Source organism: Eurosta solidaginis, chromosome 1, assembly GCF_040869045.1.
Source record: "Eurosta solidaginis isolate ZX-2024a chromosome 1, ASM4086904v1, whole genome shotgun sequence".
Taxonomy (NCBI): Eukaryota; Metazoa; Arthropoda; class Insecta; order Diptera; family Tephritidae; genus Eurosta; species Eurosta solidaginis.
Window position 1 is genome coordinate 10,607,772 of NC_090319.1, and position 144,179 is coordinate 10,751,950.

The 144,179-nt window shown below is 36.2% G+C and overlaps 2 protein-coding genes across 7 annotated transcripts; one reads left to right on the plus strand and one right to left on the minus strand.

Annotated features, from left to right (window-relative positions):
- Window positions 1–412: 412 nt before the first annotated feature.
- Window positions 413–116,002, minus strand: LOC137248796 (atrial natriuretic peptide receptor 1). Of its 6 annotated transcripts, none has more exons than XR_010952188.1 (10): window positions 115,868–116,002; window positions 68,971–69,969; window positions 27,436–27,550; window positions 21,377–21,521; window positions 20,852–21,278; window positions 20,063–20,788; window positions 17,920–18,084; window positions 13,730–13,907; window positions 4,157–13,664; window positions 413–4,093 (listed from the first exon to the last, which is right to left on the minus strand). XR_010952188.1 is itself a non-coding variant. In XM_067779705.1 (8 exons), the coding sequence occupies exons 1-8, from the start codon at window positions 69,899–69,901 to the stop codon at window positions 11,759–11,761; spliced, it is 4,593 nt and encodes a 1,530-aa protein (XP_067635806.1). In that variant the 5' UTR covers window positions 69,902–70,173; the 3' UTR covers window positions 413–11,758. The 6 variants fall into 6 exon arrangements, 1 of the variants encoding a protein (XP_067635806.1); XR_010952191.1 differs by having other exon boundaries at window positions 68,971–69,891; window positions 115,868–115,919; XR_010952190.1 differs by lacking the exon at window positions 115,868–116,002 and adding an exon at window positions 70,871–71,002 and having other exon boundaries at window positions 68,971–69,965.
- LOC137238576 (uncharacterized) lies at window positions 15,080–16,822 on the plus strand. The gene is made up of 2 exons (XM_067763756.1): window positions 15,080–16,499; window positions 16,563–16,822. The coding sequence occupies exons 1-2, from the start codon at window positions 15,080–15,082 to the stop codon at window positions 16,820–16,822; spliced, it is 1,680 nt and encodes a 559-aa protein (XP_067619857.1).
- Window positions 116,003–144,179: the final 28,177 nt, after the last annotated feature.

Here is a 144,179-nt window from a genome sequence, read left to right on the forward strand (position 1 = left end):
AGACTTAGGCCGAGCTTCTCTTCCAACTTACGTCAGCCTCCATTTTAATTTTTTCTACAAATTTACGGGACGGGACCTTTTTGTTTAATGCGGACTCCGAGCGGCAGCCACAAGGTGTAGATAAAGTTTGACTGATAACCTTTTCATGGCAGAAGCACACTCGGGAGTGTTTGCCAAATCACAGCCGAGCGCCGAATCCGCTTAGAAAAATTGTTTCCTAGTTAAAAACACTTTTCTCTAAATAATGCGTTGCCCGGGACTTCAACACGGTGTGGTAGACGGAGGACGTTACCACCACACAACGGCTCCTGGCCTCTCTCTCTCTCTTACTTACACAAATACACAACCATTTATAGTAAATACCAGTACACAATTTAACATATCTAATTATAAACCATAAGTGTAATGCTAATTTGTTTTAATTTTTTTACAATAATTTATTTGATTAATACAAAAAAATACAACTTTTTTGATTTGCCAAGCATTGATAACACTCACAAGCCTTTCATAACCTTAAATAAACAGCCACTGGGTTTTAATATTTTTAGACTAAAACTAGATTTTATAAAACATTGAAAAGAAGCAGCTTATTACATAAACGAAAACTATTTGTGAGGTTTTATTTTAGAGCGAAATGCATTTATCAACAACTTAAATCTTCTTCTTCTTGTAGCGATAAGGAAAGTCCCTGAAGGTTTCACAGAGTTTCGTCGATGCCAATGTCCTTTGTCGGATAATAACCTAGTATATAGCACTATTAGGGTAATAGTGCGACCACCTCGGGAGCGGTTTGATATTACCACATTGAACCTTCTATATCATGCAACCCTGCTTCAGCGAGGAATTTAAGCTGGAGACATTGGTGCTTTATCGGTAACCGTATCGGTAACCTTATAACAGCTGATTCGACCAACCTTATGAGAATCAATGCAATTGATCATTGGTGCCGCTAAGGTCGTAACCGTATCGTAGCCAACCAATTGGGTTTTGGTTTACCGTCGTAACGATAAACAGCTGATTACGTTAGGGATACGGATACAGCGATACGACATACGGCACCAATGACTCCGGCTTTAGTGTAGCTAGAGCCTCGCCTGCTAATTAAACAGGGTTAGTCACGGGTAGGTGAGGTTGACAATTGGGTTGGAGAAGCTAAAAATTGCCCTGATTTGAAAGGGTGCGTTACGCAACGCCTTGAATCCCTAAAAACTTATATAAATATTTATTTACATACATATAAATATTCACAGTTATGCTTAAAATATGCTGACATTCCTGATTATTTAGTTTTTAAATAGTGTGAATTTAAATATGATTAGCTTTTCATTATAATTAATATATATTCGTAATTTATATAATACAATTTTATTATTTATACTAATTTTAGCTCATTCTTATTGTTGTTGTTTAATAAACTTGCTATTAAAATTAGTCGTTATTCTTTTTGAATATTTAGATATTTTAGTTATTTGTGAGAACTCTGATGCAGTGAGTTTGTGAAGCAAGAAACCAATTTCAGATATTCGTACCAACTCAAAGATTTTCGGATCAATATCAATCGACTTCCCAATCAATTTCTGAAAATTGAAAGGTCTAAAAAAATTGGTGGTGATCCAACTTTTGAATCAACTCAATTTAGAATTTTCTCAATTAATTTTTTTAAATTGCATGGTGTAAAAGGGTGTGCAGCGAACTTTTTAATCAACTCAATTTTTAAATTTTCGCAACGCTGCGTTTACTTACATTTCAGCACTCAGGAAAAATACAAAAGAGTTACTTTCATACATTATTGTGCTTGAAAAAACAGATAATTAGGAATTTTGGATGGAAGATTGAGTTCAATAATGGCTTTAGTATAGATAACTGGGCCAACTACTTCATTAGCTGTCTGTGTGGAATTGGGATTACCTTGATTCGCAGTTTCGTGAAAATCTTCAAATAGATTCTGAATTTCAATTTTTGTGGAGCTGAATAGAATGTACGCTCTATGTTACTAATGATCAGTATAAGTGAAGTATTTCTTTTATTACATGCATACTTTCTGGTCGCCATTATCAACACTAATTGGCGCCTAGACGCCTAGCGCTTTTTGCCGTTGTGTAGCAAGCGAGATAAAGTTTTCCTCCAACTAGCCCTCCCAACTAAGTTCTTATTTACACCATACAATTATTCAATTTAAGTTTACCGTGATAGGCGAAGGGGGTAAGAAGAGAGGGGAAGAGTACTACAACATCCGTACTGTCAAGTCATTTAAATTTTCTCCTATCTTTTCTTCTTTTTGAGCCGAAGCGCTTCTTTAGTTTTTACAACATAACATAACGAGCAGCTTTTGTGCTTCTATTGCATCGTGTCATGAAACGATCTGATATACCGCGCGCAACCGTTTCGCAAGCGGTTTCTGGCGGCAAACGTGCCATGTGACGTTCTCGCACTTCCACGCTGCACAGGGAACTGTGCGCAAACACGTTAGAATATAACGATGTTGCATGCGCAAACAAAGAGTATAGATATAATAAGAGCCGTCAATCGTTATTTTTTAGGCATTTACCCAGCAAAAATGTGCCCGTAAATTGACTAGGAAAATGACTAACAGCTGTGTCGATGGAACACGTAAATCGCTAAGTAGCATTTGTACAGGGCAGCAGTAACATTTGTGACCAGTCCATTCCGTCGTACCTATTTATGTGATTGTCCATACTGCTCACACATATACGGTTTTAGGTTATCGAAAAGTAAACAAACTATAGTGCTGTAGTGTTCTTACATTCACGTTCTGGCAATCATTTTTTGAGTTATATACCTGTAACTTTACGAGTATTTTTACGTTAATATGACCGTCTTTTGACTAGTGTTATGACCGTTTTTTACTTGGATTATACTGCTATATAAATAAAATATTTCTTTAATTCAAATCTATTAACATTCAATCTATTAATATTCAAATATATTAATTTACTTGTTTGAAATTATATGCTGCTTGCAAATTATCTGTACAATTTATGCATACAATTTTTGGAAGATTATCAATTGATGTTGCGTGCAACTATGGTAAACGGAATGGCTGATTCGCAGAAAATTTTTGTGACGTATTTGAGGGTACATAGCATGTAAGAAAAGGCAAGCATATATGTATCGGGCATTTCAATTAGGCCATCTCATTCTGCCATACTAACAATTGTGGAACAATGTGGGATATTTTGTTGTTGGTCGCCATCTTTGGTCACTAGATTTTTGCTGGGTAGTAGTGTTGGGAACTATCGAATGAATTCAACTATCGATAGTTAGTTACTGAATGATTTTAACTATCGAACGAATTTTTTCATTCATTCATTCATTCATTTGATTTGTTCTTTAGCTTGCCAGAAGCCAAAAGAACAATCTCTGGATTGTTTTAGTTACCCCTCGGGGTAGCTAAAGAACAAACCTATATAAGACAAAAAACGTCGTGTTCCAATGAAACGTGATCCAGATACGGCTAGAGATTTAACATGCAAATGCGACAACAATGTGAACCATATGGATCAATTTGTTGTTGCATTTGTATGTTAAATTTCTATCCGTATCTGGATCACGCTACATTGGAACGTAACAAAAACGTTAAATATGACTAAAATGGTGTAAATTTTGCTTCAAGTAAATAATGAAAATATTCAATTTAAATGCCTTTGTTACATGTTATGCAAAGCGCATGAATGATATGCAAATGACCTTGGTTCGCAACCCACTGAGTTTTTTGGTCTCCCCCAAACCTGTGGGGAGATTTTATGCCTCTACAACAACAACAACAACAGGAAAGAGGGTTACTTAAGATGGATTTTTATCTGTATTATTCAAATCTGTTTCAGAGGCATTATTGATTGCCTTAACTTATACATAAGCTACTGTTTTTTTTTTTTTTTCAAAATTCAGGTCACGTTTAATTAATATAAAAATTGCACATTAAATTTCACTTATAAAAGAAACATAAAACAAATATTTCAAGCACTTAAATACTAAAAGTCGCTATAGTTGTTCTAGCCAAAATCGGATAGTGCATGAGGGTCTATATTAAATTTTCGCCGCAGAGATGGCAACTGATTGCGTTATTAAACCCCTAAAAAAATTGATTGTAAAGTAAATAACACAAGTATGTACATCGAGTTGACATGAAAAATACCTTCAATGTTTAAATTGCTGTTCAAAAATATTATCATATCTAGTTTATCTCCTTTAAGTCGGTTTCTCCTGTCGTTAATTATTTGCCCTGCTTTCGAGAAAACTCGTTCTGACGGAACCGATGTTGCGGGTATACATAAATATTTTTTCGAAAGCATATATAGTTCCGAAAATGTTGACTGGCTACGATTCCAATAGTCTAGGGGATTATTTGAGCGATTAACAAAATTTTGCCTTAGATATTGCTCCAACTGAATATTTGCATTGACATTGGCCGCGTTTTGACAAATTGTTTTTGCTTCAGCAACTCTTACATCGAGAAGGTCCCAGAGAGATACTTCGCTTTTATCGACCGATGCTTCTCTTGGGGTGTTGGTAGAAACACTTGTGTTTTGTTGCCGTATTAGGGAAGTTACTTCTTCCACTAGCCATTTTGTTGTATTATTTGCATTAATTTCATTACCGAACGCAATTTTTTTAAACCTAGGATCTAGGAATGTTGATTTGGCGCACATTTTGTCAGACTCCAACTGCCCTAATCGTCTCCAAACTACCTCTAATAATCTGCTCTTCAAACTTTCTCCCTCTACAGTTTTCATTTTGCGATTTCGTACTGCGTATTGAAGACCTCTGATCAGGGGGCACTACCAGTGACATCGTGGGATAATTTTCTCCTGACAATTCGGTTGTCATGGCCTCTACGGGCTTGAAAAGATTAGTGTAGTCCAACAATGTTTCCCATTCTGATGAATTGAGGAAATCAGAAGCATTTGGTAAAGAAGTTATTATGGCAGAGAGTGGTTCTTTTACCCAGCATATGCGCTCCATCATTATAAGGGTGGAATTCCACCGGGTAGGGACATCTTGTTTTAACCTCAGTTCAGTAACGCCCATTTGCTTTTGCATATTTTTTAATTTTTCCGTCGCTTGAGAACTATAGTTAAAGTAAGTGACTATGGCACGACACTTGGTTATGAGCACAGTAACTTGTGGAACAGCTTTGATGGCATCAATTACACATAAATTTAATGTGTGCGCTACACATGGGTGGTGGTGCTTCTGTAGCATTTCAATTATAGCCTTTTTAATATTAGCCCCGTTATCACTTACTACAGTAACTATTTTGTCAAAAACGGACCACTCATCAAATATTAACTTCAATTCTGTAGCTATATTTTGGGAGGTATGATTTCCTAAGATTTCCTTTGTTGATAAAACTGCAGAAATCATTTTGTTATCCCGAACGAAATGACTAGTAACTGACAAAAAAGATTTTTGACTAACAGAAGTCCACATATCAGTTGTAACTGAAATATGTGTTACAATGTTGAGCAAGTAATGCAGTTTCTTTCTTACTTCATTGTATTTAAAAGGTAGCATTGTATTTGATAAAACTTTTCTGTTTGGCAAGGAATATAATGGCTGAAGCTTTTTTGTATATTCTACAAATCCTACATTGTCAACGATGGAAAGTGGCTGCAAGTCGTTTGTAATCATCTTTAAAAGAGATTCATCAATATTATTTTTTTGTTGCTCTGAGAGCTCAGAACGTGTGTATGTATGTATGTATTTATTTGAAAATTTGTTCCTAGCACAACAATTTTGACAAATTATTTAACAGTGCTAGTCATGAATAGCATGAGCTATAAAAATTGAACATTTATAATAATAAATTAGATTAATCAAATTAAATTAAATATAACGGACAATAGTGAAATATTTATGTATGTAAATGTAAATCTTAAAACTAAAGAAAAGTAGTTAATAAATATTAAAAGACAGCAGTAGTGATGACAACCTTTGGCTGGTTATAGATTGAATAGTATTTAACAAATAAAGAAAGAAGACACAGAGAAAGGAAAAGGACTTAGAAATGAACATTTTAACAACAACAATTTGAGATCCAGTTTAAGAGTCGTTAAAAAATGATGTTAGCTCTTTTCTGAAGTGCAGAGCACTACTTAAGAGTCGAAGACTACTAGGTAGCGAGTTCCAAAGACGTATTGCAGTAACAAAGAATTGGCGCTCATAGGTTAGCGAGCGGTATCTGATGTGCTTAAGAAGAAGCACCGATCTTGATGATTGCAGAAAAATAAGCTTACGATGTGCTGGTAACAAAAAATTTTGTTTGAACAGTCCTTCTCAAACATCCACTATTGGAAATGTCTTCGGTAGGTACTGTTAACGAACTGCGCGCTGCACTCCCTGCAGTAGTTGACGAAAGAGAAGTGGAACTACGTTCCTCTTCTGCAATTACTGGCGCTATTTCTCCTGAAGTTAGATTACTATGTTCTGAGCATGGTGGAATCACCAGGTGAAGTAAATAAAAAGAGATAGAAGGTGTACGCTATCTGAAACGGTAGGGATGTATTTTCAACGGTCAGAAGAGGGTAAAATGTTTACCCGCTTTGGAAAAGTAGGAGTAGAAAAACAAATGCCTTGCTACGAAAGCCATTACAGACTGTTTCTTTTTCAGCATATCAGTGCAACCTAATGCCAATACAAAAGGGATACACAAGACCAGTGCGAACTTGTATTACTTTAGGCATCGAACAAAATAAAAAACTTAAACTGCAATGAGTACTAAAATTCAAGAATGCGTCTAAAGTAAACTGACCTCAACTTTAACTTCAGTTGAAGCTTTTATCGAAAAACCGGACATAAGTGGGAGAGGTGTTATCCATTATATAGTTGAACTGTAGGAACTTTGCGCACTTAAATGGGTTTCGGGTTTGATGAAAATTTTACAGTCACACTTGGAAGTGATCGTAATACTTTTAAATGTGTTTCGATCTCTAAAAATCCATTGTTCTTTCCATCTGCTCTGTTGATTTGACATTGAGAGTTGGAAGTAAAACATATGACCTTTTAATATATCATACAAACTTGATCAGAAGATCTCCCATAAGCTCTTGACAGTTAATTCATGATGTATTACTAATGGTCCCAAGTTATTATTTACTAAAATATGTCAGGGGATATAATAGGAGTCGGCCTAGAACCAGAAGGTGCTATTCGAAGCGAGCCGGATTCATATATTCTAATTTACAATCCATAACAGCAACATTCTTCTTATCATAGTGGTCTAATTTTTAGGCCAAAACAAACATAGTGAGTAACAATTTTTCGTAATTGTATTTAGAAATACATTGTTTTAGCGAAGTGTTTACATAAATAAGGTGTAATACGATAGTTTTGTTGTTCTTGCACATTTTTCGAAAGTCTTCAGTAGCGCTGCACAGGCGAAAATCCTTGTTGGATATGACGCGAATTCAAATAGTTTGTTTTAACAAAGACCTGTTTCAAATTTTTTTGGAACAAATTAAACATACTTATATGATGGAAACATCAATAATATAAACGCAATAGTTAAGCACGACCTTACTTATGGAAGCCCTCACCAAAGATACCCAAATATGAATCTCTGTAATTAAATCCGGTAAAGGTCCATCGATATTCACCTACTGGTTTAGATGAAAAAAGGACTAAAACTACCATATTTCACTCCTGAAAAATGCAAAAAAACCACATTTTTCGGGGACAACATTGGTGAAAAATTTTAAGATAGCCGAATGATAGAACAAAGAAGAATTTAGAGCTAGACAATTGACGGCTTACTTCACCTGGTTATTCCACCATGGTTCTGAGGAAGACGGTCATTTAAATTTGATGTGTTGCCAGAAAATTTAAAATTTTTTTTGCATATATGGCATTTAACTTCATTGCCATTTTTGGTAAAAACTCCCAAACGGAAGATCTCTTCAATCCAGGCCGCATTATAAATATCTACACAAATGAAATCGTTAAAATCACTTCCTCAGTTAAAAATATTTAATAATTACCACGCTTAAAACGTTTGTCGATTAGGTTTACGTATGCTAAATTTATTTTAATATCTTTTTAACACTGATATATGCACAGCAAAAATTAAAATAGAACGAACGATTCGAAGAAATAGTAATGAGCGTATCATTCATACCAAAAACTAGTAGTTCGATAAAATAGTAATGAACGAATCATTCATACCTAAAACTAGTAATTCGAAAAAATAGTCATGAACGAATCATTCATAACTAAAACTAGTAACTCGAAAAAATAGTAGTGAACGAATCATTCATACCTAAAACTAGTAATTCGAAAAAATAGTAATGAACGAATTTCAAATGACTATCGAATGAATGAAAATTAGTGAACTATCGAATAACTCGATAGTTTTCATTCGATAGTTCCCAACACTAGCATTTAGTCGATGTAAACTGTGAGGTAGTCGCTACTTTTTTTGGGCGAGATGTTTATAAATATCTTATATACATTTTCATGGGGTTTTTGTGTTTATTTTTTCCGACTGCATTTAATTAGTTATTTAATTCTCTTTCCAAAAATCACGTTTGCATAAAGTGCCAACACTGCATGGACAAATGGGAGGCAATTCAAAAATGTCCCTCATAGAAAACATTCGGCATTCATTTTTTGATTTCCAGCGAGTTGCTCGCCACAAAATAACGAGTGACGGCTCTTATTATATCTATGCTCTATGGCGCAAACTTTAGTGCAAAGCAGCGGGGCGTAAAAAAATTCTAGTAGGACACTTTCTCCACATCACAAACTTTAACATAATTTAAGCACACAAAATACACGATTGAAGCTTTAGAGAGTAAAAATTCTGAACAGATTAGCTGAATAAAAAGTGTACAAACAAATCTTTAATAATAAACATTCTGCAGTGGTGAGTGGTGAAAGTGTCCTTCTACAATTTTGTCATGCTTGCCTCACACTATTTTTCACGCATGCAATATCTTTGTATTCTAACGTATTTGTTGTGCAACAGGATATGGTACAAATAATATTTGTGTTGGAAACTATCGAATTAATTAAACTATCGATAGTTACTGAATGATTTTAACTAGGGCTGGGACTATCCGCATATTCGAATATCATGATATCCGGTTAATATTCGTTTGTGAAACTAATCGGATATCCGGATTTATGAAGATCCGGCTAATAATCGTACTTTTGGATATCCAGTGACAAATAACAAATTTATGTACCATATATGTTTATTTAAGATTAATAACAATAAATTCGTGGGGTATTTAAATCAATTAACAGTGATTACAATACATATTTCTCATATTGAGAAATATGTGATATGATGTTAAACTATTTTCTTAATAATAATTTAATAATCTACAACCATATTTTGTGAATAATTTTTCGTTGTTTGCTTCGTTCACTTCTGATATGCAGATATTCAACTTTTATATTCCAGTATCCGGACTTTCGTATATCCGGATTTTCCGTTTACGTAATCGGATATCCGAACAGCGGATATTCGGGTTTTCCATTTACGAAGCCGGATATCCGTATAGCCGGATTTTTTGCTTAGCTATCCGGTTATTCGAATATCCGGTTTATCGGGATAGTTGAACAAGCCGGATGCAGTTCACAGCCCTAATTTTAACTATCGCATACATTTTTTCATTCATTCATATGATCTGTAGCCCGTTTCTGTATCCTTGCGATACGAATTATATCGCAAAATGCAACCCTGATTCATTGTTATCGCAAGTTAGTGTTTTTGTAAGAGTGGTGAGTATGTATTTTCGATATTTCTTGCGATATTCATATCACTAGCTCTGAAGGTCGTGATAGTATACATACGTTGAAAAGAAAATGAGTGAAATTCGTTTGTTTGTAACTAATTTGGATTTTTTGTATTCTAATTAATTTTTTATTTTATAGAAAAAACGCAGAAGTGGAAAATTTTCAAAAAATCAGAAGGTGAAATTGGTGGAAATTATGAAGGCCAATACAAAAGTGGCAATGGGGACTTTTAGCGGTCCCAATAGTGCCTCCTTGAGCCGCAGTGTATGGGAAGCCGTTGCTCTTGAGCTAAATGCGGTGGGGGAAGCACGATCCCAAAATAACAATTTGTATGACTTAATTTTTGTTATTATACCTTTTTCGCTATTGATGACAGATCCTATGTTCCATTTCGATTGTTCCATCGATATGATAAAAACTCACCACTATTATATCGCAAGGTAAATTGAGTGTGTTACAGAAACATTTTGAATATCGAAAGCGATACGAGCCTTGCGATAGTAATTCGTTCGTTATTATAACGAAAGGTTACAGAAACGGGCTACTGGTCTTTAGCTAGCCCGAGGTCAGTACCGATGTTTTTGTAGTACATTTACTATACAAAGGAACAACTTCTGGATTGTTTTGGTTACCCCCGGGATAGCTAAAGAACAAACCTATATAAGACAAAATGTGTGTTGGTATTAGGCGAATGGAATGGAATGAAAACATAAAACTTTGAAATTGTTGTAAGAAATTGTGGTAAGAAATTGTGTTCAATGTTCTGGTTTCAATTTTAGTTTGCCATCTTCTTTTGACAATCCCTACTCTAGTGAAATGAAAAAAAATCAAATCAGCTGATGAGATGAGTCAACCATATAGTTGAGCCATGCGTAACTGACGTTTAAATCTACTTAATAAATACACTTTACAGGGTGGCATTTGCAGTTTGAAACAATTTACTACGCAATTTTTTTTTAAATTGGCAATTTATTATTATATGATAAATTGCGTAATAAATTGCCCAAGTGGTATAAATTGCCAATTTGGTGTGTGTTTGAACTTAGTATAAAATGGGGCAAATTTGGCTTCAAGTAAATAATGAAAATATAAAATTTAAATGCCTTTGTTACATATTATGCAAAGCGAATGCATGATATCAAACGGTTTTGGTTCGCAACCCACTGAGTTTTGTTGGTCTTACCAATTCATATGGCCAATATGTCAGTACTCCCCCAAAACTTTTGAGGTGATTTTAGAAGACTAGTGAAAATGAATTTGTATCTGTATTGTTCAATAACATAATTTTGCATGAACAGTCCTACACAAACATCCACTATTGGAAATGACATCGAGAGACACTGTTAAGGAACCGCTCGCTCTACTTACTTCAGTAGTTGACGAAAGAGAAGTAGAACTATGTTCCTCATCAGAAATTACAGGCGCTATTTCTCCTGAAGTTACGGCGCAGATGGTCATTTAAATTTGATGTGTTTCCAGAAAATTATAAATTTTTTTACCATTTTTGATGTAAAACTCCCAAACAGAAGATCTCTTCAATACAGTCCACATTATAAAAAATCTCTACACAAATAAAATAAATGCACTTCTTCAGATAAAAATTTGAAATAATTATTACGCTTAAAATGTTTGTCGATTAGGTTGAAGTATGCTAAGCGTTAAAATTTATTTTAATACCTTTTTAATTGAGATCACTGATTGTGTATATATGTATATGTGTAAAAATTTCAATAGAACGAACGATTCGAAGAAATAGGATTGAACGAATCATTAATTCGAAAAATTAGTAATGAATAAATTTCAAATGACTATCGAATGAATGAAAATGAGTGAACTATCGGATACCTCGATAGTTTTCATTCGATAGTTTCCAACACTAACAAATATGCTGATCTTGAGTTGAGTTTGTCAGGTTTTTCGAGGTTAGGTAAATGAGAATTTGAACCGTTTCCATAAAGATTGACTAATATACTATACTTAAATAAGTAGTTATACTAAATTATGAATTAATTTCACCTAGCAATGGTTGCGCCACACTGTTCAAAGTAGATTTTGTCGCACTCGACGCCTTTACGGTACCACCACCGTTGCTAATACCCGCCGCTGTTATGCCATGCCCATTCCTACTACCACTACTAATTTGATTGCCCCCTACTTGTGTACCTGTTTTCCCTATGAGATGCAAATTTTTCGCATTATTCGCTTTCACCATGTTACTATAACTATTGTTGTTGCTATTGCATTTACTATTTAGGCCATTACTACAACCATCATCACCATCAACCACACCACAACCATTGTCTTTCAACCTCTCACATTGCAACAAATGCGCCTTACTACTATCTAATTGATTGTCTCTAGGTAAGGACAAAACCTCGACGCTATCACAAAGTTTGTGTGCATTCGGTGTAGAGGCTCCTACAGGACTTTGTTGTTGCATAGTTGAAGTTGTTTCATTTTTGCAGTGCATATCACACTCTTCCTGTTTTCTATCCGCGTTTTCCACAAGAAATTTAATACGAACAGCATTTGCGCTGCTGAATTTATCCGGATGTGAGCTGGTCACTAAAGTCGATATTGGCGCAGTGGGTTTCGAGCGTATACGTGATGTTGCGGGCGTTATAGTTTGAGGCACACCGCTTAGATTGGAATTCGAGTTGGAATGCAACAAATGTGTTAAACTGTTGCGTTGATGATTTGCTAAACTAAAATTGTGACTTTTAAGCGCACCAGAGAGAGGCAAACGTAAATTGGCAAATTCGCTATTATTTTCCATATGCGGTTCACGCAACGAGCGACTGCTGTAGATGTCACCGCAAAGCGGCGCGCGCCAATGCCCTATGGCTAAATTTTGACTTGTATCTTGCGGCGACTTGGCGTTATCCAAATAATATTTGAAATCTTCAGGTTTGATTTCTTCACCATTTAACTTTGGTGAGGATGCGGATATTTTACGTTGTATGCGCAATGTCGGCGTTTCCGCTTTTGCTTGTATTGCTAATGTTATTTGTTGTGTTGGGTCCTGTTGTGTTGAGATCTCTCTATTGTCTTGTCTTTGCAGAGCAAAGCTATACAGCTGTGCTGGATATTTTAGTGAAGAACGTCGCGGCTGCAACATTTGGTTCGCATGTGATGCTTGCGTTTCTGCTCTCTGTACTTCACCTTCCAACCAATAGGTGAGCATTTCACCTTTACCCTTCATTGGCACATAGCCGCGCTGCGTTGTAATAAATGTGCCAAACTCATCCAGCGCCAGCTTGGTGCATTCACTTATGTGTATGCGTAACGCTTCGCCATTTGATTCCATGCGCGACGCTGTGTTCACTGTGTCACCAAAAAGACAATAACGTGGCATCTTCAAGCCCACTACTCCAGCTACACAAGCACCCGTATGTAGGCCGATACGTAATTTCAGCTGATCTTGTGGACGATGATGTATACGAAATTTCTGCACCGCAGATAACAGCGCCAATGCAAGACGCGCTATTTCGCGCGCATGCTGGTTACCGTTACGTATAGGTAGACCAGAGACAACCATGTAGGCATCACCAATTGTCTCCACTTTGTAGACATCGAAATTTTCGACTATCGAGTCAAAGCAGGTATAGAGGTCGTTTAGAAATTGTACCACTTGCATGGGTGTACTCTCCGCTGAGATGGCTGTAAAGCCCACAATATCACTGAAATATATTGTGACTTGATCAAAGGTTTCGGCTACTACCGGCTGACCGCTTATCAGTTGGGCTGCAACACTTTGTGGTAAAAGTTGATACAGCAGCTTTTCACATTTCTTTTTCTCCTCAATATAGTCTTGTGTGCGTTCTTCGACAAGCTCTTCCAAGTTGTTGGCATAAAGTTCCATGCGTTTGAGTAGATTGTCGACAATGTTTCCAGTCTCGTTGTCTCTAAAAATTTAAGAAAACGTTGTCAAAAATGCATAGCTTATAAGTCCAATTGCATGGGTACTCACTTATTTATTCGTCGTATGATTGATTTCAGTGTACTGAAGTCAGGACGTTCAACGGGGTCCTCAGACCAACATTTAGTCATGATGTTGTTTATATCAAGGTAACCATCATGATCATCAACGTATGGGCGAAATGGTGCAGAAGTTAGTTGAGGGTAGCCTTTGACTAGTTGTATGATTTCTAGAAAGTAAAATAAAACTAATGTTCAGTACTACAAAGAAGTATGCAGATATACTATAAATTGCAACGGAGATATTGAATTCGGAACATTTCTATAGAGTTTTGTGATTACGACGAACATTGAAAGTAATGGCTTTTGGGACTATAATTTGGGGGTATGTACATGAAAAGGCCGAATTCTATCAAAGGAAAGCATATACTTCTGGCTGGTGGTTGTCATTCTGAGTGCAAGGGCTCACACCACCCCAAGCAGGAAACGCGGTAGACGAAGTGAGGGAGGAAGATAATAGGACGTTACAAAATATACCACAGTGTTGGTTGTGTGTTGGCACTGTAAATAGGCGTCTTTCCGAGATTCGCCTTAAGGCGAGGGGTTTAAGCACCAATAGACGATGCGGCCCACTTGAATAAGCACTCTTTTCTTATGATAAACTAGAAAAAGAGATACAAGGATTGACATCCTGAATGGCGACTTTAACGCTAGTATGGGCGAAGAAAGGGTCTTTGGTCCTACGTTCAGAATATTCTTCTCCAAGATGTAAAATCTCCCGTTCGAAAAATGTTCATCCAAAAGATACATAAAGCTTCTTCGATGTATCCTGATCGAAAAATACGAAACCAAATCGATCATATCTTATTCGAGGGCACAACAGCACCAGTGCCCTAAATATTCGCACTCAACAAGGTCCAAATATTAAGGTAATGGTCCGAACCTTGGAGAAGCAGTTGAAGTTGGCAATTTTCATGTGGTTGTGGTAACTTTGTTGTAAGCAGAAAAAAATTTTGTTTACAGAGGGATTTTGTACGGCCGAAGGCCTCCAACGCAGAAAGGTGTTTTGCGCAAAAATCAAATGATCACACCCAGGGAACCACTCTAAATTTTTTCGGCCTTCGGATTATTGTTGTCGAGGTCAATAGGTATAGTTTGACACCTCTACCGACATTTTGGGACGCGTATTATCAGTCTACCGCTGTTATAGAATTTTACCATAATAAATATTATGATCCCTGGAATAAATCCAAAGAGTAAATTCTGTCAAAAGAATGAAACAAATGCGTAAACATATTTCAAAATTGAAACCTTCACAAAATCTAAATAATTGCATCGGAAATGTGTTTTATATGACAGTTTAGTCGACCAGCAGCAGAACTGTTCCACATAAATTAGTGAAATGTTAAAATGGACAAACGATAAGAAACTTCCAAAACTCAGCTACTTCCACGCGCCAAGAAATGCTTGGCATGCTTCCGTTGCGCTAGGCAGAGAGAACGCTCCTTGGTTTAAAAATTTCACGTTTGACGAAACAACGAAAACGACGAAGAAAGGACAGAAGTCTAAAGAGTTGAACCATGTGCGAACAGAACACGAACAAAACGATTACAAACTTCAAACTCTATATCGAAGAGATTATGGAGGAAAAAAAACCGCAACAAATCGAAGTGGAGATGAAAAGATTATGACGAAAGTTCAAAAACGAATACCCCCACAGCATATGAAAGCGCAACTACAATATTCACAAGATGCCAGCAATACTTCTAATAGATTATCAAATCCACCACAAACCAACACCACTGCTTCCAAATTGAATGTAACAAATCAACGTCGATTCTTGAAACATAACAGTGGTAGGTGTTGTACTAAAGCACCCTTATTGTACGAACATTATCCACTTAGGCCGGCACTGCTTTATGGTAGTCCATCAAGTTTCATTTGCGATCCTTTAAAACGTCTGAAACAAATGCCTTATTTATCAGAGAGTCCAGAGTTGAAATTTATTTCTTCAGCATTGTCTATATGTCAAGATGCGCTCGTGGATCCAGAACATATGTCTACAAAAGATAATGCTACTTTTAGAAACCAGACTGCACGAAATCGCGACGAGAATTTAGAAAATATACAAAAATCAAAGCATTTAGAGCACGTGAAGAAACTAAGTGAAGGTGCAACTCGTTTAAAAAGTGGACGTGAGGGAGAATATAGAAAAACCAACGCTAATATTGCCAAGTCGGCATTACAAACAAGAAACGCGTATGCAGCGAAAGGGGAATCCATTGAAAAAGTTTGTCCGATGTGCCGTCGTAATGCATTTTCGGTCGCACGTGATTTAAAATACGACACAGAGACAAGGTCTGCCTTTGAAGATGTGTTCAAAGGTTTGAATAATACAATGCAATCGAAGAATGATTACAAAGACGATTTGCCTGCGAATGATAGCTTTGTAGATCACGGTGAAACAAAGTGTAAGCAATTAGCGGAGTCAGAAGAGATTGATTGTAAACTTCGATTGCATCAAGTTCTTGACGCCGATGAAAGTAAGTACCCAGAAAATAGGGAAATCAAACTACCATCGCCGCAACTGACAGGTTGCGGTACTTCTCTTGCATCTGATTACAACACATCCGTGCCCATATTCGAAGTACTTACGAATAATGATTATAAGAGTTACGCTAATCAACCGTCATTAAAACAAAAGGACTCGTTGATATTATACAAAGTTTTGAAGCGAAAACGAAACAATGAAACATGTGATGCGAAAATCTCAGACTGCCGAGAAGGTAAACCTACTGGATTTGTGCGATTCTTCGATGAAGGTATGAACTAATATATAAAATATAAACTTAAGACAAGTTTTGTTGATTTGTATTTAATTGTAGTTCGTCTCGATTGCAAACCTTCAGATGAGCATATTATTTTTGGCAATGCTAGAGGTTTACGTGGAAAATCACAAAGCTGGAAAAGCTCACGTATAGAATGGTTGGCTGAACTTGAACGTCGTCAAGAGGTGCGTAGGCGGCGGCAAAAACGTTCAGCTTCTCAGAAGTGCCAGCAGAATGCATCGGAAAGTTATTTGGAGAAAAAATGCTCGTTTATGTGTCAGCGAATACGACAGTGGTTGACTAAATGGACTCAATAGCGCATATTTCATTAGCTGAAGGAAGTATGATATCGGGTACAAATTCTTCTAAAAATAAAATGTTTTAGGATAACAAACAAAATATATACATATATTTGTTTAAAACAACTAACGAGGTGTAAAGTTTTAATGCTAACTGAAAAAGAAGTCTTATGCTTGAAGCGTTTGTAAGTCTATCAAAGAAGAGCATCATCATCTCACAGATCAGTGGAGGTCTCACCCTACCTGTGCTACCAACTACGGACGGCGATAGGAGTACGTTCTGATAATACACACCAAATATCACATAAAAAGCTTATCTCGAATACTTCAAGGACCATTCCATCTAATCTCGACACGATTCATGATTCCGAGCCGACTGCCTACTCATTACAAAGTATCACTTCTTGGTGTCTTGTGAAAACCTGTAGGAGATAATATATTTACCAGGACTGAAGATGCACTGATAATGCAGTTTCTCAATTTTGGGCTACAACCTTTCGTTATTAACCAGGCTGAGTCCGTAGATGGATTGGGCAGAGAACACTTTGATTGCAACAAAGAGTCGTCGCTCGTCCGTGTTCTTTAGCTACTCTTCTCCTCCGGGAAATTGCCATTCTTAGTTCGTCGTAGACGGATGGAGCAAGGTATATTCCATCGCCAGGGTATTGGGTTCGTCATATCCCTTGCCATTTTGCATAATCAGAACTGTAGCAATTTACTCCGGCCTAGACACCTTCCCGACATGCGCCAGATTTTCTAATATAATTTTCGCTATTATTCCTACCCGTAACTATAATATTACGTCGCTAGGTCTCAAGTTATGTTGCTTCTTTGTAGGCGTATGTATCTTTTCTCACTTCGCACCCTATCCTCGCGCCAAGACATAGCACGTATGGAACATATCTCCAAATTTTTTATACATCGTCTATTTTTACGCTGAGTTAATCTCTGTTCTTGGTAATACCGATGGAAGTGTACCTCACATATAAAAATTGAGCGATTTCGCTTCATTTATAACTAATCTAGGACGACGCAACGTTTGAGGGACCGCTCGCGCTTTAGGAGATTAGCAGATTTTTTCTCCTTAAATGACTGGACTGAAATAAATTACTTACCTTTGGGCGATTTTTCCGATTCAGTCGTGCCCAAGTAAAAAGGTCCTTGCCTTGTACTTATTTCATGTACCATTATGCCAAACGAATAGACATCACCTTTTTGAGTTCCCCCCGGTGGGCGATTATTTTCCAATTTCAAAAGCTCGGGTGCTGTCCATAACATTTCTAGAAGAGAAAAGTTAAAAAATTAGTTTATTGAGCGAGTAATAGTACGATCTTTAGTGTTTACTATATGCAGATATGAGTGGTGCGCTAACCCCACCTCGAGGGTCGATGAGGTAAATTGATCAAATAGTTACTGGCCATATAAGAAATATCAACAAAGTTGATCTCGCGTTATCAAAAGATAAAGTTCAAGTGCCAGCCATCAGTAGGAAGAATATCGGAACAAGACTTCAGCGCTGCTGCAAGGGTTCTTCTATTCAGTGCGGTAGTAAGAATAGTTCACCGCTTTAATGAGAAAGGTTTTGCGGTCTGCTCTCGAAGAATCTAAAAAATTCTTTAGATAACACAAAAAAGTTGATTCAGAGGCAAAAGAAGAATGCTGGTAGGAATTGTACTGATCTACAAGACAAATGGAAACAAGAATGAGATAATGCAACCAATAAGGTTCAATGTGGACTCAACAGTTTTTACCATGCTTTTCAGATTGGGTAAAGAAAGAGACGGACGAAAAAAAAGGTGAGGGATGAAGGTGAAGATGTTGGCAAGGAGAGTCATGGAGAAAAAGAAAGGTAAGAGGCAACAAAAGTGTGCAAGGGAAGGGAACAGAACAAAAGATAGAGGCATAAAGACATAAAGAATGGTGAAAGATACGGAAAAGTGTGACACGGGGAGAGTGAGCTACATCAGCTATGAAATGTACGAGCGACAAAAGATTCATGGAGTGCAAGATGAGGGAATACGAGAAAGAAAGAACTATGTATGTAAAAAAAGAGAGGAAAGAAGAGTAATCTTAAATTGAAGAGAAATAACCTCCCTATCACTATAGATAAAGAGAAAGGACGGTGGACCAGTGCGACATAGAAAGCAATAGCGAAAATATTGTTCAAAAAATGCTGGTTTCTATTAGACAAAGTAATTGCCTGTAACTGGTGTTTTTCAGGCGGCAGTAGTGACCGTGTGCAAAGCAGTGGAAACACTGGAGAAAAATAGCTTAATAATATAAAGAAGGCGGGAGTTGCACATGATCGACCAAGAAGGGAAGGCTGGAGGTCTTAAAACCTTTGATAAACATAAAAAGAGTGGTCTTTTGATTAGACACTCCAGCAATTAGGATTGACAAAGCCATCAGATCTAGAAGTAGCAAGTAGCATAAGTCCCAGAAAGCTTCTAGTATTTGCCAAGAGGACGGAGTTATTTTGAAATATAGGTACAGGATTTTCATGGGATTTTTAAATTTTGTCGTTGATAAAACAGCGAACATCTGGTTACACTATGGAATCATTGAATCTATGTTAGGTGCTCACGCATCGGTCAGTTCAATCTAAATTTTACATCAGTGCACTATTCGGAATAGAACAGAAGAGAAGGAAGTTGTCATCTTTCATCCTCTTCAAAAAATCAAAAACTATTCTAGATTTTAGGAATGAAACTATTTATAAGTTGGCCAAAATCAATATCGGGATCATTTCAAGAATGTCTTTTCGGGACTACTGCAGGATTATGTAGAAATCATTTTCCGAGTAATTTCGGGACTATTTCAGGAATATCTCGGTATCTTTCGCTCTTCTTTACGGAACATTTCGATTTAGTTTTTGGCATAATTTATGAACTATCGTTGGCCGCCATAGTGTGGTGCAAGCATGCTTCACCTACCACACCGAGGGTCTTTGGCTCAAGTCTAAAGAAACATGAAAATTTAGAAACATGTTTTTGTAGTTAAAAACAATGCTTTTCTAAGTAGGGTCGCCCCTCGTTAGGGGCTTGGCAAGCGCTCCGAGTGTATTCCTATCATGAAAAGCTGTTCGGTTAAAAATCTTCTACCTGCAGCCGCCGTTCGGAAACAACATTTAACATGTTCGTCGCTTCTCGCCAATTTGTAAGAAATATTATTTGTTACTTCGGCGCTGCTGGAATGGTAGATGTCATAATTGCATGCATTGACTCTTCTTCTTGTGCTTACTTCATTAGTTTTACTTACTACTCCAAAATGCGTGACTATTAACATCTTCCACATCGTTCTCCAGCGAGTCTGGACGCGTATGCTTCAGTGTGTGCAATCCAAAGTCTGTGATTTTCAATACAAACCGCGAGTCCACCACACAATTTGAAGACTTCAGATTGCCATGCGAACGTACGAATGAATTATGTAGAAAATGCATGCCACGTACAATATCGTGCATCAACGATAATTTAATCATCCAGTCGAGCTGGAATTGTTCATTCTCTAAAATGTCTTGCAATGAACCTTTCGGACAGTATTCGGTGAGCAAAAATCGTTTTGGTGGATCTAAACATGCGCCATAAAATTTCACCAAGTGATCATGTTGTAAATCTTTCATGCTTTTCAATTCCAACATTAACGAACGAGTCAAATTTATTTGACGATTCTCGATCGCCTTAATAGCCACCTCACAACCTCGATAAACACCAACGGGTATAAATATTTGATGATCACCGCATAACGAACGCAAATCTTCTGACATGAGTGTTAGCTGAGACCCTTGGCGTACAAGGGAGTGAAATGAACCGCGTACACCACGACCGCCAAAATCTGGACATACCAAATCATTAAGTGAAATTTTCCATGTCATCGAATTTATTTCAGTTTCAGTTTTGTAGTGACGATAGCCGATAAAGAAACCGACGGTCATTATTACAACTACAATGCCAAGTATGATTGAAAGTATGGCGTAACCAGGTAGAGCTGCAAATAAAACAAAATAGTAGGACTATATCTAAGACACATTTAGGACTTCATGTAACTCACAACTATCTGGACACAGCGAACCATCATAACCACAAATCGGCATACTTAATGGTGGCTGCTTACGACCACCAGCCCAATGTATTTCTTTGCCTGGTATAAATTCCAAACGATTATGCATAAAATCAGCAACAATTTCAAAACGACCCGTCAACGGATTCATATCTAGCAGTGAATAAGCTGATATGCGATCCCCATTTGAATCAATTGTTACATTACCGGTAATACCTTTGAAACTACGTCCCCACATACGACGCACCATATCGGTGCCATTGATTGGACGCATTAGCACTGTCGGATCTTCACGTATACTATCGTTAAGCGCTTTTGCATAGAGTAGCACACCATCAAAGAAGGATGTTACAAAGGCAGAGACGTCTTCATTTTCTTGGAATGTATAGTTGTATTTCTCAGCAGCAATGGCTTTGATCTAAATGAAAAAAAAAAAAAATTAAATAAAATGGTGGCCTAATATAAGTAACCAAAATCAAAGGTCTTTTATATTTGCATGAGTTAAGAAAAACTTACCTTATTGGAAACCTTTGTGTAATTTTCATCATTCGGTTGCTTCGGTGTTAAAGTTAAAATAGCTGAATATGCCTTGCGTGCTCGTTCATTATTTTCGTAAGTGTCGTTTTTATCGTACCAAGGTTTCCAGCTCGGATGTGAGGCGCTTTATAAAAGGAACAAAATTCCAATAATAAGATAACGGTTAAAACAAGCGAGGCCGCTGTCAACGCAAGGCCAAAATAAGATGGACTAATTGGAGTTCGGAAGAGCTCTGATACTGAAATGACTAATAGGTGACTGTTTATTAGGAAACTGGTAGAACGGATATGGGGGAGGAAGGTTCTTAACGTGTGCTTCTTCACAGATTACCGATATATTCAACTTTTTGTGAATAAAGTAGCCCCGCTAAAATATAATCGTAAATCCTAACTGGGACTGTATTAAACGAAGTTGCAAATTCGAAACTACAATAGATGCTCTGGTGGAAAACTTTACCTCTACAAGTGATAGCACCCTTTTAAAGCTCAGTCTGATAAAAGCTTATGAGGAGAAGGTGGAAGACTCTTGGTGGCCAAAATCTCTTGATAGGCTTAAAGCTTCCTGACGTAAGTACCAGCAAGTGTCCTACCGATATTAAGTCGGCGGTTCAAGCGGTTGAATAGACGATCCACTATCAGCGTCACGTCTCCAATATTTCCATGTGGAGATAAAGTTAAAGTGTCTGTTCTACAGGCGAAATCGGGAAACTGCATAAGATCTGCCATTGCAAACAAAGCATAGAAACTCTCGCGTGCGTGACAGGCCCGGCTGTGTGGAAAAGTAGGAAGCATACAAGAGGACGAATAAAGCTCTCTCAGCGCTGGCATTAAAGAAATTAAGCTCCCATGCTGTAAAACACTTTGCAAAGAAATTGAGACATTTGGAGTCAAAGCGTAGACTAGTAATAAAAAAAAAACCGTTCGTCCAGGCGAAGGAGAAGGATAGTACAAGAAACGTTATGGACGTTTGGTTTTTTGTTTCGGTTTAATAGGATGATCCATTAGTCAAAAAGAGAAAAGAACGAAGAAGAGCTCAAAATCCCTTCCATTGCATGAAACCTAGAATGAAGGTCATTTCTAACTGAAAATAGCTGCCAAATAGACGCTTAAGCTAAAGTCGATAATTCGAAAAGTAAATAGATGGGGGAATGAGCACGGTCAAAAAAAAAGATAGGCATAGTTACGAAAAAGTGAGTCGTTTCGGGACCAACAAATAGAAACACGCAGCCCATAGAAATATTAAGGAGCAAGGCTCCCGCAGAAAAAATGGGAGACAATCACGCAGGACCACAATTTCGTACCACAGGTTTAAAGGCTATACAACAAGAAGAAGCTGTTCTGGTTATTGCGGGAACCTTACAGAAGCGAGTAGGGACTTTATTGTCACACAGGTGCGAGAGGAATCGAACCCATGCTGGCGATAACAATACTGCAAGAAAGTGGACCAAAGAACTATCTCTCGAAGCAGACCCTTGTAGCGATTAAATTAAGAGGTCAAATTATAGCTGTCCCAATTGTTAAATGATAACAGTATATTTTTACAGACTAGGAAAAGTTGAAAACCAGAACTACCTTTACTATGAAGATAGTAAAAACCATGTACCTAGCACCTTCTACAAAAGCAATCACTTCGCTAAACACCGACGGAGGGCAGAAGGTACACTTGGCGAACTAGAGCCGCACAGTAGCAGCAACAAAATGATCGGCGTAATTGACCGATAGGATACGGTCAGCAGATACGTGGAGCAAATGTTTAAGAGTTAATGCGGTCCCATATGCGAAAAATTTGCCGGACCGTGGGAAGCTAGGTTTAAGGGTGTAGCTCGTCCTTAAGTTTTCTACTTCCACGAAACCAATTAGCCGTTTACCCAATCAAATCTAAAAAAAAGTTTTCATCAGACTTAAGCCATAGATCAGTCAATTTAACAATTATTACTGTCATACCAGAAAACCAATGAGAACTGTTTAAATGACAGATTAATGTGAAAATTTAATAACAATAAAGTCTGTTAATATGACAGATATTTTTGGGACACCATGGTCTCTTTAAAATCGGCTGATAAATTTTTATAAAATTGTAAGATTTTGGTGCCTGAAATTACCAATAAAATCAGTTCTTTTAACAGAAAACTTATTAGAATAATTGGTAATTTTTACAGGACAATTTATCTTCTGTAGAAATTACTAAACAAATTTATTCTCTTTACAAATAAAATAATTAAAATTTTTTTTTTAAATACTAAAAGCTAGAAAATAATTAGGTAGGTCCTAGGTACTAGCTATAGTGTTAACTACTTTGTACTCTTTACTTTAATTTTTAAAATAATTTTAATTGAGTTTTCGTGTTAACTTAAAATTTTGAATAACTTCAAAAAAAGAAAATTCTAATTAGTTGGAAAATATCTAAACTCAAAAATAAACAAAAATAAATTTTATATTACAAACAAAAATAAAAGTTTTATCTAAACTATATTGGCGATCCTACCAACGATCCTGCGCAACTATTTTATTTCATTAATGACTGTAATGATTACGAAAATTTCCATTCGCTAATTTTTAATTAAAATGCATTTATTATCTAAATCTATATCTGTCCGTACTTGTATATATAATACCTCGTGCTTGTGAGAAATGATTTTTGAACAAAAAATTTCGCAATTTTAAAGTAACTACTCCGTCATATTTACAACGATTTAAATAGTTGTGCGAAACAGACTAAACGAACAGCCATCAGTTTGTTTACTTAAAATCCAATTTGGAAATACATTCGCCATCAACAAAAAATTATGAATTTAGTGATTATAATACGAAGCTATAATTAACTTTAAAAATATTTCGTTTTGAAAGTGCTTAAAACATTTACTATTGTGAAAATAAGTGAAAGTCCATAGACATTCGTAGATGGACTGTGTGGAAACACCCGAAAACGGAAATCAAATTTTAGCAGATTTGATGAACAAAATAGTTTAACCAATTGTTAAAACTTTTAAAGAAACAATAAAAAAATTAAAAAGTTAAATCATAGTACCATAATTGTAAATCGCACATCGATTTAAAAAAAAAATGAAACTTAAATATACTTCAATTAATAAACAATATTTTGTGCAAATTGCATATAACAGTCGCTGTAAATTCTATATACGAAACAAAAACAAAAAATAAGTGCGGACAATCAAATAAAACATAAAGTACTTATAGCAGAAATTTACTAGTAGACATGCAACATAAATAAAAATAAAATTTTTCTACGAATCGTTAATTAATAAAGAACTCTAAAAAACAATATACTACGCTTAAAACAATAGTTAAGTTTTCCCCTTCACTACAACAAGAGCTATTACAACAATTTTACGAAAAATACACACAAGAACGGATTTAAAGTATAAGACATCACGATGAAAATGATGAGATTCATAAAGAAAACAACAAAGCCATTGCATAAACAGCAACAACAATGAATTTAATTGTTATCACGCCCAAAAAACGCCATTTATTCCCTCAAAATCTCTACAATCATCAATCAAATATTTATTAATTTGAATATTTTTTTACTAATTTAATTTTATGTAAGTATAATTTTTATTTTAATATCATATTACAAATTTTCCAATTATAATTTAAATTAAAATTTTAAACCTTTTAAACTTTTAAATTTATTTTAAGATTATTATTATATTTTAACAATTATTGACAGATTTTCACGTTGGCCTGAAGCTTATCCACTTAAAGATATTTCAACAAATACTATAGTAAAAACTTTTATTCAAAATTATATACCACGATTTGGTATACCATTGAATATTACAGTAGATCAAGGTTCACAATTCACCTCAAAATTTTTTACGGAATTAACTAAACTTTTAAGTTCTCATAAAATTCATACATCTCCTTACCATCCCCAAGCAAATGGCATGATAGAGAGATTTCATCGAACTTTAAAAGCAGCAATTATAGCATCAAACGACTCGGTTCATTGGTCTGACATTTTACCATTCATTCTACTTGGTTTACGAACTTCTATTAAAGAAGATTTAAAATGTTCACCTGCTGAACTTGTTTATGGCCAAACACTTAGAATACCTGGTGAATTAATTATTTCAAATAGTAATAAAGAACATGATTTTTCTAATGACGCTCTTCATAAAATAAGAGAATATTTTTCACTTGTTCGTTCTAAAGTTTTTCATCATAACAAAGAAAATGTTTTCGTTCCTAAACAATTGGAAAATTGTGAGTATGTTTTTGTTAAAGTTCTTCGTAAATCTAATTTAGAATCACCTTATGAAGGACCTTTTAAAGTTATATCTAAGAAACATAAAACATTTACAATTCAATACAATAATACTATTAAAAATATTTCAATTGATTTACTTAAACCAGCAAACATACTTATTAACACTAATTTAAATACAAATACATTAAACAACAAAAAACAAAAAAAGGTTACATTTAATATTAATTAATAATTTGTTTGTTTCAAATTTTCTTGGAGGGGGAGTAAATATAGTGTTAACTACTTTGTACTCTTTACTTTAATTTTTAAAATAATTTTAATTGAGTTTTCGTGTTAACTTAAAATTTTGAATAACTTCAAAAAAAGAAAATTCTAATTAGTTGGAAAATATCTAAACTCAAAAATAAACAAAAATAAATTTTATATTACAAACAAAAATAAAAGTTTTATCTAAACTATACTAGCCATCACACTCCTCAATCTAGGGTGTTGATCAGACAATTAAATAAAAGCGTTGGGCGCGTGAAATTTCTAAAAATGTGAGGCGTAGCATAACCTTATTAAGGTTCAGTTGGTCTTTTTTATGACTATCAATAGAAGTTGACGCGTCCAACGCTTTTATTTAATTGTCTGATCAACGCCCTAGATTGACGAGGAGTGTGATGACTTGCTTGTAGTATTATTATTACTTCATATAAGTATTGTTTTCAATAAAACGTTTAACTTAAAAAATTTTTATTATTATTTTATTTTCAAGTTTTTAGTCTTTATTTAATTGCCTATTATTTCTCATTCTATTTAGCTCATTTCGTGACTCATTATTACATGGAATCTTTCCTGACAATTTGTTACAACTAAGTCCTCAATACATAACCCTTCAAAAGACTTTACTCGACACTGCGCCACGTATGCTTGTCCCTCCTCCAAATCCAAAATATTTTGATGTAATATTTGTTCCAAATATGAATCAAATGGAGGGTCACTTTCTATTCATGTATGTATTATGTGTTCCAAATATGAGCCAAATCGGTCCACAAATACGATTTTTGTGAATACCTCGATCTTTGCGCCACCTAGCGGCGATTGTTTTCATAGGTCGCTCTTTATTCTTGTAAGTATTATGTGTTCCAAATATGGATCAACTCGGACCACAAATACGATTTTTGTGAATATTTCGATCCTTGCGCCACCTAGCGGCGATTTTTTCTTGGTCGCTTTCTATTCTTGTATGTATAATGTGTTCCAACTATGGACCAAATCGGACCACAATAACGATTTTTGTGAATATCTCGATCCTTGCGCCACCTAGCGGCGATTTTTCATAGGCCGCTTTCTATTCTTGTGAGTATTATGTGTTCCAAATAGGGACGAAATCGGACCACAAATACGATTTTTGTGAATATTTCGATCCTTGCACCTAGCAGCGATTTTTTTCATAGGTCGCTTTCTATTCTTGTGTGGATTATGTGTTCCAAAAATGAGCAAAATCGGACCACAAATACGATTTTTGTGAATATATCGATCTTTGCGGCGATTTTTTTCTTATTATTGCATTGCCATCGGGTTCTGAACTATATTCCAAGTTTTAAGGTTGTAGCTTATCGGGAAGTTACTTAAATTTCAATTACAAAATTCGTGCCGGCCGTCCACCCTGTCAAGTCAAGCTAAATTAAACCGTTTAAAAAGTCGGCTGCTTTAACCATAGTGCGATAATTTAAAGTGAATATTTATTAATTCCAGAACGTCAATCTCGATTTGTTGATTTTACAAAAAAATTTACATGTACATATCTAATGCTGACTTACCGGGAAAACATTTCAATGTTTATAAACACATATTCGCCACTATCAACCATATTCAATTCCTCAGCGGTCAACATAATACGACGAATATTCTCCGGCTCCGCACACATTATAACAACTAAAAAGAAAAAGAAGAATGTCAATGATACAAAATTATTTTGATTTGGCTATAAATAACTAAAAGAGTTAATTAAAATAAGCATTGCGTATATGCACCGTAATTAGTCTATAAATAAAATTAAAGAAAAAAACTTTTTTAAAAATAAGCTTTTATTATTGGTTAATAAAATTAACTAAAAAGTAAAAAATAAATTGACTGTAAAGAAATATAACACTTTATAAGTTCATTGTAACCTTTAACGATAATTAAGCTTTTTCGTCTGCGACAAAAAAATTCCATATTGTACATAATTATATATTTTTAACATTAAAACTTTACACTTAAATTATTAAATCTTACAGTTTATATCACAGTCCAAATTGTTCTAATAAAAAACGTGTTCAATTTTGATGGTATAATTAGAACATTTAGGAAGGAGGTCCTTGCTATGACAATGTAACACGCTTTTATTAGAACAATTAGGACTGTGATATAAACTGTAAGATTTAATAATTTAGGTGTAAAGTTTTAATGTTACAAATATATAATTATGTACAACATGGAATTTTTTTGTCGCAGACGAAGAAGCCTAATTATCGTTAAAGGTTACAATGAACTTATAAAGTGTTATATTTCTTTACAGTCAATGTATTTTTAACTTTTTAGTTAATTTTATTAATCAACTAGAAGACCCGGCAGACGTTGTCCAGCCCTAAATTTGGCCAATCTGCATACATTTTAATAAGCTTTTTCCGTCTGACTCTGCCCTCCCCCCTTTTCACTTTTTCCTAATCCTTTAATTCACTCCTCCCGCCGTCTTTTTCGCTTCATCTATCTTCATCTTCGCCTCAGTCTATCTTTTTCTCAATCTCTTTCTCCTTTTCTCTTTTCTCTTCTCTCAATTTCTTCTCATTCTTCTGCATCCCTTATTGCCTGTACCAGAAGGTGGTATGTATTTTATTCCAGTCCCAGTCCCAGTCCCACTCCGAGTGTCAGTCCCAGTCCTAGTCCTAATCCCAGTCCCAGTCCGTCTCTGGATAATATATTACTCTGTACTAAAGCACTCATCAACAGCTTTCATTTGATATCCATATTGTATAAACACTGAGGCATTCACTGGCCCACGTTTTGGCCTATATCTCGAGACCCTAGTCACCCAGGGGTATGAAAATTACACTCTGCTAAAGCACTCATCCACAGCTTTAATTTGATATCCATATTCTATAAACACATTCTAGGGGTATCCGGGTCCACGTTTTGGCCTATATCTCAGACCTTAGTCATCCATGGGTATGAAAATTACCCTCTACTAAAGCACTCATCAACAGCTTTCATTTGATATCCAGATTCTATAAACACATTCTAGGGATAACCGGGTCCACGTTTTGGCCTATACCTCGAGACCCTAGTCACCCAGGGGTATGAAAATTACCCTCTACTAAAGCACTCATCAACAGCTTTCATTTGATATCAATATTCTATAAACACATTCTAGGGGTACCCGGGTCCACTTTTTGGCCTATAGCTCGAGACCCTAGTCACCCAGGGGTATGAAAATTACCCTCTACTAAAGCACTCATCAACAGCTTTCATTTGATATCCATAGTCTATAAACACACTCTTGGGGTACCCAGGTCCACGTTTTGGCCTATATCTCGAGAACCGAGTCACCCAGGGGTATGAAAATTACCCTCTACTAAAGCACTCATCAACAGCTTTCATTTGATATCCATATTCTATAAACACACTATAGGGGTACCCGGGTCCACGTTTTGGCCTATATCTCGAGACCCTAGTCACCCAGTCACCCATCCAATATTTCAAGTTAAATCAAACTATACACGGGGTGCAAAACAAATTCAAAATCGGTTCAGTAGTTTAGGAGTCCATTGGCCTCAATTGTGTGACATGTGTTTTTTATATATTAAGAAGTTTTTTTTCTTTAATTTAATTTTTTTAACTTTTTAGTTCGTTTTATTAATAAGTAATAGAAGTTGTTCTTAGAAAAGCTTTTTTCTTAAATTTAATTTAAATATGATTTTTTTTTCATTTTTAGTAGGGTAAAATACTGTTTAAATTAGTTATGTAATCTTTACTTAGTTATTTGTAACGTTTTTCATCCAATCCATTTCTTTTAATGCATCAAAATTACAAGGTTTCTTCGAAGTCAACTTTGAACAGTCAAGTTCTTCTATTCGAGTGTTAACTAACTTAAAATCATATTTTATTGTGACTTTGCCTATTTCGCGCTCAGTTTACAACTACTTATTGCAGATCTCTGCTCTGTTCCATCGCCAAAAATCTGTAAAAAAAAATCAAGTGCGCAGAAAAGTATGCAACATTTAGCGATAACAGCCTACCTTCTACGTTTGTTGCATACACAAAACAAACCCGGAGTTACCTGCTTTCTTGAGAAATTAGGCTTTTATTCCCTTGTGAATACAAATCTTTACCGATAACTCTGTTATCGATTAATTTATCGAATTTACGCAAAGTAATATTGCATTGTCATCGGAGTTATACATGTGTGCAAAATTTCAACTCAATCGGACATCGGGAAGTGTATCAAATTTAACTTGCAAGATTTGATTACAGACAACAGCCAAGTGAAAGTAAATAAAAGCTTATAATATAAAAAGTAAGATACCTCAAAACTAATTGGCCTAATTATATATATATATATTATTTCTAATTGCTGTTTTTATGTACGGGTCCCTTCTTCGATCATATTTGGAACCTAAATCTATAAATAAAGTTTTGGTTGTAAAATTGGAGGTTCGGGTTATTAGCGAGTTTTGGGCAATTTTGGTCGTAGTGCGTTTGTTTAGCTATATTTTTTATTAAAATAATTTGTTAAAAATAAATGATTGTGAGCACAGAAAGAAATCTATTTCAACTATGGAACTATTGTGAATATTTGCAATGCATTACCGGCAGTTGCTACCATACGCTAGATGGAAGCGCAAGCTCTAAGTTTTAATTGATTGATATAACAGCTGATTTCTGTTGATATTTAATAAGAGACTTACAGGCCAACGTAATAAAGCCGCACTGCGTTTTTTTAGCGCACGCAAACAACCTGAGTTTTTTGCCCTAACCGAAATAAGCATGCGTTGCGACAATGTAAAACATGTGTGCAAACGTCACACCGAAATGTCACGCAGAACAAAAATTGGAAATCGAGTTAGGTTTTCACGCAGCAAATTCAATTTCGGTTGCTCTCATACAAGTTGTATGTGCATGAGACATTTTTGACAGGAAATGACTTGCGTGTTTATACTCAGTTGAGCAGAGCTCACAGAGTATATTAAGTTTGATTGGATAACGGTTGGTTGTACATATATAAAGGAATCGAGATAGATATAGACTTCCATATATCAAAATAATTAGGATCGAAAAAAAATTTGATTGAGCCATGTCCGTCCGTCCGTCCGTCCGTCCGTTAACACGATAACTTGAGTAAATTTTGAGGTATCTTGATGAAATTTGGTATGTAGGTTCCGGAGCACTCATCTCAGATCGCTATTTAAAATGAACAATATCGGACTATAACCACGCCCACTTTTTCGATATCGAAAATTTCGAAAAACCGAAAAAGTGCGATAATTCATTACAAAAGACAGATAAAGCGACGAAAGTTGGTAAATGGGTTGACGTTATGACGCAGAATAGAAAATTAGTAAGATTTTGGACAATGGGCGTGGCACCGCCCACTTTTACAAGAAGGTAATTTAAAAGTTTTGCAAGCTGTAATTTGGCAGTCGATGAAGATATCATATTGAAATTTGGCAGGAACGTTACTACTATTACTCTACATGTGCTAAATAAAAATTAGCAAAATTGGATGAAGAACACGCCCACTTTTTAAAAAAAATTTTTTTAAATTCAAATTTTAACAAAAAATATAATATCTTTATTGTATATAAGTAAATTAAGTCAAAATTCAACTCCAGTAATGATATGATGCAATAAAATACAAAAATAAAAGAAAATTTCAAAATGGGCGTGGCTCCGCCCATTTTCATTTAGTTTGTCTAGAATACTTTTATTGCCATAAGTCGAACAAAAATTTACCAATCCTTCTCAAATTTGGTAGGAGCATAGATTCTATGACGGTAACTGTTCTCTGTGAAAATGGGCGAAATCGGTGGAAGCCACGCCCAGTTTTTATACACAGTCCACCGTCTGTCCTTCCGCTCGGCCGTTAACACAATAACTTGAGCAAAATCCGATATATCTTTACTAAACTTAGCCCACGTACTTACCTGAACTCACTTTTTCTTGGTATAAAAAATGGGCGAAATCTGACCATAACCACGCCCACTTTATCGATATCGAAAATTACGAAAAATGAAAAAAATGCCATAATTCTATACCAAATACGAAAAAAGGGATGAAACATGGTGACTGGATTGGTTTATTGACGCAAAATATAACTTTGGAAAAAACTTTGTAAAATGGGTGTGACACCTACCATATTAAGTAGAAGAAAATGAAAAAGTTCTACAAGGCGAAATCAGCAGCCCTTGGAATCTTGGCAGGAATACTGTTAGTGGTATTGCATATATAAATAAATTAGCAGTACCCGACAGATGATTTTCTGGATCACCTGGTCCACATTTTGGTCGATATCGCGAGAACGCCTTCACATATACATCTAAGGGCCACTCGCTTTTAAAACCCTCATTAATACCTTTAATTTGATATCCATATCGTACAAACACATACCAGAGTCACCCCTGTCCCACCCTAATGGCGATATCTCGAAAAGGCGTCCACCTATAGACCTAATGCCCACTCCCTCTTAAAATGCTCAGTAACACCTTTCGTTTGATACCCATATCGTACAAACATTCTAGAGTCACCCCTGGCCCACCCTAATGGCGATATCTCGAAAAGGCGTCCACCTGAAGACCTAGTGTCCACTCCCTCATAAAATGCTCAGTAACACCTTTCGTTTGATACCCATATCGTACAAACATTCTAGAGTCACCCCTGGCCCACCCTAATGGCGATATCTCGAAAAGGCGTCCACCTATAGACCTAATGCCCACTCCCTCTTAAAATGCTCAGTAACACCTTTCGTTTGATACCCATATCGTACAAACATTCTAGAGTCACACCTGGCCCACCCTAATGGCGATATTTCGAAAAGGCGTCCACCTATAGAACTAAGGATTACTCTCTTTTAAAATACTCATTACCACCTTTCATTTGATACCCATATCATACAAACACATTCTAGAGTCACCCTGGCCCACCCTAATGGCGATATCCCGAAAAGGCGTCCACCTATAGACCTAATGTCCACTCCCTCTTAAAATGCTCAGTAACACCTTTCGTTTGATACCCATATCGTACAAACATTCTAGAGTCACCCCTGGCCCACCCTAATGGCGATATCTCGAAAAGGCGTCCACCTATAGACCTAATGTCCACTCCCTCTTAAAATGCTCAGTAACAGCTTTCGTTTGATACCCATATCGTACAAACATTCTAGAGTCACCCCTGTCCCACCCTAATGGCGATATCTCGAAAAGGCGTCCACCTATAGAACTAAGGATTACTCCCTTTTAAAATACTCATTATCACCTTTCATTTGATACCCATATCGTACAAACACATTCTAGAGTCACCCTGGCCCACCCTAATGGCGATATCTCGAAAAGGCGTCCACCTATAGACCTAATGCCCACTCCCTCTTAAAATGCTCAGTAACACCTTTCGTTTGATACCCATACCGTACAAACATTCTAGAGTCACCCTTGGTCCACCTTTATGGCGATATCTCGAAAAGGAGTCCACCTATAGAACTAAGGATTACTCCCTTTTAAAATACTCATTACCACCTTTCATTTGATACCCATATCGTACAAACACATTCTAGAGTCACCCTGGCCCACCCTAATGGCGATATCTCGAAAAGGCGTCCACCTATAGACCTAATGCCCACTCCCTCTTAAAATGCTCAGTAACACCTTTCGTTTGATACCCATATCGTACAAACATTCTAGAGTCACCCTTGGTCCACCTTTATGGCGATATCTCGAAAAGGCGTCCACCTATAGAACTAAGGATTACTCCCTTTTAAAATACTCCTTATCACCTTTCATTTGATACCCATATCGTACAAACACATTCTAGAGTCACCCCTGGCCCACCCTAATGGCGATATCTCGAAAAGGCGTCCACCTTTCGTTTGATACCCATATCGTACAAACATTCTAGAGTCACACCTGGCCCACCCTAATGGCGATATTTCGAAAAGGCGTCCACCTATAGAACTAAGGATTACTCCCTTTTAAAATACTCATTACCACCTTTCATTTGATACCCATATCGTACAAACACATTCTAGAGTCACCCTGGCCCACCCTAATGGCGATATCTCGAAAAGGCGTCCACCTATAGACCTAATGTCCACTCCCTCTTAAAATGCTCAGTAACACCTTTCGTTTGATACCCATATCGTACAAACATTCTAGAGTCACCCCTGGCCCACCCTAATGGCGATATCTCGAAAAGGCGTCCACCTATAGACCTAATGTCCACTCCCTCTTAAAATGCTCAGTAACACCTTTCGTTTGATACCCATATCGTACAAACATTCTAGAGTCACCCCTGTCCCACCCTAATGGCGATATCTCGAAAAGGCGTCCACCTATAGACCTAATGCCCACTCCCTCTTAAAATGCTCAGTAACACCTTTCGTTTGATACCCATATCGTACAAACATTCTAGAGTCACACCTGGCCCACCCTAATGGCGATATCTCGAAAAGGCGTCCACCTATAGAACTAAGGATTACTCCCTTTTAAAATACTCATTACCACCTTTCATTTGATACCCATATCGTACAAACACATTCTAGAGTCACCCTGGCCCACCCTAATGGCGATATCTCGAAAGGGCGTCCACCTATAGACCTAATGCCCACTCCCTCTTAAAATGCTCAGTAACACCTTTCGTTTGATACCCATACCGTACAAACATTCTAGAGTCACCCTTGGTCCACCTTTATGGCGATATCTCGAAAAGGCGTCCACCTATAGAACTAAGGATTACTCCCTTTTAAAATACTCATTACCACCTTTCATTTGATACCCATATCGTACAACCACATTCTAGAGTCACCCTGGCCCACCCTAATGTGGATATCTCGAAAAGGCGTCCACCTATAGACCTAATGCCCACTCCCTCTTAAAATGCTCAGTAACACCTTTCGTTTGATACCCATACCGTACAAACATTCTAGAGTCACCCTTGGTCCACCTTTATGGCGATATCTCGAAAAGGCGTCCACCTATAGAACTAAGGATTACTCCCTTTTAAAATACTCCTTATCACCTTTCATTTGATACCCATATCGTACAAACACATTCTAGAGTCACCCCTGGCCCACCCTAATGACGATATCTCGAAAAGGCGTCCACCTATAGACCTCATGCCCACTCCCTCTTAAAATGCTCAGTAACACCTTTCGTTTGATACCCATACCGTACAAACATTCTAGAGTCACCCCTGGCCCACCCTAATGGCGATATCTCGAAAAGGCGTCCACGTATAGACCTAATGCCCACTCCCTCTTAAAATGCTCAGTAACACCTTTCATTTGATTCCCATATCGTACAAACACATTCTAGAGACACCCCTGGTCCACCTTTATGGCGATATCTCGAAACTGCGTCCACCTATGGAACTAAGGATCACTCCTTTTCAAAATACTCATTAACAGCTTTCATATCGTACAAACATATTCTAGAGTCACCCCTGGTCCACCTTTATGGCGATTTCTCGAAAAGGCGTTCACCTATAGAACTAAAGCCCATTCCCTTTTAAAATACTCATTACCACCTTTCATTTGATACCCATATCGTACAAACACATTATAAAATCACCCCTGGTCCACTTTAATGGGGACATCTCGAAAAGGCGTCCACCGATAGACCTAAGGCCCACTCCCTCTTAAAATGCTCAGTAACACCTTTCATTTGATACCCATATCGTACAAACAAATTCTAGAGTCAGCCCTGGTCCACCTTTATGGCGATATCCCTAAATGGCGTTCATACATACAACTATGGCCTACTCTCTCTTAAAATACTCTTTAATACCTTTCATTTGATACACATGTTATACAACCACATTCCAGGGTTACCCCAGATTGATTTTCCTTATTTTGTCTCCATAGCTCTCAACTGAGTATGTTATGTTCGGTTACAACCGAACTTAGCCTTCCTTACTTGTTTTATATTAGGTTTGCCATTTATATTGATTGCGCAAGATGCGCCTGGGTCCGGATCGTAAAGAATATTTCTCCTGGAACTCAATTGCCTGGATATTTTCAAATCTTATTTCAGTTGAAATTTAGAAATCAGTTTGATTTCTATGAGAAGTTTTTCATCGCAAAATTACACTCGGAGTGTTTGCGAGGATGGACCTCCCTTACAAAAGCCCGGGAATCGAACCCAGGACGCTACAATCACAACTTGGCGGCCGCCAACTGTTGCCTCTTAAATTATAACAAGTAAGGAAGGCTAAGTTCGGGTGTAACCGAACATTACATACTCAGTTGAGAGCTACGGAGTCAAAATGAGGAAAATCACCATGTAGGAAAATGAACCTAGGGTAACCCTGGAATGTGTTTGTATGACATATGTATCAAATGGAAGGTATTAAAGAGTATTTAAAGAGGGAGTGGGCCATTTGGGGATATCGACATAAAGGTGGACCAGGGCTGCCTCTAGAAATTTTTTGTACGATATGAGTATCAAATGAAAGGTGTTAATGAGTATTTTAAAAGGGTGTGGGCCTTAGTTCTATAGGTGGGCACCTTTTCAAAATATCGCCATAAAGGTGGACCAGGGATGACTCTAGAATTTGTTTGTACGATATGGGTATCAAATGAAAGGTGTTAATGAGTATTTTATAAGGGAGTGGCATTAGTTCTATAGGTGGGCACCTTTTCAAAATATCGTCATAAAGGTGGACCAAGGGTGACTCTAGAATTTGTTTGTACGATATGGGTATCAAATGAAGATGTTAATGGTTATTTTAAAAGGGCGTGGGCCTTAGTTCTATAGGTAGACGCCTTTTCGAGATATCGCTATAAAGGTGGACCAGGGGTGACTCTAGAATTTGTTTGTACGATATGGGTATCAACTGAAAGGTGTTAATGAGTATTTTAAAAGGGAGTGGGCCTTAGTTCTATAGGTGGGCACCTTTTCAAAATATCGCCATAAAGGTGGACCAGGGGTGACTCTAGAATTTCTTTGTACGATATGGGTATCAAATGAACATGTTAGCGGATATTTTAAAAGGGCGTGGGGCTTAGTTCTATAGGTGGACGCATTTTCGAGATATCGCTATAATGGTGGGCCAGGGGTGACTCTAGAATGCGTTTGTACAATATGGGTATCAAACGAAAGGTGTTAATGAGTATTTTAAAAGGGAGTGGGCCTTAGTTCTATAGGTGGACGCCTTTTCGAGATATCGCCATAAAGGTGGACCAGGGGTGACTCTAGAATGCGTTTGTACAATATGGGTATCAAATGAAAGGTGTTAATGAGTATTTTAAAAGGGAGTGGGCCTTAGTTCTATAGGTGGACGCCGTTTCGAGATATCGCCATAAAGGTGGACCAGGGGTGACCCTAGAATTTGTTTGTACGATATGGGTATCAAATGAAAGGTGTTAATGAGTATTTTAAAAGGGAGTGGGCCTTAGTTCTATAGGTGGACGCCATTTAGGGATATCGACATAAAGGTGGACCAGGGTTGACTCTATAATTTGTTTGTACGATATGGGTATCAAATGAAAGGTGTTAATGAGCATGTTAAAAGGGAGTGTTCCTTAGTTCCATAGGTGGACACCGTTTCGAGATATCGCCATAAAGGTGGACCAGGGGTGACCCTAGAATTTGTTTGTACGATATGAGTATCAAATGAAAGGGGTTAATGAGTATTTCAAAAGGGAGTGGGCCTTAGTTCTATAGGTGGACACCTTTTCGAGATATCGCCATAAAGGTGGACCAGGGGTGACTCTAGAATGCGTTTGTACAATATGGGTATCAAAGGAAAGGTGTTAATGAGTATTTCAAAACGGCGTGGGGCTTATTTCTATAGGTTGACGCCTTTTCGAGATATCGCCATAAAGGTGGACCAGGGGTGACTCTAGAACACATATGTTTGTACGATATGGGTATCAAATGAAAGGTGTTAATGAGTATTTTAAAAGAGCGTGGGGCTTAGTTCTATAGGTGGACGCCTTTTCGAGATATCGCCATAAAGGTGGACCAGGGGTGACTCTAGAATGTGTTTGTACGATATGGGTATCGAATTAAAGGTATTAATGAGGGTTTTAAAAGGGAGTGGTGGTAGTTGTATATGTGAAGGCGTTTTCCAGATATCGACCAAAATGTGGATCAGGGTGACCCAGAACATCATCTGTTGGATACCGCTAATTTATTTATATATGTAATACCACGAACAGTATTCCTGCCAAGATTTCAAAGTTTTTTTATTTCGCCTTGCAGAACTTTTTCATTTTCTTCTACTTAATATGGTAGGTGTCACACCCATTTTACAAAATTTTTTTCTAAAGTTATATTTTGCGTCAATGAACCAATCCAATTACCATGTTTCATCCCTTTTTTGGTATTTGGTATAGAATTATGGCATTTTTTTCATTTTTCGTAATTTTCGATATCGAAAAAGTGGGCGTGGTCATAGTCGGATTTCGGCCATTTTTTATACCAATGCAAAGTGAGTTCAGATAAGTACGTGAACTGAGTTTAGTAAAGATATATCGATTTTTGCTCAAGTTATCGTATTAACGGCCGAGCGGAAGGACAGGCGGTCGACTGTGTATAAAAAGTGGGCGTGGCTTCAACCCTTTTGCACAGAAATAAGTTATCGTCCTAGAATCTAAGCCCCTACCAAATTTCACAAGGATTGATAAATTTTTGTTCGACTTATGGCGTTAAAAGTATCCTAGACAAATTAAATGAAAAAGGGCGGTGCCACGCCCGTTTTGAAATTTTCTTTTATTTTAGTATTTTGTTGCACCATATCATTACTGGAGCTGAATGTTGACATAATTTACTTATATACTGTAAAGATATTAAATTTTTTGTTTAAATTTGACTTAAAAAAATTTTTTTTTAAAAATGGGCATGGTCGTTCTCCGATTTTGTTAGTTTTTATTAAGCATACATACAGTAATAGGAGTAACGTTGCCAAATTAGAGCTTGCAAAACTTTTAAATTACCTTCTTTTAAAAGTGGGCGGTGCCACGCCCATTGTCCAATATTTTACTAATTTTCTATTCTGCGTCATAAGTTCAACTCACCTACCAAATTTCATCGCTTTACGCGTCTTTGGTAATGAATTATCGCACTTTTTCGGTTTTTCGAAATTTTCGATATCGAAAAACGGGCGTGGTTATAGACGAAATCGTTCATTATAAATAGCGATCTGAGATGAGTGCTCAGGAACCTACATACCAAATTTCATCAAGATATCTCAAAACTTACTCAAGTTATCGTGTTAACGGACGGACGGTCATGGCTCAATCAAATTTTTTTTCGATCCTGATGATTTTGATATATGGAAGTCTATATCTATCTCGATTCGTTTATACCTGTACAACCAACCGTTATCCAATCAAAGTTAATATACTCTGTGAGCTCTGCTCAACTGAGTATAAACAAGTAAGGAAGGCTAAGTTCGGGTGTAACCGAACATTACATACTCAGTTGAGAGCTATGGAGACAAAATAAGGAAAATCACCATGTAGGAAAATGAACCTAGGGTAACCCTGGAATGTGGTTGTATGACATGTGTATCAAATGGAAGGTATTAAAGAGTATTTTAAGAGAGAGTAGGCCATAGTTCTATGGATGGACACCATTTAGGGATATCGCCATAAAGGTGGACCAGGGCTGACTCTAGAATTTGTTTGTGCGATATGGGTATCAAATGAAAGGTGTTACTGAGCATTTTAAGAGGGAGTGGGCCTTAGGTCTATCGGTGGACGCCTTTTCGAGATATCGCCATTAAGGTGGACCAGGGGTGACTCTAGAATGTGTTTGTACGATATGGGTATCAAATGAAAGGTGATAATGAGTATTTTAAAAGGGAATGGGCTTTAGTTCTATAGGCGAACGCCTTTTCGAGAAATCGCCATAAAGGTGGACCAGGGGTGACTCTAGAATATGTTTGTACGATATGGGTATCAAATGAAAGCTGTTAATGAGTATTTTGAAAAGGAGTGATCCTTAGTTCCATAGGTGGACGCCGTTTCGAGATATCGCCATAAAGGTGGACCAGGGGTGTCTCTAGAATGTGTTTGTACGATATGGGAATCAAATGAAAGGTGTTACCGAGCATTTTAAGAGAGAGTGGGCATTAGGTCTATAGGTGGACGCCTCTTCGAAATATCGCCATTAGGGTGGGCCAGGGGTGACTCTAGAATGTTTGTACGATATGGGTATCAAACGAAAAGTGTTACTGAGCATTTTAAGAGGGAGTGGGCATTAGGTCTATAGGTGGACGCCTTTTCGAAAAGTCGCCTTTATGGTGGGCCAGGGGTGAATCTAGAATGTGTTTGTATAATATGGGTATCAAATGAAAGATGGTAATGAGTATTTTAAAAGGGAGTAATCCTTAGTTCTATAGGTGGACGCCTTTTCGAGATATCGCCATAAAGGTGGACCAAGGGTGACTCTAGAATGTGTTTGTACGATATGGATATCAAACGAAAGGTGTTACTGAGCATTTTAAGAGGGAGTGGGCATTAGGTCTATAGGTGGACGCCTTTTCGAGATATCGCCATTATGGTGGGCCAGGGGTGAGTCTAGAATGTTTGTACGATATGGGTATCAAACGAAAGGTGTTACTGAGCATTTTAAGAGGGAGTGGGCATTAGGTCTATAGGTGGACGCCTTTTCGAGATATCGCCATTAGGGTGGGCCAGGGGTGACTCTAGAATGTGTTTGTACGATATGGGTATCAAATGAAAGGTGGTAATGAGTATTTTAAAAGGGAGTAATCCTTAGTTCTATAGGTGGACGCCTTTTCGAGATATCGCCATAAAGGTGGACCAAGGGTGACTCTAGAATGTTTGTACGATATGGGTATCAAACGAAAGGTGTTACTGAGCATTTTAAGAGGGAGTGGGCATTAGGTATATAGGTGGACGCCTTTCGAGATATCGCCATTAGGGTGGGCCAGGGGTGACTCTAGAATGTTTGTACGATATGGGTATCAAATGAAGGGTGGTAATGAGTATTTTAAAAGGGAGTAATCCTTAGTTCTATAGGTGGACGCCTTTTCGAGATATCGCCATAAAGGTGGACCAAGGGTGACTCTAGAATGTTTGTACGATATGGGTATCAAACGAAAGGTGTTACTGAGCATTTTAAGAGGGAGTGGACATTAGGTCTATAGGTGGACGCCTTTTCGAGATATCGCGATTAGGGTGGGCCAGGGGTGACTCTAGAATGTTTGTACGATATGGGTATCAAACGAAAGGTGTTACTGAGCATTTTAAGAGGGAGTGGACATTAGGTCTATAGGTGGAGGCCTTTTCGAGATATCGCGATTAGGGTGGGCCAGGGGTGACTCTAGAATGTTTGTACGATATGGGTATCAAACGAAAGGTGTTACTGAGCATTTTAAGAGGGAGTGGGCATTAGGTCTATAGGTGGACGCCTTTTCGAGATATCGCCATTAGGGTGGGCCAGGGGTGACTCTAGAATGTTTGTACGATATGGGTATCAAACGAAAGGTGTTACTGAGCATTTTAAGAGGGAGTGGACATTAGGTCTATAGGTGGAGGCCTTTTCGAGATATCGCGATTAGGGTGGGCCAGGGGTGACTCTAGAATGTTTGTACGATATGGGTATCAAACGAAAGGTGTTACTGAGCATTTTAAGAGGGAGTGGGCATTAGGTCTATAGGTGGACGCCTTTTCGAGATATCGCCATTAGGGTGGGCCAGGGGTGACTCTAGAATGTGTTTGTACGATATGGATATCAAATTAAAGGTATTAATGAGGGTTTTAAAAGCGAGTGGCCCTTAGATGTATATGTGAAGGCGTTCTCGCGATATCGACCAAAATGTGGACCAGGTGATCCAGAAAATCATCTGTCGGGTACTGCTAATTTATTTATATATGCAATACCACGTACAGTATTCCTGCCAAGATTCCGAGGGCTGTTGATTTCGCCTTGTAGAACTTTTTCATTTTCTTCTACTTAATATGGTAGGTGTCACACCCATTTTACAAAGTTTTTTGCAAAGTTATATTTTGCGTCAATAAACCAATCCAGTTGCCATGTTTCATCCCTTTTTTCGTATTTGGTATAGAATTATGGCATTTTTTTCATTTTTCGCAATTTTCGATATCAATAAAGTGGGCGTGGTTATGGTCGGATTTCGGCCATTTTTTATACCAAGATAAAGTGAGTTCAGATAAGTACGTGGGCTAAGTTTAGTAAAGATATATCGGTTTTTGCTCAAGTTATTGTGTTAACGGCCGAGCGGAAGGACAGACGGTGGACGGTGTATAAAAACTGGGCGTGGCTGCCACCGATTTCGCCCACTTTCACAGAGAACAGTTACCGTCATAGAATCTATGCCCCTACCAAATTTGAGAAGGATTGGTAAATTTTTGTTCGACTTATGGCATTAAAAGTATTCTAGACAAACTAAATGAAAATGGGCGGAGCCACGCCCATTTTGAAATTTTCTTTTATTTTTGTATTTTGTTGCATCATATCATTACTGGAGTTGAATTTTGACTTAATTTACTTAAATACAGTAAAGATATTACATTTTTTGTTTAAATTTGAATTTAAAAACATTTTTTTTTTTAAAGTGGGCGTGTTCTTCATCCAATTTTGCTAATTTTTATTTAGCATATATATAGTAATAGTAGTAACGTTCCTGCCAAATTTCATCATGATATCTTCAACGACTGCCAAATTACAGCTTTCAAAACTTTTAAATTACCTTCTTGTAAAAGTGGGCGGTGCCACGCCCATTGTCCAAAATCTTACTAATTTTCTATTCTTCGTTATAACGTCAACCCATCTACCAAGTTTCATCGCTTTAATCGCCTTTGGCAATGAATTATCGAATTTTTTCGGTTTTTAGAAATTTTCGATATCGAAAAAGTGGGCGTGGTTATAGTCCGATATCGTTCATTTTAAATAGCGATCTGAGATGAGTGCCCAGGAATCTACGTACCAAATTTCATCAAGATACCTCAAAATTTACTCAAGTTATCGTGTTAACGGACAGACGGATGGACGGACGGACGGCCATTACTCAATCAAAAATTTTTTTTCGATACTGATGATTTTGATATATGGAAGTCTATATCTATCTCGATTCCTTTATACCTGTACAACCAACCGTTATCCAATCAAAGTTAATATACTCTGTGAGCTCTGCTCAACTGAGTATAAAAAAGCACATTAAATGTGTCACCAGTGTAGTTGTATGGGTAGTTTTATATTGAAAGTGCACGTGGTTACCTACCGATTTTTGAACTTTTTCTTAGAGCAGCTCCTCTTCGAGGAGGGAAGATGCCTACCGAAAGCAGTCCTTTGAATAAATAGGCGTTGCCAAGCCTAGTGTGCTTAGTCAAATACCGATGATAGCTATTTATCAGTATAAATCTTTCTCGTGGCCAGAAAATGTAGAAACTAAAATAGTATGAGCCATCGGATGAGTGGACAAATTGATGAGCAAGGCTTGTTTCTAATTTTCTAATGTTTCTAATTTTAGAGCTGCCGATTTTTTGGTTAACTTAAATAGGCTGAGTCTACGAAAAAAAAGGTTTAAACTACCGATTAAAAACCGTAGAGTTAACAAAAAAAAAAACGGTAGAAACTACCGAAGTGAAACGATAAAAGGTACCGATGGGCAAACGATAAAGTGTACCGATAATTTTTTCTGTATAAGTAGGTAACATCTACGGTAGCAAAGAAGTCATGCTTCAATTTTTGCCTCTGCGGTTTACTTAAAGTAATTAAAACAACAAAACCATTCAAAACAATCGACCGGGTTCAAAGAAATTTTCGGTTACAAAACAGAAAATGATTGCAAAAAAGTAACCAATACCAAAAAAAAGGAATTCGTTTTAAAAGTAACTAGAAGGTAAAAAAGAGGCCGACACATACCGGGTATAAAAAGTAATAAGAAAATGATATGTTCCAAAAAAGTAATCTCTTCTCCTAAAGTGAAAGCTTTAAAACTGTAAGACGTTGCCAAAAAGTATTCGTGTGTTCGAGAGAATTATTCTTCAGAAGATTTGTGATTCTTTTCGTGGTGCTGAAGCGTGCTGATGATAGGGGTATTGTGCTGGATTAATTATACTCAGTTGAGCAGAGCTCACAGAGTATATTAAGTTTGATTGGATAACGGTTGGTTGTACATATATAAAGGAATCGAGATAGATATAGACTTCCATATATCAAAATAATCAGGTTCGAAAAAAAATTTGATTGAGCCATGTCCGTCCGTCCGTCCGTCCGTCCGTCCGTCCGTTAACACGATAACTTGAGTAAATTTTGAGGTATCTTCATGAAATTTGGTATGTAGGTTCCTGAGCACTCATCTCAGATCGCTATTTAAAATGAACGATATCGGACTATAACCACGCCCACTTTTTCGATATCGAAAATTTCGAAAAACCGAAAAAGTGCGATAACTCCTTACAAAAGACAGATAAAGCGACGAAACTTGGTAGATGGGTTGACGTTATGACGCAGAATAGAAAATTAGTAAGATTTTGGACAATGGGCGTGGCACCGCCCACTTTTACAAGAAGGTAATTGAAAAGTTTTGCAAGCTGTAATTTGGCAGTCGTTGAAGATATCATGATGAAATTTGGCAGGAACGTTACTACTATTACTCTATATGTGCTAAATAAAAATTAGCAAAATTGGATGAAGAACACGCCCACTTTTTAAAAAAAAATTTTTTTAAATTCAAATTTTAACATAAAATTTAATATCTTTACTGTATATAAGTAAATTAAGTCAAAATTCAACTCCAGTAATTATATGATGCAACAAAATACAAAAATAAAAGAAAATTTCAAAATGGGCGTGGCTCCGCCCATTTTCATTTAGTTTGTCTAGAATACTTTTATTGCCATAAGTCGAACAAAAATTTACCAATCCTTCTCAAATTTGGCAGGAGCATAGATTCTATGACGATAACTGTTCTCTGTGAAAATGGGCGAAATCGGTGGAAGACACGCCCAGTTTTTATACACAGTCCACCGTCTGTCCTTCCGCTCGGCCATTAACACAATAACTTGAGCAAAATCCGATATATCTTTACTAAACTTAGCCCACGTACTTACCTGAGCTCACTTTTTCTTGGTATAAAAAATGGGCGAAATCTGACCATAACCACGCCCACTTTATCGATATCGAAAATTACGAAAAATGAAAAAAATGCCATAATTCTATACCAAATACGAAAAAAGTGATGAAACATGGTAACTGGATTGGTTTATTGACGCAAAATATAACTTTGGAAAAAACTTTGTAAAATGGGTGTGACACCTACCATATTAAGTAGAAGAAAATGAAAAAGTTCTACAAGGCGAAATCAACAGCCCTTGGAATCTTGGCAGGAATACTGTTAGTGGTATTGCATATATAAATAAATTAGCAGTACCCGACAGCTGATTTTTTGGATCACCTGGTCCACATTTTGGTCGATATCGCGAGAACGCCTTCACATATACATCTAAGGGCCACTCGCTTTTAAAACCCTCATTAATACCTTTAATTTGATATCCATATCGTACAGAAACATACCAGAGTCACCCCTGTCCCACCCTAATGGCGATATCTCGAAAAGGCGTCCACCTATAGACCTAATGCCCCCTCCCTCTTAAAATGCTCAGTAACAACTTTCGTTTGATACCCATATCGTACAAACATTCAAGAGTCACCCCTGGCCCACCCTAATGGCGATATCTCGAAAAGGCGTCCACCTATAGACCTAATGTCCACTCCCTCTTAAAATGCTCAGTAACACCTTTCGTTTGATACCCATATCGTACAAACATTCTAGAGTCACCCCTGGCCCACCCTAATGGCGATATCTCGAAAAGGCGTCCACCTATAGACCTAATGTCCACTCCCTCTTAAAATGCTCAGTAACACCTTTCGTTTGATACCCATATCGTACAAACATTCTAGAGTCACCCCTGTCCCACCCTAATGGCGATATCTCGAAAAGGCGTCCACCTATAGACCTAATGCCCGCTCCCTCTTAAAATGCTCAGTAACACCTTTCGTTTGATACCCATATCGTACAAACATTCTAGAGTCACACCTGGCCCACCCTAATGGCGATATCTCGAAAAGGCGTCCACCTATAGAACTAAGGATTACTCCCTTTTAAAATACTCATTACCACCTTTCATTTGATACCCATATCGTACAAACACATTCTAGAGTCACCCTGGCCCACCCTAATGGCGATATCTCGAAAAGGCGTCCACCTATAGACCTAATGCCCACTCCCTCTTAAAATGCTCAGTAACACCTTTCGTTTGATACCCATACCGTACAAACATTCTAGAGTCACCCTTGGTCCAGCTTTATGGCGATATCTCGAAAAGGCGTCCACCTATAGAACTAAGGATTACTCCCTTTTAAAATACTCCTTACCACCTTTCATTTGATACCCATATCGTACAAACACATTCTAGAGTCACCCCTGGCCCACCCTAATGGCGATATCTTGAAAAGGCGTCCACCTATAGACCTAATGCCCACTCCCTCTTAAAATGCTCAGTAACACCTTTCGTTTGATACCCATATCGTACAAACATTCTAGAGTCACCCCTGGCCCACCCTAATGGCGATATCTCGAAAGGGCGTCCACCTATAGACCTAATGCCCACTCCCTCTTAAAATGCTCAGTAACACCTTTCGTTTGATGCACATATCGTACAAACACATTCTAGAGTCACCCCTGGCCCACCCTAATGACGATATCTCGAAAAGGCGTCCACTTATAGACCTCATGCCCACTCCCTCTTAAAATGCTCAGTAACACCTTTCGTTTGATACCCATACCGTACAAACATTCTAGAGTCACCCCTGGCCCACCCTAATGGCGATATCTCGAAAAGGCGTCCACCTATAGACCTAATGCCCACTCCCTCTTAAAATGCTCAGTAACACCTTTCATTTGATTCCCATATCGTACAAACACATTCTAGAGACACCCCTGGTCCACCTTTATGGCGATATCTCGAAACGGCATCCACCTATGGAACTAAGGATCACTCCTTTTCAAAATACTCATTAACAGCTTTCATTTGATACCCATATCGTACAAACACATTATAGAATCACCCCTGGTCCACCTTAATGGGGACATCTCCAAAAGGCGTCCACCGATAGACCTAAGGCCCACTCCCTCTTAAAATGCTCAGTAACACCTTCCATTTGATACCCATATCGTACAAACAAATTCTAGAGTCAGCCCTGGTCTACCTTTATGGCGATATCCCTAAATGGCGTTCATCCATAGAACTATGGCCTACTCTCTCTTAAAATACTCTTTAATACCTTTCATTTGATACACATGTTATACAACCACATTCCAGGGTTACCCCAGATTGATTTTCCTTATTTTGTCTCCATAGCTCTCAACTGAGTATGTTATGTTCGGTTACACCCGAACTTAGCCTTCCTTACTTGTTTTATAATAATAATAAAAATTCTTCAGAATAAGTTTTTGAAAATGTTAGAAAAATTGTGTCCGTTCAGAGTAGGCCTAATAACTGTAGTTTAACCCAGCTTGTAGAAAAATTTATTTGTTTTGTTTTCCTGATACTTTGCTGATCTGCTCTCTAAATTTATATACAACATCAAGACTTCCCCACTAAACTGAGGTGTCAGGAAATCATTCAGCAACAGCAGGCATTACAATATTGACAGAATACTTAGGTTAAGTTGGCAGTTATTGGCAGTTTCGTGTTAATTTATTTAATATACTGTAAATGGCAACTTTTGAACATTTCTTTAGTTGCTAATCCTATGCGAAGTGCGGTCGAAAAATTCGGCGTGAAAATATTAAATGAGGGTTTTTTTATTAGAGATCAGCATACTCGGCAGGGGTTGTCCTGCCCGCAAACTGGTGTGTCTTAATTTGAAGGAAGGCCTTCTCTATCCTTCTTATCTCTGTCTCGCCCATCCTATTCCATCTTATTTTTCACTTCTTCATACATTGCCTGCCCTTCGCCTATTGTATCTCCTTTTCCATTTCGATCTTATTCTTGTTCGCAATGTTCTACTCCCGATGGCAGTCCTACTTCGATCAGCCAGCTCCAGCAACACACTCCAACTCAAACTCCCAATCCCACTTCCACTCCCAGTCCCACTTCCACTCCCACTCACATTCCTATTCTTGCTTACCAGGGAAATATAAAAAATCTTGAGATTTTTCTGGAAGACTACAAATATGCGAAAAAGCCCCAAGGCAGATGAACGCATCTCTTGGGGAATGTATGTTACCAACTTAACACAATTAGACTTCAGGTCGAGTATATCGGAATGGCCCGTACCACAATTTTATTTCAGTAAATAGCTTAGAGCCTCTTTTGCTCTTATTTAAGTTTATATAAGAATTATATTTGTATACATATATAAGCCTTCATAAATAAATAATTAAATAGATAGAAAAAAAAAAAACAAATAAATAAAATAAAATAAATTTAAGCAGTTCCCAACTTTCGCTACGACACACACACACAAATTTTGCTTAAAAGAGTCGTACTCGTGTATTTTCAATTTGTCCAAGTGATTAAGTTTTTTGAGAAGAGTCACAAGCAAATCATATCGGATGTACTGGCCTTTACCAGACTCTATGGCGCTAAGCTCATTTATTCAACGATTTACTGCTACTGTAACCCAAAATGAAAACATTTGTATTCACATCACACAGGGCTGATGACAGTTAATGTGTGTGAATTAATCACACTTAACACCTTTTGTGGTGAACCTTTGTTTGTTTGAACATAAATTATTTCATTATAAGTATTTTTTTGCAATTAATAGCTTCGTGGAATCTGTTTAAATTTAGCTAATGATTAGTGTGTTTTTACATAAAGCACGTTGAGGTATATACATATATATATATTTTTTTTCTCGGACGTTGTGGCAGCGCACTGCCCTCAAGTGGCCCGATGAAACCAGGCCAATCCTGTTTTTGTTTTTTTTTAAATTCATACATACTTTTTTTTTTTTCTGTTTTTTTGTATTTATGTGTTATTTATAATTTTTTTGTTACCGAATCTTTGAGAGGCAGTGGCTTCTTAAGCGCCGAGATCTAAAACCGCTCAGCTATAAAGAAACTCATCAGCTGAGAAATATAGATTCACAAAATACAATAGACTAAAAGTATAAATATAATTTTTTAATTATAAAGAGAAGATAGAACCGTCTTTTTTATGGCAAAGAGCGAGTCCGAAACATCAATTATTCTCCGGTGAGAGTTGTAATCTTCACACAAACATAGAAAAGGTTCGTGTAGTTGGAAATTGCTTCTGCATTGTTTAAGAATTATAGGTTTATAATGCCTTGAAACTGGGCATGGAACATTCAAGTTTACTTCTTTCAAAAGAAATGGGCTTGAAATCGATCCATTTAAAAGTCTAGCCATAAATAGTACACCTAGCATTTCTCTGCGACTTGCAAGTGTGGGAAGATTTATTAGTTTTAATCGATTAGTGTAAGGAGGAAGATCCGGAGAGTCCCATTGAAGATTTCTCAAGGCGAAAAGTAAAAACTGTTTTTAAATTGATTCTAGTCTATCCACATGAACTTGATAACGCGGATTCTAAATTATCGATCCATATTCTAATATCGGCCTCCCCAATGATGTAAAAAGGGTTTTTGTAACGTAAGGATCACTAAACTCCTTTGCCCATCTTTTCACAAATGCTAAAACTCCTCTCGCTTTATTGACTGTGGCATTAATATGAGGGTTGGAACTGAATTTGCAATTCATTGTAACTCCCCAGTCGACAACAACATCAACGCTTTCCAGAGTTTGGCCATTAATTGTGTAGGAAGTTGGCTGTATGTTCCCACGTGAAAAAAACATGGATATACATTTTTCTATGTTGAGAGGCATACAATTCGCATTACACCAAGTAACTAAACGATTTAAATCCGCTTGGAGTACAGAACGTTCTTCAACCGACGCGTATGACTTAAAAAGTTTTACGTCGTCGGCATACATTAAAATTTTAGAATAATTTATAGTTGTGGAAACATCGTTTATAAAGATCAAAAACAGAATAGGACCGAGGTGGCTGCCCTGAGGCACACAGGAGGGAACATCGATGACATTCGAACAAATGTTTTTAAAAATGACTCTTTGAGTTCTACCGCAAAGATAGGAGGAGATCCAGCGAGTTAGGCCAGGTTAAAAACCAAGCAATTCGAGTTTATAAACAAGTAATGAGTGGCGTACTTTGTCGCATGCTTTGCTGAAATCAGTGTATATATCGTCGGTATGATGATTGTTTCTAAACCCATTAAAGACGTGAGTTGTAAATTCAAGCAAATTGGTTGTGGTTGATTTGGCTCTACAAAAGCCATGCTGAGAACTATCTATCAATGTAGAAATCGAAAATGCAAGGTGATTAGTAACGATTGCTTCGAAAAGCTTAGGGATAGCGGAGAGCTTTGCTATTCCACGATAGTTTTCCATAGACGACTTGCTTTCTTTTTTATGGAGTGGGATAAGAAAAGATTCCTTCCAAGTAATCGGGAAAATGCCATTTTTAAAGAGAGGTTAAACAAATCAGTCAGGGGCTGGTAAATGTATTCCGCACATTTTTTAAGAAAACATGTTGGGATCAAATCGGGACCGTATTTGAAGGATTCTTTTAGGGTCTTTAGATGTAGTAGAACATCTTCAGGCAGCAAATGTGGGGCATATATTGAGTTACTAGAATGGAGCTCATACGGATAATTTGTAGGTGATGAATCAACCACAGCAGAGTAATTAGAGTGAAAGAATTGAGCGAAAAAGTTTGCAATCTCTTGATCGTCGCTGGAAATGCTATTTCTAAATTTCATGACAGAAGGAAACCCATTAGCTCTGCGTTTAGAATTTACGAAATCATAAAAAGACTACGGGTGGCAAATAATGTTTCTTTTAATTTTACATATGTAAGCTTTATAACACTTTTTATTAAGTTCAAAATACTTATGACGGAAATTGGCCTACTGTGCATAATGAGAATGTAAACCGGTTCTCTTATATAATTTGAATAAACGTGATTTCTTATTTTTTAAAGCTTTTAAATCTTTAGTAAACCAGGCTTGCATTGGTTCAATGTACGAGCATGTGCGTTTGGGCACATATTTTTCAAATAAAGTATAAATGGTTTTATTAAAATGTAAAACGTTTTCCTCTACATCCTCTTTATATCGAGGCCAAGTTATCTCAGAAAGCTCTTTATTTAAATTGTTGAAATTAGTTTTGGAAAAATCAAAGCATCTGGTAGAGACACGTGTTTTGTTAGTGCAGCCGTCTTCGTTGCTTATGATTTCGTAAGTTATCTCAAGAGAAGGATGGTAAACGTTTTCTGGCAAAACAAGAGGTTCACACCGATTTATAGAGAATATAGATATGTCGTCAACAAATGCTAAGTCTAAGAATTTTCCATACTTATTCGGAAAGAAGTTGATCTGATTAAAGCAAAGATCAGTAATTCCATCCAAAAAGTCAGTGTTATGCATCTTGGATGATACGGGGACAATATTGTGATCAACGGTATTCCAAGATATATGTGGCAGGTTAAAGTCGCCTAAAACAATCATTGAGTCCACGGGCTTTATCATCGAATTGACTGATTGTAACAGTGAAATATGGCACATATACACTGATAGATCAGAAGACGGTGGAATATAGCAAACGGCTAAGTAAATATGACCCCGGCCTAGTAAGATTCGGATGCATTTAAACTCGATGGAGTCAACTTCGGCTAAAACGATCATGTTAGCGCCGTCGATTGGGAGAAATGATCGTTAAAAGTTTGAATTTTTTTCGAGTATACAGTTCAATAGCCCAATCAATTTTAGTCTAGCAAGGCACAAGTTAAAGGTTTCTCTAAACTCGCATTGATTTTTACATTTGTGTTTCGAATAATGCTTTCATTTTCCTCCATACAATATGTAAAGCAATTTTTTTATATCGAAGAAAATCTGGAACACCCTTCGGAAAAAATATTGCTAAAAATCAATGCATCATTTGAGAGACTCATAACGTTTTTAGACTTAAGGGCTACAAAACAGGGACAGGGTCAGAAAAATTGTTTTACAAATAATTGAAATTCATTCAATTAATTTTTTTATACCGTCTGCGAATCAATTTTAAAACAAACATTTGTTTTCATTTGATACTGACCAATAATTAAATATTCTATAAATTCAGAAAAAACAATTTTTTTACATTCATTTATGCCTTTACACAATTTTGACAAATATTTTGCTTCCATTTCATTTATACAACTGAATGATTTTTTTTATACATTCTTAAGCAAACAACCTCCCTATTTATCAAGTATTTCAGCAGATATACATATGTGTTGCGAGGGCTATTGCGTTCTCGATCCCGCGCCCTGAGGAACATAAGCAACCTATTTTTGAGACACGATAACCTGAAGGTGTGGAGATTCAGATTTTAGCTGAGCTTCAATGAGTCCACTCCGAAATATTCGCCTACTGTTCACCACGATGGGCGCCTGTAAGGGCATAAGTGGTTTGCTTTATAAAGAAACGCGTGTATTACAGAGTTCTCCTTTAGCTTTTGGACTTCCAATATTGAAAACAGTTGCAGTGAAGCAAGCATATGAAGCGACCGGGCCCTTAGTAGAAAAGGCCGCGATGGTGATGACATGTCATCGTTGATTTCCTTATGGAAACAAAGGCTGATATCACTTTCTTATCACAGTGTAAATGAGAGGATTTGTGGTGCTGGATTTGTATTGGGATAGAGGCTTGAAGTTGTCACGATACCGCACAGCTGCACAAAGCGATCATAAACTGTTCCTATGTGCGATTAGATGACAAGCTATGTATTAAACACTTTTCTTCATTTTTAAGTACTAAAGGAGAAGATAATGTACACATTAACGTACGGCCGAATTTTGGTTTCGTCACTCAACTTTATTTATAACCGCTATAATTAGTTGTGAAGGATAATAATTATGAAGACATATTCGTATCTATAATTTGTTTAAAATTGGGCAAGATGTAACAAATTTTCATTCAATTTAATAGTTAAGAGATTGTTGATTCAGTCGCCACTTAGATTTGTACTTTGTTTTATAAGGATAGTTGGTAAAGCACTGAAGGCTCACTCAACATACACCTGATTAGAAGGAACTGCCAATGCTATCTCCACTAATGCGCGAATGTCCCTATCCGCCGCAGAGTCTTTCCAGTATTCGAGAATATTGGTATGAAATGGAGTCATCTCATGATGAGCCAAGTTCTACAGTTTCTATCGAAGGGTTATGTATGTTGGTATTGTATCACTTTTTTGTAGATTATATTCTTCTTCTAAATCTCCATACGGGTCATCAGGCTGTATATTTACAAAGCTAGAAGCTGTGTCACTGCATGCTCTATTAGAAAAGTTGTTAACTGATATTGTATTTGCATAAGTCTTCAATATATGTACATATGTGCCTGAAAAATTTGTATTTAAATTTCCATTAAATTTCCCACTTCCTTTTTCAATTTTACCTCTCATACCAGGCAGTCCCGGTAAAAATCGCCAAAAATATATTGCTCCGTCTTACAGCATTCTGACGTTGGTTTAAATGCAGAAACAAAATTTCCTATAAAATGCCAATTAATCTCAACATCGAACTCAATTTCGTTATCATTTGTATTGAAATAGTCTTTTAAATTCAATAAACCTTCCATCATATCAAATGTAGAGTTCTACCGAGTTATTATATCTATTGGTGGCATCGTAATACTCGCTATGTTGTGGCAATTTTTGAAGAATGATCTTAGTTTCTTTATAACTGATCTGCAAGCCTCTAAGTCCTTATGCACAGTTTTAAAAGTCATGTGCAACCAACTGAAGCGTGTGTGCAGCGCATCTTACAACTGGCAATAAAGATTCTATCCTCATTAAACTTTGACATTGTATAGTATTCGTCTTCTATATCTGAAGCATAGTCCACGAACTCATTTTGCATTTCTTCTACATCGCGAAGCAAGAGTTTGGATGCCTTGATCACACAAAACACCGTGTGAAAAATTTGTATGTGTGAGCAATGAAGCAAACTCTTTGGAGAATGAAAACAAATGTTTGTTTTTCAATTAACTGGTATTACAAATGAAAAGATAAATAAAAAAAAGATCAATAAAAAAAATAAAAAATTTGTGAAAAAAAAAAATATATATATTTCAAACATTCCTTGCACCCTGCTACAAAACTGCAATTATTAAATTAAGAGAAACAAGAGAACTCCGAATAAAAAGTTCGAAATTTTAGTAAAGTTTTCCCGATTGTTTTCGAAAACTTACTTGAGATTGGTTTATATAGTTTCAGTAACAAAATTAGTAGAAGTTTTTTCTTAAAATATAGTAAATAAAAAAATTTACGAAATTTGAAAATAATTGCCACTGATAATTTTCTGTTCGCTGCTGTATTTATATGTCCGCCACAATCTGGAAACTGGTTGAACCAGTTTGGATGAAAGTTTTTTGATGGTTTTATGTAAGGTTGCTAACCGTGGTTGCCACCTAGTCTAATTATATCGAAAACACTTTAAGAGTGTATTATTTCTATAAAACCTCTCATTTAAAGCTCTTTCATTTAGGCATAGCTGCTTGGGATTTTACAAGGTTGCTACCAACTTACAATTTTTGAACAAATAAAGTGAGATGTGCCAAAAAAAGGATATAAATCGGTATTTTACCTCGTATATCTAAAAAAATATTTGTTGGTACGAAGAGTTCCCACCTTAATTTATTATATTTATTTCTTTGGATGAATGCGTTGGTGTTCTCAACAATGGACTCACAAAGGCACACGCTAAAGAGACCATAATTAACTGGGATACAAAGCAGTTCAGACCTCACTGGATTGAATACCCAGGGCGAGGTCGAACCAAATTGTTTATACTCCAAGCAACGAGAGTATCGTTAGCCATTAATCTAAGCATAGAGGGCCTACCGAACTCTCAATGGGTACTATATGGTACGCTGTAGTCCACCAGATGACCTAAATAAGTTAAGTCTTCCCAATACACAAATATGTCACTTTTGTGAGCTAGAGAAAGAAGAGACTCTCTCGTCTAGGTAGCGTGACTCTTAATCCCTTCATGATATGAAGTAAAAAGCCTGAAGAGGTACTTAGGTACATAAAAAGTCTCCACATACAGTAATAGGCTGAACGGCTAAACACAACAGATCTAAATGAAGGAAGCAGTGCATCGAGGTCTAGTAATAATAACAAATACTATAACCACAAAGTTAAAAAATCTTCCTGTAAATGAAACACCCTAATGTGCATATATTTACTTTTAATTGATATGCTAATGTAATGTTTGTACACAAATGTCAATATCGTAGTAATTTACTGACTAATTTGAAAGACGGTCATAAAATATTTCAACACCGAAAAAAAAAACATCAGCAAATTTGTAAATGAAGTTTATTCATTCATTCATCAATCTAAATAGTTGTACATAAATATGTAGGTATGAGTACACATCATGATTCAATCACAAAAGGTTTGCTCGGCTGACAAATTTTTTGACAATTGCAGCCATCTTGCTCCCAAGTCGAATTGACATCCGTCAAATGTGTTGTTGCTTTGCGATTTTTCGAAAAATATTAGTAGTGGAAATAGGATTTGGTAACTATGGCATAATTTTTTAGTGTGGCTGTACATATGTATGTAGGTATTTTATGAAAAAGCATTGTAAACTTTACTAAGTAGCGCAACTAACAGCTGATCGCTCAAAATTTGCACACGCACACAAACATCACTAATGGCCATATTACGGAAATCTTAGGGAAATTGAAGTTAAATTTTGAAACAGACATAAAATGTTATAATTTTGGAACATATAGCATCTAGGACACCTTAATTGCTGTAATTGAAAGAAAATGTTTGCTTATACTCAAGTATTTAATTATTTTTTCTAAATTTATCTTTAATATTGATGCAAAGATTGAAGTTATATTAATCCAATGTAACTCTGCTCTTCCTACTGTTCTTTATTCCACTCCATTCCAGTGTCTCTTTCACTGAATTCGAGTGCCTTCCACTCTATTCGCAACATAACCTCAATTTAAGCTGCCAAACTATATAGTAAACAATGATGAAAAGTACGGACACCAAGGAATCGTGCACCTTCGTAAACCGATGAAAATACGAAATCTAAACCAATTTAAAATTCATTGTTGAACGTCAAAAATTCAACTAGTAAATCGATTAACGTAAAAATGTTATAAGTAAATAATGGAATTGGCATAATGAAATGTACTATTTGAGCATGTTAACTTATTCACTCCGTATGTTCTGAACATTCATCTCCATTTGAGAATTGTGGAATCGGTTTATATTTGGAATATTATGTATATACTTATTTGATATATTTGGACCTCGTGAGGTAGTCTCAAACGAACGTATTCCGAGTATAGTTCCATATTAAAAATGTAACACTGTCGATAACCATAAAACAGCACTCATGGCCCACTGTACCACTACCGGCCACTCACCAAACTTCAAACTTTGACGACGCGAGAATTCTGCATATAATAAATAAACCGGTCATCGGACATAATACTTAACTTTAAGAGGGATATAGATGATTGCGCGCATATTTACAAACACCTGTTAACGAATAATCAGTATGAAACTCCGTCACAGAGGGAGGACGTGAAATAAAATGTATGTACTTTGTAGGATCAGTTTTTTATGTTTGTAGGTATATTTGAATTGATTTATTAATTGGTTTTTATGTTTGTTATTAGTTTCAACCCTGAAGACGGTTACCGTAGAGTAAACGAAATATATTGCTATGCGAAAAAACAACTGTTTCGTTTTATTGTGCCAAAAATCTCAAACAAAAAAATTCTGTTTTCAAACTGCCGGACTGAAAATGTTTGCTTTTCAAGCAGTTACCCAAAATAAAATGTTTGGTGAAAACCGTATAACATTTGATGAGCGCGTAGAAACGAAAATATTAGAAATATAGTAGTTTAAGATTTTCTCTTCTTCTTTTCTTCCTATTGGAGCATAGGGCCTCGACAATCGATTTGAATCTTATTCTATTTGGTGCTATCCTCATGACATCATTCCACGTGTGACCTGCATCTTCCAGGTTATCTTTTATCATATGACGTGCCGATTATCACATATCGTCCGGTTTACCTTTTATTACAAAGTCCCGTTAATCGCGGAAATTCAACTGAATGTATTACTTACTTACTTAAATGGCGCTTAACCGTTTAAACGGTTATGGCCATCCGAAACACTTTCTTCGCCGGAGCGTCATCTTTCATTCGCATAACATGGCCTAGCCAGCGCAGAAGCTTCGTTTTAATTCGCTGGACTATATTGATGTCTGCGTATAGCTCGATCAAGCTCATCGTTAAATCTTCTTCGGTACTCGCCATCGCTAACGCGTAGAGGTCCATAAATCTTTCGAAGAACTTTTCTTTCGCACACTCCCAGAGCCGTTTCAGCTGATGTTGTCATGGTCCATGCTTCTGCACCATATAGCAGGACGGGAAGGATAAGTGACTTGTAGAGTATGATTTTCGTTTGTCGAGAGAGGACTTGACTTTTCAATTGCCTACTTAGTCCAAAGTAGCATTTATTGGCAAGATTGATTCTTCGCTGGATTTCAGTGCTGATATTGTTGCTAGTGTTGATGCTGGTTCCCAAATAAACGAAGTCTTTTACTATTTCGAAATTATGGCTGCGAACAGTAGTGTGGTTGCCAAGGCACATATGCGCTGACTCTTTGCTCGATGACAGCAGGTACTTCGATTTGTCGTCATTCACCATCAAACCCATCTTTATCGCTTCTTGTCCAGTTTGGAGTAAGCAGAACTAACGGCGCGGGTGTTTAGGCCGATGATTCAATGTCATTAGCATATGCCAGTAATTGCACACTTTTATAGAATAGTGTTCCAAGCGGTTAAGTTCTGCAGCTAGTATAATTGAATTACGTATTGCATATAAAACAGTTAGATTCGTGGTTTATAAAGGAGCTTAAAACCATGAAGGATGTTTATTTTGACAAAATGACTATCATACCGCTTTTGCTGATGCCCTTTGAATGTTTTTACATCAAAACAGATTTCTCAAAAAGTGTAGGTGTAGTGAATAACAAAATTTGTTGTATAAACTTTGTTTTAATTTTGATTTCCATTGAAAAATTTTAAAAAGAAGCTTTGTCCAAAATTCAATTTGATTTCCAATCAACAACCACCAACTTGACTTGATTGTAATCAAATTAAATTTTTTTTGTTAGATTATTTAATTTACAATCTGCAATCAATTTACCTATAATCAAATATTGCAATCAAAAGTTTCTCAGCTGTGATATTTACGGAAATAATAAAATCGATCAAGCGCCTTAAAAATTAAAATAATAAGCTGAAAATTTTGCATGATATCTTTTTAGATACTAATTAATAAGGCAGTTCAGAGTTTTGCGTATGTGTGATATTAGAAACGTTGCTAAAGCAAAAATTTTCTAAGAATCGTGAACAACTTTTTTAATAAAAAATTGTTTCTCTGGAAATTTTGTTTGGGATTGACAGTTGCTTTTTTGCTATTGAATGTTGAAAAAATAAACTATTGTGACGAATATTAGCATCACTAGCGATACTATCATCACTAAGCCGATACAAAGCAGCCACTCGTATGTACGTAAACAAATCACTCATATGGTTGGTAACCAAGCATGAAGTTCACGTTATTATTAGACCTTAGAAGAAATGGGTGAAAGAGGAAACCAAGAGTGTAAAAGCAGCGCAAGCTGAGGCATGAGTAAGCAGTTTGATTTAAATACGCAATTAGTTGTGAAGTAAGAGTTATTGTGAAGTACTCGCAAAGTAGTCTAATAAAGACCATTTTGCATTACTGAATATTGGAGTTATTTATTCAACAATTTAGCGATTCGAACGTTAGCAGAAGGTTTGGAATAAGTGGAATTTCTCTAAATTCGTTACACTATGGTTTTTGGTTTTGCTTATATGCAATGACGGAGCAAATGCAAAGTCATATAATTTGTTCGTGGTTTGTTTAAAAATACTACACCAGTTTGCAAATGCTGATGCTAGACCATTTGCACAAAATTCTGAACTCACCTTTTTTATTTTCACTGTACTAAAAAAATGAACTACCCTAGTAATTTGTAGCTTGTGCGCCTCCGCCAAATGCTATCGAATTTTCGCCAAATTTTATATTCTGAGTATTTGGGAGAAAAAGAAAATTTTAAAATTAGATTAAGTCTCATGTACAAACAAAAACAAATTATTAAGCCCTTTTGTTTTCAGCAATGAATATTTGTTTTGTTAATTTTTTTCCAATTCTTTTCTCCTTTTCAAAATATATCCGCGCATGTTTAATTAAATTTTAAATTGCAGGCATGTGCTAATTTTGAAAACAGCAAATTTGTTGAGATAAGTAAAAATAAAATACAAAAATATGTTAAGCACATGCTTTATGTAAATAATTTGGTGGAGTTTGTTTTTAAAATTTCAACAATAGCTATTGTAAACAGCTTATCAGCAGTTGCCGTGATGTGGTCTACCGCGCCGAAGGTCCTGTGTTCAAGTCCCCTACCAAGAAACATAAAAAATTTAGAAACAGTTTTTGATATAGAAACAAAATATTTTTTTTAAATCTTTGGTTAAAATTCATCTGCATTCCAGCCGCCGTTCGAAGTTAGAATAAAGCATGTAGTAAAAATTAAAAAGAGCACAACGTGAATTGGAAGAGGAGCTCGGCCTAAATTTTCTCGGAGGTAAATCGCGTTAATTATTATTATTATTTAATAATTTGGGAAAAATTTAAACAACGTGACATCAGGACGGACAAGGCGACAGCTGTTTCGATTATACCTTGTAAATCTCTTCAAAGCCTTTTCTCCCGGGAGTGGGAGTCGAACTCGCACCCCTACGATAGTTGAAATGGTTGTAAACGCATTCAGCTACGTCATGCCTGTTGTTAAGTCTTTCCCAATTGCCTTCTTTTTGCATATTTTAATCTTTTACACATTGCATACTTCGTATGCAATTATGTGTTAAAGCTATGCTTGGTACGGCGGTTTTCAAAGAAACTTTGGTTTTGTTGCTGCTTTCGTTCTATTTATAGAACTACCACGAATTAACCAATTTTGTCTGTTTGTATGATTTTTAATAATCGGGGATTGCCCATATTGCTTTTTTTAAATGTATGAAAACATTTATTTGAAGCAATTTTTTTAATTTTTTTATTTATTATTATTATTATCTATTTTTTTACCTAGGCGAATTGTTTTTTAAAGTCCATCTGGATTGGAAAGTTCGTAGTAAAAGACATATTAAATATTTATAAATTGCGCTCTACTTTTATAGTTTTGTTTCTAATAAGATGTTTACAGTTCAAGTCTCTTCAAAGTTGGTAGCAAATGATTTTCTAAATACCTCGATCCGTGCGCCCCTTAGCAGAAACTATTGTGATATGTAGGCACTTTTCGCACTATGCTTAAAATATAAAGACTCAAGCTTTCTAGTTAGTTACATTCAATCGATATATTCCAAATCTCCTATGATGTATTTTACTATGTGTACGGAATATTTTTCCCTTTGCATTGTCTCGGAGATCCTTTGAGCGATACATGAGGTTGATAGTTTGTAGCTCAATGGAAAGTTTCTTGAAAATTTATCGCAAGACTTACCCGTTTGGCACGAAATTTCTAAACATCTTCCCCCTAGCGAAACTGTTTTTGAACCATGTTAAACTATATATGAACTCAAACATATCTTGAATTTCAGGTCTCTAGCTCACCGAAAATTTAGTTAAAAATCGACCCAAGAATCGAAAGAACTGCTGCGCTACCCAGCCCAAATTTTTCTCATTTTCTTAACGCGTCTCGGCGCTCTAAACAAAGTATAAGACTTCAATTGAAAAATTGATCGAAAGATTCTACGTGCTCTATATAGGTTTTCTAAATATCTCGACTCGGGCTGCTAGTTGTCAATTATTTTCCCTCCAAAATTGGCCTTTAATAGAACTCGGAGCTGTGTTCAACTCCTTAGCTCACCGGGAAGTTACGTAAAAATCGAGTCCAAGATTCTTAACATGTATAATTTTTAATCTAGAGCAGAGCATAAGCTAAGGGAATTTTTCTCTCTCTTTGTTCCGTTATGACGGTGGGGTCCGTTTATAGCTAATTAGAAGTTACTTTAAAACATATGACAAGTATTTATATTCTCTCTATAGACTTTCTAAATTGCTCTAAATACCTCGGTCCACGCTCCTTCTTGTAAACATTTTTTCACTTTGATCCTGGACTTATATCCAAAGTTTCAAGTCTCTAGTACACCGCAAATATACTTAAAAGTCGATCGCAAAATTTTCAAATTTGGACAAGTTTTGAAATATGACGCTCACGGTGACATCCAATTACATTTTTTTCCATTCATGTTACTTTCAAATCGGGTTCTAAAGAATTTTGCAAGTTTCAAGACTATCGCTCCACGGAAAGCTACTCTTAAATATATTGCAAGATTCCTACATTTTTTACTAAAATTTACGAACAAACCTGAAACTGACTTAATATAAATGAAGTAATAATAAAAAAAATGCACAAAAGAACAGATTCGTAATAATATTACTGCACTGACACATGTCAGCCCAGTGGCGCTAATACATACATACATACGAAAGCGATTAAAAAAAGCTGCACATCCCTAAATTAAAGCTCAGAAATCAAAATCCGATTATCAAAATACATATAATTTGTGTGTATGTATATGTATCAAGTCGCTGCCGTCAGCACGGAGCTAATACATTTTTTAGGTGAACGACATGTGTAGTCACTGAAGACTTACTTATTTATAACAATATTTTCAAGCTGTTACAAGGTGTGTTTGTTTGGAAGGTTGTTGTGATCATCCTTATGAATGTACAACTTGGAAGACCTTAATGAAGGTAGCACAACGTCAGCCGGTTGGTCATTAGTTGCATCGCCGAAGGATCGCCAAGGCTCAGTACAACTATTTGTTCACTGCCTTCCGTCGAATGACATTAAAACGTTGAGTTTAATCATCACCTAGAGAGACCACGTGTTACGCGCACAACTTCGCTTTTAATACCGCAATGGATTAAACATTATTTTTCCAGATTGGGACCTGCATTTCCCGTTCAGGTTATTGTCTAGCTTACACAATGCATATGATATCTACATTTGTATATATAATATAAATGACATGTCAGTAGACATCGTAGCTCCCAAATAAAACTTTCCACAAACTGCATTTTCAATTAAAACAGTTATTCAACGACCACTCTTTAAATAACCGTTAACTTCTGGCACTGCTTGTTTGGGCTTCTCACAGACAATAACCGGTTTGCATGCAAAATAAAGGGATTGGGTTAATATTGACCCAGATGGTTCAACGTGTTCATATTAAATCGTTCCCGAGATGGTCGGACTAGTACCTAAATGATGCTTGTAACCGGAACGTATAGATCCCGTACGTTGGGGCAAAGGACCATCAACATCTATAACACTTCCGATAATCTTCGAGAGGTGTCTTATCGGTAAAAGGAGAAGATGAAAGCAGTGGCCAGGAAAAAAGAAAACAGGGGAGAGGAAAGAAAATATGAGTACCGTTATCGACGAGTTATTGGTTTGATATTCATTTGTTATCGGCGTGTTATGGACGAAGTATAGATGAGCCATCCACTTTTTATCTAAGAGTTAGACATTTTCTATCGATAAAAAACTCTTTCAAGAAGTTATCGAAAAACAACGTTATCAACAAACGTTGTCAAAGAGTTCTCGGTTTGCTATATTTAACTTAAACGGTTAGGCGCCAATTAAGTAAGCAAGTATCTTTATCTTCTTGATAAAAAATCGATAAAATATAGAAAACACACGTTTTATTATTGATATTAGAGAAACTTTTTTATCGATAAATTTCAATAACAAATCGATTTACTTTCCATAGAAAATCGATAAATTTTCGAAATTTTTTGATAACAAATCGATAGCTGTTCGACAACAAATTCACATTTTTGTTTAGTAACAAATCGATAGTTTTTCGACAACAATAACAGTGCGGGAACAATAACTGCCCGATCACTTTTCATATTCAATATCGAATTTTTCCGAATCCTGGGAAAATGATTTCAAAATATTCTCAAAACATTTCCCAATATAGTCATGCAAATAGTTCCGGAACGTTCCCTTACACATTCTCAAAATGTGTGCCTAAAAAATCTCGAAAAAACTCCAAAATAATTCCGAAATGATCTAAAAAAATAGTCCCGGAATGGTCTGTCCCCCAAACCTCCCAAAAATGATATCGAAAGGGTCCCAGAAATGGTTCCTGCATATACCCAAAAATTTACGGTCGGGATGAAGTATGAATTTTATTGTTTAAACTTAGAGGATTGATAAATATTTACAGACCTTTTATAATAAAATAAGGTTAAGTTTACATTACGTTAATTCCGAAATGCGTTGGACGAAGCAAGGAAAAAAGAAGATCAAAACCTGTGACATCTATTGGAGTGGCCATACGAATAAGCGCAGTTTCGGCGTCGGATTCGTGGTGGGAGAGAGACTTTGTCGCCAAGTTCTGGCGTTCACACCTGTGGACGAACGTCTCGCCGCTATCGGAATAAAAGCAAAATTTTTTAATATATCATTCATCTGCGCCCATGCGCCGACAGAGGAGAAAGACGATGAGTTGAAAGACTCTTTTTATGAACAATTAGAACGCACATACGAGCGCTGCCCCCGTCATGATATAAAAGTCGTGCTTGGTGACTTTAACGCCAGGGTGGGCAAAGAAGGTGTTTTTGGCCCTACAGTCGGAAAGTTCAGCCTACACAATGAAACTGCTCCTAACGGACTGAGGCTGATTGACTTTGCCGGTGCTCGAAACATGGTCATATTCAGCACGAGGTTCCTGCATAAAAAGATACATCAAGCTACATGGCTGTCTCCTGATCGAAATACTCGCAATCAGATCGAACACGACCATTATCTCATTGCAGCCAAAATACGCACCCGCCTCAACGCGGCTAAAACCAGAGAACAAAAAACACAAGGAAAGCTAGACGTCGAAAAGCTTCAATCACAACAGACTGCCAATGATTTCGCAACTCGACTCTCACACCTGCTCTCTGAGAGCACAACTCATCCTGAAGGAATACAGGAGCAGTGGGAGCATATTTCCAAAGCACTTCGTACTGCCACCGAGGAAAGAATTGGTTACCGGCGACTACCAAAAAACAACTGGTGCGATGAAGAATGCCGCGTTGCAACTGAAAGAAAAGACGCTGCCTACAGGGCTACGTTAAAAGCGAGCGCGACAAGAGGAGTGTGTTAACGCTATCATGAGATAGACGCCTTTTCAGGAAGAAAAAGCAGAAGCAGAAAGGCGTAAGTGCGAGGAGCTTGAGCTGCTAGCCACCAGGAATAACGCCTGAAAATTTTACCAAAAAATACGGCGACAGACGGAAGGTTTTAAGACCGGGGCAAACTCCTGTAGGAACGAAAACGGCGACCTTGTAACTGATGTCCAGAGAGTGCTTAGATTATGGAGGGAACACTTCTCTGTTCTCCTAAATTCACCACGCAGAGATGAAGAACCCGATCTCGCAATCGATGATGATGGAATATATGTCCCCCCGCCCGATTATGATGAAGCTAGAATAGCAATAACCAGATTGAAAAACAACAAGGTCGTGGGCGCTAATGGATTGCCTGCGGAGCTATTCAAGTACGGCGGCGAGGAGTTGGTAAGGCGCATGCAGCAGCTTCTTAGCAAAATATGGGCGGAAGAGTGCATGCCCGACGGTTGGAATATAAGTGTTCATTGCGCAGTCCACAAGAAGGGGGATACTACAAAATGCACCAACTATCGTGGAATCAGCCTTCTCAATATCGCATATAAGGTCCTTTCAAGTGTATTGTGTGAAAAATTGAAGCCCACCGTGAACCGGCTGATTGGACCTTATCAGTGCGGCTTCAGACCTGGTAAATCTACCATCGACCAGATTTTCACAATGCGCCAAATCTTGGAATAACCCGTGAAAAAAGAATCGACACACATCACCTCTTCTTCGACTTTAAAACCGCTCTCGACAGCACGAAAAGGAGCTGCCTATATGCCGCTATGTCTGAATTTGGTTTCCCCGCAAAACTTATACGGCTGTGCAAAAGGACGTTGAGCAACACCATCAGCTCAGTTAGAATTGGGAAGGACCTCTCCGAGCCGTTCGAAACTAAACGAGGTTTCAGACAGGGTGACCCCCTAGCCTGCGATTTCTTTAATTTGATGCTGGAGAAAATTATACTAGTTGCAGAACTTAACCGCACTGGAACAATATACTATAAATGCGTGCAATTACTGGCATATGCTGATGACATTGATATCATCGGCCTAAACACCCGCGCTGTTAGTTCTGCTTACTCCAAACTGGAAAAAGAAGCGGTAAAGATGGGGTTGATGGTGAATGAGGACAAAACGAAGTACCTGCTGTCATCGAGCAAATAGTATATGCGCCTTGGCAACCACGTTACTGTTGGCAGCCATAATTTCGAAATAGTAAAAGTCTTCGTTTATTTGGGAACCAGCAACACTAGCAACAACATCAGCACTGAAATCCAGCGAAGAATCAATCTTGCCAATAAATGCTACTTTGGACTAGGTAGGCAATTGAAAAGTAAAGTCCTCTCTCGGCGAACGAAAATCATACTCTACAAGTCACTTATCGTACCCGTCCTGCTATATGGTGCAGAAGCATGGACCATGACAACAGCAGATGAAGCGGCTTTGGGAGTGTTCGAGAGAAAAGTTCTTCGAAAGATTTATGGACATCTACGCGTTGGCGATGGCGAGTACCGCAGAAGATTTAATGATGACCTGTACGAGCTATACGCAGACATCAACATAGTCCAGCGAATTAAAACGCAGCGGCTGCACTGGCTAGGCCATGTTATGCGAATGAAAGATGATGCTCCGGCCAAGAAAGTGTTTCTATCGGAACCCGCCTATGGAAGCAGAGGTAGAGGGCGGCCCCCACTCGGTTGGAAGGACCAGGTCGAAAACGATTTAAACTCCCTTGGTGTGACCAATTGGCGCCGGTTGGCGGAGCGAAGGAGCGACGGGCGCGCCTTGTTGGATGGCCATAACCGTTTAGACGGTTAAGCGCCAATTAAGTAAGTAAGTAATTCTAACAGAGAAGAAGAGAGATTACGTTCAAAGGAAAGTACTCTCTTTTACAACCTTTTTCCGCACAGTCTAATGAAAATGCTTACTATGCGGAAACCTGCATCTAACTTTTCCATATGAAACCATATATTAGCTCGCGTAATTGCTGATACTAGGTAAAAATTGAAATTATAGTTACAGCAAATTTCAGGGATAATAACAGTTTATAATTATTCATCGTTCATTCGTACGGTAAATACTACCGTTACATAAATTAAATCACATGTAATTTCGAGCTATTTTAATTGGGTTTAATAATTGTAATAGTAAAGGGGATAATAAAGTATTTGGCAAGTTCAAGAGGGAAGTGGAGGTTTGTACACAGATATGCAGATTACACCGGTCCCTATTTAAAAAAAAATTCCCGATTTCGTGCCGCTGGGCAGAAGTAAATAACTTTCTGTGGCCCACCTTATTTTCATGTTTTGTCGCTTGTGCGCTCTCACCAAATGTTATTCGAGTTTTACAAAATTTTATATTTTAGGTTAACGAAAAAAAAAAATAAGGGCCGGTCTAATATATTTAGCTTCAGTGGTATACTATATAAAAATTATTACAGAAATTTTATATCCCATTTTCTCGATTGCCGATTCCAAAACATCCTGTCTAAGAATAGTGCCCTACCTCAAATAGTTTTGTCTAAGTGGCTGTAAATGATTTCAGAAAACTCCACAACTCCGCAGGAAATATACTGGATTTATGTTCGGGCCAAGCATTTTTAAACAAATTCTGTGCTGTGGTGTTATGGACCGAATTTTTACGTAGGGCGTTTTTCAATTAGGCGCACTTGAATCAGAAGCGAGATATAAGATCCAATAATAGTCGGTATTAACAGTCCAACGTCTTAGTTCTGCCGTTTTATTGGCACTGACACTGCCCTACAAGAATAAAAAATTGACAGACCTTTCGCCGAGCTGCTCCGACATGGAGGTAAAAAAGTGATTTACTTCCCATCAAGATATAGAAGATATTTTTATCCGCGGACCTCAGAATCGCTTAGCACCACCATAAATCTGCTTGGGGTCGGAAAAAAGATCAAAAATCGTACCGACCTTATTTATTATTGGCATATCACCACCACTTCGCGACATTATTACTCCTTAAAAGGAGTTACACCTTCGCTCTGCCTTGCAAAATTTAGATATGTAAGTCATGTTTTAGAATTAACTCCGCTTTCTGCTTCCTAATGTCTGCCTGCCTACTTGCGCTACAAAGCGGGCTAAGCGTTCGAAAAATTTATATGGGGATAAATAGCCTTCGCCATTGAAGTGTCCCTTCCCGCTACATTCCTAGGCGGCCCGTATCGATTCGGATGCAAATCATCTAATAGACACGGTACGTATGATATCCCGGATTAGGTTTCCTACTCTAGTAATGGGAGTGCATACTCAAAATATACCAGGTCTGTTCTATGAAACAATTTTTTGGAAAGGACGGAGAAAATGGTAAGATCGCTGAGATATTCGATATTTCTGATCAAAATGCGCTGTGTGTGACCAGTGAGAATCTTCGATGTACTTTTCTTATTGTAGCGGTAAAGACGATGGGGCGAAATACAATTTAGAATAACCCCCAGCGGGTAAGGGGTTAGAATATATCCACGGTAGATTCAAGGGGTTGTGTAGCGCAACCCTTTCAAGGGGTTGCCAGCGCAATATATAGCTTCTCCAAACCAATTGTCAACCTCACCTATCCATGGCGAATCCTGTTTCATTAACAGCTGAGGCTCTGGCGACCCCGAAATCCTCATGGATCTAGGGGGTGGAGGGGCGGGATAGCCTAGAAGGTCGCATAGGTCACATAGGGACCCAAAGGTCCATTGACGTTATGAGAACTTCAAGTGGCCATGAGATCAATTGGCCTTATGACCACCTTGAATGGTCATAATCCATTTTATTATACCATAGCCATATGCAGCAATTTAAGATCAGCACAAAGGCAAGCTACTTCTTAGAGATTTTGGGGAGTGCTATCGAGGAGAGGCGACATTAGGTAAACTGCCGTTACGTCAATTGAGCATATGACCACTTCAAATGGAGACCAAGCTAATTGAAGTTAAGACCATATGAAAAATTTCAAATGGTTAAAATGTCAACGATATTGAAATTATGACCATGCTGCTTCTCGGAAATGGTGATAAAGTCAATTCTTATTTTTCATCAAAATATTACAACTGTTGAATTCGTGTTACTTTTTATTGTTTTCGCTTGGTTTTGTGCAGTTGAATGAAACGAGAAATTTTTTTTTAGTTTAAAATTTTCTAGGGAAAAATAGGATCAAACTGGTCCTTACTCAATTAAAATTTTATGGCTTCTAATAAATACAGCTTGAAATAATAATATAAATTGACGCTTTGGCCATTGACCTTATGTCACCCCACCGTTATCGATGTTGATGGTCCTCTGGCGGATATAGATCCGGTACTTCAGGTAACAAGCACCATTAAGGTAGTAGCCTGGCTTTCTCGGGAACGGCTTTACATGACGACATTGGACATCCGCCCTACCACCCCGTAGATTCATGAGGAACTTGGCATCGCCAAAGCCTCCCTGCTAAATATGTGTATGATACAATCATATTTGTGGCGGTCAGGTTCACTATTGGATCGGGGAACCTATAAAGTTTTGTATTGCGATTAACAACCCCTTGGATCCTTCTTCGATTTCGCATATTCTGGCTTAACTCCTAACTTGCCTTGTGTTTAACTTTAGTGTGTCATATTCTATGACATTGAAAGAGGCCCGTATGTATAGAAAAATATTATTAATAATAATATCATACAAAATTATCCTCCAAGCTTACAAGTACTTACGTATTTAAACATATTTACATATTTCATGTATAAAAAGTACTTATGTACCTAAGTGACAAGCAATGCTCTTGTTATGTTCTACTTACTTCGCACCTCCTTCTCAATCTTTCTCAGCATATTGGTGATTTTTGTGCCATTCCAAGTATTACGATCGAATCCTTGCTGCATAACCGAACGTGCGCCCAACTTTTCATGTATCACATATGAGCAAAAAAAACACACCGAATATCCTTTATCATCAATATTATCCGATTCGTAAAGCAAAGCTGTGCGCGTCCAATTGAATTCATTGATTATAGCAAATACGGCATTACCCAAGTTATTGCCTTGAGTACCACGTAGACGAGTAAGAGTAGGGTAATTTCCCGCCTTTTTACCAAAAGCTGAAGCGCTGCCACCCGTAGTTATCACTGGTATATTATAAGCGCCAGCATAACGTGAAATCGGTGCCAAAACATATTCACATGGCAAACCAAATATGGCATTTAAATTAGGTTGTTGTAGGAAAACTTCATAGAAGCCAATTGGTCCGTAAACGGAAGAACAGAAAGAGTCGCGTGCAATAAGCTTAAAATCGATGTAAGCTTGGTGAAAACCTCTGCGCTGCACCATATCAATACCGAGCTCGAGTGCGGGTAACATTTTTGCCATGAAACAATCATTATGACGATCTGGTTCCACGTATGGTAGCATAGCCAATAATACAATTTCGTATTGTGCATAATGATGAGTATCAGTGGTGTGTGGGTGACGTGGTGCTTTAAACTTTTGTATTATTTCACTCTTTACACCTTTAACAACAAAGGGGAAAACATGTTCAGCGATTTGAGTTTGTTGTATTGTGGAATCTGGTAATTCTTTAAATTCTTTTGCAGTGTTTTTGTTTGCAATTGGGTTTGTTGTTGTTGCTGCAGTTAGCACAATAACAAATAGAAGAAGTAACAGAGTTCGCTTTTGTCTTGTAAATTGATGCACGGGTACATGACGGTTCTGCATATTATTGCCACCTATTCTCATATTTTTATTTTTTGGTTATTTTTGGTTCATATTTTAGGCTCAAAGCATTTTGAACATTTCAGCACTGCCTCAGATTTTAAAATGGGAAAACCAGCATTTTTATATTAAAATACTCAATATTTCACACTATATTGTAACTATACGTCAGAATCAATATTTGGGTGGGTATTAGGAATCAGTTTTTTAAGAGACCTACTCATAAGAGAAAAAGTAATTTCTCCGTTTTTCGAAAGAGAAAAGTGAGTGGAAAAGTTGCAACTACCTAATGAATTTGGAAGTGGTAGGAGGAAAGATAACTTCAAAAAATTGTGATTACTTTTTTGCTTATGGCTCAATCTCTTAAACCATATTGGTTGGCTCCAATACCCAGCAGAGTGCTGTGTTTAATTGGCGTGTTTTTAATTGGCTTAAGACTTTTTCATCCCTGTTGCACATTTTAAATTAAATTGTTCTCATTTTCTTGTTATTAGAAACTTTTTTGTTAGGTACTGTAAACTTTTTCGTCGATCACTTCACTAATTTTCATATTTGTTCGTTTTCGCGAGTCTGTTATGTTCTTATTCTTTGGAGCGCTTAAAAGTAGAATGTTAGCAAAACCAGTTTTTAGGCTTATTTTATTCTTTTTAAATTAAATGCATGCACGATTTCAAATACGTATTAAGCACACGTCTGCGTCCCACTTTTCACTTGTTTGTTTATTAATATAATCACCGACTTTATTTTTAAATTAATATTAAGAAAAATAATTGTGTTTCTTATTTTTTTCGATCAATCTGTACACTTTAATGCATCTCATCTGGAAAAAAGTTTTAAATTTAGAAAGCAGTACTTTGGAGGACTAAGAAGTATTATACGAAAAAAAAAAAAATAATAATAACACTGTGTGACGAAAAAAAAAAAATTATTATATAGATTGTCGAATCCACACTTGTTGGACTAGTTGTGTTTATAAAAACTGCGTTTGCTTACGACTACACCCCAATTATTTGTAGAAATGGTTACTCAAAATGAAAAATTTTTAGTATATTTTGTACTGATTATCAAATCTATTTTTACTTCCTTTATACTCGTATTAGGTCGGTTGAATGTCTGTCCGCTTTTCATGCCAATCTTGCAATCGATTTTTAAGTAACTTCTGATTGAGGTACAAACGTGAAACTTTACACATAAGTTAGAACACCGTGACAATGCAACCAAAGGAAAAAAAATTCGTTAGGTGAAATAATTACATAAGAATTTGAAAATTTGCAAACCAGCTTTTAATTAACTTCTCGACGAACTAGAGACTTGAAATTTCAAGCCTAATTCAGAGGTCGATGACAGCCAATGACACGATACAAAAAGATTCGCTAGGGGGCGCACGGAATGGGATATTTAGAAAAATCGTAGGAAACGGAGGGAATTTTGGGATTGCTTTTTATGTAAGTTCTCATTGAGCTACAACTATAAAACTTTACAGATAAGATAAGACGCCGATAGAATTTAAGAAAAGGAGAAAAAAATTCCGTTAGGTGCGCACGGGTCGAAATATTTAGAAAGGGATTTGGAAATTTGGTGTTTTGAGATGCATTTTAAAGTAACTTCCCATTGAGCTACAAACATGTAACCTCAGAGACAGGTTAAGACACCGTGACAACGGAAAAAAAGGAGAAACAAAGTTCCATTAGGTGGCGCACGGATAAAAAACTAGATAGTAATTTGGAAATTTTAAACCGGGTTTTAAGTAGCTTCTCGATGAGCTAGAAGCTAAAAATTTAGAGGTTAATTCAGAGGTCGATGACAGCCGATGGCACAATACAAAAAGTTTCGCTAGGGGGCCGCGCGAACTGAGATATTTAGAAAAATCAAACGGGACGGAGGAAATTTTGGGATTGATTTTTATGTAAGTTCTCATTGAGCTACAAGCGTAAAATTTAACAGATAGGTTAAAACACCGAGAAAATGTAAGAAAACGAGAAAATAAAAATAAAATAAAAACATTTTAGGCACTTCCTTTATAAAATGGACAATCAGCGAAAAATGTCTCCATATATAAATACATGTTCTTGCTAAACTTTGATTTTTAAATTTTGACATAGAATTGTTTATGAGAAGTAAAAATATAAAGGTGACTGTCCAATCCAAGTACCTAATGTACGCTCCACTTTATTTTTACTTCTCATAAACATTTTTGCAATTTCGATGTCAAAATTTAAAAATCAAAGTTTAGCAAGAATATGTCTTTGTATAAGGAGACATTTTTCGCTGTTTTTTGTCCATTTATATAAAGGAAGTGCTTAAAATTTTATGTATTTTATTTTTATTATGTGAAACAAACAGTTGTACGCCGTGTATATCCATTTTTGAAATATTTTAAAGTTGTAAAACTCAACGTTTTCTTCTCTGAAAAAAATTGTTGCTGCCGTGTATCAGCTGATGCTCACAAGCACGCTGTCAATAATAATAAAAATTCATAAGCAATTGTTGCTTTCATTTCAATTTCCTTTGCTAAAAATTTGTGAAGTTACGAAAACAAGTTGCCACGATCAGCTGGTTTAGCAGGGTTACACTGCCACACCGTTATTTTATGCAGGGTGAAAGTGTAATGCTTTTGCGTTCCGAGGAGGTAACAAATTTCACAAAAGAACGAAATACCCCGTAAAGGCATTACCCTCTTTTTAGAATAGAACAAAATATATTTATAATCCTTGCGCAGCGTACAAAAATCGTAAAACTCTTTCCAGAAAAGGAAACCCTATTACACTTTTTTCATACTACACACAGCATTGCTATCATCGTACGTGAATTTAGTGCTGTGGAGTCAAGAAGTGTGATTGTTTGAAATGGAAATCAACTGCCCTTTGTTTATGCGGTTAATGCCTTAGACCTGTTGTCATCACACTCCTCATCAATCTGGGGCGTTGAGCAAGCAATTAAATAAAAACGTTGGACGCGTAAAATTTCCATTGATAGAACTGAACCTTAAACAGGTTATCCTACGCCACACAACGCTTTTATTTAATTGTATGATCAACGCCCCAGATTGATGAGGAGTGTGATGATCAGTACCTAGGAGCTATCTAATTATTTTCTAGCTTTTAGTATTATTCTTACTTAATGTACGTATTGTTTTCAATAAAACCGTTTAACTTAAACATTTTTATACTCAGTTGAGCAGAGCTCACAGAGTATATTAACTTTGATTGGATAACGGTTGGTTGTACAGGTATAAAGGAATCGAGATAGATATAGACTTCCATATATCAAAATCATCAGTATCGAAAAAAAATTCGATTGAGCCATGTCCGTCCGTCCGTCCGTCCGTCTGTCCGTTAACACGATAACTTGAGTAAATTTTGAGGTACCTTGATGAAATTTCGTATATAGGTTCCTGGGCACTCATCTCAGATCGCAATTTAAAATGAACGATATCGGATAATAACCACGCCCACTTTTTCGATATCGAAAATTTCGAAAAATCGAGAAAGTGCGATAATTCATTACCAAATACGGATTAAGCAATGAAACTTGGTAGGTGAGTTGAACTTATGGCGCAGAATAGAAAACTACTAAAATTTTGGACAATGGGCGTGGCACCGCCCACTTTTAAAAGAAGGTAATTTAGAAGTTTTGCAAGCTGTAATTTGGCAGTCGTTGAAGATATCATGATGAAATTTGGCAGGAACGTTACTCTTATTACTATATGTCTGTTCAATAAAAATTAGCAAAATCGGAGAACGACCACGCCCCCTTTTTAAAAATTTTTTTTTTAAATTCAAATTTTAAAAGAAAAGTTAATATCTTTACAGTATATAAGTAAATTATGTCAACATTCAACTCCAGTAATGATATGCTGCAACAAAATACAAAAATAAAAGAAAATTTCAAAATGGGCGTGGCTCCGCCCTTTTTCATTTAATATGTCTAGGATACTTTTAATGCCATAAGTCGAACAAAAATTTACTAATCCTTATGAAATTTGGTAGGGGCTTAGATTATAGGACGATAACTGTTTTCTGTGAAAAAGAGCGAAATCGGTTGAAGCCACGCCCAGTTTTTATACACAGTCGACCGTCTGTCCTTCCGCTCGGCCGTTAACACGATAACTTGAGCAAAAATCGATATATATCTTTACTAAACTCAGTTCACGTACTTATCTGAGCTCACTTTGTATTGGTGTAAAAAATGGCCGAAATCCGACTATGACCACGCCCACTTTTTCGATACCGAAAATTACGAAAAACCAAAAAATGCCATAATTATATACCAAATACGAAAAACGGATGAAACATGGTAATTGTTATTGGTCTATTGACGCAAAATATAACTTTAGAAAAAAACTTGGTAAAATGGGTGTGACACCTATCATATTAAGTAGAAGAAAATGAAAAAGTTTTGCAGGGCGAAATCAAAAGCCCTTGGAATCTTGGAAGGAATACTGTTCGTGGTATTACATATATAAATAAATTAGCGGTACCCGACAGATGATGTTCTGGATCACCCTGGTCCACATTTTGGTCTATATCTCAAAAACGCCTTCACATATACAACTAAGGGCCACTCCCTTTTAAAACCCTCATTAATACCTTTAATTTGATACCCATATTGTACAAACGCATTCTAGAGTCACCCCTGGTCCACCTTTATGGCTATATCTCGAAAAGGCGTCCACCTATAGAACTAATGCCCACTCACTTTTAAAATACTCATTCCCATCTTTCATTTAATACCCATATTGTACGAACGCATTCTAGAGTCACCCCTGGTCCACCTTTATGGCGATATCTCGATAAGGCGTCCACCTATAGAACAAAGGCCCACTCACTTTTAAAATACTCATTAGCACCTTTCATTTGATACCCTTATCGTAAAAACATATTCTAGAGTCACCCCTGGTCCACCTTTATGGCTATATCTCGAAAAGGCGTTTACCTATAGAACTAAGGCCCACGCCATTTTAAAATACTCATTAACACTATTCGTTTGATACCCATATCATACAAACAAATTCTAGAGTCACCCCTGGTCAACCTTTATGGCGATATCTCGAAAAGGCGTCCACCTATTGAACTAAGGCCCACTCACTTTTAAAATACTCATTCCCATCTTTCATTTGATACCCATATTGTACAAACGCATTCTAGAGTCACCCCTGGTCCACCTTTATGGCGATATCTCGAAAAGGCGTCCACCTATAGAACTAAGGCCCACTCACTTTTAAAATACTCATTAACACCTTTCATTTGATACCCATATCGTAAAAACATATTCTAGAGTCACCCCTGGTCCACCTTTATGGCTATATCTCGAAAAGGCGTTTACCTATAGAACTAAGGCCCACGCCATTTTAAAATACTCATTAACACTATTCATTTGATACCCATATCGTACAAACAAATTCTAGAGTCACCCCTGGTCAACCTTTATGGCGATATCTCGAAAAGGCGTCCACCTATTGAACTAAGGCCCACTCACTTTTAAAATACTCATTCCAATCTTTCATTTGATACCCATATTGTACAAACGCATTCTAGAGTCACCCCTGGTCCACCTTTATGGCGATATCTCGAAAAGGCGTCCACCTATAGAACTAAGGCCCACGCCATTTTAAAATACTCACTAACACTATTCATTTGATACCCATATCGTACAAACAAATTCTAGAGTCACCCCTGGTCAACCTTTATGGCGATATCTCGAAAAGGCGTCCACCTATTGAACTAAGGCCCACTCACTTTTAAAATACTCATTCCAATCTTTCATTTGATACCCATATTGTACAAACGCATTCTAGAGTCACCCCTGGTCCACCTTTATGGCGATATCTCGAAAAGGCGTCCACCTATAGAACTAAGGCCCACTCACTTTTAAAATACTCATTAGCACCTTTCATTTGATACCCTTATCGTAAAAACATATTCTAGAGTCACCCCTGGTCCACCTTTATGGCTATATCTCGAAAAGGCGATTACCTATAGAACTAAGGCCCACGCCATTTTAAAATACTCATTAACACTATTCGTTTGATACCCATATCATACAAACAAATTCTAGAGTCACCCCTGGTCAACCTTTATGGCGATATCTCGAAAAGGCGTCCACCTATTGAACTAAGGCCCACTCACTTTTAAAATACTCATTCCCATCTTTCATTTGATACCCATATTGTACAAACGCATTCTAGAGTCACCCCTGGTCCACCTTTATGGCGATATCCCGAAAAGGCGTCCACCCATAGAACTAAGGCCCACTCCCTTTTAAAACACTTATTAGCACCTTTCATTTGATACCCATATTGTACAAACAAATTGTAGAGTCACCCCTGGTCCACCTTTATGGCGATATCTCGAAAAGGCGTCCACCTATAGAACTAAGGCCCACGCCCTTTTAAAATACTCATTAACACCTTTCATTTGATACCCATATCGTACAAACAAATTCTAGAGTCACCCCTGGTCCACCTTTATGGCTATATCTCGAAAAGGCGTCCACCTATAGAACTAAGGCCCACTCACTTTTAAAATACTCATTAACACATTTCATTTGATACCCATATCGTACAAACAAATTCTATAGTCAGGCCTGGCCCACCTTTATGGCGATATCCCTAAATGGCGTCCATCTATAGAACTATGGCCCACTTCCTCTTAAAATACTCCTTAATACCTTCCATTTGATACACATGTCATACAAACACATTCCAGGGTTACCATAGGTTCTTTTTACAACATGGTGATTTTCCCTTACTTTGTCTCCACAGCTCTCAACTGTGTATGTAATGTTCGGTTACACCCGAACTTAGCCTTCCTTACTTGTTTTTAAATTATTTTATTTTCAAGTTTTTAGTCTTTATTTAATTGCATATTAGATATTTCTTATTCTATTTAGTTCATTTAGTGACTCATTATTACAAGGACTCTTCCCTGACAATTAATTACAATCTAAGTCCTTAACATATAATCCTTCCAAAGATTTTACACGACTCACATGCCAACCTAATATAAACGCACGCAAGTCATTTTCTGTCAAAAATGTCTCATGCATATACAACTTGTATGAGAGCAACCCAAGTTGAATTTGCTGCGTGAAAACCTAACTCGATTTCCGATTTTTGTTCTGCGTGACATTTATATTTGACGTTTGCACACATGCTTATTTGGGTTGGGGCAAAAAACGCAGGTTGTTTGCGTGCGCTAAAAAAACGCAATGCGGTTTTATTAGGTTGGCATGTCAGCGACACGCTGCCAAATTTTTATAGTACACATCAGCGTCATCCATCAGCAGACAGCATGGCAGCGAAATGTATAGTGGCCAAACTATATTGTATGTAGTACATACACACATTCTTACAAATAAAACAAATTCTCTAATGTTTTTATTTTACAAAAATTACTCAAATGCCACGCGACGCTCTAATGATGTTGTTCATAGTTTCAAATTGTTTATTTATAAAATGCTCTCAAAACAAGTAAGGAGGTCGAAGTTCGGGCAAAACCAAACATTATATACCCAGCGTGTGCTTTCATATACATATATATATTAGGGATAAAGAAAGAACATCACGAATATTAAGTAATTTATATGAAAGCTGCAATAACTATAATACTTATACACATGCAACTTTCGCTTCCGTAAGCAGTTATAAAACGGTCATTATTATAGAAAAATGTTGTTACCAAATCTCGTTAAAATTAGTAGACTTTGGTATTTAAAACATTGTGAAGAGCATAACTGAAGAAGCGGAGCAGTCACATTATAACTTTTGTAGGCGTGGCCAGGCTTATTTTTCAAAATTTTGCCAAATTTATGATTTCACAATCATTTCACATATCAAGTTTCGTCACTTTATCTATCTTTGGCAATAAATTATCGCGTGACGGACGGAAATGGATTAAAAAAATTATTTTTCTATGCTGATAGTTTTGATATAGAAAAGCCGCCATCAGACGTAAGCTATACTCCCCCTGTGTAAAATATACGCTGGGTGTACAAATTATGAAAAGTAGAGTTACACTTCTTGATTATTTCGGTAGAATCTATTGAATTGTAAATTGATGAACATAACTGAATGTTAGTTTTGTCTTGTATCGAATCTCAATTTGCTTATCTCATACAAATTTCTTAACAATTTTTCACTGTGCAAAGCCAATGCTTGGACCATGATTCTATTCTCTGCGCGAAAGTATATAAATTTAAAATGATTAATTACTCATATTGAATGGCGTGTTGCGTAGTTTACACTTATCTGTCTGGCTGGCCAAAAAGATTGGCATTCCAGTACGCATGAGCCCAGATGAAAAAAAAATATTATTAAGTGCGAGCCCGCTTACAGCATCGGTGATAAAAAGAGCACCGAAATTTAAAAAGGCATTGTTAGTAAATTTTTATTTAATTTATATGTTATATAACAATTAACGGGCGGCCGCCGAGGCGTGGTGGTAGCGTGCTCCGCCTACCACACTGAAGATCCCGGGTCGAGCCCAGGGCAAAACAACATCAAAAATTTGGAAACAAGTTTTTTCAATTAAAACAGAAGTTTTTCTAAGTTACTGGGAAGGCCAAATTATTTATGATCTGAATATATAGATGTCTAAAAATGGTAACGCACATACAGCAGCGACTAGAAAAATAGCAGTTGCAATTTTTTTTTATCAAATTTTTTCATCAAGTGTTTTTATGTTTTCGATAATTTAAGAAAAACCTTCAATGAATTTAGTAACTGGAAATACAAGTCATACTTCTTTTAAAATTGGATTTCGATAAAAAAATTTTAAAAATTAATGCCAATTTTGAGAATTTTTCGTACCTTGTCTGACTTCAATTTATTAGCCTTAAAAACTACATACTCAATAGTATGCTCCTTCATTAAAACCTTCATATTAAAAAAAAAAAATACTGTCGCACTCTACAATATTGGGAAGCTGAAGTATTTGGCGACAGTGCTATTTGGAACTGAGGAGCCAATTGAAAAGTAAAGTCCTCTCTAAATAAAAAAAAAACACGCCCCACAAGTCGCCCATCATACCTGTCCTGATGTATGGCTCGCAATCATGGATGTTGTCGAGAGAAGGTGAGATGGCTCTTGGAGCATTCGAAAGAAAAGTTCTCCGGAAGATTTATGGTTGTGTCCGTGATGCCGACAGCGAGTACCGAAGGAAGTATAACGCAGATATGAAGATTGTGCGGCGATTAAAAACCCAAAGGCTTCGCTGGCTAGATCATGTTTTGCGAATGAACGAAGACGCTCCGGCCAAGAAAATATATCAGTCGACACTGCAGTTTGAGAGCAGAGGAAGGTAGTGATCTCCATTGAGCTGTGAGAGACAGGTGGATGAAGACTTGACTTCCCTTGGCGCCCCCAATTGGTGTCAGTTATCGCGAAACAGGAATAGCTGGCGTGTCTTGTTGCGAAACTACCAAAATCGCTCAGGCCGTTAACACGAGTTAATGACGCGTTAGTGTCTAGTAGTTTGAATTGAAAAGAGGTTTATGTCACTCACTTGTTTCAAGTCGGAGATTTTCCCTAGGGGGCATATTTGGTAATTTCGTACGCCGTATTATTAAATTTTTTTGTATTACTCCTGTTTTGTTACGCTTCCTCGTCATGAATATTTTAATGACTTGCTTTTATTTACGGTTTTAGTAATTATAACAAAACACAAAAACTTGTTTGGCTTTTTTTGCTTTGTATCTATTTATAGAAACAGCCATGTACATGGCGCCGGTGTTTATCCAGCTTTTGTTTTATTTTATTTTTTGCTTTAAAACTCTAATTGATATTTAATAATTTATCCAGCTTTCTATGGGTGTTCGTTGGATTTACCTTAATATAGCTTTAAAAAAGCAAATCATGTGACGTTTAAACAAAATAATTAGAGAAAGCATTCGGCAAGCTAAAATATAAATATTAAAATATTGTTTTTACGAATTAAAAAGTCGAAAAAGTCTTCAAGTGGGTGTTTTACTTCATGCTTCAAAGATTTTAAGCATGCCGTCTATGTCTAATTGCTGGACGAAAGAAATCTAACAGATGTTGAAAAGTTCTGGAATTGAGCTATAGGCCTGCCTAACTTCATGAAATTACGTATGATTTCTCAACACACGACGACAAGATTGTGGTATTGAAACACCTCTAAAGTAGCGAAAAATACAAAAAGATCAGCAGCAAAACAAACTACAAAGCGAGCATGGTTTGTCTGCGTGACTTTTAAGAAGTTTTTATCTCTTACTCCCTTACTCTCATAGTCTCCACTTTAGGGCGGGGGGGGGGGGGGCGGTATAACCTAGGAGGTTCAATGTGGTGATATGAAATCGTTCCCGAGATGGTTGGGCTAGTGTATTAATGACGCTGGTTACCGGACCGTATTGATTCTGCATACATATATCCGGTAAAGGACCAACAACAGCGATAACACTCCCCAAAATCTTCGGTGATATTCTTTATCGCGTTAACAACAACAACAAGAACACTCTCTAGGTGTATATGTTTATGCAGCTAATTTGGAAAATGTCCACAAAATATGCTTAGTGTAGTGGGAGGAGGTATTCAAATTGTGTTTAAAAAAATAAAAAAATATTTTGCTCAATTTAGCTGCAAGGTGATGTAGGCCGAGCTTATTGCCGGGACGGGACCTACTTGTTTTATGCCAACTCACTGAAAAGCTTTTCACAGCAGGAATACATTCGGAGTGTTTGCCAAACCACTGCCAAGGGGGAAAAACGTATTTCTCATTGAAAAAACTTTTCGAACGAATGCCTGAACGGATGGTTGACAGCGAACACACACACAAACTGCTCTTTTTCGAAAAATGTAATTATTTTTTAAACAGCTTATGGTTATGTTGCAGAGGAATCAATTACTTTTATAGCTGTGTTAATTAAAATTTTTTACCACATTTTCGCAATTTTCCGCGCCCCTATTGTATATTTCCTTCGTATTACTTATATCGAAATCAACCGAAATCATTTCATAAGATGTATGTATGTATAGTAGACTGGGTCGATTTATTAACAGATATCGCGCCATCGATTTTTCGATAGGATTTGGGCTCAGGAAAAAAAATTCCAACGTTGTCGATAACAGTTTTTTGAAAAAAAAAAAAAAAATATGAATAGAATAACACTTAATAATATTTTTTTTTAGCGGACATTTTTGGGTCGGACAGGGTATACATATGAAAATTTTTTTTAGTAGGTCATGAAAAAAACTTTAAAAATCAAAGTCGAAAAAAAAATGAAATTTCGCAGGGCTCGAAAATTATTTTTTTGGGTATGCGTAGTGGAACTTTTTTTTTCCTGAGACCAAATCCTATCGAAAAATCGATGGCTCGATATCGGTTAACTTTCGTCCATAAAAATCGAAACATCCTAATGTATAAACTTTGCCACATAGGGGGTATGTGCTTCTTATATACAATTATATGAAATATTATTAAGTGTTATTCTATTTTTAGCTTGAAAGCCAGTATTTCAATTACGTTCAACTTCTTTAGCATTCTGGCATGATTTAACAATTCTATTAATATTCATTTGAAGTATTTAACAAGAAGATTACTTTTTAATAACACAATCTAAAGATAATTTAGATGTCTATATAGATAATTATTTACATATTTACGTGCTGTTTGTCTAAGTTCAGTAGTTACAAGCGACAACAGCGTAAGTGTACTTATTTAAGTTCATAGCAAGTAGCATATATGAAAAAGCTGCTTGTCAACTTGGCTGTACACAATTTTTTTTAAAAGGTCAATGAAAATGTATAATAACGGGCGTAGGAGTTACGTCAGATTATTAGGAGCATTTATTAGCGCAAAAGTTGAAAAATTCTAAAAGGAGCTGTACGCCTAAAAGATAGCTGCAGTTAAGTGCCCCAAGGGACATGGCTGATTAATGCTTTTAAGGGGAGTGAAACGCTCAATGACAATTGATTCTAAACTTCCAATTTGTATACTAAAAGTGCTCTGTAGCAAGGAAATGCTAAGCACAGGTACATACATCTATATAAAAAATGCTAGGGATCTTCCCTGAAGATGATGCGAGAGCATAGAAACGCGTTGCAGTGAAAAGGAAATTTTAACTTTTAGCTTATAACTTCCAGCCATAATGATCCAACTCAGTAAATAAAAAGTGAATTCATTCTGGAAGTTTCATTCACCTCTTATGGGAACTTTGTAATATTTTCCATTTCCATTTAGCTAGATGTACATACCAAAAATTATTTGAATTACCCTCTGTTTTTCAGAATGCCATAGTAGCTCAAAACAAGTTATATAATTGATCGGTTTGTTCAAAGAAAATTATTTTCAAGTCTGGTGTTGGGACAGATAACCTCAGCTCCTCCCTGACTACGCCCGTTCATACTCACAAACAAAAATTGTGAATATATCCAATTATAATTTCTAAAAATACTACTTATATACATATATTCATACATACAGCTTGCCTCCTTAGTAATAATAAAAAAGTCAAAATGAGCAGAGAATCGACTAATGGATATGCGATGAGTGATTTATGAGAATAGAGCGAAAAATATTAGTTTTGATATAAATTCTTAAATGCGCTTAATTTACTTAAAACTGCATATATTTTGCACACTAGAGTGAAATAAAAATATTTGTCTTTCTTTTTTTCCATTTGATATTGTGAAAAGTTTTGTTAGAACATCGAAAAAGTCATCATGGGCTATTTTCGAGATATGATGAATTTGGATTACTTGTGTTATTAGGGTATATGAGAGATCGAAAATCGTGATAAGTCAAACAGTAGGGGCCTTCCATGGGTGGCATTTTTTGACTCGATTTAGTTCAAATTTAAAGTAATTGCTTTTTTAAACGGTTTTATTTAGCTTGAGTTGACAGGCCGCATGGCCGCATGCACGGCTGCACGGCCGTTGTGAACGAATCTTGTAATTGAAATTTAAGTAACTTCCCGATAAGCTACAAGCATGAAACTTGGAATATAGTTCAGAACCCGATGACAATGCAATAATAAGAAAAAAATCGCCGCTAGGTGGCGCATGGATCGAGATATTCGCAAAAATCGTATTTGTGGACCGATTTGGCTCATATTTGGAACACTTAATACATACAAGAATAGAAATCGACCTGTGAAAAAAATCGCCGCTAGGTGGCGCATGGATCGAGATATTCACAAAATACGTATTTGTGGCCCGATTTGGCTCATATTTGGAACACATAATACATACAAGAATAGAAAGCGACCTATGAAAAAAAAATCGCCGCTAGGTGGCGCATGGATCGAGATATTCGCAAAAATCGTATTTGTGGACCGATTTGGCTCATATTTAGAACACTTAATACATACAAGAATAGAAATCGACCTGTGAAAGAAAATCGCCGCTAGGTGGCGTATGGATTGAGATATTCGCAAAAATCGTATTTGTGGCCCGATTTGGCTCATATTTGGAACACTTAATACATACAAGAATTGAAAGCGACCTATCAAAAAAAATCGCCGCTAGGTGGTGAAAGGATCGAGATATTCAAAAAATCTTATTTGTGGTCCGATTTTGCACTTTTTTGAACACATAATACATAGATACATGAATAGAAAGCGACCTATGATGCCCGATTTGGCTCATATTTGGAACAAATATTGCATACAGTCCGATAGAAGTGACATCAAAATATTTTGGAGTTGGAGGAGGGACAAGCATACGTGGCGCAGAGTCGAGTAAAGTCTTTGGAAGGGTTATGTATTGAGGACTTAGGTTGTAACAAATTGTCAGGAAAGAGTCCTTGTAATAATGAGTCACTAAATGAACTATATAGAATGAGAAATAATAGGCAATTAAATAAAGACTAAAAACTTGAAAATAAAATAACTAAAAAAATTTTTTTAAGTTAAACGGTTTTATTGAAAACAATACTTACATGAAGTAATAATAATACGAAAAGCTAGAAAATAATTAGGTAGGTACTAGGTACTAGTCATCACACTCCTTATCAATCTATGGCGTTGATCAGACAATTAAATAAAAGCGTTGGGCGCGTGAAATTTCTAAAAATGTGACTGATTAAGGTTCAGTTAGTTTTACTTATGACTATCAGTAGAAATATGACGCGTCCAACGCTTTTTTGTAATTGTCTGATATTATTGGGCTGGACCAAGACAGCTAAAACAAGTAAGGACGGGACTGTGTACGGCTGTGCCAAAGACTTCACACCTCTCATGAATTGGGCTGAACAATAATCTTATCCCATTCGTAATCTCCAAATAATGCGCTGTATATGATAAGAAATATATGTATAGTGAACAGATGTACATACCTAAACGATTTTAAGATAAATATAAAACAAGTAAGGAAGGCTAAGTTCGGGTGTAACCGAACATAACATACTCAGTTGAGAGCTATGGAGACAAAATAAGGAAAATCAATCTGGGGTAACCCTGGAATGTGGTTGTATAACATGTGTATCAAATGAAAGGTATTAAAGAGTATTTTAAGAGAGAGTAGGCCATAGTTCTATGGATGAACGCCATTTAGGGATATCGCCATAAAGGTAGACCAGGGCTGACTCTAGAATTTGTTTGTACGTTTTGGGTATCAAATGAAAGGTGTTACTGAGCATTTTAAGAGGGAGTGGGCCTTAGGTCTATCGGTGGACGCCTTTTCGAGATGTCCCCATTAAGGTGGACCAGGGGTGATTCTATAATGTGTTTGTACGATATGGGTATCAAATGAAAGCTGTTAATGAGTATTTTGAAAAGAAGTGATCCTTAGATCCATAGGTGGACGCCGTTTCGAGATATCGCCATAAAGGTGGACCAGGGGTGTCTCTAGAATGTGTTTGTACGATATGGGAATCAAATGAAAGGTGTTACTGAGCATTTTAAGAGGGAGTGGGCATTAGGTCTATAGGTGGACGCCTTTTCGAGATATCGCCATTAGGGTGGGCCAGGGGTGACTCTAGAATGTTTGTACGGTATGGGTATCAAACGAAAGGTGTTACTGAGCATTTTAAGAGGGAGTGGGCATGAGGTCTATAGGTGGACGCCTTTTCGAGATATCGTCATTAGGGTGGGCCAGGGGTGACTCTAGAATGTGTTTGTACGATATGTGCATCAAACGAAAGGTGTTACTGAGCATTTTAAGAGGGAGTGGGCATTAGGTCTATAGGTGGACGCCCTTTCGAGATATCGCCATTAGGGTGGGCCAGGGGTGACTCTAGAATGTTTGTACGATATGGGTATCAAACGAAAGGTGTTACTGAGCATTTTAAGAGGGAGTGGGCATTAGGTCTATAGGTGGACGCCTTTTCGAGATTTCGCATTAGGGTGGGCCAGGGGTGACTCTAGAATGTGTTTGTACGATATGGGTATCAAATGAAAGGTGGTAAGGAGTATTTTAAAAGGGAGTAATCCTTAGTTCTATAGGTGGACGCCTTTTCGAGATATCGCCATAAAGGTGAACCAAGGGTGACTCTAGAATGTTTGTACGATATGGGTATCAAACGAAAGGTGTTACTGAGCATTTTAAGAGGGAGTGGGCATTAGGTCTATAGGTGGACGCCTTTTCGAGATATCGCCATTAGGGTGGGCCAGGGTGACTCTAGAATGTGTTTGTACGATATGGGTATCAAATGAAAGGTGGTAATGAGTATTTTAAAAGGGAGTAATCCTTAGTTCTATAGGTGGACGCCTTTTCGAGATATCGCCATAAAGCTGGACCAAGGGTGACTCTAGAATGTTTGTACGGTATGGGTATCAAACGAAAGGTGTTACTGAGCATTGTAAGAGGGAGTGGGCATTAGGTCTATAGGTGGACGCCTTTTCGAGATATCGCCATTAGGGTGGGCCAGGGTGACTCTAGAATGTGTTTGTACGATATGGGTATCAAATGAAAGGTGGTAATGAGTATTTTAAAAGGGAGTAATCCTTAGTTCTATAGGTGGACGCCTTTTCGAGATATCGCCATTAGGGTGGGCCAGGTGTGACTCTAGAATGTTTGTACGATATGGGTATCAAACGAAAGGTGTTACTGAGCATTTTAAGAGGGAGTGGGCATTAGGTCTATAGGTGGACGCCTTTTCGAGATATCGCCATTAGGGTGGTACAGGGGTGACTCTAGAATGTTTGTACGATATGGGTATCAAACGAAAGGTGTTACTGAGCATTTTAAGAGGGAGTGGACATTAGGTCTATAGGTGGACGCCTTTTCGAGATATCGCCATTAGGGTGGGCCAGGGGTGACTCTAGAATGTTTGTACGATATGGGTATCAAACGAAAGGTGTTACTGAGCATTTTAAGAGGGAGTGGACATTAGGTCTATAGGTGGACGCCTTTTCGAGATATCGCCATTAGGGTGGGCCAGGGTGACTCTAGAATGTGTTTGTACGATATGGGTATCAAATGAAAGGTGGTAATGAGTATTTTAAAAGGGAGTAATCCTTAGTTCTATAGGTGGACGCCTTTTCGAAATATCGCCATTAGGGTTGGCCAGGTGTGACTCTAGAATGTTTGTACGATATGGGTATCAAACGAAAGCTGTTACTGCGCATTTTAAGAGGGAGTGGGCATTAGGTCTATAGGTGGACGCCTTTTCGAGATATCGCCATTAGGGTGGGCCAGGGGTGACTCTAGAATGTTTGTACGATATGGGTATCAAACGAAAGGTGTTACTGAGCATTTTAAGAGGGACTGGACACTAGGTCTATAGGTGGACGCCTTTTCGAGGTATCGCCATTAGGGTGGGCCAGGGGTGACTCTAGAATGTTTGTACGATATGGGTATCAAACGAAAGGTGTTACTGAGCATTTTAAGAGGGAGGGGGCATTAGGTCTATAGGTGGACGCCTTTTCGAGATATCGCCATTAGGGTGGGACAGGGGTGACTCTGGTATGTTTTTGTACGATATGGATATCAAATTAAAGGTATTAATGAGGGTTTTAAAAGCGAGTGGCCCTTAGATGTATATGTGAAGGCGTTCTCGCGATATCGACCAAAATGTGGACCAGGTGATCCAGAAAATCATCTGTCGGGTACTGCTAATTTATTTATATATGCAATACCACTAACAGTATTCCTGCCAAGATTCCAAGGGCTGTTGATTTCGCCTTGTAGAACTTTTTCATTTTCTTCTACTTAATATGGTAGGTGTCACACCCATTTTACAAAGGTTTTTCCAAAGTTATATTTTGCGTCAATAAACCAATCCAGTTACCATGTTTCATCCCTTTTTTCGTGTTTGGTATAGAATTATGGCATTTTTTTCATTTTTCGTAATTTTCGATATCGATAAAGTGGGCGTGGTTATGGTCAGATTTCGCCCATTTTTTATACCAGGAAAAAGTGAGCTCAGGTAAGTACGTGGGCTAAGTTTAGTAAAGATATATCGGATTTTGCTCAAGTTATTGTGTTAATGGCCGAGCGGAAGGACAAACGGTGGACTGTGTATAAAAACTGGGCGTGGCTTCCACCGATTTCGCCCATTTTCACAGAGAACAGTTACCGTCATAGAATCTATGCTCCTACCAAATTTGAGAAGGATTGGTAAATTTTTGTTCGACTTATGGCAATAAAAGTATTCTAGACAAACTAAATGAAAATGGGCGGAGCCACGCCCATTTTGAAATTTTCTTTTATTTTTGTATTTTGTTGTATCATATCATTACTGGAGTTGAATTTTGACTTAATTTACTTATATACAGTAAAGATATTAAATTTTTTGTTAAAATTTGAATTTTAAACAATTTTTTTTTAAAAAGTGGGCGTGTTCTTCATCCAATTTTGCTAATTTTTATTTAGCACATATAGAGTAATAGTAGTAACGTTCCTGCCAAATTTCATCATGATATCTTCAACGACTGCCAAATTACAGCTTGCAAAACTTTTAAATTACCTTCTTGTAAAAGTGGGCGGTGCCACGCCCATTGTCCAAAATCTTACTAATTTTCTATTCTGCGTCATAAGTTCAACCCATCTACCAAATTTCGTCGCTTTATCTGTCTTTTGTAATGAGTTATCGCACTTTTTCGGTTTTTCGAAATTTTCGATATCGAAAAAGTGGGCGTGGTTATAGTCCGATATCGTTCATTTTAAATAGCGATCTGAGATGAGTGCTCAGGAATCTACATACCAAATTTCATCAAGATACCTCAAAATTTACTCAAGTTATCGTGTTAACGGACGGACGGATGGACGGACGGACGGACGGACGGACGGACGGACGGACGGACATGGCTCAATCAAATTTTTTTTCGATCCTGATTATTTTGATATATGGAAGTCTATATCTATCTCGATTCCTTTATATATGTACAACCAACCGTTATCCAATCAATTTTAATATACTCTGTGAGCTCTGCTCAACTGAGTATAAAAATGGCAAAAAACCCCCTTATCTGAACGATCGGTTGTATGGGATATATATTATATATAGCTCCGATCGAAATGATTTTTACAGGAAATCTTCTATGATATATTAGAATATATATCACCAAGTTTCACGTTTTTATATTGGAAACTAAGGAAGAAATGGCCAAAAATCTTTTAATCTGAACGATCGCTTGTATGGGATAGGTATATCCTATATACATATAGCTCCGATCAAAGTGATTTTTTCAGGAAACCTTCTACGATATATTAGAATAAATATCACCAAGTTTAGAGTTTTTAGATTCGAAATTGAGGGAGAAATGACTAAATATTTTTCTATGTATGGGATATATACTATATATAGCTCCAATCAAAGTGATTTTTTCAGAAAATCTTTTAGGATACATTAAATTATATATATCACCGGGTTTCACGTTTATACTTTCTAAATTAAGGGAGAAATGGCCAAAAATCTTTCTATCTGAACGATCGGTTGTATGGGATAGGTATATACTATATACATATAGCTCCGGTCAAAGTGATTTTTTCAGGAAATCTTCTATGGTATATTAGAATAAATATCACCATGTTTAACGTTTTTATATTGGAAATTAAGGGAGAAATTGCCAAAAATCTTTCTATCTAAACGATCGGGTGTATGGGATATATACTATATATAGCTCGGATCAAAGTGATTTTTTCAGGATATCTTCTATGACATATTAGAATATATATCACCGAGCTTCACGTTTATACTTTCTAAATTGCTGTTTTAGCAATAAGGTTGCTCCCCGAAGGCTTTGGGGAGTGTTATCGATGTGATGGTCCTTTGCAGGATACGGATCCGGTTCGCTCCGGTACCACAGCACCATTAAGGTGCTAGCCCGACCATCTCGGGAACGATTTATCTGGCCACATTACACCTTCAGGCCATTTCCTCCCTCCCCACCCCCAAGTTCCATGAGGAGCTTGCGCCGCCAGAGCCTCGTCTGTTAGTGAAACAGGATTCGCCGCGGATAGGTGAGGTTGACAATTGGGTTTGGAGAAGCTATATATTTCGCTGGCAACCTGAAGGGTTGCGCTACACAGCCCGTTGAATCTGGTATTTTAGTCGCCTCTTACGACAGGCATACCTACCGCGGGTATATTCTGATCCCCTATCCCGCTGGGGTAAAATCGTCTTATCTGAACGATCGGCTGTATGGGAGATATATGTTATAGTGGTCCGATCCTACCGGATCCGACAAATGTCTAATATAAACAAAAACACAAAATTTCTTTGAGATATCTCAAAATTTGAGGCACTAGTTTGCGTTAAAACAGACAGACGGACGCACAGACAGACGGACATGGCTATATCAACTCAGTTCGTCGCCCTGATCAATTCGGTATACTTAATGGTGAGTCTATCTTCTATATTTCTCAACGTTACAAACATCGGACCAAAGTTAATATACCATTTCATGTTCATGAAAGGTATAAAAACAATTAAATAAGTAAAAAGGTCGCAAAGAACTATGATATATATTTTTATTTATTTTACTTTGGAAACCTTCAGACGTGCTCTATAGGCTTTGGGCTGGACACACAACTGACAAAAATTTCAAGTAAATTTAAGTTTAAGGATATCAAACCTTTTTTATTTGCTTTCATACGAAAAGCTTCATGGGCTTTGATCATTTTGCGTGTTATTCTACCGGAATCAATTTTGTTGTTTTTGGGAGCTAGCCATTTGTTTGAATGTGTGTCATGCCGGCACCAATGTTATTTAAAATTTGTCTATATTCTCGAAACCGTTTCGGTTGTTATTGGGAGTCAGCGGGAGCTAAAGTGCTGTTTTAGGAGCTATACGGAGCCAATGCGTGGGCACCTGTGAACTATGCTGTTCTTTAAGTATGGTGTAACTTATTCGGTAAAACAAAAAATATTAAAACTTCGAAAAAAAATCGAATTTCGTTAAAACAGCGTTTTTTTTTTTATTAATTTATGACATCTAGAGCTCTCGACAACCAATTATCGATTCGTAAAAATTTTTAAGTAAAATAGTCCACTTTTGCTAATCGACTAGTTGTATTAATCAAATAGTTTTCTTCTTTAATTTTTAATGAATTCTGCCATTAGTAAAGTCATATTTTGCCCTTTGCTTTTTTGGCATTCACAGGAACGTTTTCGAAAACGCATTTTGTACAAACAATTCAATTTATTAATTCAATTAAATTGAATTTATGAAACCGTCAGTCATTGTGAATATGTACAAGTGAAAAATCCTTCTATACCTCCATTGTCATCCCTACCTGTCAAATAATAGACGAAAGGGAGAAGGGCTGTCGCGAATGGGTAGAGAATGGAAGAAAGGTTTGTTATTTGCTCGCCGTTATTAAATAGAAATGCCATAAATCGCCTATTCTTGATTCAAATCAGCTTTTCTTTTAATTGTGTATACAGAAAATCAGACTACATATTGATTTTAATTTCTAAAATCTAGTTATTAGATAAAATATGAGCAGCCAGTTAAGCAAACATTTGAAATTTTGTAAATAATTCAATACGCCTGTCGTTTACAAATATGATTGAAAAACATTATTGGCAAATTATTTAAGTAATCGAACAGTGATTGAACAGGTGATCGGGGCTGTTTACTATTGTGAACGTTTTTTTCAAACATTCGTCACTTGTATGAATTCACAATGCCGTCAGTATTCGAATAATGACAGTTAGTCGATTGCATGCTATGTTGATTGCCGAAACAATCGATTGTTAACTCAAAAAAATTTAAAACAAAAAAACTCAAATATCTTAAAATTTTGATATACTTCAGAAAATTTTACCGTTTATAAAATATTACTTACTGAAAGAGTGCTCAGGGTGGAGTGTATTATCTGGGTAAAGGCCAGGTGCTAACTTTGCTACTTTGCTTGGTAAAAATCTGGAACAGGGGTCGACTACTAATACGCGTTCAAAAATATCGAGAGAGGTGTCAAAAGACGCGTATTGACTGCGACAACAATAATCCGAAGGCGGAAAAGTTTTAGCTTTGTCCGGAGATATATGCAGTTGAAGTTGGCAATTTTCATGTGGTTGTTGGAATGTTGTTGTGCACTGAAAACAATTTTGTGTAGAAAGGGATTTCTGCACGGCAGGGTAATGTTTTGTAAGCGCACCCTAAGGCCGCCAATGCAGAAGTGTTCTGCGCAAAAATATTATGGGTCTCAGCCCCGGTTTCGGAGGGACCCGCGGCCATCTCATGGTTTTTCCTTAATATCTTTCAAATTACTTGAAGTTTTTACTTTCCGCTTTAGGTTTGTTAATACTGATGTCAAGGCGCGTCATTTGACACTTCTCCCGACATTTTTGGACTGTTCTAGACCATTACCCTTTGCTTAAGCTTATGATAGCTGATGCTTTTGGTGTTCTAAGAAATCTCCTCCATACAAGTTTTATCGAAAATGGCAAATATAAATAATAGCTGGCTCTATTTTAAAAAGCGAATTCGTAAGAAACTAGGCGCAAATATTGTCGAACCTCTGATAGGGAAAAAAAACAAAGTCGAAAACTGTTGAAATTGTTAAACTGTTTTATTTAGCTTGACTCTGTATAGCGAGCGTTGTTTACGAATTTTGTAATTGAAATTTAATTTCCCCATAAGCTAGGTGGCGCATGGATCGAAATATTTTAAAAAACGTATTTGTGGTCCGATTTGGCTCGTATTTGATACACTATACATACATGAATGGGAAGCGACCTATGAAAAAAATCGCCGACAGGTGGCACAAGGATCGAGATAGTTTTGGTTCATTGAACAAATATTACATACAGTCCGGTAGAAGTGACATCAAAATACTTTGGAGCACATAAGTTCAAATTGTGTAAGTGAAATTGAGGTAAGTGAAATAATTAAAAAAATTGTTTAAAAACGTGAGGCGTACCATAACCTAATGAAGGTTCAGTTGGTCGTAATTACGCAAATATGAAAATATTATAATCGATTGAATATAAATAGAAATTTGACGCGGACCACACTTTTATTTATTTTTCTGAGTGCGATGACTAATCCTAGACCCTACCTAATTATTTTCTCGCTTCTATTATTATTACTTAATGTAAGTATTGTTTTCAATAAAAGCGGGTAACTTAAAATTTGTTTAAAAATATTTTATTTTGTTTTAGTTGAAAGAATATCGGTTTAATGCAACATTTTCTCAACAAATTTTGTTCCGTTGTCTATGCAAGAAATCGGTGTGAGACAAGGTATCTGTTTTCCTTTTAGTTTTTAAATAATCGATTCGAACCGGTTAATGCCAAATTAAAGAAGTACTAAATTTATAACCAAAACCCCAAAATGGCAACATTGTTAGTCCAAGTAATTATTTCTTCAAACACACTTATGTACTCATAAACAAGGCACTCATCACAAATTTTACATGTAGGTGCATTTACAACATTGAACTTATAGAAGGTGACTTGTCATTTCTATAAGTAAGCGTATGATGAGCATGTAAATGATTATTGACGAAATGATAAAATGCTCTCATTGCAATGTAATGGAATGTAACTGAAAATTGCTTTACACAATATTTCCGGTGCTTAAATTATTATTTTTAAATGTTTTTTAGTTGCATACTAGCATATATAAGTACATATGTATGTGTGCAAGTATGATTCAAAGTATGTATCCATATACATTCGATTAGTCGTCACAATTGTACGTTGATTTTTGTAGCATAGTGTTTGATAGCTGGATCAGCAGATGGCTTATTGTTATTAGTTCAGTGGCACATGCTGTGCACTTATACGCTTAATTGTGATTACATAAACATATGTACATTGTTTGTAAATATATATGCACAAATATTTATGTACATACATATATTTTCACGTCTATAGGAACAATGAACAATGCTATTGGCAATGAAAGCGTGAAATATGTGACGGTGTCAATATAAAAACCAAAACTGACCAGCTCAATAGATAAGAAAATAAAATACAGAGGTATTGTTACTAGGCAAACATTTTTAGCAATGGCCCTTCATTTACAGTAAGGCGTATCATAAAGTTCAAAAAATATTCAAAAAAAATATTAAAAACAATTGTCGCCACCCTCTTTTCTTTATCTAAAGTATATATGACACTACCTTATTTTTGCTTGGATTCCAAGCTGAAAAAACTGACGAAACTTTATCGGAACTTCAAAACGCAAAAACAATTTCTATCACGAAAAAGCGAGACCACTATTTCCCCAAAATTAGTGAGTTTGATATGTTTTTATACTCAGTTGAGCAGAGCTCACAGAGTATATTAAGTTTGATTGGTACGTAGGTTCTGAGCACTCATCTCAGATCGCTATCTAAAATGAACGATATCGGACTATAACCACACCCACTTTTTCGATATCGAAAATTTCGAAAACCCAAAAAGTGCAATAATTCATTACCAAAGACAGATAAAGCGATGAAGCTTGGTAGGTGCGTTGAACTTATGATGCAGAATAGAAAATTAGTAAAATTCTGGACAATGGGCGTGGCACCGCACACTTTTAAAAGAAGGTAATTTAAAATTTTTCCAAGCTGTAATTTAGCAATCGTTGAAGATATTATGATGAAATTTGGCAGGAACGTTACTCCTATTACTATATTTACGATTAATAAAAATTAGCCAAATCGGAGAAGGACCACGCCCACTTAAAAAAAACTTTTTTTAAAGTAAAGTTTTAACAAAAAATTTAATATCTTTACAGTATATAAGTAAATTATGTCAAAATTCAACTCCAGTAATGATATGGTGCAACAAAATACAAAAATAAAATAAAATTTCAAAATGGGCGTGGCTCCGCCCTTTTTCATTTAATTTGTCTAGGATACTTTTAATGCCATAAGTCGAACAAAAATTTACCACTCCTTTTGAAATTTGGTAGTGGCATAGATTTTATGACGCTAACTGTTTTCTGTGAAAATGGGCAAAATCGGTTGAAGCCACGCTCAGTTTTTATACACAGTCGTCCGTCCGTCTTTCCGCATGGCGGTTAACACGATAACTTGAGCAAAAATCGACATATCTTTACTGAACTTAGTTCACGTACTTATCTGAACTCACTTTATCTTGGTAAAAAAATGAATGAAATCCGACTATGACCACACCCACTTTTTCGATATCGAAAATTACGAAAAATGAAAAAATGCCATAATTCTATACCAAATACGAAAAGAGGGATGAAACATGGTAATTGGATTGGTTTATTGACGCGAAATATAACTTTAGAAAAAACTCTGTAAAATGGTTGTGACACCTACCATATTAAATAGAAGAAAATGAAAAAGTTCTGCAGGGCGAAATAAAAAACCCTTGAAATCTTGGCAGGTATTACATACATAAATAAATTAGCGGTATCCAACTGATGATGTCCTGGGTCACCCTGGTCCACATTTTGGTCGATATCTGGAAAACGCCTTCACATATACAACTACCACCACTCCCTTTTAAAACCCTCATTAATACCTTTAATTTGATACCCATATTGTACAAACAAATTCTAGGGTCACCCCTGGTCCACCTTTATGGCGATATCTCGAAACGGCGTCCACCTATGGAACTAAGGATCACTCCCTTTTAAAATACTCATTAACACCTTTCTTTTGATACCCATATTGTACAAACAAATTCTATGGTCACCCCCGGTCCACCTTTATGGAGATATCTCGAAACGGCGTCCACCTATGGAACTAAGGATTACTCCCTTTTAAAATACTCATTAACACCTTTCATTTGATATCCATATCGTACAAACAAATTCTAGAGTCAACCCTGATCCACCTTTATGGCGATATCCCTAAATGGCGTCCACCTATAGAACTATGGCCCACTCCCTCATAAAATACTCTTTAATGCCTTTCATTTGATACACATGTCATACAAACACATTCCAGGGTTCCCTCGGTTCATTTTCCTACATGGTTATTTTCCCTTATGTTGTCACCATAGCTCTCAATTGAGTATGTAAAGTTCAGTTACACCCGAACTTAAATTTCCTTACTTGTTGTTTATGTTTTACATTTTATTTTTACATTAACATTTTTAACAATAAAAACAATGCAAATAACACGCGAAAATTATTTCGGTCTCTAATGTTTCACTTTTTATAATCAGTTGAGCAGAGCTCACAGAGTATATTAACTTTGATTGGATAACGGTTGGTTGTACAGGTATAAAGGAATCGAGATAGATATAGACTTCCATATATCAAAATCATCAGTATCGAAAAAAAAATTCGATTGAGCCATGCCCGTCCGTCCGTTAACACGATAACTTGAGTAAGTTTTGAGATATATTGATGAAATTTGGTGTGTAGGTTCCTAGGCACTCATCTCAGATCGCTATTTAAAATGAACGATATCGGACTATAACCACGCCCACTTTTTCGATATCGAAAATTTCGAAAAATCGAAAAAGTGCTATAATTCATTACCAAATACGGATAAAGCGATGAAACTTGGTAGGTGAGTTTAGCTTATGACGCAGAATAGAAAACTAGTAAAATTTTGGACAATGGGCGTGACACCGCCCACTTTTAAAAGAAGGTAATTTAGAAGTTTTGCAAGCTGTAATTTGTCAGCCGTTGAAGATATCATGATGAAATTTGGCAGGAACGTTACTCTTATTACTATATGTACGCCTAATAAAAATTAGCAATATCGGAGAACGACACGCCCACTTCTTAAAAAAAAAATTTTTTAAAGTCAAATTTTAAAAGAAAAGTTAATATCTTTACAGTATATAAGTAAATTATGTCAACATTCAACTCCAGTAATGATATGGTGTAACAAAATACCAAAATAAAAGAAATTTTCAAAATGGGCGTGGCTCCGCCCTTTTTCATTTAATTTGTCTAGGATACTTTTAATGCCATATGTTCGCTATCGTCTGGAGTTTTTGTTGATCGCTGGAAGCTGGTGTCTATCACTCCTATCTTCAAGTCAGGCAATAAAAATGAAGTAAAGAATTACAGGCCAATATCCAAACTGTCAACATGTTCAAAACTTTTTGAAAAGGTAGTTAAAAACAAAGTATCATTCGCTATAAATAAAATAGTCGATCCATATCAGCATGGTTTCATTGCGGGACGTTCGACTGCTACAAAGCTGGCTGTTTTCTCTCAGTTTTGTGTCTCTGCGTTTAAGGATGGATGTCGCACAAATTTCTTCTGTGGAAACTTGAAAACATGGGCTTTCACTCAAGTTTTCTGTCGTGGCTGAAGTCCTATTTGGAAAATAGAATATCTTTTGTTGAAATCAAGAGAACTAAGTCTTATGAATTCTCAGCAGCTTCGGGTGTACCACAAGGTAGCATCCTTGGTTCCTATTTTGTTCTTAATGTTTATTAATGATGTTGGCTCATGCATAAACTATTCGAATTATTTGCTTTCTGCTGACGACTTAAAACTCTTTCGGAGAATCTCCTGTACTTCTGATGCATTGTGACTGCAAGAAGATCTGAATGCTATAAATAATTGGGCCTGTCAAAATAATCTGCGACTCAATATTAGTAAATGCTGTCACATGACGTATACTAAGTCTACGAATGTGGTTTCATTCGCGTACTCGATTTCAAATGTAACTCATGCGTCTATTAATGAGTTTCGAGATCTTGGCGTAATTTTTGACTCATCTTTTACTTTTTGTAATCATGTAAACTTTCTCATACCAAAGGCTTATACCAACTTAGCTTTCTTGCGACGACATGCCAAGGATTTCAAGGACCCATATACCAGGCAAATCATATACAATGCCTTAGTGCATTCCAAGTTAGAGTATGCATCAGTCATCTGGAATCCCATATACTCTTCACACTCTCTAAGAATTGAAAGCATTCAGTGCAAGTTCATACGATTTGCTCTTCAACCTCTGCACTTTGTTAATCCCCTGCCACCCTACAATGCAAGATGCATGCTTATCAATGTCTTGCCACTTGAAGTTAGACGTCTTGTTCAAAACGTAATGTTTATTTTTGACATAATATCCGGTGCCATTGACTGCTCAGAACTACTTGGGCAGTTGATTTTCAATGTCCCTAACAGAGCTCTCCGCTTTCACAGTACATTCCGCGTTGAAGTGCTGCGTTCGAATTACTTCAGTTTCGCACCTCTTCTAAGAGGTCTTGTAGAATTTAATCCCCTATCCAGAAGCCTTGACTTGGACTTTGCCATGCCAAGGTCTCTGTTTAAGGCACGCATTGAGTCCTATTACTTATCTCAGTAAATCTTACTTTAAAATTGTTAAACTAGTACTAAGTTAACCTGTAATCTAGTTAGAAAGGTTGCTACCATTTGACTTAATAAAGATATGAAATATGAAAACATTACCAATCCTTGTGAAATTTGGTTGAGGCTTAGATTCTAGGACGATAACTGTTTTCTGTGAAAAAGGGCAAAATCGGTTGAAGCCACGCCCAGTTTTTATACACATTCGACCGTCTGTCCTTCCGCTCGGCCGTTAACACGATAACTTGAGCAAAAGTCGATATATCTTTACTAAACTCAGTTCACGTGCTTATCTGAACTCACTTTATATTGGTGTAAGAAATGGCCGAAATCCGACTATGACCACGCCCACTTATTTGATATCGAAAATTACTAAAAAGGAAAAAAATGCCATAATAATATACCAAATACGAAAAAAGGGATGAAACATGGTAATTGGATTGGTCTATTGACGCAAAATATTACTTTAGAAAAAAACTTTGTAAAACGGGTGTGACACCTACCATATTAAGTAGAAGAAAATGTAAACGTTTTGCAGGGCGAAGTCAAAAGCCCTTGGAATCTTAGAAGGAGAACTGTTCGTGGTATTACATATATAAATAAATTAGCGGTACCCGACAGATGATGTTCTGGGTCACCCTGGTCCACATTTTGGTCGATATCTCGAAAACGCCTTCACATATACAACTACCACCACTCCCTTTTACAACCGTCATTAATACCTTTAATTTGATACCCATATCGTACAAACACATTATAGAGTCACCCCTGGTCCACCTTTATGGCGATATCTGGAAAAGGCGTCCACCCATAGGACTAAGGCCCACTCCCCTTTAAAATACTAATTAAAACCTTTCATTTGATTCCCATATCGTACAAACACATTATAGAGTCACCCCTGGTCCACCTTTATGGCGATATCTCGAAAAGGCGTCCACCTATAGAACTAAGGCCCACTCCCTTTTAAAATACTCATTATCACCTTTCGTTTGATACCCATATCGTACAAACAAATTCTAGAGTCACCCCTGGTCCACCTTTATGGCGATATCTCGAAAAGGCGTCCACCCATAGGACTAAGGCCCACTCCCTTTTAAAATACTCATTAACACCTTTCGTTTGATACCCATATTGTACAAACACATTCTAGAGTCACCCCTGGTCCACGTTTATGACGATATCTCGAAAAGGCGTCCACCCATAGAACTAAGGCCTACTCCCTTTTAAAATACTCATTAACACCTTTCATTTGATACCCATATCGTACAAACAAATTCTAGAATCACCTCTGGTCCACCTTTATGGCGATATCTCTAAAAGGCGTCCACCTATAGAACTTAGGCCCAATCCCTTTTAAAATACTCATTAACACCTTTCATTTGATACCCATATCGTACAAACAAATTCTAGAGTCAGCCCTGGTCCACCGTTATGGCGATATCCCTAAATGGCGTCCGTCTATAGAACTATGGCCCACTCCCTCTTAAAGTACTCTTTAATACCTTCCATTTGAAACACATGTCATACAAACACATTCCAGGGTTACCCTAGGTTCATTTTACTACGAGGTGATTTTCCCTTATTTTGTCTCCATAGCTCTAAACTGAGTATGTAATGTTCGGTTACACCCGAACTTAGCCTTCCTTACTTGTTTCACAAGAAAGTTGATTTTAATTGTGTTTTTATACACCAAATTTTCAAACTAAAAACAAAATTTTCATTTGTCAAAAAAAATAAATTTAGAAAAAACGGCCGAATGTCAAAAAAACCTATAGAAATACGAACTGGCTCTTTTGTTTTTAATGAACTAGATTGTATTTTTCTTGTATTTCGTAAGTTTTCTTGAAATACAGTGTACACACTTACACCAGTACTGAAACCGCATTAGGAGGGAGTGCGACAAAAAATTTAAGATAAAATACAAGAAAATACACGAAAATAAAGCAGTGTCATATAGGTATAATTTCGACTTTCACTTTTGCACTGTGGTTAAGTAAGCAATTTATTTGATTATTATGATAACAAAATTCCTACTTTCTTAATTTTGTTTAGAGTAGAACGTCGAGATAAAGCTCGTCTTCAGCACGACGTCAACTTTTATCTCGAACACTTCAAGAGCCATCTCATGTTGTCTCGACACCGTCATTTGATTCCGAAAAATACATCAGAATAAGTATGATGAGCAGCTTCTAGAATGTGATTCGTTCGTCGAGATCTGACCTTATTTTTCAATTGCCTACACAGTCAAAAGTAGCACTTGTTTTCGCTGTTAATACTGGTTCCAAAATAGACGAATCCTGCACAGCCCCGGCTTTATATTCGAGAACAATGACGTGGCTGCCAAGACACGAGTGCGCCAATTCTTTCATGGATAACAGCAAGTAGAAGATCTTGTCGTCGATACAAATAACACAGAACTCACGGAGCGTTTTTTAAGGTCTATAGCAGGTATACCTAACCAATAGTACACTTTTCTAAGACATTGTGCTTATAGTTTGATTTTTACAGAGTAAAGTATGTAAATATTCAAACCGGGGGGCACTTTTTAAACTTTATTTTGGCTCGTTCTGTATGGTTCATGGATGGTTTAATAAAAAATGTTTAGGAAATGTATAGGGGCCACATTTCATTTTGCCGAAAGTACGATTCTCCTTGACTCAATCTTTTGGTAATTTGGTATATGTATGTATGTCCGTACTGAGTTTTGGAAAAGTAGGCGGTGCCAATTTAAATTCACTTTATCTGCAAAATTATTAGAAGCAGATATTCGATATTTGATACATATGACGAAATTGTGGTGGGAGAGGTAGAGAGAGTGGGAGTAGGAGTAGGAGTGGGCGATGGAACAGGAGTGGTGGAATTGGGTATGCGAGTGGGAGTGTGGGTGTGAGTGGGAGTGGGAGCGCGAGCGGCAGTGGGATAGCGAGTTGGAGTGGGAATGGTAGGGGGAGTGGAAGTGCAATTGGAGTGCGAGTGGTAGTCGGGGTGGTCATGGGTTTGGGAGTGGCAAGAAGATAAATGGAGTAATGAATGGATAAAAATAAGAAGGATAATGGGAGATAAAGTACAGGAAAATGGGATAGAGTACCTAAGAGGGAAAGCGTAGCTCACTCAACGTCAAAAAGTCCACAGTAAAAGTTATGTATATACAAACACATTGATTTTATGCAAGTGGCTATATGGAGAGTTCATATTGGCCATATCGCAGCAAAATACGTCAGTCGTTTCTTCGTTGCGACAAATGGCCCTTATAGCAACGAGTCCTTCTCCACCTTTTTCAGTGAAAATCTTACCCTCCCGGTGTTGCTCAATTCGACCATCGCAGTTTAACATATTCACATAGGAAGGCATTAAAGTCGAAGCTTGCATATATGCTCGTAGAGCTGTAAGTCAAGCTTCGACTCAAGCGGAGAATGAGAGCAGGGTGTTCCGGTTTAGCCTTGAGAGCAAAGAGAAGATGAAGGCTAAAGAAAAGACAAAGAATTAAGGGTGAAGAAACAGGGTTGGGTGAAGGGAAAGGCTATACTATGTAGGCGAAAAAGTAAAAGGTGGAGAGAAAAACCCTGTGGAGGATTGGATCAAAAAAAGTAAAAACAATAAGTGTCAAATCAAAGTAAGTCTACAAATTAAACCAAGAATTCCAGGAAGAGAGATCGTGAAAGGGAAGTAAAAACCACACCGATTAAGGTACTATCCAGAATATTTCGGGAACGATTTAATATAATCTAATATGATCCTTTCAGGCACATTCATTTTGTTTTTAAACGGTTTTATTTAGATTGACTTGACAGGCTGGCTGGCACGAATTTTGTAATTGAAATTTTAGAAACTTCCCGATAAGCTACAAGCTTTAAACTTGGAATATAGTTCAGAACCCGATGACAATGCAATAAGAAGAAGAAAAAAATCGCCGATAGCTGGCGCAAGGATCGAGATATTCAAAAAAAATCGTATTTGTGGTCAGATTGGGCTCATATTAGGAACAAATATTACATAAAGAATTTTACATACATACATAACTTCACGCGCCCAACGGTTTTATTTAATTGTCTGATCAACGCCCTAGATTGACTAGGATTGTGATGACTAGTACCTAGGACCTACCTAATTATTTTCCAGCTTTTAGTATTATTATTACTTCATGTAAGCATTGTTTTCAATAAAACCGTTTAATTAAACATTTTTTTTATTATTTTATTTTCATTCATTTCACGTTTTCTTTTTCAATATGCTTTGACGCCGAGCATAACAAACCGATAACAGAAAATTTACAGGCCTTTGTAATTTAACCTTAAAAATTACCTTAGATCTTGATTTGGAAGTCGATTCTGCTGCTGCGAAAACTTTCTTGTTTTAATAAGCCCTACCTGCAACAATTTTAAACACGGAAATTGAACAAATGAGGAAGCAATGCAACTAAAATAAACCGACGCATGAAACAGTTGTGCAAATATGGAAAGTTAATTTTACCCGACAATTTCTAAGAAATTTTTGAATTATAAATATGTACTATAATTATCAACAGAACATTAGCTTTCTAAGTTGGTGTTTACACACAAATATTTTTGTTGCTGCAACTCGTTACCCGAAGAAGAGGGGGTAACGAGGAAAGCTGACAGGCACCGAACTTCTTGTGCTCGGCGACTTGCTTTGTGCTGTCTTTCTTTGTCAAATTCTGGTTTTTGTACTTTTTTTATTTAGGAAGTTTTTTTTTGATTTTGAACACAAACTTTTATAATTTTAATTGATATTTGTAATATTTCACAATAATTTTCAATAATTGAAACAAATGTCAAATTATTCCGTGGAAGAGTTGGCGTTTGTATATTTCATAAGCAACTCCAAAAGACAAGTTGCCGATAATCAGAAACAAAACTTTTTATGTGTAAACGGGGACTAATGAATTCAAAATAAATGAAAGGAAATGTTCCTAATTGGATTTGGTTTTGTTTTGAAAGTTATCGTTTGCTTTTATGATTCAAGTTTTTAATTTTGTAAATAATCGTTAGATAAATTGTACATTTAATTACTTATTATTCAAAATGGTAGTATTTGCGCAAGTAATTCTAAAAAAAAAATTCTAAAATAAATTTATATACTAAGCTTATTCACCTTTGCTTGTATTTTCGGATACGAATGCTTAAAATTTCGTGTTGCTGTTGTTGTTGTTGCAATAAAGTCACTCCCCCAAGGTTTTGGGGAGTTTTATCGATGTTGATGGTCCTTGCCGCAGTGAACATTCTAGGCAGTATAATTTTGCGACCTAAATTAACAGTGGCGGCCGCCGTGGTATTATGGTAGCGTGCTTCGCCTACCAACCGAAGATACTGGGTTCACGCCCCGGGCAAAGCAACATCAAACTTTTAGAAACAAGGTTTTTGATTAGAAGAAAATTTTGAGTGGGGTCGCCCCTCGGCAGTGTTTGGCAAGCACTCTGTGTGTATTTCTGCCATGAAAAACTTCTCAGTGAAAACTCATATGCCTTGCAGATGCCGTTTGGCGTAGGCATAAAAGCAAGTATGTAGGTCCCGCCAATGAAAAATTAAAAGGGCCACGACACAAATGAGAAGAAAATCTCGGCTTAAAATCACCTCGTTACATAGTTTTACAGGTTAGTTAAAGAGTTATCTCCTTGTTAAACGTTTTTTCTTTGACAATTTTATTTTGCAGAGCAGCAACCAATACTTTTTTCATTGGTTGGTTCCTACAAAATTTGCCATCTTACTTTTCTATTATTGATTAATTCAAAAGAGCTTTTTAATGCTAATGAACTTTTTGGCTTATCTTTGTTGAACTTTGTGCTTAGACAATAAAATTTTATAAATAATAATTAATTTAATTAGCTAATTAACTAATTTGGTCTTACTACCCCTCATCACTTCTTTGCTCAAATTCAATCAGACGAATTAAATATGCCTATGTGTGCATATTGGTCTGCGCAATTTCTGGAAAAGCAGTTTGTTAAAAGTTCATTAAATTGGATAAAGAGAAAGCAGAGGAGTTAAACTGTCGCTGGTGGGAGTTCAAACGGATTTTGTTTGTTTATCAGAACACACCAAACGAGTGGCATTTGAATTAAATCGATTTTTTTAAAAACGCATAGTTGGTTCAGGAACACGGTGCATAGGAAAAATAGCTACAGCAGCGAACAGAAAATAGCAGTGGTTATGTTTTTCAAATTTCGTTAGTTAAATTATTTTTTTCTTGTCTTCGATAATTTAAGAAAAAACCCTCAATGGATTATGTAACTGAAGTGCAAATAGGTACCGCTTTCAAAAAAGTTTTCGAAAATCTCGAACTTTTTATCAATTGGTAATACTTTCGTAAAATTGTCGCGAATTTTCGAATTTTTAGAAAATGTTTTTTAACATAGTTTTCGATGCAAAACTCATAGAAGTTTTTTTCTTAAATTGTCAAAAAAAAAAAAGAAGAATTCAATTACCGAAATTTGATAAAAATTGCCTCTGCCTTTTTCTGTTCGCTGCTGTATGCGCATGCTAAAATCGTAATAAATCATTTATAGTTTTAGCAGAACAATAAGAGAAGCACTTTGTTCAGTGGTGAACAAAACATTTGCAACTCAATATAAAGGGGACTTTAAGACTAAATTTACCGTAATTATAGTTGAAAATATCATTCAACGGTATTATTTCTTTTGACCTGCATTTTAACTGTTTACCTCAGATGTTTAAATAACTATCTTAGTGATATTTTCTCTCGAATCAGGTTGTTTGACTTGACAAAGGTTCAATTTGACCCGAAAGAGATTGCATTTTACGTGATGATTTTATTTAACTGCCGAGAATTTCATTTTACTTGAAAAAGGTTTGGTTTGACTTACCCCAATTTCATTTGACATGAAAAATGTTTCGTCTGACTTCAAAAAGATTTAATGTAACATGTTAACAGCCAGTTTGACGTGAAAAAGGTTTTATTTGAAACCAAAACGATTCCATTTGATTTGAAAAAAACTTTTTTTGGCTTGAAACGTTTCTTTTGACACAAAAAAGGGCTCCATTTGATTTTAAAAACTTTTGTTTGACTTGAAAAGGTTTCGCTTCACATGAAAAAGGTTTAGTTTTACATAAAAAAGGTTCCCTTGAGATGAAAATGGTTTTATTTGATTAGAAAAAACTCATTCGACTTGAAGAAATTTCGTTTGACTGGAAGAAGGTTTAATTTAAATTCAAAATATGTTTTAATTTCTTTGAAGAATATTCACTTTACATGAAAATACTTGAAAAATATTAATTTGAATCGAAAATTGAACAGTTCATATCATTAAAAAAAATTAATTAAAATGACTTAAAAAATGTTGAATTTGATATTTAAAAATGTTCTTTTGATATGCAAATATTGAGTTACAAATATTTTGCCAGCCACTGTATGCATGAATGCTGCTTTCAGAGAACACGATCGCTGCCGAACTGTTTTGGGCAAACACATATGTATATTTATTTTAAAATATAGATATGTACATATAGACAATTAGTAGAAACTTTGTACGAATAACGTCCGCAAATTAATATTTGTACTTAAATTTCGAAATACGACAAAAAAGTTATGGAAATTTTCTAAAGTGTTTTGTTAATTTTTTTTTTTTGTGGATCTAAATAATTTGCACGCCCAACAATTTCTGGCAAACTTCTTATTTTAAGAACCTGAAAATTAATATTTATTTTTAATATTTAAAAAAAAATTTAATTATTTTAGGTGATATGGAACGGCACGTGTTGGTACTAATTGACATCAAATTTTCACAATATAAATTATTCAAGGCACTTGTGCTTTATCTTATAGCATAACGGTTTAGGAGGGATGCTAAATGTTAGGAAATTTTCAGTTGGTCCACGTAATGACTATAGGTATGGAATAGTTATGGTTATGGTTATGATACCGTTTAGGGTATTGGTTACAGTTATTGCTATGGCTAGGGGTTTGGTGATATCTTTGGCTATGGTGGTTTTGCTTATAGTTATAGCTATATTTATGATTGTGGTTCGGGTTAAGATAATAGTTATGGTTATGGTTATAGTTGTGTCTAAGGTTGTGGTTATGGTTACGGTTATAGTTATGTTTATGGCTATGGCTATGGTTATGAATATGATTATGGTTATAATTATTGTTATAGTTGTGGTATAGTAATGTTTATGGCTACCGTTAAGTTTTAGGCAATGTTAAGGGTTGAGATTAGTTTGTTGGCTTCGCTGGCTCTTATGATTTCAGTAACGGCCAATATTATGCTTAAGGTAATGGTTATTTGAGTTGAATGTAACAGTTGAATTTTCATTATGGGTCCAGATGGTATAGTTTTGCGCCCATGCAGCGGGTGTTTACTGACCCATGTTGAGATAGTAAGGAACTGTTTCCTCATGGCGTCAGAACTATTTCGGGATCGTTTTAAAAATATTTCACTGTATAATTAATGGTAGACCCTAATATTAACACAATGTCAGGCTAACATTAGGTTAGGCTTAACATAACATATGAGATATGCACTTTAACATAGGACCGTCCTTCGATGTTTGAGAAACAACGTGAACGGTGATTATGTCATATAATAATATAATACATATAATAATAGATTATTAATAATAGATTACTGAGTATGTGATTTGTGTTATTTATATGCCTGATTGAGAACTAGACACAGATGCTGTCAAATACAGTCAGCCCCAGCGGCTTCTTTGCAGCTTTCGCTGGGATTTAGTGTGATATTTCAGTAGCTATCACAAATTCAGACCTTCTCACCTCACACCAGTGACAATTAGCTTTGTTTTCATAGTTAATCGTTAAATGCAATCGCTGATGATGTTGTTAAAATTTTCAGCCCTATAAACAAAATAATTTTTTTGGTAAATGGTACAGTTGAGTAAAAAAATTTTTTGGCCTCTCTCTCGCGTGCTTGATAAATTCGCCATAAAATTATTTCACATAAATCTTAAAAACAAAATTGCAGAACATAATTCAACTGGAACGAATCGTGAAAATCTATTTTAGGCGCTCATCATTGAGAAAGTGAAATTGTCGTGTTGACAATATTACCACTAAATAAATTAATATGAGATGAAACGGTGCTCCACATTGGCATGCATTTAATAATTTAAAAGGTTTCATTTAGCTTGACTTGGCTGGTTGTCTAGCTGGCCGGCACGAATTTTGTAATTGAAATTTAAGTAACTTTCCCGATAAGCTTGAAATTTGGAATATAGTTCAGAACCCGATGACAATGCAATAATAAGAAAAACACTCCGATAGGTGGCGCATGGATCGAAATATTTCAAAAAATCGTATTTGTTGTCCGATTTGGTTCATATTTGGAACACATAACACATACATGAATAGAAAGCGACCCATTAAAAATGGGTAGTGGGCTTGGTAGTCATATATAAGACCAACTGAACCTTAATAAGGTTATGCTACGCCTCACATTTTTAGAAATTTCACGCGCCCAACGCTTTTATTTAATTGTCTGATCAACGCTCTAGATTGATGAGGAGTATGATGGCTAGTACCTAGGACCTACCTAATTATTTTCTAGCTTTTAGTATTATTATTACTTCATGCAAGTATTGTTTTCAATAAAACCGTTTAACTTAATAATTTTTTTTTTAAATTATTTTATTAAACAATAAAATTAGTCGTACATCACAGCATAGCATAACACAGAAGTTTAGAGTCTAAACAAATAAAAACAATTGTTAGTGTTAACATTTTTAGATATTTATGAGGTCATTGAACTTGTCTGATTGCTAATAAAAGAAAATTGAGCCCAAAGCTACTCAAAAAAAATTATGTGAACAGGGATGCGAAAAGGCGCCGGTATAAATAGAAAATGTTGCGTCATTGTCATAAGTTGAGGCGATAATAGATAACCGATAACAGCCACAGATCTTTAATTAAGATAGAGTGAGTTGATTTCAAAATTTCTATAGCAATAAAAAAATTAAATTTCGATTTGATGATGAAACTGTTGAAGACCATTTTCTTGACACAATGAAATAAATGTTTCTACAAACAAGGCTATAAGTATACATAAATGCAGAGGATCAACCGATTTATTGGCACCAACCCAATACAAAAATGTACCTTTCAACATATTTAAGTGATCTGAGCTGAAATTTTTAAGCAAATCTTGAAATGCCTATTAATAATAGAAATGCAAACAAAAAACTTAGATCGCGATGGCGCTCTAATCAACATTAATTGCTACGGATTCTGCCACTTAAAATAAAAACACAAAACAATTTAACCAATTTTGAATTTTGAAAAAATCCAAATAAAATGCTTTTTTGGGGTACAAGTCTCTCTCGACTACAGCTTAACCCGATTTTTACACCTACTGTTGCCCACAGTGATTGCCAGAAAAAGAATAAAAACCCGACCCGTTACAGTTGTTCGACCCGTTACAGTTGTCTATGACTAAAATTGTAAAACTTTATTTTGTATTTCTTCTACTTAAAATTCATTAAGTTAGGATGTTACGGAAAATGAGTTAACAAAATTTATTAAAAATATGCTTTTTCATTAAATGACTCGTCGGCCAAATACGTTGTAAAACTATTGTAAATGACTAAAATTATAAAACTTTTTTTTTTGTATTTTTTCGACTTAATATTCATAAAGTTAAGAGGTTACGGAAAATGAGTTAAAAAAATTTATTAAAAATGTGGCCCCGGTGACTCGTCGGCCGAACTAGGGTTAAATAACGCACATTCTCGGAAAAGTTTTCGACCAATTTCAGGATTTGTTAAAAAAGCACCCTACTTTATACTTGTATATAAAATCGCTTTATATAAGGACTTGTTTCAAAATTGAACTATCTGAACATAAATTCAATACATTTTGTTGCTAGATGAGGCATTTATGGAACAAATTCTGAGTTAGGTATTTTCGAAAAATATCCTGAGATAGGGCGCTTCGAGTTAGGTTGATATTGCATTCAGCGTTCGACTGATAGTAGATTGCAAAATATTTATGTTGCGGTGATGTTCTTACAGCGACTACACATCACAGCGACAGTATCAAAAAATTGCCTTGACTTTGACTGTAACAGCATCAACATCTTGTTCGCAATCACGCAATCACAGATCCAATAATAGTTCTTTTCCCAGAAAAAATTTGCTGTTAATTTAACTATTAAAGGTTCATGCACATTATACGACGCGACACGATCCGACAAAATATTCGCGGCATTTTTGCCTAGTTGGTTGGTCAACTTGGTCGTGTCGTGTCGTACGACTGTCGCTAAATGTGCGTGGTTCCATAAGAATACATGCAAAGAATATTTTGTCGCTACATGTCACGTCGTATAATGTGCATGAACCTTAAGACTGTAATTTGTGCTGCGATTAAATAGCCCTGGATGTAGAAAGCTGCGAACGGATGCCTTTGCATTAGAGATATACGCCGCCGCCGCGCCAGTTATTGTTCATTTTGAAAATTAGTCCGATATGGTCGAAAGGGGTATCAAGAGATGCGCATCACTGCCATTTATAAAAATCCAATTGCCAAATTTAACACTTTCAGCTACTTAATACCGAATTCACCAAGTTATTAAAACAAAACACTAAAAGAAAAGTTATATAATAAATTTATATGCTCAGTTCGCAAAATTTTTTTTAAAAATTAATAAAGAACAATGAATTTAAATAAAATTGTCCTCAAGTTGTTAAAAAGCAAGTTACACGAAAGAGGTTCAGATTTTTTCAACAATTCTATATCCAGATTAGCTGAAAGAATAAGCGAAATCAGTGATGCAAAATCCTTAAGTAGGCTCCAGGAGTTTAAATACTCCTTTGATTCTCAGCTCATACTTAATTTGCATATACATATCTTCAACACGTATCAGAAGGATTTGAAAAATCACTTTATTTGCTTAACTATAAAGAAGCGTCTGAAATGCTAATTTTTATACTCAGCTGAGGAGGGCTCACAGAGTATATTAATTTTATTCACATAACGGTACCTCGTATCTTAATGAAATTTGATATGTAAGTTCCTGGGCACTCATCTCATATCGCTATTTAAAATAAACGAAATCGGAATATAACCACATCCACTTTTTCGATAACGAAAACCAAAGACGGATAAAGGAGGTTTGAATATCACCCACACGTTACGGCTCCTGTTACAAATGTGAATACGTAGGCATATTTTACCCAGGTTAGGCTTTTTCCATCGCAAGAATACTCAAAGTGGTGAAGCAAAAGCTTCAGACAGTCGAATAAACGACCGGGTGTTCTACTACTCTAACATAGGGGATAGTCGAACTAGTCTAGAACTAGTTACTACCTAACGTTTGAAGGTGTTTCTTTGGTGTAGCTCGGCAGAACAAAACATCCGTCAGAAAGGTTTCGGAGCAACACCTAGAGCTTCTAGGAAAATGACGTCGACAAAGGTATGAGCTCGAAGTCGCAGTCTTATAGGTTCTGTGGTGGCATATGGTATAAGGGCCAAGCTGCGTGGTAGCGACTGATGGTCGGGGTTACTACTGTTCACACGTCGGGAATTGTAGCTCTTAGAAGCAGCCGAAAAAATAGAAGGCGTCCTTGGACGCGAATAACACTAAGCCAACATGATGTTAATCGTTAAAACTGTGCAACGAGAGTCATCACCATTAGTAGATAATTGATAGAACTATATCGCCTTTGTGTCACCAGCAACGAGCCACAATTGATTTAAAGAAATAGTGCCGACGACGAGTATTAGAGCTAGCCCAGAACGTATCCTTCGGTGTAACTACGTTACAAAGGTGTGACCATTTAAGTAAGAGAACCTTCCCTCAGCAAGAAGATACTCCTGAAATTTTTGAACGAGTCGCGTGATTTGAGGCATTAACCCCGGATCTTTCCGAAATGGCGGAACGTCGATTTCCTTAAATACATGTAAACAAAACATTTCCAAATATTCTTTTAAATTTTCGTATTACAAGCCTCCCAGATACTCATCCACATTTTTATGATATTGTTCCAGATCGGCAAACATACCATTGATGTCCGTAGTATGTTTCCATATTCATTAGTTGTGGGCAATGTGATACTCTGAAGTACAGCCATTCAGTTTAGGGGTTTAAGCCGATCAATTTATCGGCGCGCCTACCCCGCCGCTACCGCCGAAAAAGTGATCGGCGTAAACCTCAATTCGCTGGGACATTAAGGACAAGTTAAACTTCCTTAACCATAACGCCATAGTCGTAACCATATTTTTACTTATCCATATCAAATTGGCATCAGTTATTGGTGCATTAACCTAAAAATCGTGAAAATTTCATAAAAATGAAAAAAACGCAGAAAATTACAAACATATACTACAAAAAATAAGTCTCTTAGTGAAAACGTATCCAAAACAATAAATAAAATCTACAAAAAGTAAATAAATTCTCCAACTCAAATATTTTTAAGTTATTGATATGGCGAGAAACCAAAAACCAATTGGTTGGCTATTATGGTATGGTTATGGCGTTATTGTTATGGTATGGCACCTTTAATCAATTACAGTGATTTCAATAAGGTTGGTTCGATCAGCTCTTTTATCTGGTTATGGATAAGTCACCATTAATTGGCCCTTTAAGCAGTACATGGCAGCACGAATCACGAATCTATTGATTCATTTGTTCACAGGTAATTGTTCTGCTGTGACGAGAACTGTGATTTGGTCTGTCACTGCTACTATGGTTAATCGTAATTATGACCTGCGATTTAGAAGAATATATTCATCCTTAACACAGGAAAATCACTTAGAAGTAACAGTGATAAATCACTGACAAACAGGAGATATTTTCAATAGTATGCTGCCATTTATCTAAATTTATGTACATACATGTACTAGGTATATATATATTTTTTAATCTTAATTTGTGCATTTGTTGAGTGTTTAGTAAAAAAATCACTAAATAATTCATATATGGGTCACTCCGTCAGAATAGACACCATCGATAAAAAACTTAAATTAAATGATTGTGTTTTAATGCATGAAGAAACGTGAAGCACTTGTGCAATGTCTCTAGGCATTCTATTTTATTCAGTATTTTTAGGTTTATGAAATATAATCTAATTATTTATAGTTAAGCAGAGTTAGTTGAAATTTATTCACACATTATGTGCTTTTAAAGCAACTTGTCCCACCCTTCAAAATTTTTATTGCTTGTCTGAAATTAGAAAATTAAGTCATACACCCGACTATGTAGGTGATTTCGTAGTCCCACCCGTCCCACACCTTAGTTTTATATTTCATTAGCTTTGTATGAAATGAGTACTCGCTTTCAAGTGAGAAAAGTTTAGAATTTTTTTAATTAGTAGTTAAAGAGGAATTACTTAAAATTTGAGTCAAAATGTCCCACCCGTCACTATGTAATACTTCTTGTATCTTGTTCGCATATGCACTTAAAAAAAATACATCAAGTGTTTTATTATGAGCTCGGTTTTATTTTTTTAATGCTTATTTTGAATCCTTATACCGTTTTCACACAGAAACTTAATCGAACCACAATTCTATTTAATGAAATAATTAAGTTTCCATACAGGGCCTGTTGCTTCATTAAGCGAACATCTGTCAGCAGCTCAAAAAAAAAACTTCGTTTTTACAAAAAATAGTTAAAATGGAAAGCAGCCGTTTCCTTCTTAACTATAAATACAATCAAAATCAAATGCATGCGCAATTTCCCATAGATATTGCACCTAACCAAATATGTGCCTATTTTCGAAAAGCCATATTATCTTTTACAGCAAATGCAGCGAAAATTAAATTTAGAATTATTTCGTGTTTTTTTATTTTTCGTAAATTATTGAAAATAATTTATATTTGATTGTCATTTGTTACATTGACAATAAAATTCGAGGCAACACGTAAAACCATAATCGAATGAGCCAAGATCTCGCATTCCGGAATTGTTGTATTTGTAATCGAATTTGAAAAAAAAATTTTGATGACGTATTGCTCTTGAAATTTGTCGATTTATTACATTTCCCTCATGTTTCGCTACCAGTGTTCGGAGTATGTAAAACTGTTACCTAAGTAAACGACTACGCCGGAGTAAAAATTTAATTTTCGGAGTATAATTTTTCTTCCTTTTTGAAAGCGGGCGAACGACTAACCTTAAATAGAGTTGGTGGCATGACAAACCCTTGAAATATTTCTCAGCAAAAAAGTTATCTGCCTTATCAGATGCACATCGAGTCGGCCTAAAACGTGTAAGATGAACAAATTAATGCTCCCATTAACACACCACATTCTATCTCCCCGGATATTTATCTCGAAAAAATATTATAATTATTATTTTCGGTTTACCATACATATTTCATGCTCTTTTAATGACAAACGGTTTCAAGACCGGCAGATTCCTGTAGGAACGATAATGGCGACCTGGTAACACACGTACAGAGTGTAGGGGAAGACGAACCTGATACCCCGTTCGCCGATGATGATACCCCGTTCGCCGATGATGAAAAACACTCCCCGGCATCCAATATCACGGCTAAAAAGCCACGAATTGCCAAGTATTGACGGGATACCCGCCGGGCTTTTCAAACATGGAGGCGAAGCGTTGGTATAAGACAAAGAAGCAAAAAAAAAGTGGGTCTTGCAATAAATTTGGACAAGACGAAAAACTTGCTGTCATCGTGGACTTTGTAGCCACGTCACTGTTGACGGATGTAAATTCGAGACTGTGAAGGATTTCGTTCATTTGGATTTACAGATAGCGCCCGGACACATTTTTTGCTTACATTTTACTCCTTCTTTTCTCATTCCGTACGAAAAAAGTACAAAAACTGTGAGTAAAATGTGAAAAATGTGAAAAAACATGTCTTATGACACAAACAATGAATTCACATCATTTCATCCAATTGTCACTTGTAAACAATCAGCTTTTCACACGTATGCAATAAAAACTGCAACCAAAATATATTAGGTAGTAATACTATTTAGTTTTCAACTCGACACAAATAAACCTTTGACAAAAAATGTAGTAGGAGGTAAGAGCGGAGCATAATACTCCGATTGGAATAAAGTCTGAACACTGCACCAGCAATGAAAAATGTTGTCAAAAGCGTGACGTCACGCCGAGAAAACTTATTTCACAGCTAACTATGATTTTTTGCTCTCTCATTTTTTAATGCGGGATCTGTTTATTGGTTCATGACGTAAAACCGACTGGATTTCTCACTCGATTAGGTATTCAATAAAGCAATAATGAGATAATTAAGAATTTGTATTTTGTATGGAAGATTGAGTTCAATTAGGGCTTTAATGTAGAAAACTTGACTAATTGTTTCATTAAGCCTCTGTGTGCAATTGGCATTAGGCACTTTAAGCATTGATCTTATAGGCCAGCAACTGATGGCCGTGTCACAATGTATTTTCTCATATTAATGAGTTTTGATGCAGGAGCGGATATCGTCACAATCGCAATAAATATAAACATAACTTCAGACTAAGCAGTTGAAACATATTTCGTCTTACCCATTCACATAAAAAAATTCATTTGTTAAAATGTAGTTTTTAATTGCGAAACATGTTAGAAAAGTATCAACGAGTAGGAAAAATAATTACTCTTGCAAAGTCTGAAAACACTCATAGACAAAACAAATGTCAAATCCTTCTTCTTATGTTTCGCTTGCAACAAAAGTTGAAAGTTGGAAAGGGTCAACCATATTTATTTTAAAATCTTTTTCGGAAATTCGAGAACTGTTACGAAAATTTCGAAGGTTTTATTTCGAGCGAATATTTTTGAATACTCAGTTTTGTAGCATAATTAATTTTAGTATAAGAAATTACAATTTTTGAGTTTTTTTTTCTATTTGTTCGAATTTTTGTGTTTGCGTAAGGCGTATTTATTTACATAGATTTTTGCTGTTTTTTTTTTTTTAATATTCTGTCGCATGAATAGCCACTTAGTTGTGACAAAAAAACAAAAATTGGTTATAAACGTTATTTCATTTAAGTATAGGAATGCAGAATAAAATAAATAATTATTACGTAATTTCTTTTAATTTACTTTCGAAATACAGATATTTGTTATTTTATTTTTTTTTGCTTTTGCGAAAGTGAGTAAATATTGAGATATCTTCACCAAATTTGGTACACGAGCTTATCTGGACCCAGAATAGATTGGTATTGAAAATGAGCGAAATCGGATGATAACCACGCCCACTTTTTATATATATAGCATTTTGGAAAACACAAAAAACCTGATTATTTAGTAAATAATACACCTAGAATGTTGAAATTTGACGTGTGGACTGACATTGAGACTCTTGATAAAAATTTTAAAATGGGTGTGGCACCGCCGACTTGTGATAAAATCAATTTTACAAATATTATTAATCATAAATCAAAAATAGTTAAACCTATCGTAACAAAATTCGGCAGAGAGGTCGCCTTTACTTGAAAAAAAAAAAATTTACGAAATCGGTTAAGAACCACGCCCACTTTTATATAAAAGATTTTTAAAAGGGTCGTCGACTCGAATAATAAGCTATAACTTAGCAAAAAATAGTTTTGAATCAATGATATTTCACTTATCAAGTTTTATTTAAACGGGCGGTTCCACGTGTTATGGAGAAAAGTAATTTATCTGAAATGAAATGTACAATTGAAGCTCCCGCTCGATATACTACCATGTCGTCATCTATATATATTTAAAGTCCTAAAAACTTTCTTTATTAGATCGGGGTACTTAGAAAGTTATCCTTCTGATGTCTACAACCTTAGGAGCAATCTGCTTCCATCGGTACAAATCCCGCATGCTAGAACATCTCACTTCAGAAGCTTTTATACATACACGTCGTGCAATATGTTCAACTCTGTACCTGCTTCTGTACAGGTTATAAGAAATCTTAACCTATTTCAAAGGAAAATAAAAATGTATCTGATTAGTTTTAGCCACTACGATCTAGAAGCCTTGCTGAGGACGTTGTTGTAAACCATATCTAATTTTTGTATCTATATCAGCTGTTTCTCTATCGGAGCTTTAACTAATTAACGAATTACCAATTGTTTCTCTATCGTAATCCTAACTAATTATCTGAATTATTATGAGCTTATTCTATAATATTATTAAAAACTATACACCCTAGACTTAAAAAGAATTTTACTTTGTGAATTGGCATTTAATACTATTTTAAAATTTAATATAAAAAATGCCATGTACTTTTCTTATGCTATATAGTAATAGAATGTGCTCTTTCAATATTGTAATTTATTTAAAATATGCATTAAGAAAATGTTTAATAAATAAATAAAATACGGTTACACCCGAACTTAGACACCTTTACTTGTTTTTATATTTTTTTTTACACAGATGCACTGTTATGTTGATTTATTAATCGACTCAAATTATTCGAATAACTTTAATTCAAAATTCACTATTTGGATGACGAATTGAATATATGCAATATACCAGCAAGAATAGATGACGTCGGTAACGAGGCTAATAAATAAATTTGTATTTGTTGTCTTTCGCGTATTCTTGACACCCCCTAGATTTTGCGCGCGCGCTTTTTGTTTCAAAACAATTTTGCGCAATCGATACCGGTAAACGTTCAAACGTCAACGCAACTGAATAAGAACTGAGCATTTGATCGGCGAACCGTCTGGGAGTCGGCGATTGATGTTTGTGGCTACAGAAAACAGAGCAGTGTTGGTTGAATCGAAACACCAATGAGAAGCATTTGAAACAAATGATGGAGCAAAAAAAAAATTAAAAAAAAATTATAGCAGAAAATGTACTAGCTTCTAGTACAATTATTTAAATGATCAAATTGAGGGGGCTCGATTTGACTTTGAGTGAGCATTACACATGGCAAGAAAAATAGCAATTGTTAGTAAATGAGTGAAATTTTGAGTGACATTGTCTGAAGTGAAGTAGAGCTCTATGTTATGAATATTATTTGGAATTGTGACTTATAAATTTCCAGTTGTTAGGATTTTGGAAAAACAAATCAATGAATATAAATTTTGTGTTCAGGCTACTCGCATTGCCCTCGTCGTATCGACTATTTAGTCTCAGCTTGTTTCTCCTAAAGGGTAAAGAGAAAATTTTTGATCCCTATATTAGGGAGATCAACTTAAACAAACTCCGTCTTAATTCGCCTATCAGTTAGGAAAATCCACGGAGATGGCTACTCATAGCCTGACGAAAAAAATTTAAAAAGGCTTTGGAGTATAAAAATATAGCTCTCCCTTTTATTGACATATCAGGAGCATTCGACAACACGACTCATCAAGCTATCGCTGAGTGCTATCCATGCTAATGAGAAGGAAAACCAGTTTGAGCTCGGAGGGAAAACTGAGCCACTAGGGCATGCCCCTCAAGGGGTGTACACTCTCCTCTCTTGTGAACCTTAGGCATAGATGACCTCCTTCCGTTACTCAAAACTAATGGATTTGACACACAGAGGTATGCAGATGTCTTAGTAAACCCCTTGTATATTTGTTATTATAAATAAGTAACTAACAAAAAACTGCTTCCAAGGGGCGTGGCCCTAATTTCTTCGAAACCTGTTCAGTCATTCTAGCGTACTTAGGACACAAAAGCAAACATCGGGATCATTTCCACACTTTGAAATAATTTCGGCATTATTCTGGGGTTGTTTCAATAACGTTTGAACACTTTTAAGAGATTGATGATTATTTGTTTGGGGATATTTTAAGATAATTTTTGGAATATGCGTGGATAATTTCTTGATTATTTCGGCAGTCTTAAGTAGCCTTTAATAAGTTTTGCTATTAGACTTATATAAATAGATTCGCTATAAGTGCGACCTATAGGCCTATTGTTCCCTCATTATCTTTACAGCAGCGTATATGTCCATATTCTCCAATTTCTGCAATTTGAAGATCTTTGGTTTTATTCCTACAATGTTCTCGACCTACCTAATCCAGTACGTTGGAGACGGTACTATTATCTCAGTTGCACCTCCTCCTGTCTGAGCTTGTATATTACATGAACGATGCAGATCCTATGGGGCTTTCAGTCAGTCAGACTATCCGCTTGTTCATCCATTCCTCCATTTTGAGGGTGGTGTTTGTAGCCGCTTAGCTGTTCAGGTTCCCTGCATACTCGAGGTTTATTGTAGATCTAATTTCAACTGAAGTTATAGCCTTGAGTGAGGTCTGCGTGTCGCTAAGCATTATGAATAACTCATTTGATAGCTGCTTGCAGGTTTACGGCGAATATTTCAGCCTGAAAAACTATTGGGAGTTGTCCATGTGGCATGGAAATGTTGCTTGCGTGATCTAACATTTCATCTGCAATAAGTTCTGTTGTTTTGAAGTAGTCGGTGTACCATATAAGTGTGTGGTACCACGTTCAACTATGGAAGTGTCCATGTGGATAGGTCCCTCAACTAAATCTTTAACCTTTGTTACGCTCTTAATCTCTCCACATTTCTGTATTTTTTTTTAAAGACCAATCTTTGCTTTCATTGGTAACTTTTTAAATTTTTATTGTCCTATCTTTGCAGGAAGTAAATTTTGAGCATTTTAATAACTGACTACAACGTAGAAATTGCATTTAAAAAAAAATTAAATAAGTAATAAGTTTTGCAATTACAACAAACTATCACGGTTAGTTGTTGTTGCTTCTACTCAACACAGAAACAGCATTGTTTACCTTTGAAACGTGATCATATGAATATTAGCCAATAGTCCATTGAACGCATTCTTGGAATGATGAAATTATTATTTTATCACTTGCGGTCAATTCAATTGCTGCTGCATAGAAGGCGTCATGACAGATTTGTTATTCTCCCTTTCCGATGCCCGAATGTCTCTTGTGAAAAATATTTCATATGCATTCACATCAATAAAAGCAGGTATGTGGCTAAAATGTCACAAACATTCTAAAATATATGCTTATGCCCAGCAGATGAAGCAAGCTACATTTTTTCCAACAGTACCTTCGATAATATCAATTAAATTCTAGGAATAGATTCGATTTTAGAGAGTACCCTGTAACTATGAGAATTCTCATACCCACTGTAGCAGGGGCAAACCCGCCTATGCCACAAATGCCGTGTAACATTGGCATATCATTGGAGGTGGCGTCCTGCCATACGTAGCAAACGAAAGACCTTGACAAATATCACCCTTTTCCCTTTACAGCAAGAGCGTCCTGCCACACACTGCAGATTTTGGGGTTTACTTTTTCTCCACATCCCCCACTTTGTAAACTAAATGCCTTGAGAAATATCTAACGAAAGGGACTTTGCTAATGGGCATGGTAAAAGGGGTATGATAAAGTAGTTGTCGCATTGAATATCCTGCCACTGCTATACCAACAGGGTATTATTTGGATTTTTGAATTGTTTCAATACGAGGAGTAAAAAAATTCTTAAGAATATATCAACATATTGTGGCGATTATTAGCAACACTAAGGGATACTGTCATCTCTAAGCCGATGCTAAGGGTGACTTGTATGCACATCCATAAATCAATCATTATGTATCTACATAATCGAATCAATCATTATGTCTACACATATGTACGTACACGCAGCGGAGAAGCAAGGCACAAACACATGCAGATATATTATCTGAGATGCTCCCAAAAGTATGCAATTATAATTGTGGAAGTGTCGCTCACAAATACACACGCATATGAGAAGCTATACACGTGCATCTGTAGTTATAATTATATACCAGCAACTAAGTAAATTCAGAAAGCGCCTAGAAGATGCAACAGTAGAGGCGAGAAAATCAGTTGGATTTAAGACGCTATCTGGGGAGAAATAGTAGTGTTATTTTGAAAGTAGTATTGTAAAGAACTTTAATAAAGGTCATTTTGCATTACTGAAGAGTGGAGTTATTTATTCAACAGTTTAGTGACTCGAACCTTAGTAGAAGATTTGAATGCGCGGAATTGCAGTAAAATCGTTACAATATTTAAGACTCACATTAATTATTTTGTATTTTGTTTAAATGAATAATGTGAACAAAAATAATATAAATATCATACTGCCCAAATTACATTGACCACTTTTTGAGGTACAAATGATGTTTAATTCATTCTGAAGTACATTTGACTTATCTAAATTTCAGTTGACAAAAAAATTTGGTTTGGTCGTTGTCCAACTCCGTGTAATAATTTCACCCAAACCTTTATCAAGAAGTGTCCTGGAATGCAAAAAAGCATTGGTTCGCTCAGTCCGGACCATACATCTGTAATATTTTGTCTTTGGCCAAAAAAGTCCAAATCTACACCACAACTTTATTGCTTAGTTAAGTGTTTCGTTGCAGGGTTTCTAACCGCATGTTGACATGTACCGGTCACCACAAATGTAAATGCAAATGATTTCGAATAATGTATGCAAATGTAAATGTGTTATTTTACTCGATATATGGATGTGTTATTAAAGTATGTAAGCATTGTAACCAAAACCTTTTTATGTATTACGAAATCCAGCATTATTGTGCTCCAGCACGTTTTTATCATTCCTTTCAAATAGGTTTTTGTGAATAAATTCCTATTGTGCACAAAATAAATTATACATAAATACCGATGAAAATATATTTATATGTATGTATGTATATACAGCAGCGAACAGAAAAATGATGATGATATCGTCAATTAAATTCTTCACTTTTATTTTGAATAATTTGAGAAGAAGAGGTTCGTAATTGAAACCATGCAAAGTAATCTTAAAAATGTTTTCGAAAAAAATCAATAATTCCAGACAATTTTACAGAATTGTCGAGCATTTTATATTGAGTTCTCCGAATTGTTTTATGTGCCCAGTTTTGTAGCCCGATCAATTTTAGTCTAACGAAGTAGCTATAGGCCTCTCAAAATTCGCATTGATTTTTGAATCATATTTTTTTTCTGAACAGTGTCGCAGATTTCCTTCCATATATAAAAAAACCTAACCGCCCTTCCCATGGAAAAAGTATTAAACACCCTTCGGAAAACATTTTAAAAAATCAATATGAAATACTTACTTATCCTACTTTGTTAGACTAAAATTGATTGCGCTATAAAGCTGCATACTCTAAATATTTCTCTGAACTAAAAGCTAGAAGCTTTCGTAAAAGAATGTATTATAAAACGGTTTTGAGGTTGGCAGGCATGATTTCAGGTAAAAACATCATAATAGTTTTTTCCTTAAATTATCGAAAGTAAAAAAGGGCTTAAATTCACAAAATTTGAAAAACAAAGGTGAACATTTTCATAAATTTTTGAAGTTTCAGAAAGAAAAAAAAAAAACTGTAATTAAAAAATATTTTATTAAAAAAAGAAATTTAAATTAAAAAAAAAAATGAATGGGAAATTTTCGTAAATTTTTGTAAAAATTTTTTTCGAATTTTTGATTTTTTTCGAACACGTTTTTGTGATTTGAATTTGTGCTTCATTAATGTTTCTTTTTTTTTAAATTATCGAAAACACAAAAAGAAGAATTTTATTGAAGGAACTTGATATATATTACCACTGCTATTTTTCTGTTCGCTTCTGTACATATTTGTGATTATTATAACGGCTTGGATAGTATGTGTAATTTCGAAATGCCATATCCATTTCAAAGAATCGCTTTGGTGACATATTACTTTAAAGTATTGTTGTTCTGTTAGGGGTACTTTGCTCAAGTATCGATTCGTTTCCGTTCCCGATCGCCTCGTACAAGTATCTTAACAGCAAACACCTTTTTGGAGAACATACTGTGACGAATTTAGTGAAAGTCCACTTATTTGCAACCTTCTGCTAACGTTCGCATCGCTAAACTGTTGAATAAAACACTCCAATATTATGTATTACAAAATGGTATTTATTAGACTGCTTTCAAAGTACTTCACAATTAAACTTCACTTCGCAACTGATAGCGTGTTTAAACCAAACTGAATGAATATGCCTCAGCTTGTGCTGCTTTTATACTCTTCGGTTTCCTCGTTCGCATACTTCTAGGCGTTTCTTCTTCTAGAATTTACTACTTAGTTACCAGCTATAAAATTACCAGCTGTAAACTACAGATGCACGTTTATAGCTTCTTGCAAAGCCCCATATGCTTGTGTATATGTGAGTAATAATGATTGCATACTTTTGTCAGTATCTCAGATATATGTATGAGCTTGTGCATATCTCTCCCCTTCTTATATGTACATATGTGTAGACATTGATTTGTTTATGTAGATACGAGTTACTGCTTAGTATCGGCTTAGAGATGATAGTATGCCTTAGTGTTGCCAATATTCGTCACAATACATATAAGCCAGATAAGTTGACTGGAAGGTTTAAGAGGCATCAAAATCGTTCCCGTAGTAGATAAATGAACTCCGCTTGTCATATTTACCATTTCAGTATACTTATTGGAGAATCGGACCAAACTTAAACTGCCATTTCATTTTCAAGAAACATAAATAAAGTAATGTGACACCTTTTTTGCCAATAGCTAATAATGTAATCTCACTTTGTTCAATTCAATGTTTGTAAAGAAATTTTATAGAAATAATTTGAAGTTGTAACTAATATCAATGAATTAGACCGAAAGAAATGACGTTAGCAAAATCATCAAATATAATTAGTTGTTCTTGAATTAACGGCCATGCTGTAAAATTATGGTTAATTCAAGCTAGTTTTTTGTCAAGCCAACAGCTTTGCTTAGTCATTTCAACAGAAGATAAACTGTTGGTCTCAAGTTAACAATATTCTGTAAAAAGGACAGATTCTGAATCTAACTGATGTCATTGTCGAAATCTCTATCATATCTCAACACGGAATCAACAACTTGTGCGAAGTTGATTCAATTGGAAATAAAAACCCAAAGGCTTCGATCACTAAGTTATGTCATGCAAATGTGCGAAGACGCTCCGGCCAAGAAAGTTTTTTAGTTGATACCGCAGTTTAGAAGCAGACGATGGAGAAAACCTCCGCTGAGTTGACAAAGGCAGTTAGGGGAAGACTTGGCCTCCCTTGGTGCTGCCAATTGGCGTCAGTTGTCGCAAAATAGGGGACTTGTTACGAAACGGCCAAAATTGCTTAGGAGGTTAACCGCCAATTAATAATGATGATAATCCAACAATTATTTGCAAAAGGCACAAATTGGCAGAAATTGCGATTCAATTGACCTGTAATACGGTTGAGTTTACCAGATTTTTTTCATTCTGCGCAGCTTAGCATATGAGCCGATTCACAAAATTTTTCCAAATCTATTCACATTTATGAAATCAATTAAAATTTTATTTTGTTTTAACGTTCTTCTGTACTGCGAATTGGTTGAATTCGCTTTGCCACCACCTGGTATGGATTCACCTTTGCCGAAGTTTTTGTAATTTCAATTGTTTCACAGTTCATGGTTTCATGGTCAGAAAATACGGAAACTAATATTGAGTTAACGAAAAATAAAACAATTATTATTAAAACAAGTAAGGAAGGTTAAGTTCGGGTGTAACCGAACATTACATACTCAGTTGAGAGCTATGGTGACAACATAAGGGAAAATAACCATGTAGGAAAATGAACCGAGGGAACCCCTGGAATGTGTTTGTATGACATGTGTATCAAATGAAAGGCATTAAAGAGTATTTTATGAGGGAGTGGGCCATAGTTCTATAGGTGGACGCCATTTAGGGATATAGGCATAAAGGTGGATCAGGGTTGACTCTAGAATGCGTTTGTACGATATGGGTATCAAATGAAAGGTATTAATGAGTATTTTAAAAGGGCGTGGACCTAAGTTCTATAGATGGACGCCTTTTCGAGATATCGCCGTAAAGATGGACCAGGGGTGACTCTAGAATGCGTTTGTACGATATGGGTATCAAATGAAAGGTGTTAATGAGCATTTTAAAAGGGAGTGGGCCTTCGTTTTATAGGTGTTCGCCTTTTCGAGATATCGCCATAAAGGTGGACCAGGGGTAACTTTAGAATTTGTTTGTATGATATGGGTATCAAATGAAAGGTGTTAATGATTACTTTAAAAGGGCGTGGGGCTTAGTTCTATAGGTGGACCCCTTTTCGAGATATTGCCATAAAGGTGGACCAGGGGTGACTCTAGAATTCGTTTGGGCAATATGGGTATCAAACGAAAGGAGTTAACGAGTATTTTAAGAGGGAGTGGGCCTTAGTTCTATAGGTGGACGCATTTTCGAGGTATCGCAATAAAGGTGGACCAGGGGTGACTCTAGATTTTGTTTGTACGATATGGGTATCAAACGAAAGGTGTTAATGAGTATTTTTAAAAGGGAGTGGGCCTTCGTTTTATAGGTGTTTGCCTTTTCGAGATATCGCCATAAAGGTGGACCAGGGGTGACTTTAGAATTTGTTTGTATGATATGGGTATCAAGTGAAAGGTGTTAATGATTATTTTAAAAGGGCGTGGGGCTTAGTTCTATAGGTGGACTCCATTTCGAGATATCGCCATAAAGGTGGACCAGGGGTGACTCTAGAATTCGTTTGTGCAATATGGGTATCAAACGAAAGGAGTTAATGAGTATTTTAAGAGGGAGTGGGCCTTAGTTCTATAGGTGGATGCCTTTTCGAGATATCGCCATAAAGATGGACCAGGTGTGACTCTAGAATGCGTTTGTACGATATGGGTATCAAATGAAAGGTGTTAATGAGTATTTTAAAAGGGAGTAATCCTTAGTTCCATAGGTGGACGCCGTTTCGAGATATCGCCATAAAGGTGGGCCAGGGGTGACTCTAGAATTCGTTTGTGCAATATGGGTATCAAACGAAAGGAGTTAATGAGTATTTTAAGAGGGAGTGGGCCTTTCTGGACCAGGGGTGACTCTATACTTTGTTTGTACGATATGGGTATCAAACGAAAGGTGTTAATGAGTATTTTTAAAAGGGAGTGGGCCTTCGTTCTATAGGTGTTCGCCTTTTCGAAATATCGCCATAAAGGTGGACCAGGGGTGACTCTAGCATGAGTTTGTACGATATGCATATCAAATTAAAGGTATTAATGAGAGATTTAAAAGGGAGTGGTGGTAGTTGTATATGTGAAGGCGTTTTCCAGATATCGACCAAAATGTGGACCAGGGTGACCCAGAACATCATCTTATTTCGCCCTGCAGAACTTTTTCATTTTCTTCTACTTAATATGGTAGGTATCACAACCATTTTATAAAGTTTTTTCTAAAGTTATATTTCGCGTCAATAAAGCAATCCAATTACCTTAGCATATTTCATCCCTTTTTTCTTATTTGGTATAGAATTATGGCATTTTTTTCATTTTTCATAATTTTCGATATCGAAAAAGTGGGCGTGGTCATAGTCGGATTTCGTTCATTTTTCATGCCAAGATAAAGTGAGTTCAGATAAGTACGTGAACTGAGTTTAGTAAAGATATATCGATTTTTGCTCAAGTTATCGTGTTAACGGCCATGCGGAAGGACAGACGGACGACTGTGTATAAAAACTGGGCGTGACATCAACCGATTTCGCCCATTTTCACAGAAAACAGTTAACGCCATAAAATCTATGCCCCTACCAAATTTCAAAAGGATTGGTTAATTTTTGTTCGACTTATGGCGTTAAAAGTATCCTAGACAAATTAAATGAAAAAGGGCGGAGCCACGCCCATTTTTAAATTTTCTTTTATTTTTGTATTTTGTTGCACCATATCATTACTGGAGTGGAATGTTGACATAATTTACTTATATACTGTAAAGATATTAAATTTTTTGTTAAAATTTTACTTTAAAAAAAATTTTTTTTAAAAGTGGGCGTGGTCCTTCTCCGATTTTGCTAATTTTTATTAAGCGTACATATAGTAATAAGAGAAACGTTCCTGCCAAATTTCATCATGATATCTTCAACGACTGCCAAATTACAGCTTGCAAAATGTTTAAATTACCTTCTTTTAAAAGTGGGCGGTGCCACGCCCATTGTCCAAGATTTTACTAATTTTCTATTTTGCGTCATAAGTTCAACTCATCTACCAAGTTTCGTCGCTTTATCGGTCTTTTGTAATGAATTATCGCACTTTTTCGGTTTTTCGAAATTTTCGATATCGAAAAAGTGGGCGTGGTTATAGTCCGATATCGTTCATTTTAAATAGCGATCTGAGATGAGTGCTCAGGAACCTACATACAAAATTTCATCAAGATACCTCAAAATTTACTCAAGTTATCGTGTTAACGGACGGACGGACGGACGGACATGGCTCAATCAAATTTTTTTTCGATCCTGATTATTTTGATATATGGAAGTCTATATCTATCTCGATTCCTTTATATATGTACAACCAACCGTTATCCAATCAAACTTAATATACTCTGTGAGCTCTGCTCAACTGAGTATAAAAATATATTGGGCTATAATTAAATTAAATAAATTTAAAAAAATGTAAGTTAAATGGTTTTATTGAAAACAATACTTACATGAAGTAATAATAATACTAAAAGCAAGAAAATAATTAGGTAGGTCCTAGGTACTATTCATCATAATCCTCATTAATCTGCGGCGTTGATCAGACAATTAACTAAAAGCGTTGGACGCGTCAAATTTCTATTGATAGTCATACATAAGACCAACTGAACCTTAATAAGGTTATGCTACGCCTCACATTTTTAGAAATTTCACGCGCCCAACGCTTTTAGTTAATTGTCTGATCAACGCCATAGATTAATGAGAATTATGATGACTAGTACCTAGGACCTACCTAATTAGTTTCTTGCTTTTAGTATTATTCTTACTTAATGTACGTATTGTTTTCAATAAAACGGTTTAACTAAACATTTTTTTTAAATTATTTTATTTTCAAGTTTTTAGTCTTCATTTAATTGCCTATTATTTCCCATTCCATTTAGTTCATTTAGTGACTCATTATTACTCTTTCGTGACAATTTGTTACAAACGTAAGTACTCAACACATAATCCTTCCAAAGACTTTACTCGACTCTGCGCCACGCATTCTAGTCCCTCCTCCAACTCCAAAATATTTTGATGTCACTTCTACCGGACTGTATGTAATATTTGTTCCAAATATGAGCCAAATCGGACCACATATACGAATTTTGTGAATATCTCGATCCTTGCGCCACCTAGCGGCGATTTTTTTATAATTATTGCATTGTAATCGGGTTTTGAACTATATTCCATGTTTCAAACTTGTAGCTTATCGGGAAGTTACTTAAATTTCAATTACAAAAAAGTGCTGTCCAGCCTGTCAAGTCAACCTAAATAAAACCGTTTAAAAACTTAAAGAAATCAATGAAAGGATTCAAGCCGATAACAATTTGATAGCAAATCGATACATTTTTGATGTCAAATCACAAAATCTGGAAGTAGTACCGAAATTATACCGAAAACATTCCCGACATTATTCCCAAATAAACCAGACATTATCGTGAAAACAACCCCACCATGATCAGAAATAATCCGACTGTAGCATCAAAATAGTCCCCGAAAACAATCGCAAAATTTCCGAAAAAGACCCTTAAAGTTCCTGAAAAAAAAAAAATTATCAACAAACTCAGTATACAAAGTTTTACATTTTAGCTCATTTATAAAGTTAAAACATTTTGCTTTCCCTGGTAAGAGAGCACAAAGTTTTGCTTTGCCATTTAATTTTCTTCAACAGTGCAGGCTGCGATCTTTGCCCTTCGAAAGGGTTGGGTTGTGTACTGGCGCCTAAAAATATGTGATAACTATCGGAGTTTATTGGCAGATTTTACAAGGCGGAATTATGTATCAAAAGAAAAAGCACTTTCTCATAAATTATCTTTAAGGCCGAAATTAAGCACCATAAACATAGGCGAAGCCTCCAAATATGTAAATTATAGCATCCCAAATTAAAACTTCCCATTTTCTCAAATAAAGTGTTTCTAATATAGGGACTAAATACTTATGTATTTCGTGGTGCTCTTTTTCTGCTGCAATTACATAAAAATTTGCTTTGCTTTCTCTCTGTACTTTGTTGCCGTTTTTTTACAACAAATTTGCTAAGACCACTTGTAAATGCAATAGCGAAGCTGTCAAGTGATGCGCTTTGTTTCCGCTTCCACTATCAGTGCACATAAGCAAAAAGTATGAAACCACATAATGACAGTTTTTGTGTTTCTCCTAAGGGCGTTGTTTCTATGTAGAGCGTATTTCTATACGCGTAAAGAGGAAGTCAGCTGTTGGCACAAAAAGTCTTGTTTACATAGACATAGTTATGAAATACTCCAATTGTGTAAGTGAAATTAAGAGAAGTAAAAATTGAAAGCTTAAGTTAAAACGAAGTGGTTTGCGCAGTATAAGTCGATGAAACTAAGCAGAGTTCCATGTAAGACGAGTTATCACTAGCACGATTTGATATGTTGACTAGCCTGAACTGCGGGACCTGTTGTGCTCTTCAACACCGAGCATTTCGTATCAATTCTAAGAGTGATGTTATGATAGCTATGATAGAACCTTGGGTTGCATGTTGTACAGTGATTCAAGAATTGCAATGAGGCATAGAATCACTTTATGATACGCAACCCAAGGTTCTGAAGTTGCTTGGATTGTTTTAAGGAGTATGGTCTACAACGAAGCATTAGTTGTGAGGTTGGTACGAAAAATGGCTACCAGAAGCCCTGCGGAGGGGCACTGTGTCTTTTCTAAGGATACTGGTAATAAGCGAACAACAAACTCGGGCAACTTAGTGATATGATCAGAAGTAAATTCCTTCTAACGCCTACAAGTGAGCTCAAGAAAACGGAGCTTTCCTCCTTAAAGTTGCCGGAAATGAATGGCGCAACGTTACATCTCTTTTGAGTCAAATATCTCGGCTTAACTCTCGCCTCAAAATTAAGCTGGCTATTTGGAATTCGAGAAATGATCTAGTAAAGCACTGGTGGCGTATTGTACCTGTTCATTCAGGCGATACTATTGTATGGCGCTCTTGTCTGGTAGGAACTAACTGAAGGTTGGTGTCTGAGAGTGATATGTGAGGCTGATGTGACGGCGCACCTTAGTAAATGTTTAGCTTTATCTTTCACTTGGGTGTTCTTAGTCTCAACGAAAACAGAATGGAGGAATCAGCCGACTACGGATACACAACAATTCTGCCGCCATAGAAAAAATAATGTTTTTTCGAAGGCTTGTTACATAACCGTCAAATTTGCGTATAAGTAGCCAAAATTTGAACTATTTTGTTGCATCAATAGAAAGATCATAACCAAGTTAGTCCAAAACACTTATTTTAAACAAATAAACTGCATATTTTGGAACGTTAGTTGACAGCCAGATATATCGAAAAATTATCAATATACCATCAATTTGTTTCCGGCGTATTTTCTATTTCTTACAGATTTGTTATCGGATTGTCATCAGTTTGTTTTGGTGTGATACAGATTTATTTTCGAAAAGATATCGATTTGTTATCATAATTTTATCGATTTGTTATCGAAAAGGTATCGTTTTTCGATTGTTTTTTTTTACCAAAAATTTATCGGTTTATTATCAAAAAAGTTATCTTTCATTTATAGAAAAGTCATCGAGTTACAGACTTGCTATCAAAATTGTACTGAGTTGTTATGGGAGTTAAAGTTCGAGATTTTTCTCGGAAGGTCACCAATTTGCTATAGGCGTATTATCGGTTTATTGACGACGACTCATCGGCTTGTAAAGAAACAGATACTAATAAAACTTCAATATAAAATCGGTGACATATCTGTATCCTGTCGACAATAAGCCGATAAAAAACCAATAAGAAGCCAATGATGTTAACAAACCGATAACTCGATGAAAATATTTCGCCATCGATAAAAAGCCGTTAGAATAACAACACAGTTTTAACAAGTAAGGAAGGCTAAGTTCGGGTGTAACCGAACATTACATACTCAGTTGAGAGCTGTGGAGACAAAGTAAGGGAAATAACCATGTTGTAAAAGGAACCTAGGGTAACCCTGGAATGTGTTTGTATGACATGTGTATCAAATGGAAGGTATTAAAGAGTATTTTAAGAGGAAGTGGGCCATAGATCTATAGATGGACGCCATTTAGGGATATCGCCATAAAGGTGGACCAGGCCTGACTCGAGAATTTGTTTGTCCGATATGGGTATCAAATGAAATGTGTTAATGATAATTTTAAAAGGGAGTGGGCCTAAGTTCTATAGGTGGACGCCTTTTCGAGATATCGCTATAAACGTGGACCAGGGGTGACTCTAGAATTCGTTTGTACGATATGGGTATCAAATAAAAGGTATTAATGAGTATTTTAAAAGAGCGTGGGCCTAAGTTCTATAGATGTACGCCTTTTCGAGATATCGCCATAAAGATGGACCAGGGGTGACTCTAGAATTTGTTTGTACGATATGAGTATCAGATGAAAGGTGTTAATGAGTATTTTAAGAGGGCGTGGGCCTTAGTTCTATATGTGGACGCCTTTTCGAGATATCGCCATAAACGTGGACCAGGGGTGACTCTAGAATTTGTTTGTACTATATGGGTATCAAATGAAAGGTGTTAATGAGTATTTTAAAAGGGAGTGGTCCTAAGTTCTATAGATGGACGCATTTCGGAATATCGTTATAAAAGTGGACCTGGGTTGACTCTAGAATGCGTTTGTACAATATGGGTGTAATAAGTGTTTTAAAAGGGAGTGGGCCTTTGTTCTATGGGTGGACGCCTTTTCGGGATATCGCCAAAAGCGTGGACCAGGGGTGACTCTAGAATGCGTTTGTACAATATGGGTATCAAATGAAAGGTGCTAATGAGTATTTTAAAAGGGTGTGCGCCTTAGTTCTATAGGTGGACGCCTTTTCGAGATATCGCCATAAAGGTGGACCAGGGGTGACACTAGAATTTGTTTGTACGATATGGGTATGAAATGAAAGGTGTTAATGAGTATTTTAAAAGGGACTGGGCCTTAGTTCTATAGGCGGATGCCCTTTCGAGATATCGCCATAAAGTTGGGCCAGGGGTGACTCTAGAATTTTTGTGTACGATATGGGTATCAAATGAAAGGTGTTAATGAGTATTTTAAAAGGGTGTGGGCCTTAGTTCTATAGGTGGACGCCTTTTCGAGATATCGCCATAAAGGTGGACCAGGGGTGACTCTAGAATTTGTTTGTACGATATGGGTATCGAATGAAAGGTGTTAATGAGTATTTTAAAAGGGCGTGGGCCTTAGTTCTATAGGTGGACGCCTTTTCGAGATATCGACATAAAGGTGGACCAGGGGTGACTCTAAAATTTGTTTATACGATATGGGTATCAAATGAAAGGTGTTAATGAGTATTTTAAAAGGGAGTGGGCCTTAGTTCTATAGGTGGGTGCCTTTTCGAGATATCGCCATAAAGGTGGGCCAGGGGTGACTCTAGAATGTGTTTGTACGATATGGGTATCAAATTAAAGGTATTAATGAGGGTTTTAAAAGAGAGTGGCCCTTAGTTGTATATGTGAAGGCGTTTTCGAGATTTCGACCAAAATGTGGACCAGGGTGACCCAGAACATCATCTGTTGGATACCGCAAATTTATTTATATATATAATACCACGAACAGTATTCCTGCCAAGATTTCAAGGGTTTTTTATTTCGCCCTGCAGAGCTTTTTCATTTCATTCTACTTAATATGGTGGGTGTCAGACCCATTTTACCAAGTTTTTTTCTAAAGTTATATTTTGCGTCAATAGACCAATACATTTACCATGTTTCATTCCTTTTTTCGTATTTGGTATATAATTATGGCATTTTTATCATTTTTCGTAATTTTCGATATCGAAAAAGTGGGCGTGGTCATAGTCGGATTTCGGCCATTTTTTACACCAATACAAAGTGAGTTCAGATAAGTACGTGAACTGAGTTTAGTAAAGATATATCCATTTTTGCTCAAGTTGTCGTGTTAACGGCCGAGCGGAAGGACACACGGTCGACTGTGTATAAAAACTGGGCGTGGCTTCAACCGATTTCGCCCTTTTTCAGAGAAAACAGTTATCGTCCTAGGAGCTAAGCCTCTACCAAATTTCACAAGGATTGGTTAATTTTTGTTCGACTTATGGCATTAAAAGTATCCTAGACAAATTAAATGAAAAAGGGCGGAGCCATGCCCATTTTGAAATTTTCTTTTATTTTTGTATTTGGTTGCACCATATCATTACTGGAGTTGAATGTTGGCATAATTTACTTATATGCTGTAAAGATATTAACTTTTCTTTTAAAAATTGAATTAAAAAAAAAAAATTTTTTAAAAGTGGGCGTGGTCGTTCTCCGCTTTTGCTAAGTTTTATTAAGCAGACATAAAGTAATAAGTGTAACGTTCCTGCCGAATTTCATCATGATATCTTCAACGACTGCCAAATTACAGCTTGCAAAACTTCTAAATTACCTTCATTTAAAAGTGGGCGGTGCCACGCCCATTGTCCAAAATTTTACTAGTTTTCTATTCTGCGTCATAAGCCCAACTCACATACCAAGTTTAATCGCTTAATGCGTATTTGGTAATGAATTATCGCACTTTTTCAATTTTTCGAAATTTTCGATATCGAAAAAGTGGGCGTGGTTATTGTCCGATATCGTTCATTTTAAATAGCGATCTGAGATGAGTGCCCAGGAACCTACATACCAAATTTCATCGAGATACCTCAAAATTTACTCAAGTTATCGTGGTAACGGACAGACGGACGGACGGACGGACGGACATGGCTCAATCGAATTTTTTTACGATACTCATGATTTTGATATATGGAAGTCTATATCTATCTCGATTCCTTTATACCTGTACAACCAACCGTTATGCAATCAAAGTTAATATACTCTGTGAGCTCTGCTCAACTGAGTATAAAAAGCGCAAAATTATTTGTTTTTGGTAAGGCTACCTCTGCTGTGGTTTAATATCAACCCCTAGGCGAGCTCTGGTTAGTTTAAAAACATTACTTTTCTAGAAGTACGCCTGCATGTTTGCATATTGAACATCACGAGTACTTGGTACAGTGCACAATTTCAGTTTTACAAAACGAAACCATGCCAAGTGTTTATTGTTTAAAATTCAGCCAAAAGCCACTACGCTCAATATAAAAGTCGTTAATTTCCCTGAAGAGTTAATTCAAAAAGTTGTTGCCCATAGAAAGTGCAAAGCAGAGAACAAAAGCGTAAACAAAAATGACAAATTGAGCAGCGCGAATAAGTGCAGACGGCAAAAACTTTCAATATAGTTTCACCCAAAGAGTTGAAATAGAAAATGGTAAGATTTGTGCATTGATATATGTATGTATGTGAGGATTTCATATCGAATGCAACTACGAAAATAAGAATACTCTGGCGCCAGACTATTACTATAATTATTTCTATGCACATTTCCTCTACGGTTGATATATTAAGACTATACTCGTTTATATGTGGATGTATATGCAGGGCATAGTTGGGAACAGTGATCTATTTATATCATAAACAAATGTTGTGGTAGATTAAAAGCTGTTAACTGGTACATTGTATGTAATTACAAACGGAACATTTTTTATTATTTGACTCTGAACAAAAATTTCATGGCAGTGGTCCAATATTCACTATATTTCAGATCCAAATTGCCATTTCAAGCCAATGTGACGGGTGGGAGATTACGACTAATTATTGCTTAATTTCAATTAGTTTTAAAATAGTATGGTCTTAAATCAGATATTTGTAATTTACAGCAAAAATTAATAATTTCTAACAGTGACGGATGGGAAGAAGAAATCGCTGTCTATCAAGGTGAATGATTTCACTTTCCAATTTCAGATAAAATATATATACATACATACATTATTAATTCTTTATTTTAGCTCATTGTTTACCTTAGCTAATTTTAGCTTGTGACGGGTAGGACATCATTTTCAACAAACGTTTGTAATTTAATTTAACCTGGCTGCTTCTATGTTTATATGTATGTACATATATATTTATTTCAAATAAAAATATAAAAAAAATTTTAGAACTTGATTCCTAGAGGATAAGTTAACCATTGTCACATCCGTCTTGGCTTAAAATATAGTGGTGTTCTCTGGGTTAACACATTATCTTGTTATAGCCAAAAAAGTATCAGTAAGTTTTGGTAAGAGTAAAACGCGACATACACTAACAATTTAATGCAGTTTGCCCAGCTATGTTATTTTATACAGAACTAGCAGACCCGGCAGACGTTGTTCTGCCCTAAATTTGGTCTATCTGCATACAGTTTAATAAGCTTTTTCCGTCTAACTCTGCCCTACCTGTCTACACTTTTTATTCCCTCCTCCCTCCGTCTTTTTCGCTTCATCTATCTCCATGTACGTCTCATTCTATCTCTTTCTCAGCCTCCTTCTCTCTTTTCTCTTCCCTCAATTTTATCTCATTCTCCTTCATCTCTTATTGCCAGTCCCAGAGGGTGGTATGTATTTTGTTCCAGTCCCATTCCGAATCTCAGTCTCAGTCCCAGTCCTAGTCCTAATCCAGTCCCAGTCCGTATCTGGTATACTTCCCGTAAAAAAGCATCGCAAATAGTAATATAGGCAAATTTATATACGAAATTTCAGGCAAATCGAATAGGACGTACATATGTAAATAGGTATGTGGGTATTATTAATTCTTGTCTTTATTTTGGCTTCGCATGCATATTTATCAATTTTGCAAGGTTGATGCGACTAAATCAAATATAACAATGAACTTTAGAGCTCTCAGCAACAGCTTTCATTTGATATCCATAATACACACATTCTAGGGGTATCCGGGTCCATGTTTTGGCCTATATCTCGAGACCCTAGTCACTCAGCGGTGTAAAACTTACTCTGTATTATAGCGCACATCAACCGCTTCAATTTGATACCCATAATGTAAAAACACATCCTAGTGTTACCCTGATCCACGTTTTGGCCTATATCTCGAGACCCTAGTCACCAATAGGTATGAAAACTACCCTATACTAAAGCACTCATCAACAGCTTCAATTTGATACCCACAATGTATAAACACATTCTAGGGGTAACCGTGGCCACGTTTTGGCCTATATCTCGAGGTCCCAGTCACCCAGCGTATGAAAATTATCCTGAACTATAGCACTCATCAACAGCTTTAATTTTATATCCATATTGTATAAACACATTCTAGGGGTTCACGGGTACACGTTTGGCCTATATCTCCAGACCCTAGTCACCCAGGGGTATGAAAATTATTCTCTACTAAACCACTCATCAACAGCTTTAATTTGTTATCCATATTGTATAAACACATTCTAGGGGTACCCGGGTCCACGTTTTGGTCTATATATCGAGACCCTAGCCTCCCAGTTGTATGAAAATTATCCAGTACTGTAGCACTCATCAACAGCTTTCGTTTTATATCCATATTGTATAAACACATTGTAGGGGTACCCGGGTCCACGTTTTGGTCTATATCTCGAGACCCTAGCGTTTTGGCCTATATCTCGAGGTCCCAGTCACCCAGCGTATGAAAATTATCCTGAACTATAGCACTCATCAACAGCTTTAATTTTATATCCATATTGTATAAACACATTCTAGGGGTTCTCGGGTACACGTTTGGCCTATATCTCCAGACCCTAGTCACCCAGGGGTATGAAAATTATTCTCTACTAAACCACTCATCAACAGCTTTAATTTGTTATCCATATTGTATAAACACATTCTAGGGGTACCCGGGTCCACGTTTTGGTCTATATCTCGAGACCCTAGCCTCCCAGTTGTATGAAAATTATCCAGTACTGTAGCACTCATCAACAGCTTTAAATTATCCTGTACTATAGCACTCATCAACAGCTTTCATTTGATATCCATATTGTATAAACACATTCTAGGGCTACCCGGGTCCACGTTTTGGGCTATATCTCGAGACCCTAGCCTCCCAGTTATTTGAAAACTATCCTGTACTATAGCACTCATCACTATAAACACATTCTAGGGGTACCCGCGTCCACGTTTTCGCTTATATCTCGAGACCCTAGTTACCCGCGGGTACGAAAAATACTCCGTATCAAAGTCCTCATAAACAGCTTCCATTTGATACCCATATTGTACAAACATAACCCAGGATTACCCAGGTCCACGTTTTGATCTCCCTAGCCAGAACGGGATAAAAATTATCCAATGTCTGTCTCCTGGTTCTAAGCTACCCCTCCACCAATTTTCAGCGAAATATGTTCATCCGTTCCTTCCTCTTCAATCACTCTTTATCTATTAAAAAAAGCGCATCAAAATCCGTTGCATATTCTTAAAGGTTTAAGCATTCAAAGGGACATATGGACAGAAAAAGTTGTTTTGTACTATGCAATTAGCGCGGACAGTTCACAGCGAACAAACACACATACGCATTTTTTAATAAAAATGTTACTTTTGTTTAAAAAATTTGGCTGATATAAGAAAGGCATCAAGTATTTTTTTGATGCAGATCGAAGGTAAATATTTCAAAGTTTTACTGAAAAGTAGAATTTTTGAAATCCATCCATCCGTTTATGAGTTATAGCTGTGTAAACAAAAATTTTATGATTTTTTGCTACATTTTGGCAATTTGCCACGCCCGTTTAATACATATCTTCAAATTATATTAACTGTACCATCTCACTTAGCTAAGCTTTCAAATGCAAAAAACCGTTTTAAAATCGGAGTATTCTGTGTGAAGTTATGTGCATACATGGCATTTAGCGACTTTATTTTATAAGATTTATAGATAGATATAGATCAAAGCCGGCCAAAAGTTGCACATTGTGCAATTTGAGTTCGTATTTTCACACCGACACTAACGAATTGTGATCACGATCGTTTGCTTTCGCTTGTCACTCACTAAAATCAACAGTGAATGCAAAAGGAAAAGTCCATGCTATTTTTTCGGCACATAATAAAAACAATATGCTGCGATGTTAAAGTGACTTTTAATACGTTTGATTTAGTATTATTAAGTTCCTTTGAACATACATATTAATATTGACAATTTAAATATTAATTATTATTAATTATTAATAAATATTGACAATTTAATATAAATATATTTTTATACGTTCTACTTAGTTTTATTAATTTTCATAAATTTTTTTGTATTGAATAACTTTATATTTTGAAAATATATTTCCATCTTTACATATACTTTGTTTTATAGTTCTTTCTTAATGAAAAACTGAATTTTTTAAAGTAAAATTTAAATTGAATAAACACCATACCTTCTTTTATAAAAAAGTTTTATCTGAAGTAAATATAGTCAGTTTTAGCTTGAAATCAAATAACCAATGTCGTTTAATTTCAAACTTCGCTGTTCACATTTTCCTTTAGCACACTGTGGGGAGTTGTCACTCAATTTTTACACACACTTATGCAATTGTTTTAGTATTTGTGTGGCCGGCTCTGATATATATAGATAGATAGATTAATTGCTCATGTGAAATGCTTAAAGGGACCATCAGCTGTAGTAATATCTGTTACTAATGCTGCATAAATATAAAGGGTACACATAGCTGAAGAGGAGGAAACGATGGAGGAGTGGTTGTATGTTAGGTAATGCGCAATGAGTTGAAATAGATGAAAATGTGACTGCAAAATAAGTCTTGAATATAAAAAAAAATGTCAGTAGGTACTAATTCCGGTGAAGTTCAGATTCAACTCTAACGGAAAAAATAATTTCGGGATTTTTGAGAACAGCTTTCTCGGCTTTTTATCTCTAACAGCCGATACCGACAAGTTATAGCAGGTATATTCCCGGCTTATTAACGATAGTAAATTACTATCGTCGATTTACCGTTTTCTTATCGGCTTGCTTTCGCCGAGTCATCGGTATCTTATTGGTTTCATATCGGTTTGGTGTCGATACGTGATGGCTGTGTCTTTGATTTTATATTGAAGTTTCTTCGGTATCTGTTTCATATCAAACCTATGAGTCGGCGATAGCAAATCGATAGCACGCCGATAAGACTAAGTAATACTTCGACAAGAAATCAATAACTTTTTGATGTCAAAACAAAAAAATTTATATAACAAAAGGATATTTTTTCGACAACAAATCAATAACCCTTCAATGACGTATCGATAAGTTTTTGACAAAATATCGATATGTAATTGATAACGTTTCGATAATAAATGAATAACATATCTATAACTTTTTCATAACAATTCGATAACTTTAAAATAACTTTTCGATGTTATATTACTAACTTTTTGATAACATATCGAAAAATGTTCGATAAGTAATCGATACCCTTCTCATAATAAATTGATAACTTTCTGATAACAAACCGATAACTGGTCGGTAAGCAATCAGTGATTTGTAACAATTCGATAAAAACTCCATAGCTCGTCTATAATTCGTCGATAACACACCTGTGATAAACCGAAAACTCTTTGATAAGAAACCGTTAAAACTTTGCAAATTTGCCAAAAGAAACTCTAACTTAAACTTCGTAGCCATAAGTTTGGGAGTAAAAGTAACAGAAAACGTAAGTTTGGCAGTAATAGAAAGAGTAACCGTAATCTTAGGAGTTAAAGTAACCGTAACCGTATGTAATCTTAGAAGTAAAAAGGAACCACAACCGTAAGATTAGAAGTAAAGTTAAATGTAGACTTTATTATAGGTATAAAACTAGCCATAACCTTATTTATAGGAGTAAAAGTTACAATAAGTAACTGCAGCCATAACTATAGCCTCATGTCTCACATCAATCCTAAATGAACCCGTAATCGTTACTGTAACTATAATCCTAAACTTCACCCTAACCCTAAACGAACCCATAAAAGTAATCATAAAAGTACGAATCTTTTCATGGCGAAAAATTTTATTGAAAATCACTTCTTAACGAGCCACGTGTATGTTGATCCCGAAAATATATTTTTCGTTTTGCCGAAACCAACTCATCATAATCGTCAAATACTTGACGAAACATTCGCAACTTTTTTCCCGAGCCATTGTAATGTATACAGCAGCGAACAGAAAAACAGCACTGGCAATTTAATGAAATTTCTACAGTTAAATTTTAATTTTTATGTTTTCGATATTTCAGGAAACACTTCTATGTACTTAATAACAAAAACTTTGCAAAATAATTTCAAAAAATTTACGAAAATTTCGAACTTTTTATTTGGAGTTCTATGTTTTTTTTGAGTATGCAGCTTTGTAGCTTAATTAATTTTAGTCTTACAAAGTACAAGTTTCAAGTCTCTTAAACTTCGCCATTGATTTTGACCATTTTTTTCCGAAGTGCGTTAAGATTTTCTATCATATAAAAAAAAACCATGTGTCACGCTTTGTATGGACGAAAATTTAAAGCATCCATCAAAAAAGTTGTAAAAAATCAATGCGAACTTTAAGAAAGAGACCTACGACTTTTACTGTTGACTGGGCAACAAAACTGCAAACTCAAATAAATTCAGAGAACTCTGGATAAAAAAAAACGACATTTTCCTAAAATTTTCTCAAATTTTCGAATCTTTTCGAAAATGTTTTTGCGATTGGTTTGCATAATTTAAATTGCGTTTAAGTTAGTTCTTAAAATATCGAAAAAAAAACTTAAGTAGCGAAATTTGATACAAATTGCCACTGCTAGTTTTAGGTTCGCTACTGTATGCAAATAAAATTAACACTTTTATTTTCTCTTCATGTTGGTCTAATTATTTATTTTGTCAATAATGAACTTGAAAAACAATAACATTAATTTAATTGATGGTGTTGACTTGTGTTGATTGTATGTATTAGATATAACGAAAGTTTTTGTGTGTATGAGTGTGTTTCAATATGCCGCCGCTGGCATTGAGGCTGCGTTTGATTGCAATATATTTATGAGAGAACTAAATTCAGTAAAGAAGCAATAGCCACTGATTATCGATGTAGTACTTCGGTCCCAAAATGAGATTGCGATATGTTTCTTATAAATAATAGATTTTATTGATTTTACCTGAAAAAAAAGAATTTTATTGATAGAAATTTCATATGAATTTCTGTTTCTCTTTTCAAGTAAGATTGCTATTTTTAAGCCGTTCCATTATTTTTCAATGACGTATTTTTAAAAATCCTACCAGTTAACGCATGTTGCTCATTGAAATTCACTGCATTCAGCAACAACAACTTTAATTAGCTGCATCGGAAAAACAAGCTGTTAGCAAGCGTCCTTGGGGCCCTTGGGCTAATTGGCATATGAATTATGTTGGAATTGTACATACAAAATCTAAGTAATTCAGTTGAGCACCTACAATTTGTATGAATTGCCAGTTCAGTAAAAGTGTAGGTTTCACTGATTAGCAAATTAAAATTTTTTGCGATACCCAATCAGTTTACTTTGGCCTGCACTATCTTATTTCGGAGTAGGTATATCACAATAGTTGTTGTAAAAGTAGCTACTAATGCTGTGTGACCATTTCCGGTAGGCAAAACCAGCTATCTCGAATATATCTTTGATAATCGGCGCAATCAGGTCAGGGTTACGTACCTTTAATTATCGTAGAGCAATTAAAAAGTGGAAAAACATAACTTCGCCATAAGTATCTTCGAAAATTGAATTTAAGGCGTAAGAGGTAAAGGTATTGGGAGTGAGCGTGGGAGTGGTAGTTGGAGTGAAAGTGGGAGTGATGTTTGGAATGGAAGTGTACGTGAAAGAGGTACTGGTAGTGATAGTGGATGTGGGAGTGAGAATGTGTTTGAAAGTGGAAAAGATAAGTAGAATGAGAATGGAGTGGAGATAAAGGTTGCAATAAGTAGGAGTAGTTAAAAACGTGAAATGGACGAAAAGTAGGGATAGTAGAAAAGAGGATGTGATAGAGAGTGATAAGGGAAAGGAAGACCACTTTTTAAATTTAGGAAAACCAATTTTCGGGCAGAATATTATACATTTTTATACTCAGTTGAGCAGAGCTCACAGATTATATTAAGTTTGATTGGATAACGTTTGGTTGTACATATATAAAGGAATCGAGATAGATATAGACTTCAATATATCAAAATAATCAGGATCGAAAAAAAATTTGATTGAGCCATGTCCGTCCGTCCGTCCGTCCGTCCGTCCGTTAACACGATAACATGAGTAAATTTTGAGGTATCTTGATGAAATTTTGTATGTAGGTTCCTGAGCACTCGTCTCAGATCGCTATTTAAAATGAACGATATCGGACTATAACTTTTTCGATATCGAAAATTTCGAAAAACAGAAAAAGTGCGATAATTCATTACAAAAGACAGATAAAGCGACGAAACTTAGTAGATCAGTTGAACTTATGACGCAGAATAGAAAATTAGTAAAATTTTGGACAATGGGCGTGGCACCGCCCACTTTTAAAAGAAGGTAATCTAAAATTTTTGCAAGCTATAATTTGGCAGTCGTTGAAGATATCATGATGGAATTTGGCAGGAAGATTACTCCTATTACTATATGTACGCTTAATAAAAATTAGCAAAATCGGAGAAGGACCACGCCCACTTTAAAAAAAATTTTTTTAAAATAAAATTTTAACAAAAAATTTAATATCTTTACAGTATATAAGTAAATTATGTCAACATTCATCTCCAGTAATGATATGGTGCAACAAAATACAAAAATAAAAGAAAATTTCAAAATTGGCGTGGCTCCGCCCTCTTTCATTTAATTTGTCTAGGATAATTTTAACGCCATAAGTCGAACAAAAATTAACCAATCCTTTTGAAATTTGGTAAGGGCATAAATTTTGTGACGCTAACTGTTTTCTGTGAAAATGGGCCAAATCGGTTGATGCCATGCCCAGTTTTTATACACAGTCGTCCGTCTGTCCTTCCGCATGGCGGTTAACACGATAACTTGAGCAAAAAGCGACATATCTTTAATGAACTTAGTTCACGTGCTTACTTGAACTCACTTTATCTTGGTATGAAAAATGGTCATAGTCGCTTGACCACGCCCACTTTTTCGATATCGAAAATTACGAAAAATGAAAAAATGCGATAATTCTATACCAACTACGAAAAAAGGGATGAAACATGGTAAGGTAATTGGATTGTTTTATTGACGCGAAATATAACTTTAGAAAAAACTTTATAAAATGGTTGTGACACCTACCATATTAAGTAGAAGAAAATGAAAAAGTTCTGCAGGGCGAAATAAAAAGCCCTTAAAATCTTGGCATGTATTACATATATAAATTAAAAAATTAGCGGTATCTAACAAATGATGTTCTGGGTCACCCTGGTCCACATTTTGGTCGATATCTGGAAAACGCCTTCACATATACAACTACCACCACTCGCTTTTAAAACTCTCATTAATACCTTTAATTTGATACCCATATCGTATAAACTCATTCTAGAGTCACCCCTGGTCCACCTTTATGGCGATATCTCGAAAAGGCGTCCACCTATAGAACTAAGCCCCACGCCCTTTTAAAGTACTCATTAACACCTTTCATTTAATACCCATATCGTACAAACATATTCTAAAGTCACCCCTGGTCCACCTTTATGGCGATATCTCGAAAAGACGAACACCTATAGAACTAAGGCCCACTCCCTTTTAAAATACTCATTAACTCCTTTCGTTTGATACCCATATTGCAAAAACGAATTCTAGAGTCACCCCTGCCCCACCTTTATGGCGATATCTCGAAACGGCGTCCACCTATAGAACTAAGGCCCACTCCCTTTTAAAGTACTCATTAACTCCTTTCGTTTGATACCCATATTGCACAAACAAATTCTGGGGTCACCCCTGCTCGACCTTTATGGCGATATCTCGAAACGGCGTCCACCTATGGAACTAAGGATTACTCCCTTTTAAAATACTCATTGACACCTTTCTTTTGATACCCATATTGTACAAACAAATTCTAGGGTCACCCCTGGTCCACCTTTATGGCGATATCTCAAAAATGCGACTACCTATACAACAACCACCACTCCCTTTTAAAACCCTCATTAATAACTTTAATTTGATACCCATATCGTACAAACACATTCTAGAGTCACAACTGGTCCACCTTTATGGCGATATTTCGAAACGGCATCCACCTATAGAACTAAGGCCCACTCCCTTTTAAAATACTCATTAACACTATTCGTTTGATGCCCATATTGTACAAACGCATTCTAGAGTCAACCCTGATCCACCTTTATGGCTATATCCCTAAATGCCGTCCACCTATAGAACTATGGCCCACTTCCTCATAAAATACTCTTTAATGCCTTTCATTTGATACACATGTCATACAGACACATTCCAGGGTTTCCCTCGGTTCATTTTCCTACATGGTTATTTTTCCTTATGTTGTCACCATAGCTCTCAACTGAGTATGTAATGTTCGGTTACACCCGAACTTAACCTTCCTTACTTGTTTATTCTAGTATTCTACAGATAATTATTTTACACAAATTCCTTTGCTCCCACTTAAATGAAAACTAAATCTACATTTAAAATTATTCAAAAAATAAATTAACCTAAATAGCCTCGGTATATGGAGCACTAAATTAAATTAAGCAAAGTTATGATTAATGCCAACATTTAAACTCTAGCACGACAGCTTTTGCTTGTGTTTCAATGTCCGCGTCTGCAAAATTTTGCAAATTCTATTTAGGAAATTTTCAATTAAATAAGAAAATTGAGGGCCATTTATTTGCAGCAGTAATTTTAGTTGAAGCATATTTGGCAACGTTTAATTAATACTGTTGATGCAAATTCCATAGTGCGAATTACTTATTGGGGTCGTTTTTTGGACATCGGTTTTTTTAGGTTGAATGGAGGATAGGGCCATCGATAAGAGAAGCTTACTTGGACAATACGACAGTCGATTGTGACACCAGATAAAAGTAAGACGTAAACTATAACTACTTGACAATCGTGGAGTAGCATTGTAGTACAGTTTCGAATAAGGTTGTACTCGATAGTGGATGAATCCTCCGGAAATATAACTAAGCTGAGACTAAATCTTTTTCCTGATCTGTCAATAGTCAATAAACCTCGTCACCTTTCATGCTGGCCCACCATTGTTTTCTAATACGTTAAGACGTACCACATGGACTTTGTAGTTGGGAAGTGTGACTGTTAGAACTTCAATCAGCATTAAACTTTGGTGAGTTCAATGATTTCCAAAGACCCCTTGTCAGCCATATCCGATATCCAGCAGACCAGCAGACCAGCAGAGCTGCGAATTTCCTACACTCCTCTTCGTCCCGTTCAATTCCACTCACGCGGTTGTAGATAACATAACACCAGTCGCGAGGGATATTTAGTAGCCTCGACCGTAGATTATTGTTATCTCGACATAGCTTTAGGCAGTCGTAAGCGAGGTCAGACAGACCACTCTAGATCGCAACACTGCAGAATTCGCGCTTGGCTATCCGCTCTTTCGACTGATATCAAATTCTTTCCAGACATATCTCCCAATATTCAGAAATATGTATATTCAAAGGTATGTGTTGTTCTAAGAGTGCCATTGAAACCAACCAGCGCAGTACGTTGTACTGCAACTAATATTTTGATAATGATCGGCGTATGTAGCGCAATCCACCAGAGCAGAATCCTATATGCTCTGCCGTATATACAATTGCCCTAAAATATTGATTTCTGTTTCTTTTGTATCATCATCACTGAGAGGCGATCGCGATCGTATAGACTACAGACTCCCATTTCAAAAGTTTAGAATAGCAGTTTCATTAGAAGCCAAATGGTAAAATTCGAAACTTGAATAGAGAATATGCGAAAGTTTTGATGTTAATATAATTTCCCCGAAATCAGCATTGAGAAATTTATTCACATTAAGCAATTCCGCTTATTTGCAACATTCTACTAACGTTCATATCGCTAAACTGTTGAATAAATAACTCTGATATTCAATATTGCAAAATGGTCTTTATTAGACTACTTTGAAAATACTTCACAATAACACTTATACTGCGCAACCGATAGC

What these genes read in the sequence shown, in the direction of transcription:
- LOC137238576 (XM_067763756.1), top strand. Translation starts at nt 15,080, where the DNA reads ATGTTAAAATGGACAAACGATAAGAAACTTCCAAAACTCAGCTACTTC. An exon ending in TGTGCGATTCTTCGATGAAG is followed by an intron (nt 16,500 to 16,562) that starts GTATGAACTAAT and finishes ATTTAATTGTAG; the next exon opens with TTCGTCTCGATTGCAAACCT.
- LOC137248796 (XM_067779705.1), bottom strand. Translation starts at nt 69,901, where the DNA reads ATGAGAATAGGTGGCAATAATATGCAGAACCGTCATGTACCCGTGCAT. An exon ending in ACACAAAGGTTTCCAATAAG is followed by an intron (nt 21,279 to 21,376) that starts GTAAGTTTTTCT and finishes TTTTTCATTTAG; the next exon opens with ATCAAAGCCATTGCTGCTGA. An exon ending in TTCGCTGTGTCCAGATAGTT is followed by an intron (nt 20,789 to 20,851) that starts GTGAGTTACATG and finishes TTTTATTTGCAG; the next exon opens with CTCTACCTGGTTACGCCATA.